Consider the following 144,179-nt stretch of genomic DNA (forward strand, 5'->3'; position numbering starts at 1 on the left):
TTATTTTTTATTCCTAAATAAAAACCCAAGTACATTTTATTCTCATTGAAAGTCACCCTGAAATAGTGGACACCATTGTTGCATGTCTACAGGTTGTATCTGCAAACAATTAAGCTCTAAGGATAGAGAGATTCTCTCAGATAGAATTTCATTAAACATTCAAATGATGAGTATTCCACTCCTACTTAATTGTATTTCATTTAAAAGGTTACAATTTTTTTGTAATTTTGAGCACCTAAGAAAGCCTTGCTTATTCTGGCACATTCTGAATTTTGTTTAGGAAACATTTCATTTGGGAACAAGCAACAATGAAAAGTCTGATTACTCTAACTCAGGAGTGATTGCTGCCCAGAAGGTGCATCTTGTTCCAAAATGCATCACTGTGTTTACACTTCTCAACTCTAATAGTCCTCCATCTTTCATACTGAAGGACAAGATGCCTATTGCTACTCTCTTGAATTCTCAGAGAATACTAAAGCTTGTGTGTCAAGCCTTGCTAAGACTGAAACATTTCTCACCCAAGTGTTGTACTTCTAACCACGCTTTTAAAGCAAGTACTTGGGCCGGTTAACACTAGCCTGTCTTATGTTGGTTCCCCAGAAGCAGATACTGAGAAGAGGATTCTCGTGAAAGCGATTTATTTATTAGGAAGTGTCCCCTGGTAGGGGGTTGGAAAGTGTGACTTGGAAGGGGAAGAGGCCAAGCAAGGGTGTAGTATGAAGCAAAGTCCTGCAAAGGGGAGCACTCACTCAAGTTGTCTCCTTTAGGTTGCAGAGAAGCAAGGTTTTATCCTCTGCACCTGTCAGTCATGCATGGGTTAAGGCTGTCCCCGGGGCAGAAATTCGGGTTCAGGAAGCTGGAGGGCAGGCTGCCAGAAAAGAGACAGGTGTTTGCAGTTGGCAGTGAACGTGCACTGGGAGCCAGTGAGTATGAAAGTGGTGAAGGGATTCGAGGACATGCGAGTGGGTCATTGATAGTGTTTGCTGAGTCAGCCCATAGGTAACACATGAGAGAAAGGAGCTGGGTCAGCGTGGGCGGAAGAGGTAGACGTTTTTATCCAGTTGAGCTGACATGGCTTTAGTTCCATAATCTTTAGAGGCCACCATTTCCCATTGCCATCACAGGCCACGTCTGGGAGGACTTTTGGGTGTGGGTGGGAGGGAAATAATGACAATAGTAACGTGATTGAGAAAACTCATATTTATGTTATGTGCTGGTTCGACTACATGCTTTACACATATTTCTGCATTTGGTGAGGCCCATAGAATTTTAAATCACTCGTCCTAGGGCGCACAATTAGGTTGTAGCAGAACTGGGCCTTAAATGGTGAACTGAGAGCTGGTTCATGTTCTTGGTCACTGTGCAAAGATGTTCTCGAGCACATTATCTCAGGCCTGTGGATTAAGGCTCTGCCTTTGCTTTGCAAGAGAGAGAGTTCCAGAGGGCAGAATTTTTCATAAGGATGAGGACACAATTCTTTCTTAGGGCACTGTTTCCTTAACAACATTTATCAAGACTTGTAATTATATACATTTTCGCTTGTCTATGGTCTGAATGCCTCAGTGTGTAAGCTACATGGGAGCAAGGACCAAGCTGTTGGTTCACCGATGACTAGTGTGTCGTGAATCAATGAGTGGGCTGTTCAGCATTCCCTCCACTTCCTGCACTGTGGTGGACCACAAGGACGGGCTCCTTTTTTTACCTAAGTGAATTTGAAGATTAGATTTTCCTTGATGACTGTGTGAACCTGGACCCGATATTAAACCTCTTCGAGCATTGATTTTCCTAGGGAAAAGTGGGGATAATTGCCCCTACTTCAAAAAATGTTGAGATGACTAGATCTAATAATTATACAGAGGGTCTAGCATACAACAGGACTCAAAAATGTTGAATAGGATCAGGTGCAAAATACAACTGCTGTGAGGGTGGCTGGGAGAGGGGCTTTGTTATTTTCTCTTTGAGTTGTACCGGGGATTCAGACTCTACAAAGGGTTCTTGGCTATGTTTCCAACAAGCCTTGATTGTGGCCATGCCTAAGGTAGGCTGTGCACATGTCTGAGCCCATGCAGAGCCAAGGCCTTATGTGTCCTGGCTGCTGTTGAGAGGTGACAGAGGGCTCCCTGTGAGCCCCACCTGCTGCCTTCCACCAGGTAGAATTGGATTGAATGTGTTGTCCATTAGCCACATAGCTTAGATCCTGGAGAGAATCAGGTTCCTGAAGATACTTCCTTTAACTGCCTAATACGCTTGGGAGCCAGTAACACTGGAAGCATTATGCCATCAACAAGAAAGTATTTTTCAAGTAGGTCGAAACATATTTGTTTCCCTACTCTTCCTGTCCATTCAGAGCAGATGCCTGTTGTCATGGTAACAGAAACAAGAGCAAGTAAGAGTTTCTGAGTGCCCTAGATGCTTTTGTATGGGAAGGAGGGTGAGGTTGAACTGAAATATAGACTTAAAATGAAATATCATTTTCATCTCTTTCTGTCTATAGAGGGCAGATGTCATGATTGCACCTCAATGTGTTCCCCAAAAGTAAGCATATTCAGTTAGTGCATTTGAAGATGAAAGAAAAGAGAGAAAGGGAGATGGAGAGAAAAGAGGCTCTCCTCTTGTTACCCTGCTCCTTCCCAAACTATTTCATCTGGTGAAATGCTTCTGGGAACATTTTGCCTCTCTCTTGGGCTCACGGACTGTAACCCAAACACATACCAGTTTTGAGGAAATTTATAACTTTACCCCATCCGTGATCTCTGTATTTCAAAAACACAAAGGTTAGGTTCTATTTTTTTAAATATAGATTTGATTTAACTAAACAAACAAATGAGTGGATTTGGTTTGGAATTTAATGAAGAAGAGTGAATTTCACTTATTTGTTCTGTCTGACCCAGACTGTGCTTTCTACTCCAGAGACACTCCTTCAGTGTAGATGCGCTTTTCCACTTCAGCACTGAAGCTCGTGTCTGCACCCCCTCTTGGTTCTGTCCTTTTCTGTCCCTTCCTTTTCAAGGTGCAGCAGACACAGCAGACACTCCCTCACAGTACACTCCTGGCACCCGGTGCACCATACATGCCCCATGCTCCAACTTACCACCACTCCCTTTGCAATCTCCGTGACTCAGCTCCAGTTCCCCCATCCCATCACGGGGCATAGCCTGCCTGATTCCCAGGTACCCCCTAACTCTAGGGTGTCTTTCCTTGCCTGTGTGTGTGTTGACAGTCATCAGTCCCTCAAAGTAATCTCTATGTTCAACACAATAAGCAATTATAACTAGAAACCTGAGGTTGGAGGCCTGAGGCCTGAGGCCTGGGTGGGACTGGGGAAAAGTGAGAATGAGAGGGCCGCAGGAAAAGAAGAGGCAGAGACCGAGAGAGGGTCATGCTGCTGGAGGCAGTGGAGTCAGTGGCAGGGAGCAGGCGCTCTGCCGGCTGCTGAGCCAAGCTGGCATCCAGGATATTGTCCGTTCTGGCTGTGGAAACTTGGACAAGTTATTGAACTTCTCTACACCATAGTTTCTGCATCTGTAAAATAAAATAATATAAAAAATACAATATTTACAATAATATAAAAAACCTTAGAGTTTTGAGGATAGAATGGAATACTGTATGCAAATTACTTGGAGCTGTACCTGGCAGATGCTAAACACTCAGTAAACTTTATTATTATTTGTGAATATCGTTACCACCAGACATGGACTTGGTTCCTGTTCCCGGGCTGCCTCAAGAGAGCCTACTCATCTGGACCAAGCGCCTCTGTTGGTAAGTTTGAGAACATAAAAAATCTCAAAGGTTTAAGTGGGCAGGGTCTCACTTGTGGTACTTAGTTCAGCATATTCAGTATATTTGGATATTTGAAGTTCAAGAAGAGTTTGAAGAAAGCACTCCTAACATTTGCAAAGCTAGGGGCAGGAGTATAAATAGAGGTCCACAAACCATATGTCTAAATTCTGAAAGTTATACATCAAGCTACTGAACTGTAACTGCATACACTTTCATGGCAACCTGGAAGGCTGCTTTGTTTTAAAAACAGGATTTTAAAATAGGTTTTATTGTCTGTGTTCCTGGTTACACAATTAGTATACGTGTGTAATAATAATTATAGTTACAATTATTTTATTGAACATTTATCTTATGTCGGGTGCTTCAGACTTTACATGCATTATCTCATTTAGTCTTTATAAGCCATTTGATGAGGGATGTCCTATTATTATGTCCATTTTACCAACATGAAAACTGACACAGAAAAGTAAAGAACAGATAGAAAAAAATCACCCACAATTTCACCCTCTAAAGTTAACCAACATCCTGATGCAGATTTTTCCGGTAATTTTGGAAGGCAACTTTGAATTTAGAATTCTTGGCCTCCTTGGTGGTCTGTGCTGAAATATGGTGACACAGGGCAAGCAAGCCTTAGTCCCTAGCCTGAGGCCAGCTCTGTCTCTCCCCATCCCTGGCGCTATCCTGCATGCACTCATGTGGGCACCCCTACCTACTGTGTACCCCCGTCCCCCTGCCAGGCTGAGGGGCGAGGACTCTAGGTGTGGTCCAGCCTCTGAAGGAGGGACCCTGGGAAGTGGTGTTGCACAGGTTCTGGAAGGAGGCTTGGGGTTGTTTGACCTGGGAACTCTGGGGTCCTAGATACTCAGAGTGTGTTCTAGAAGAGGGGGCGTGGGCTCTGGGTGTGCATATCCCTTTGGTCCTACAGACTCCCCCATTGGCAGGAGCGGAGGATGCAGCTGGACAAGTGCCAGAGAGGGGATCCAGGATGAGGCCCCTCTTGCCTGGGCTTAAGGGAGGTACATCCTACGGCTACTGAGGAAAGAGAAATCTGGTAGCTTAAGCATTTTAAAATTTCTGCACGACTTAATGAAGGGCTGTTTAAAGTATATTAATATCTGTATTTAACAAATAAGTCTAGTAAGGCATTACTATAATTATATTCCGGTAGCAGAGTTACCTTTGTAGTGTCAGTATCTCAGTGCTTGCTTATAGCTTAATGAAACACATTTAGAATCAATACCATATGTTGCTGAATTAATTAAAAATACCATTTGTATTTTTGCTGACTAAAATATGAGTCATAGATCTCAACAGTTCATTCATTCATGCAACAGATATTTATTGAATGCCTACTCAATAGATCCTTGCCAGGTACTTTACTAGGCACTCTAGATATTATTAAAAATTAAATAAAGAATGACTGGATCTGCATTTTTGCAAATGATTAACACAAGGCAGTAAATTGGAAATTCAGGCTGTGGAAATTAATAAACAGAAACCTCATTAAAATGGAGTCAGAGGCCAAAAGGGGGAGCTCTCATGCCCTAGACGATTGTAGAGCCCAACAGGAAGAAGAAAGGCTTCCTCTTCTTGACCGGCAAGAAGCTCAGCCAATGAGAGTCTGTCACAACTCAGCCAATGAAAAGCCACTACACTTTGAACTCCCAGTCTCCTCCAATGGACTCTTTGTTTACAATAGCCCTTCCAACTTCCCCTTCCCCTCTATAGAAGGGTTTCTCCTCCCCTTGCTGCTCTGGACTTGCAGGTGGCTCGCCATGGTTGCAGACCTTGAGTTGCAATTCTTTGCTGATCCTGAATACACCCAATTTTGTTGGAGAAATAACTGGCTGTCTATTTGTTTGAAGTCAACAAGGCTCAGAGGGGGAGAAGTCTAGGAGTTTTCTGGAGAGGATGGAGGTGAGTATCTGGTTAGAAAATGTTTCTTGATTCATAATATGCTCTTGTTTTCCAACACCACTACTCCATTTCCACTTGCTTAAAAAATGTTAGTTATGGAATTTAGAAGCATTCCTCTTAAAAATGGCTCTTCTTTGCGAATACCAAATCCTGCTTATCACTTATCTTATGTCTCTCTGGAGTCGTGTTTTAAACAGATAGACCTAGGTTGACTCTCCTATTTGTTCCATGACTAGACTGTGTGATGCTGCGGTCTAAGGGAAGATGTATAATGGCAGCCTGATTAAAGGCATTTAGGTGAATGCCAGCATCTCTCTCTAGGGATGAAGGAACTGGGACATGGCAGTAATTCTGAGGGTGGGTCTCAATGCTCTCCACTTAGTAGATGCTTAATAAAAGTTGGTTGGGTATTGTAATCCCACACTGTGCCAGAGATTCAATCATCAAGTTTTGGACCTCTATTAACAGTGGTACCAGACCACCAATGTTCTAATGACCGTAAACCTAGCTCCTGCTTTGTTTTTACTTTGTGGTTGTATGTATATATATGAGGCAATGGAAATGGAAAGCAAGAAGTGGTCTTAAAGAGAATGAGTATGTGGAGCCGGGAAGACTGTGAATGATAGGCTGTCATTTAGAGATCACGGCCATATATTCCAGCTAAGTTAGAATTCTTTCACCATTTATTTGAACATCAGTTTCTGGACGTTATTTTGGTATGACATTTGAAATACTGTCTGCATAAATACATACTTGTAATTTATTGGGATCTTGTCAATTTAGAAATAGGGAAAAAAGGCATGATGATCAAACCACTCAGGGATCAAGGAGGGTGACTCACGGCCACCATCCTTAAAGCATCTTCTAGGTGCTATGAGGAGTCAAACAGTGAAGCTCCTGGCATCATGGGCAGTAGCCACCTTCTTCAAGAAGTGATAATAACATCCCTCTTTTTCCCACAGTACCGGAATTCTTTAATTTCCTTGGGCACACAGGCTGAAATCTGTATTTCATCTACTAGAAATTTATGTGGATAAGTAAGCTCTACTTTTTTTTTTTTTTAAAGATTTTATTTATTTATTTTTTCCCCCCAAAGCCCAGTAGATAGTTGCGTGTCATAGCTGCACATCCTTCTAGTTGCTGTATGTGGGACGCGGCCTCAGCATGGCCGGAGAAGCAGCGCGTCGGTGGGAGCCCGGGATCCGAACCCGGGTCGCCAGCAGTGGAGCGCGCTCACTCAACCACCAAGCCACGGGGCCGGCCCAAGCTCTACTTTTAAAATATGACTACCTTGGAAAACTAATCTTAGAATGAATGCTTTTAGTCCTATTGCTTTCTTTCTGTTACCTCACTGAAGTCAGCCACGCTGCGAGTTTGGTGAGAGGAAGAGAGGAATGTTGGTCCTCTTGGTGAGAGGAGGGCAGGCCCGGGAAGGTCCTGAGTGCAGTCTTCTGGGAGGGACCAGGACAACTTCAGTGAGATGAAGGGAGAGAGGGTAGGAAAAAGGGAGAGAAGAGGGCACTAAAATTTTCATTTTGTTTCAAAGTGAATTGTCTGAAGGGGTCTAAATCCACTTAATACTTTGTTTTCCTGGTAGAGAAAGCACATGAATTAAACAGATGTTTATATATGAATATATATATATATGTTTATATAATATAAATGTTAATATATTATCAGAAGCAATCAAATGACTCTGTGTGTGTGTGTGTCTTTAACTTTTTCTGACTACAGGTGGCAGTGGTCTTATTTATTTATTTATTTTCCAGCTTTATTGAGAAATAATTGACATAACGTTGTGTAAGTTTAAAGTGTACAATGTGATGGTTTGATACACATATATGTTACGAAATGATTACCACAATAGGATCAGTTAACACATCCATTGCCTTATGTAATTACCATTTATTTTTGTGGTGAGAACATTTAAGATCTACTCCCTTAGCAACTTTCAAATATATAATACAGTGTTTTAAACTATAGTCACCACGCTGTACCTCAGATCCCCGGAACTTATTACCTTGTAACTGGAAGTTTGTACCCTTTGACCAGCATCTCCCCGTTTCCCCCATCCCAGCCCCTGGCAACCACCATTCTACTCTGTTTCCATGAGTTCAGTTTTTTTGGATTCCACATAGTATAAATGAGATCATACAGTATTTGTCTTTCTCTGTTTGGCTTATGTCACTTAGCATAATGCCCTCAAGTTGCATCCATGTTGATGCAAATAGCAGGATTTCTTTTTTTCTCGTGACTGAGTAATATTCCATTGTATATATATACCACACCTTCTTTATCCATCAGTCAGTGGACACTTAGGTAGTTTCCATATCTTGGCTATTGTGAATAATGCTGCAAATCCATATAGTGCAGATATCTTTTTGGAATCTTGTTTTCATATCCTTTGGCTATATACCCAGAAGTGAAGTTGCTGGATTACATAGTAGTTCTATTTTTAATTTTTTGAGGATCCCCCATACTGTTTTCCATAATGGCTGTACCCTACCATCAGTGCACAAGGGTTCTGATTTCTCCACATCCTCACCAACACTTGTTATCTTTTGTCTTTTTGATAATAGCCATCCTGACAGGTGTGAGGTGATATCTTATTGTGGTTTTGATTTGCATTTCTCTGATGATTAGTGGTGTTGAGCATCTTTTCATGTGCCTGTTGTCCATCTGTATGTCTTCTTTGGAAAATGTCTGTTCAGGTCCTCTGCCCATTTTAAATCAGATTGTTTGTTTTTTTGCTATGGAGTTGTATGAGTTCCTTATATATTTTGGATGTTAACCCCTTATCAGATAGATAGTTTGCAAATATTTTCTCCCATTCTGTAGGTTGCCTTTTCATTTCATTGATGGTTTCTTTCTTTGCCGTTTAAATGGGTTTCCTGGAAGGAGCAAGGTCAGGGTTTGTGAGTCCTGCGTGTGTGTTTAAGGCAGCGGCTAATGCACTCTCTTATGATTGAAGAGAATCTTTCAGACGCTGAGAATTATTTTAAATCTTTGAGAGGGAGCGGTTCATAAGGAGAGATTTTATTTTCAAACACACATGGTGTGATGATCCAAGATGGGCCAAGTGCCTCTATTTACCTCCTACTAAATGAGTAACTTCCAGGAACTGCTGCAAATGTTTAACCTTGAAGAGGATTTCGAACTTTCGGGAAGTAATTTTCTAGCTTTCCCAAACTATTTTTGTGTGTAAGGCCTCAGGACTAAGGGTTTTTTATAAACCCTAAGCTGCAGTGATTTGCAGCAAGACGTAATGGAAAGAACGTTACAGCCCGGGGCAGACAGACCTGGGCTCCGTTGCTTGCTGCATGAGCTTAGGCACGGCTCTTACACTCTCGGAGCCTTAGCTTTCTCGTCGGTAAACGTGGATGGGAATCGCTACCCCACAGCCTTGTTGTAAGAATAGAGATGAAGTATGTGTAACGGACTGTGCGTTTGTGTCCCCCCAGATTCATATGTTGAAATCCTAACCAAGGTGATGATTTAGGAGGTGAGGCCTTTGGGAGGTAATTAGGTCATTCATGAGGGTGGAACCCTCTTGAATGGATTAGTGCCCTTATAAAAGGGACCCCAGAGAGCTCTCTCACCCTTTTTCTGCCTTGTGAGGTTATAACAAGAAGTCAGCAGTCTGCAAGCCGAAAGAGGGCTCACGAGAACCTGACCACGCTGGTATCCTGATCTTGGACTTCCAGCCTCTAAAACTGTGAGAAATAAATTTCTGTAGTTTATAAGTCATTCGGTCTATGGTACTTTGTGATAGCAGCCAGGACTGCTCAAGGCAGAGATGTAACTTATAGAGCAAGTGCCTGTTGCATAGGACATACTGAACAAGCATTCACCAACGTCCCTCCCTTCCCTCTCTCTCCCCACAAAGATGCAGCACAGAGCACAAGAGAGAGTTTGCAGTTACTCATGAATTTGAGAATTGCACCATGGATTGGAACTGCTGAACATTTTTTAAAAAACAACTTTTTAATGAAGCATAACGTACATACAGAAAAGTGTGCAAATCATAATTGGAGAATTCAGTGAATTGTCACCAAATATTCACACTCATTTAGCCAGTACCAAGATAAAGAAATTACCACCACCAGAGGCCTTCTGCCACTACCTTCTTGCAAAGGTAACACTATCTGACTTCTAGCAAGATAGGTTGTCTGTTTTTTTAATATATATAAATAGAACCACACAGAATAAGCTCATTTGTGTCCATTTTCCTTCGCTCAACATTGAGTTTGTGAGTTTAATTCACGTTGTTGCCTGCAGCAATGGTTTGTTCTGAATCATGGAATTTTCAAGCCGGTAGAGATCACAGAGATTCTCTCATTTACCAGAAAAGGGAAGTAAGGGCCAGAGATGATATATGATGTGCCCAAATTTACAAAGCTAGCTAATAGCAGAGATGCAATTAGATCCCAAGTCTCCCAATATCCAGCCCAATGCCCCTTCCTGAAGTGTCTGTAGCAGTAGCCTACACAGTTCAAATTCACAGCTCAATCACAAGAGGAGCGGGAAAACCAGCCTCAGCACGGGTGGGTGTGTCCTAATCCTAGCGTTGGTGATTCTGCCATCATCCTTGGAACTGATCCTCTCCATGTGCTTCCTTTACATGAGAATGTCTAGACTGATCTTTGTTTGCCTGGGTATTCTTAAGGTATGAACCAAATGTATATCTTAGAGTGTCAGGGCCAGGGAGGAACACGTGAAATGTCTACACCTAAACTTTCCTATATTAATAAGACATTATCCTAATTTCAAAAGTTTCTAGAGAAGATTATAACTTCTCCTACTTTTTATAGTCATGAATTGGATCTGCCCATCTAATTCTGAATCTTCAGTGTACATTTTAAGGTTAGTTTACTTTTATTTAAGCCTAAAAATTCATTGGTGTTACTTTATAATACCATATATTTGCATCCATATATTACATAGTGCACACAACTCAGTATCATTCAGGATGCCCTTAATTGGATGAATTCCTCCACAGACCCTCTGTTCTTAAGGCAGCTCCCCAAACCTGCCATGGTGCCTGCAATTCTGTAATTACAGTTGTCCCATTAGGTTCAAGCAGTATTCGAAGGTCTCTGTTAAAATGCACATGCGTTGGCTGTGAGCGGCATGATTTGCGTCATCAGTCTACTTTGCTGCTGTAACTCAGAGAGAGGACAGATCCATTTGACTGGGATGGAAAAGGGAGGGGACTGCCTGGAGGGAAGCTGCAGTGGGGCGGGGGTAGGACAGTTTTCCCTGAGCAACAAAATACATTAGACTGCGTCTCCTATAACATAGAATCCTATTCAAAACCGGTATCCCTTCTTTAATCATGTCGTCCCTTAACAGAGGAAAGGGTTAAGAGTCCTTGTGCTGTGGAGGGGTGGGGGTGAGAATAAAAGCCAGGAGGACCTTAATTCCCCCTAATTCTTAGTAGTTCAGCGCCCAGACTCTGGAGTTTGAATGTTGGTTCTTCCATTTGCTCAGTGTGACCTTGGGCAAGTTCTGTGATTCTTTGTGCCTTAGTTTCTTCACCCATAAAATGGAGATGATCATAGTATCCTCATAGGATTGTTATGAGGATTAAATAAGTTACTTTATATAAAGTGCTTACAATAGTACATTAAATAATGATAACAATTATGCTTATTACAACTTCTCCTATTACTACTTTACTTCTTCCATCAAATAGTGGCTTCTCTGTAATTCTTACATCCCTTTAACACCCAAATATTATACTTTTCACATAAAGAAATTCCATGTAAATAAAACTACCCCCAAAAAAGATTGGGGCAGAGGAAAAGAATAGCCCCTACCAGGCTGTAAATATGTAATTTGATTTACTTGATTACATAGTCAAGTAAAATTGGGTGTCAGTTCTATTTTATCTTCAGGTCTAGTAGGGTGCAAACATGCCTTTTGCCAGAATCATGAAATGCAATTTTACTATAACAAAATAATAGGGAAGCTCCTTCCAGTGGGATTTTCGTTGGTTTGGGCCTTTCTGTATCTGTGTGCTTTATTCAAGAGGCACTTAGTAGCCATGTGCCCTTGGGCAAGTTACTTAACCCCTCTGAATCTCAGTTTCCTCATTTGCAAAATGGCAGTAGCGGTATTTACCTTGAAGACTTCTTATTGGGAATAAGTGGAATGATTTATGCAAAGCACTTAATCTAGTTTCAGACACATAGGAGGTGCTCCTCATATATGAGTTTCCCTAGTAAATTCTTAACAAATGGATGACATTTTCCTTTATGCATAGATGATGACAGTGTTATTTGTATACGTAATAATTAGTCTTCTCAGCTCCTGGAATTTAGGGAGTCTGTTTGATAACTGTGTTACTTTCAAGTCTATAAAATCACAAACTCCTCAGTTACCAAGTATCTGTTGAGCTTAAACTACGAGCACAGACTCACTTCAGCGATTTTACTGATGATGTTGAACATGTAAACGTGTGGATGTCTTTAAAATACATCTGTGGATGTATGTAAACATATATTCTAGGTTTGAGTGCAACTCTAATATTTACATATTCTGCCCCTGTCTAACTCTAAGGCATCCTTATTTTAAATTTAAAAACCTATTTTACCGTGTATGAATTGCTGCTTCATCAAATGACACCTTTATGCTCTTCTCCAGTAATTAGCGCAAACTGTGCTGGGTACATCCTGAACTCGGGAGATTGGGCTGGGAACAAGAGGCTACTGAGATAACCACCCAGACTATGGAAATGACCCCTGAAGAAATAGCAAGTAAAATATGTATATACGTAAACACACACACACACACACACACACACACACACACACTCAAGAATTATGTAACTGCTTAGAGGAGAGAGTGTTTGGGATACTCCAACCCATCTGGAATTTGCTTTATGGCTCTGGATAATTCTAGCTATAGTCCTGGGTTATTTCCCTATCTATAATTCAGGAATGAGAATAGAGTTGTTGTGAGGATAAATCCGTAAAATAAGTGGAGGGCTTTATGAATTCAGAGGGAAAAAAATAGTAAAGCTCAGAGCCCGTTTTTAAAAATTATCGTAAGGAGGCCGGCCCGGTGGCGCAAGTGGTTAAGTGCGCGTGGTCCGCTGTGGCAGGCGGCCTGGGGTTCGCCACTTGGGAACCCCAGGCGCACACCGACGCACCGCTTGTCAAGCCATGCTGTGGCGGCGTCCCATATAAAGTGGAGGAAGATGGGCACGGATGTTAGCCCAGGGCCAATCTTCCTCAGCAAAAAAAAGAGAAGGATTGGCACATGTTAGCTCAGGGCTGATCTTCCTCACACACACACACACAAATTATCGTAAGAATGCTTTGGAGGCCGGAAAGAATTTGGACTTTAGGTCTCACCCTAGGAATTATCAGATAAACAGTAGACTTGAGAAACTAGAAACATTTTGTCACCGTAGGCCATGAGCAGCAAATCACACACTGCCTTGCCCTGCTTCCCAAGTGCCGATGGCTGTGCAAAATGGTTGATGCTGGGCCTGGGTCCCCGGCTTCTGCCAGGGCTGTCGTGCGGCTCTGAGGGGGAAGAGAAAGCCCCTTCAGTTAGTCAGGCTAATTAGGCAGGCATGTCACTGGACAAGTAAAGCAATGCAGTCAACTGCTTCCACAAACACTTAAGGGGTGGTTCCGATGTGTGTGTGTGTGTGTGTGTGTGTGTGTGTGTATGTACACGTGTCCCCGTTCACTTTGGTTCTCTGCCTGGCTCCTCTGCTTCTACTAGGGGTGAACAAGGATATTTTCAGAGCTGGGAACTCAGAGATCTTTTCTGTTTCCTACATCTTCACCCCTGGATGCTTGTAAACCTGGGCTGTAGCCCCCTGCATCCAGTTTTGTGTGCTTCTGAGATGGGCCCTGTATTAGTTTCCTGTTGCTTTGTAACAAATTGCCCCAAGCTTAGTGGCTTAAAACAACATGCATTGATTATCTCGCAGTTTCCTTGGGTTAGGAGTCCAGGCACAGCTTAGCTGGTCCTCTGCTCAGGACCTCACGAGGCTGTAATCAGGGTGTAGTCCAGGCTGTGTTTTCATCTGGAGGCTCAGAGTCCTATTCTAAGCTCACTGACTGGGGGCAGAATTCAGTTTCTGGGGGTTGTAAAGCTGAGGACTCCAAGAGACTGCCCCCTCTTCCCTGCCACATAGTGCTCTCCACAACACAGCAGTTTACTTCTTCAAAGCCAGTGGGAAGTGTCTGCTGCAGCTTTGATTCTCTCTGATTTTTAAAAACGGCTCACCGGATTAGGTCAGGCCCACCAAGGATAATCTCCCTAGTTGACAGTCAACTCTTAGGGAATTTAATAACATCTGTAAAATCCTTTCACAGAAATACTTAGAAGGTGTTTACATCAGGAGGCAGGAATCTTGGGGCCTTCTTAGAATCTGGCATATCACAGGCACCTTGTTGAAATCTGCTCCACCCACAATGAACCCATTTCTCTGAGGACTGCTCTGTCACCAGTAGCTATGTTGGTGGTGTCCTTGGCCTCAGGTGATTGGATTCCAGACAGTCCAAAGGGTGATTTGCCTGTTGAGGAGGTAGGGGAAGGTGACAGGTCTTCACTTTTCTAGGATCGCTCCTGTTTCTCTTTACATTTCTATAAATGCTCATTTAAAAATGTGTGGCTCTCTTTGCATGTGAGCACTTACATTGTTAATTCCATAGTTTGAAAAGCTGGAAGAGTCCTTTCAGGGTTATTTTGTATTTAAAAGCAGCAGTTTACTACCAAGTGGCACCCCAGCAACACAGAGCATTAGCATCCTTTCTCCAACAGGCTACTTTATTCCTGGGAGTAGGTTATACACCAGGAAAATCTGGTATATCCTCCAAAGCAGCCCAGAGTTCTTTGAAGAAAGAGCTGAAGCGTAGTTTGCGGCCTCTTTAAATTTCCCTTCAAGGTCCAGGTGACTGAGCAATTTCTAGACTAGTGGCTGAGAATGTTGGCTCTGGAGTCAGCTGACCTCGGTTTCAGCCCTGTCTCCTCTGCTTACTTGCTTTGTATCCTTGGACAGGTTTTATTTCTTTGGCTCTGTTCCGTGTTTATTAAATGGGGATAATAATACCAGTCGCACTGGGTTATTGTAAGAATTAAACGAGATAATATACATAAGTGATTTAATTAACACCCAATAAATGGTGGCCATTATTATTCTCTCATTCAGAAAGAATTTTTTATTTTATAATGAGATATCGGGAGTTGGAAGTTGATAAAGTTTTCTGTGTTATTGATAGTGTCACATCAGAACGACTTTTGTGTGTGAAGTTAGGTCTTGACAGGAGCTTGCATCTGAAGTGTAATAATAGGCATGTGGCTAAATCAGCGACATATTTGTCTAATGTCAAAGTCATCTCTCTTCAAAGGAACAGAATTATTGGTTCTTAAAAATGAGCCTGGGGTTCCTTTTATCCTTACATCTAGCTTTGGGGATGCTTTCTAAAGAATATTGAGGGGCCGCCCCGCAGCTTAGCGGTTAAGTGCGCACGCTCTGCTGCTGGGGGCCTGGGTTCGGATCCCGGGCGCGCACCGACGCACGGCTTCTCCGGCCATGCTGAGGCCGTGTCCCACATACAGCAACTAGAAGGATGTGCAACTAGGACATACAGCTATCTACTGGGGCTTTGGGGAAAAAAAAGAAAAAGGAGGAGGATTGGCAATAGATGTTAGCTCAGAGCCAGTCTTCCTCAGCAAAAAGAGGAGGACTAGCATGGATGTTAGCTCAGGGCTGATCTTCCTCACAAAAAAAAAGAATATTGAGAATTCCCATTCCAGGTTGTCAGACAGAATTCCCCAGTACAGGAGAGGACTATTTCTCCTTCCTCCAAAAGGAAAAGGGCTGGATCCCGTAGAGAGGCCTGGATGAGCCACTGCTGCCCTGGAGGTTGTTTGAACTTGTCTCTAGTCTACGACACCTTAAGTAGGTAAACCCAAATAATTACTCACTCCCACTGATCAATTTGATGATTTTTCATTCACTTTTGTGTGTGAAAACTTTGGATGATTTCTGTGTGCCTTGTCCTGTCTTAAGATATTTCTTAAGAGTGAAGGAAAGGAACAACAGACAGAAATGTCTGGCCATCATCCCAGTGATGAACCTCAGGGGGGATATATAAAGAACTTGATATAGTGCCTGTTCGTATGCACGTAAGTGATAGCGGTCACCGTGTTGGTATTGACTTACTAATCTGAAGAAGAACAAATGATCTTCTAGGAAAACCATGCATGGGTAGTAGGGTGCGTCTGGGCCCCTTCCCTTGAGTTCTGGGGAGGAATCAGTAGTCCTCTATCTCACTCAGATGGAGTTGCCTAGGAGACTTGTCTATGAGAGAGAATATTGTGTTGAGGTCACAAAGACCCCCAGGTTCAATGATTTGCAAGGAGGATGCGCAGGACTCGGTATAGCTGTACTTAGGGTGATGATTTATCATAGTGAAGGATACAAAGCCAAATCAGTGAAGAGAAAAGGCACATGGGGCAGGGTCCTGGGGAAACCAGGGGCAAGCTTCCGAGGGTCTTCTGCAGAGTCACACAGGATGCGTCTTAATTTCTTTAGTAAAGAGTTGTGACAACACGTGTGAAAATGCCAAACAGGGAAGCTCATTAGAGACTCAGCACCCAGGGTTTTACTGGGTCGTATAGGCAGCCTCTGCTTGTCACATACCAAAATTGCAGACTTCAGAACGAAAGCAGATGTTCAGCATAAGCTATTTTGTTTGTGCAAACAATTTAGGCTTAAAAAGCCATTCTTATCAGTTCTAGGAATGGTGGGAACCTTCCCGAAATCCAAGTTCCTAGACACCAGCCGAGGGCCGACATTGCAAGCAGGTCTTTCAAAGGTTAACATCAGGCCTGCCATGTTAACTTTAAAAAATTTTTTTTTTGTGAGGAAGACCAGCCCTGAGCTAACATCCATGCTAATCCTCCTCTTTTTGCTGAGGAAGACTGGCTCTGAGCTAACATCTATTGCCGATCCTCCTCCTTTTTTTCCCCAAAGCCCCAGTAGATAGTTGTATGTCATAGTTGCATATCCTTCTAGTTGCTGTATGTGGGACGCGGCCTCAGCATGGCCGGAGAAGCTGTGCGTTGGTGTGCGCCTGGGATCCGAACCCGGGCCGCCAGTAGCGGAGCACGGGCGCTTAACCGCTAAGCCACGGGGCCAGCCCCGACTACGTTAACTTTTTTCTGCACAGTGTTCCATAGGCTGCCACCTCCGGACAACCATTGTCTGTAATGTGAAAACAGTAGTTCTACTGCGTTATCCTCTCCACACAATTCATGAACTCTTTCTCAGGGCCATGCATATCAGAAAACTGACCTCACTTCCTTCTTAACAACATCTCTCACAGATATAACTGGGGGCCTGTCTGTTCAGACAGGTAGGCTATCCATTTGCACTGAGCCTGAGTTGTGGGTTGAGTTATATTAATGGGCTGGTGGCTCTGGTCTCAGTAACTCAGTGGTGAAGAGGAATTGCAAGTGAATTATCATCAAAGAGACTCTTCTTGTTCCACAGGAGTATGGAGACCATTTATTAGTGATTAGTTTAAAAGCAGTAATCTTAAGTGTCTATATAGGGAAAAAAGTTTTTCATTTTATACCAATGCTACCCAGTAGAACATTTTGGCAATGATGGAAATGTTCACATTCTGTGCTGTCCAATATGGTAGCCACTAACCACACGTGGCTACTGATCATTTGAAACATGGCTAGTGTGACTGAGGAACGGAATGTTTAACTTTTTGAATTTAGTTAATTTTAAATAGACATATGTGGCTGGCTAGTGGCTACTAGAGTTCTAGTGTGTCCATTTTGTGATTAAATGATCTGTTGATAAAAAGGATAAGGGGTGATCATCAAGGTGATAGTACCAATTGAGGTCTTTTTCCACAAAATGTCCTGTATTTCCCCAAATCCTGCATCTCCTCCTGGGCTTAAATTCCTCCTCTCCCCACGGTTTAGTCCTCCATCCAGCAGCTTCCACATTCAGAGCAAGGATGTTTTCCTCAAGTCTTTTCATGGCCTAAATATCAATAACAGAATATCAGTAATCAATAAGAGGGACAGGAGGTTTCTTATAGCATATCATGCTTCAACATTACAGGCCAGGTGGGGGCATTTGGAACTTTTAATTATAGACTATCAGGTAAAACAAGTTCCTTGCTACAGAGAAATCTTGAGAATAGAGTTTGTTGTGATAGTAGGTTATGGTAGATGTTGTGTTTCAGCTTCCCTGGGAAGCAGGATTTGAGATGGATTTGTGTACAGGTGGTTATTGGGGCGTGGTCTTAGGAACAAGCTTACAAGGAACTGCACAAAGCAGGACTTGGCAAAGGGGAAGATGAACTGGGATGCAGTTGAAACAGAGGCCTCAGCTGATCCCATGGTACGCTCTGAAGCTGGGATAGCTTTTCAAAGTTGAGGTAAAAGGACCAGCCCTTTACATCATCAGCCGGTCACTGGGTGCTGGCTGCAGCCCCTGCTTTGGCTGAGGGACAAAGCTGTGAGCTCTCAACAGACTTCACTCCTGGCAGCCCTGGAAAGGAGCACCTCAGCTATATCACAGCATCCACTGTGATGGATTTCGTTTTCACCTGGAAAGGAAACCTGCCTGCTTTCCTCAGGCTTTTGGGCTTTGCAGAAGGCAGAACAATGTCGTGGTTAAAAGCAGGGCTTTGGAGCTGGTTCAAGCCCTGCGCTCTGTGACCTCTGGCAAGTTACTGACTCTTTAGGTCTCCATTTCTTGGACTAGAAATCGAGGATGATGCCACCTATTTGTAAGGTTGCTGTGGGAATGGACTAACATGATGTGTGGAAAGTACTTAGTGCGAGGCCTGATGCTTGGTAAACACTCAATAAATGGTTGCTATTGTTATGATTCTAGGAATTTCATAAGACACAAATTTTGGGTACAGGCATTTCCCACGGGAAGGATAGCAGAGTCGAGTGACAGTTTTTGGCAACAGAGAATGAGAAAGAGCTGTGCCTCACTCCTCACTGTACAGGCCCTTCACTTCTCCTGCCTTCTCCTTTGCTCTGGCAGAAGGGCCCAGAACTTGGAAAAGCTGAGTTGGAAAATCCAACAATAGGAACAAGGCCGCTGCTGTTCCTGGGTCCAGAGGAGAGGGAGAGAAGCTACTCCGAGAGCTCTTGATCTCTTGCTCAGGAGGCAATATACCCAGGAAATTACAAAAGGCTTGCTCATTGATGTTTAGGTTAATGACATAACCCTTAGAGATTTCTTGAAATGCTTTCTCTGCAGATACACATCCCCCTCGGTTCTAATCACATTTCCTTAATCTTGATGGTATGTGGCATGAACATAACCCTTTACCACTTTCAAGCACTCCACAAATATTAACTAATTAATTCATCTCATAAAGGAAGAGTTTTTTGGCTCAGTCTTGGCAGCCCAACTCTCCAGCCTCAATAACAGTTAGTCACAGAGCCAGGAGACACACTTTATTCACTTCATTAACATGCTTTTTCAAGCTGGAGTTCCAGATATAGGAAGAAATAGCTGCTAAACCCAGCCCACTTCAACTGACCCCAGTTGGGGGCTTCCTGCCTTTACTTTTGTAATGTTCTTAGACCTCTTCATCTGCTAATCCTGTGAGAGGGTGTTGTGGTGTAAAGGAGAGCATCCTGGACTTGGATTTCGTAAATCAGTACATTTTATTTTTTTGTGAGGAAGATCAGCCCTGTGCTAACATCTACCAATCCTCCTCTTTTTGCTGAGGAATACTGGCCTTGGGCTAACATCCGTGCCCATCTTCCTCCAGTTTATATGGGATGCCGCCACAGCATGCCTTACCAAGCGGTGTGTCGGTGCGTGCCCAGGATCTGAACCGCGCACTTAGCCACTTGTGCCACTGGGCTGGCCCCATAAATCAGTACATTTTAAAAAGAAAAATCAGTTTTCCAAATGAGGACATAAGAAAGTCCCTACTATCTTTTGTCACCATCATTTCATAAAAGGAAGGAAATTAAACAGAACAAAAGAAGGAAGAGAGTCTTGGGATAAAGGACATCTTTTAGAGTTGAGTATGTCCAGCTTCATGGAAACCTACACTCTGTATTTTTTACCTTTTGCCTCTAGCAGGTGCAAACCTCCCACTGGCCTGGGCCTGGTCCCAGGGCCAGGAGCAGACCACCAGAGGAGGTACACACCCTCGTGGTCCTCGTAGCCAGAGTCCCTGAAGGGCAGTGGCCGGGACTGTTTAGTTTCTCACTATACCTGGTGTTTAAGACAATGCTTAGCACATAGTAGGGACACAATACATATTTGTTGAATAAAGAAATGAATATGATTGTCTGGCTGTGACCTTGGCTAAATCACAGCGTTGCTGGGGCTCAGATCTGTACACTTAGATCTATGCAATCACAGCTCTATGATCTGTACAATTGGAAAGTCACATTGGATGCCTGCCAAGTTCTCTTCCATTTAACAAACAAAAACCAAAAGCTGGGACTGGAAAGGAATGGGAGAGTGTTTTCTGTTCCTTTCCTTTTTTTTAAAGATAATTAAACTTTTTGGGCCACAATGACTTTTTCAGAGGTTTGTTGCAATGTTTATCTCCTGAATGAACATGTTGATTCTTTATAGGTAAACCCTGCTTCTCAGGGCCCCCAGATGAGGAAAGGACCCTTGCAGAATGAATTATTAATTTAAAAACCAATGTTGGGGAGTGGAGAACCTTGCTACAATTTTTATTTAGAGCCCCAGATATTAACTTTAAACAACCGTTCTCTGTTTTTTTCTTTTCTTAGAGAGCATTTTAAAAAAAAGACCTATTTTTTATACATTTTGTTATTATTATGGTTAATTTAAAATGTCCCGTGGTCACTATGTGTAATTGATTTTAAAGGTCTGATAGATCTTTGATGAATAATACAGCAGTCACTCTAGCTTATACATATTTCAAAGCCAGTTAAATCCCAAGAGCTGGCAGCAGGCAGAGGGTTGAATACACATTATGTCTCTCTTTCCACATTCCTACTCAACCCACTTGCTTTAGGGAAAAGCTTCTTTTTGTCATGATCAGCCAGAGGTGAGGAATGAAGGAGAGACGGATTTTCATTAAGAATAGAGGCTTTGTGTGAAATTTCATCATCTGTCTGAGCATCTGATAGGAGCAGGGCTGTAAAAATGATCTCAGATTGGATTGTACATGCATTTTGATTTCGAATGATCCTGAGTTACATAAACATTTCCTTGACTTATGGCAAATGTTTAACTGAAAAAAGGATTCGTAAGACAACATATTAATATGGATTGTCTGCTTCTTAAAACAATAACCATAGTCTGCATCCTGTGTGTTCCTTTGGGAATATGGAGGATTCATTTTTCAATTAGGAAGTTTCATATGGGTTTCAAGGTTTTTTTTCATTAAACTTTCATTGCCTTGTTTCTAGCTCAAACATGGCTAGAACATAAGGATACTATTATTTGGCACTAGAAAAGCTAACTGGATATTATGTTATCTTCATCCTGTTGTTTCTTGTGGAGGAGATGTTTATTGAAACACTGACAAATTATGTTTAAAATGTGATCTGTCATTTACGAGTGCTATTTCTTTAAAATCGAGTGAGGCTTCGGGTCTGCTAAGAATGCCTAGGCTGTCTCCTGTGTCACCCTACTGCAAGAGAAGTCTGGCTCTACCCTCTGTTGCCCTCCCTTTGCCTGGAGCTAGACTACTCTTGGACACATTTTTCCAGAGCTAGGATGACAATCCCACCTCTATTGACGTCACCATAGACACTGATCTTTGGGGTGTTTGTGAATGGGGGGAAGTTTGGAAATCATCACTAGCCTTCCCTTTCTCTCTGCTCAGCTCACCTACCTCTCACACCTTCCCCTCTGCTCTCAGCTTTGTGAGATGATTTGTGAAAGTGAATGTGAAGACTAGGGTGTTTACTGTTGGGGGGGTGCGTTGTGGGTAACAGAGGAGCTCTTTGGTTCATTTCCCAAAGTTGGCCACACTCTTTGCTAGCTATGTGGGCTCAAACAAATTACTTACCTGTTTTTAGCCTCAGTTTTATCATCTGTAAAATGGAGATAAACATACACATTTCATAGGATGGAGATTAGATGAGATAATGTATACAAAGTAACTTCCATAGCACTGGGCACATAGTTTCTTTTTCACACGTCTGCTTATTTCTATATTCTGGTGTCTGAATTAGAAACAGAATCATCTCTGTGTTCATTATGCTAAGAAATTCCTTTTCTCACACAGTTAAACTAACCTTCAGCTGAAAGTCAGCCTGAGGAATGTGATTAGCTGGCTCTTAGGGGCCCTGCCTCTGAGAGGACCTGAGGACCAGTAGGACTGCATGCTAGAATGAAGATAGCCCAGTAGGAGGATGGAGTTTTAAAAATGCCCATGTCTAGGTCACCCTAATTTCATTTATAGACTGCTCGAGCAGTCTCGGGCTTGGAGAAACCTCCTCTTTACAAAAGACTTCCACGTTCAGTCCACTCTAAAGCAGCAGGAAGGTTCTGCATAATTTTTCCCTTGCTGCTGTGAAGTGGAGCACAGTGGGAATAGACTGCAGAAACTAGAGCAGGAAAACGCTCTTCTTATGAGTGTATAGGCACTGTTACGTTTCCTGCATCCCAGCTCTGCCACCTGCCCTGCCACCCCCCTGCCTACTCCCCACCATCCTTCACCCTCTTGCTGAGCCAGGGAGAAAGTCCTGAAGGTGTTGAAGCAGACAGGTAAGAGAAATAACTTTCTTTTTTTTTTAAAGAAAAACACAAACTAGCTCCAGGTCAAATTTTAAGGCTATGAAATAATTAATTGAAAAGTCTTTGGAATTCCTTTTGGTATTTTATGAAAAAATGATTAAAAGGCAAACTTTTCTTCACACATGACCACTTAGACATAGTATTTGTGTTTACTTTTGAACCCACACTGGCCATTACTACACAGAACAAAATATCATGGTACTAACCCCACGTCCCCATCCTGCACCCTCTGTCTGGGAGGCTCTGGCTAGAGATGGAGCTCTAGCCGTCTCTTGATTGTTCAGGCAGATTCGGTGTTTGAGTCACCAGGGGTTTTAGTAGGCTGGTGGCTTAATGAGGGAAAATAGCTATTTGATCTTTATGGCATGCTGGGTGTTGTCTTCTGAGATAAACTTATTTAGACCATAGTCTATTTTTGCGTGTAATAAACAACAATAATAACTACCAGTTTCAATGGCAAACATAGTAATAGCTAATAGAGCTTACTTTGTACCAGGCATCGTGCTAAGTGCTGTATAATCCATTTATAATAATTTGTTATAATGATTCATTTAATTTTTCTAGTAACTCTGCTTTTATCCCCATTTCACAGATGAGGAACCTTAGGCTTGGAGAGGCTAAGTAATTGACCCATGACTACACAGCCAATGAGGGACCAAGATTTGAGCCCCTGCAGCCTGATATCAGGCTCACTTTCTCTGCCTACTACTTACGTTTCCAGCTGTTTGATGTAAGCTTAGTCTTGAATTAATTTTCCCTAAATTTGTTTTAATAACTTTTGGACATGCAGCTAAATTTTACTGCATATTCACGATATTTTTCCAATGTTCAACCCCCTAGACTGAAATGTTATTGATATGGGTAGAAGAGTGGATCAATACTGATTCAGTCATCCCATTAGACATGGGATTTTAAAAAATGTTTCATCTTGATTCATAATAAGCATTACATTTTTACATTATGATCTGGTACACAGATACATATATGTGTAATTAAAACATGGCATAGGGCTTGACCTTTGTGACATGGGACATATTCTGATATTGTCCTATTCTATTCTATTCTGTTCTGTTCCATTTCATCCCATTCCTTTGTTCTCTTTTACTAAAAACAAGCCTCTTGAGATCAACTAAATTTCACTTCTCACTAGTGGGTCAGAGCCCACATTTTGGGGGCAGTCCTTTGGCTGGATGACTTTTGCTATTCTTTGGAAATACTCTGCACAGTGTTATATATTTCTGCATCCCTCTAGAGGATTTTTCTGATTGTGAGGAATAGCCAAGGTGAAGTTGGCATTAGAGGACCCTGAAAAAGGTGGCGTTCTCTCTCTGAAAGAGGTCAAGACTATAAATCCAGCTTGTTCTGGGACACTGAGAACTCGAGCCTTAGAAGCTGGGACCCAGCAGGATAATACCCAGCATGGTACAAAGTCCAGCTAGCCAGTGAATAAAGACTTGAAAGCCTGGCCAGCTTGGGGCAAGGGTTCTTCAAGAGTATTCAAGGGCGAAAGTAATCTTGGATTTTTAATAGTTCCGCAAGCAGAAACATACCTCTCACCTTTCAGCAGCACGTTGAAGAGAACTCGAGTGGCTCCTGAAGTTAGCCCAGGTGCGTTTGAAGACTAAGAAATGCTGCGGTGTTGACTTGCTGCTTGTCCTGGTGTCACAGGCTACTGCCATTAGCAAACATGATGAAAGTGAGGAATAAAAGTGAAAGTTAGGGAAAAAATACAACAGGCACAATCTGTCTATTTTGACATTCTCAGGCACTAGTTGTTGTTTTATTTCTTAGCCCCCTTTGTGGGTGTGACTGATGGGAAAGGGCTTAATGCTAATAATAGTTAACATCTATCTAGTGTCAGCTCTAGCCTAGGTGCTTGCTCAGTGTCATACGTGGACCAACTCATTTAGTCCTTACAAAAACCTACTGAGGTAAGCAATTATCTCCCGTGTTTTACTGATGTGAACACTGGGGTTAGGAAGGCCAAGTAACCTTTCAAAGATTATATAGCTAGTAAGTGGTGGACATGGGATGGAACCAAGGCAATCTGAATCCAAAGTCTGTGCTGTGAGCCACCACACCACAATCTGATGATTCATCTTCTCTTCTTTGGCGCCTGGCGGTGAATTTCACAGCGAGGGGGCAGAGGTTGGGGTGGGAGGTATGAGTGTGTAGTAACGAGCACTCAGTCATTCTTTCAATATGTATATATTGAGCATCTTCTCTGCACTTGGCACTGTGGGTATGTACTGTCTGGCTAGTAAAACTTTCAGATTCTCAGTGTCTTTGGAACAGTTGAACATTCTGGATGCTTGTACTCAAGTCCCTGGAACTTAGTACTTTGATGGACTGTCAAGGTGGCTGAGGAAGGTACTGGAGAATAGGCATGGCATTCAGGGTGGCCAGGTCTTTGAGGAGCATGCCTGGTGGCCAGGGACAGAATATGGTCTGGCTGATCTGGCAGAGCACAGGGACAGGAGCGGTGGGTGACAGGTGATGGAAATACAGGGAAATCATGAAGACAGTGGGTGGCGTCTGGGAGGGCAGAGCAGCCAAAAGCTGAGTCCAGCCTTGGCCTGAGATTCTGGAACTAAACTTTAGTTGCCAGGAGGCCTCAAAAGGCAGAAGAGCACCAGTGATGGAGGAACTGAGCATTAAACCTAGCATCAAACCTCAGTCTATGAACCCTTAAATTCCCTTTGAATAGTAACAGAATTGGCCAAGAATTAGCCTAAGCTTAGAGATGAGGACTCAGTGGTTAGGTGTGGAGATGGAGAGCTTCAGAGATAGCGAGCCAAGTTGTTATTACGTTAAGAGTGGAGACACAAATGACTTTGTCCAAATAAGTATTCTGCTGGGCAAAATGCACCAGAAGGCAAGGTTAAATGTTAAAAATTAAAATGTTATAGGGCCGGCCCCGTGGCTTGGTGGTTAAGTGCGCGTGCTTGGCTGCTGGCGGCCCGGGTTCGGATCCCAGGCGCGCACCGACGTACCGCTTCTCTGGCCATGCTGAGGTCGTGTCCCACATACAGCAACTAGAAGGATGTGCATCTATGACATACAACTATCTACTGGGGCTTTGGGGGAAAAAAATAAATAAAGAGAAAAAAAATTAAAATGTTACAAAAGAAAAAAACCCAACAGTTTCTGTTTTTGATTTTTTCAATGTCCTGGCAGGGACTGGAAGGTAATTATGGGTGTGTGTGTAGGAGGATGTAAGGAACTGGGAAAGCTATTAGGAAGCTTTTCCTTAAATGATAGCCTCCAAACCATTTGAAAGTGAGAATAACAATAACTGATTTAATAATCATTAATTCTTTTAAGCATATTCAATGGATGCAGAAGATTCAATTATTTTAAGAGATTTAAAATTATTTCAACTGATTTGACTGTTTTGTATTTTACTTTGTGGCATAGGGCAAAGGACTTTGCAAACCATGGTGTAGCTCTTGAAAAGGAAGTAGATGGCCATGAGTTAATGATTTATTCTGAGCTCTTTGGCTCACCATTAGAATTATGTCTCCAAGTGCTCTCTCCTCCCGCCTGGAGGGAATTGTTCCTTAGCTTCTTGTTCAGAATCCTTGCGGGAGAGATACTTGATCAAACATTTCTATTATGGACAAGATTCCATCTATAGTACTTTCACTTGTTCTTTATTTTATTTTTTCCCAAGGAGATGGCCACACACAGAGAGAACTATACTTTTAATTCATAGAGGAACATTGCCATCTGGATGAAAGATTATATTCTGAAGGCTCAATAAGTGAGTTTTATTTCCAACTTTGCTTGTGACTCAGTCTCTCTGAGATGCCTTTTCTACATCTGCAAAATGGAACAATTAATCTCCACCTGTGTCACAGTAGTGTTATGAAAATGAGTTACAAAATGCTTGCAGAATACTTTCAGTTCCTCTCGGGGAAATATAAAATATTACTACTGTGTGATAAATGATAAAGCTTAGTACATGAGTGTACATTTTTATGGCACTAGAACATGATGAATGGAAATGAAATCGACAAACTTGAATTATAATATATACTGACATAACTTCTCTGGATAATAAGATGGTCTCCCAAAGGAAATTTCAAAAATCAAGAACAAAATAAAAATAAATATTTATATACAGCATTAAAAAATTCTTAAGTCTACTTGGTGCTAACTAAAACCCTAAGCCAGCATTTTCCAAACTTCTTATTTTTATTGTTTATTATGATAAATTTCCTGAGAAATTAAAAGGTAGTCAATGAATACTATGTTCAGTAGTCAAATGAAGTAATGCTAGATTAAACAGCTGGGTTAAATCCTAAGTCACACAGCTCTCTTTCTGTCCATTGTGCTTCTACGAAAGAGGGAAGTGGTTGGTAGCATTTCTAAACTACTTTGACCAGGGAATGTAGTTTGGGACAAGTTGTCATGGGCCAGAAAAACATTTAAATAAGCATATGTTTAAAACGACTGCTCAGTTTTTGGTTGCTTAAGTGTCCTTGGTAATTAGTGATACTGAGATAAATTATTTTGCTACTTTTATATACTTGCTAAGTTAAAGGAATTTAAAAATAATACATTAATATCCTTTCTGTGGGATTTTAACAGCTTGCTTATTATATCACATATGTAAGTATACTGAATATATAAATCATGATTCTGTTCTTATGTACATGAATATTTTATATATATACATATGCATATATAAACAGAGTCTAATGCTTCTATTTTAGTTGTTTTCTGGACCTTTTTCCTGTCCATGTCTGCATTCATCCTTCCTTTTTTATGTGTTTGTAAACTGTACAGAAATGGAAATGAGATTTTAGAGGAAGAAGCAATAAGTATTATTAATGAGTGCTTTGTGAGTCATACAAGTTATGTGGATCTCTTAGCTATGAGATGTTAAAAGAATCACTTTTTGGCTCCTTGAAAGAAAATTTTGTAAAAAGCCGTGATTTGGCTAAAATAAGTTGTTTCAAAAAACAGTAATAGATATGTCAAGGAATGTCAGGTCCTAAAATATTCTGTCAATAGGTGTTATCTATAATTTGGCAAGAGTTTTGAAAATTCTGGCTGGAGAAGAATTTTTTTTGACTTGGATCCCTGGAGATTTGCTGGTTGAAGCAGCTACAACATTTAATAATGACCCTGGGAGGCTAGAGTGTGGAATGTCACTGGCATAATTTTATTGTTGTTTTAAACTTTTCAGTTAAAGAAAAAAGCATTCTTTGGCTGTCTCTTTGCCAGAGGCACCGGGTACAGCGGCTCTTGGTACAGCCCCCAGTTATCTGCTGCTGACTGAGGTTCTGTCATTTCTTCTTTCCATCGTGTCTTCTCAGGCACCAGGGACACCACCAAAATGGTTTCATTTGATGATTGTGTTGCTCGACTCTCTTGGGCCATGTAGTGGTTGTTTTGAAGAGGGTGAAAACTCTCCCTTTCGAACAAACACTGCTTCTCTAATGAGAAAGTGATCAACATTTGAAATCTCTCTTGGGGCAGGAACTGGGAACAAAACATTTTTCTCTGGAGTTTTCTGACTTATCCCAGGAAGCTACAGGATGTAAAGTGTGGGAGACACTCAGACGTATCACTCCAAAAGCCGTGTCTGAGGTTCCTGTTTTGGAGAGACACTTCCTGCCTGTCAGTTTTGGGCTCCTCCTGTCTTTTCATTTTGCGGTGTGAGGTGATAGATGGTTTGCATAAGAGCCGCTGCCACTCGCCCCGCACAGAACCCTTAATGAAAAAGAGTCATGCTATTTTTGGAAACATTTTGGACTCTATTTAAAGGAGATAAATAATAAATTATTTCTCTCCAAACATAATATGTCTCTATTAAAGCCAAGCATCATTTATCCCAAGAAGAATATGAAGGAAAAAACAATAAAAGTTTTAAACTTATGTGGTTTTTATTATTGGTTTGGGATTTAGATCCTTATAATGGTTGCCCTCTTCTCAGAGTGTAATGGGCAAGATGCATGGGGGCCTTGCCTGGCTCTGTCACTTACAGTCTGGTAGGCTTGAGGGAATCGTTGTGCTCTCTGTGATCTATAAAATGGGGTAAAAATAGCTGTCCAAACCGCATTACAGAATTCCAATATTGTTAAAACAATCAATGAGATAAATCTTATGTACTTGGAATATGATAAGGGGCAAAAACACTGTGAGGTGACGTTGTTGTTATTTTTCTGAGGCTTTGTGTAGTGTGGCAGGCGACTTGTTTTCTGGTGTCTTTGGCAACAGCAGTAAGTCAAGTACTGAAAAAGGAGGATTTATACTTTTGGAGATGAGCATGCAGGTAGCGTGGAGCTGTGGCCAGAGGGAACTGCCTTTGCTGATGAAGGGAGAGTTTGCGTCTGGCGAGAGAGAAGGATTGGGGGCTAGAGGACTATTTTAAAGACCCTCTGACCACTTGCTGGAGGCTGGCACCTTGCTTGAGACGTGCAGATGGACAGAGTTAGATTCCCACCTGGGCAGCCATTGCTGACAGAGCACAGGTATTTGTTGTCAGATGAGTTCGGCAGGGAGGTGGAGGGGGGCTAGTGGCCTTAGGGTGGTCAGAGGGTAGCAGGCTGAGGGTATGAGGGGAAGCCTGCTCTGTGAGAAGCATTGTGATAGAACTAGTCTCTCCTTTTGCCTCTCAAGTACAAGACTGCAAGTGACCAAAAACTGGCTATATTTAAACAATTGTCCTTTCCACGGTACAAAGCATCTTTGGACTTATAGGGGAAGTAAAAGAAAGGAGATTTAAACAATAGCAACAAGTAGCTAGCTTTCATTGTCTATACTGAATGTCTAGTGATGCTGCCTAAGCGAGACACAATTCAATTCAATTGGACGAGAAGTAGGCAGCTATATAGTAGCTGATTCCTTCCTTGCCTGGCAACATACTTTACAAAAGAGTTTTGTCTTACTGGCAGTGTGAGGAGCTTAGTGCAACCCTTGGTACATATTGACACCCAGTACACGCTCATCAGCAATATTATATTATAGGTATTCCTTGTCATCATCAGTGCCTGTAATCCCAAGTGGAAAGGGCAGGCTGGAGCTGGCTTTAGGGACAACTAGATCCAGCATAGCAACACCATCTCTCTCATTTCTGCATCTTTGCCTGGAAGCCTCATTCTCTCTTACCAGCTGCTTCTCTGCTCAGCTGGGGACATGGCAGCAGGCAGCTCTGTCCTCCCACCTTGGTAGCTTGTGACCAGAGAGATGAAGACACACTTCCCCAGAGCTCAAATTTAAAAAATCCTAATGGAAGGATCCTGATTTGTGTGGTGCAGCTCGTGTGCCCACATTTTTGACCAGTTAGTAATCAGCTTTTATTAAACAAGGTAATTGATATCGCAACATTTTGTAAATTGTAAAGACATATGGAAACACATGGTATTATAATTATAAACAATTGCTGTTTTCATCATTTTCTCCCTCCCTTCTTTATCTGGCTCACTTCTACTTGTTCTTCAAAACTTGGTACAGATGTGGCCTTTCGAAGAGACCTCCTTTGGCCCCCTCAGGGTGGGTTTATGTCCCTTCCTTGTGTTCCATAGTACCTGGTGCTATCCCTTGTCCCTGCACTTCCTATGCTAAATTCACTCCTAGACTGTGAGCTCTGAGAGAAGCCGTATCCCATGTCTCTGTCTTCTAGCACACAATGGGTGCTTAATAAATATTTGTTGAATAAATTATTATTCTATAGGTGATGAAGAATTGAACTAAATGCATAACAAACCCAGGATGTCACTTAGAAGTTGTTTAAAATAAATCCATGTACAGGGTTTGTTGTCCTGTGATTTGTCTCTGCCATTCTTATGACCATAAATTAACTGCATTGAAGCAAATTATTTGAAGATGATAGCGAAAGTTAACTTTTGTTGAGCACTTACTGTGTGTCAGACACTATTCTAAGTGTTTTACATGTATTAACGCATAGTCTTCACAAGAATGAAACTGAGGCACAGAGAAATTAAGTCACATGCTTAAGGTCACACAGCTAATAAGTAAATGGTGAGAATGGCTTTCAAATGGAGATAGGCTGGCTCAAGAGCCTGTACTCTGAATTATAGGTTAGTAGTTTGTAGTGCTTTGCTTAAATGAGTGTTAGTTATATAATATATTCCTACAAACACACCTTTTTGTTAGTATTGAGGGAACAAACAAATTCTCTCTAACCCTTTTGCTTCTCTATTCAGTACCAGACACAATCACTCTCCCACACACACACCACCACCAACAGGATCGGGAAACACCTACCAGCCAGCCCGTTAAGTGCAGGATACAGTGCTAGGTACAGGGACACGAAGGGTTCATGACACATAGCCTTTGCCTTCAAATAGCTGAAAATCCAGTTAGAAATATAGCCCATACACTTAGGAAGAGAACTCTCATTCCAGATAGTCTGGGCTACGTCTCAAACAAACAGTACAAACAATAAGTGCTTTGGAGTAATTAGGGTATTTTAAAAAGTAGTGGAACAATCCAGATTTGAAACCCATGAGATGAGGCACACCCCAGTGGACTGTCAACTCCTTAAGTGTGGTGCAATGTCTCAGTCATCTTGGATAAACACAGTGCCTGGTGCAGAGTAGACCCTCGTCTGTGCTGTGAAGTGACTTGGATCCTAGCTCTGTTAACTTACAACCTGGATGTGGGCAAGTCAGCTACCTCATCTGTGCCTGAGTACTCATCTTACCTCCCTCGCTGTGTTACTTAGGAAGGGTCACAAGATGACCTTGGAAAGTTGGAAGCAGGGTTTCTAGCGCTCAGGATTGGGTGCCCTCACTAAGTGTTTGTTTGGGAAGGGGAGATAGCTGCGCACTGGTTCGGATGGTTTTGTGAAGTAATCCTGTAGCCATTTAGAGAGGAGCACACTATTTGGGACTTTGCTTTGGGAGCTGAAATATGGCTTAACGGAGTGTGATGTCTCCAGTCACAACTTCTCCACGGGAGCCTCGAGGATGCAGTTGCCGCCTCAGCTGGGCGTTGCAGGGCCCTGGAGATGTAAACTGCTGGGATGAACCCAGACTGAAACTCAAAACAAGCCATCACAAGTCAGCTGCCGGTTCTTCACACTTCTCCAGACTGAGCAAAGCATTTCACTGAAAAGTTGGCCCACAAAAAATTTCTGATGAATCCCAACTGGTTCATAATTTGTGGATGTGACTGAAACGAGGAACGTTTCATGTCCTCTGACATTCTGTTCTCCAGTCTCCTGCAGATCTGTTTTGCTTTTTCTCACATGTTGAAGCTGTGACACCCACCTCTTTTTACCGCCTGGGATCCTATCTCATGGCGTCCGCGGGAGTCTGCAGTCATGATTAGTGACAGAAAACAGACTCAACTGCGTCTTGCACTTTCCTGCCTCTGGTGGGAAGGCTGCAGGGGGGAGGAGTGCTTTCTCTTTGTGGGCCGGAGCCCTCAGGTGATAATTCCAGCACCATGGACCTTAACGCCATTTCCACGATCAGCTTCACAGAGAGTCTGGAGCAGCCTCTCCGTGCGTGCTCTGAAAATGAAGTGACCCAAAGGCCCTTAACCCTCATGTTCCTGCTGAAGCTCACGACCTAATTTCTGACATTGCCATTCCGTGCTTGGTAGACTTGCTATCTTTTCTGCCTCCTCTGTTGTTTGGGTTGCAGATAAGAGGTAAAGATGGAGAGGACCAAGAATCAGTTTTCAGTCTTGGCAAACAGGGCCACTACTGCCAAATTGCATCTAAACACTTCAGGTCTTGTCTTCTGGGAAGCACCGTTGCATAACGGTCAAACACTAGGGCCACGGAGCCTGAGGATGGGTGGGTTTGAATCCCACCTCCACTCATTAGCAGTACCTCTGTGCCTCAGTTTCCTTATATATAAAATGGTAATATGCTAAAATATATATCTGGTAAGACTTTAGTAAGAATTATATGATATAAGCATTTAAAGAATGCAGTAAAATGCCTGGAATGTAGTAAGCGTTGGTATTATTACCTGGTGACAGTACTGAGCCAATAAAATTGAGTTAGAAGTTGGTAAATGGATCACAGTGTTCTTGTATCTCCCTTAGAGGGGTCTGAGCAGACTGATAAAGATGTAGGCTATTGTTAACGTCCTCAACTGGATTCTGACTCCTAACGACCCTGTGGGCAACCCTGCCCTGTCTCTTCGCACCATTCTCTCACCTTCCAGTGCTATATCAGTCAATGCTCCACTGCTATTCATAGTGTTTTCATGGCCAAGTTTTTAGGAAGTTGGTGGCCAGGTCCTTCTTCCTAGTCTGTCTTAGTCTGGAAGCTCTGCTGAAACCTGTCCGGAATGGGTGATCCTGCTGGTGTTTGAAGTCCTAGTGCCATAGCTTTCAGCATCACAGCAACACACAGCTGCTACAGTATGACAACTGACAGACGGGCGATATGGTTCCCTGACTAGGAAACAAACCAGGGCCCCAGGGGTGAGAGCGCCGAATCTCAACCACTAGCCCACCAGGGCTGGCTAAAGATGTAGGAGAAGGATCCAAAGTGGTGGCTGCTGGGAAGTCACCACTTGGGCTTCTTGCTCCAGCTGTTCCCTTTGACCTTTCTTAGTCTATGTCCTTGGCCCAGACCACCATCCTACCTCCATCTTTCTTGAAAGGACACACCTGGAGCCTCATCAACACAACAGGCTTACTATAAGAAAGTGATCAGATGCAGGGAATTATTACAATCTGTGGAACACTGCAACAAGCAGCTGCCTCTTTCCTCTTGAAATACTGAAATATTAAAATGAATTTAGAAACATTTTAAAGAAAAGCTGTTTTGAGTGTGTGGATTACAGTCTCCTAGAAGAGTGGAGGTTGGGTTTTGGGGCCCTAAGGCTGCTCTGTTTGTGGAGTGGTTGGCATGTTTTGCAGGTACACAGCATGATGATGATGGATTTAATTGGAGTGGTTTGGCCTCATCTGTGTCTACACCCTTTCCATTGTCAGGCCTGGATCTATGTGTGCATGGGCTCATTGGCCTGACCTCACCGACTTCTGATGAGTAGGCAGAAGCTTCTGATTCTCCCACTGTCATTCTAGGATTAACATCAGACAAGGAGACCTTGCTAGGTTGGCAGACTGTGACACATATCACAATCATGGGACACCTTTGTAGCTTCTAGCACTTGTTAATTGGAATAGGAATGACCTGATAGCTGATTGAATAAGTGAACTAGAGAAACTTTGGGATTATAGTCATTTTTCCTGAGAAGCAGAGACCTTCTGTGGGTTTTTAATGGGGAGTGATTGACCCATGTGTGGAAGCATTCTAACATGACACGCATGTCTTCTGAATCAGGCCAGCCTTAAGTCTCAGATTCATAAGTTGCCATTTTAGGTTCAAGACATCATTGTGGACCAAGCTACCCTGGTTTGAGTGGTGGGCTCTTAACTTAGCCCTTCTACATTTATTTATTTTTAATACCAAGATATTTCAAGATTGAAAATTGGGGAAGAGCAGGAGAGGAGTTCATAGTAAAGAAGAACCAGTTTTCCTCTGTCCTTGTGCCCTGGAGAAGATATGAAGACTAAATCCTGAGAGCTGGAGAATTCCATGCCAATGTGAAATTGCTTTGCTCTCTCCAGGCCTGAGGCCTCTCCTAAAACCAAGACCAAGACCTAAAGGAACAGAGTGCGTGTTTAGTCATTTTACTGTTATAGAAGATAACGTGATTACATTTCTGACCTGTGTTTGAGGGGCTGGGGATGCAGAAAAACGACAGTAAGGGAAACCTTTGCATCCCTTCTCCCCTCTCCTGGTCTCAGTGAGTGAGAGAAAGTGAATTGGTTTAGTCTGGACGTTTTCCTTGTTCCAGAACAACAAATATTGGTTGAACAACTATTATGTGTCAGGGACTATTTTAGACTCAGGGGAGACAAAGACAAGTATGATAGGGCTTCACGAGTTTGTATTCCAGGAGGAGAGAGCGTGAAAGGAGAAGAGAGGGGAGGAGAAGGGACCAAGAAGTTCTTTCCTCAAGGACACAAGATGGAATGATCACCTTCGCCTGAATGTGGCAGTCCACCCTAGCTTCCATTACTTTATCATCACTCCATAGAATAACGGTTCTCCAAGAATCCTCTGGATATGAAAGAAGCATTGCATCCTGCCAATATAATATGCCCTCAAGAACATTTCAAAAACTGTAATTTTTCCTTTAGGTTATGGCTTCAGCTCTGCCATTTATAAGATATATGACCAATGCAAGTTACTTTAACTCTGTCTAAGCTTCAGTTTCCTCATCTGTAAAATGGGAATAATAATAGCTAATGGTTTTTGTAAAGTAATGTATAAAATGTTCTTACCACAGGGTTGGCACTCACAATGTTTGTAGTTTTTGTTATTATATATTCCTTGAGGTGCTCTTGAATAGAGGCTATTTTCTCAGATTTGATTTATCAGGGTCGGACAGTGGGGTAGTTGTCCTCCTTCCTCCCTCATGACACTTTTAGACCCTATAACTACCCTGTCCTTTTACAAAAATTTCTGTCCTTTGAGGCTCAAACCATCCAGCTGTACCACTTTCTCCCTATCCTCTTTGTTGTAATTTACTTCTTCTTTAGTAAATCTCTTTGGTATTTTCTCTCACTAAAGACTTGAGCACCGTGGCTCTCAATCTTTCTGTCCACTTCAACTTCCGCCCTCATCCTAGGTAACTTAAATATCCACCATTAAATTTATTCCACATTCCAAAGTTTCAGTTTTTGATCACTTCATCTACAATGACTTTCTCCTCCGCTCTGATGTTAAGCAACCCTCTCCCATGGCTACACTCTAGCGGCTGTCATCACCACAGGCTCCCACAACTGCAGAATATCTAAATTGCACACCCTGCCCCTGAGAGCCATTGTTTGTATCTTCCCTGCTCACTTGCTTCCGTCCCCCTTGCATCTCCAGTCCATTGGCCCTTTTGCTTTCTCTCTTTCCATCAGCTCCTCTTGGGTTTACATTCCCTTGGTCCAGCTTAGACTTCATTGTCCATCACAACCATTCCTCTGTTGCAAATACCCTCATGTTTCTTTCTCTTTCTGTCCTACCCACTTGACGAAACTCCAGTTCTGGATGAATCCAGCCGTCAACCTTCTTCAGGCCAACTGCCAAATGTCTTGGCATTGTTGGAGAACATCACACAACCTGGCAGATGGCAGCACTATTTATTTACAATAACCAAACTTAACTCATTTCTCCCCACTGCATGGCAGACTTAGTACTACTCTTTCTAGTAAGGTCCATCCTACTTTCCTCAAGGTCTAGTTTATACCTTTTCCATTCTCTTTAAAATTCTCCACTCTCCCTTAGGCTCAGAAGATGACCTTGGCTCAGAAAATGATTTAAAAGGGAAGGTAGAAACTCTCAGATGAAACTCCTTCACGTTCACTTTGCATGATTTACACAGCAGCCTATGTCTGCGCTCTCTTTTCACAAGTTACAATGAAGGACGTGCCCCTCTTCTTATCCAAGGCCGCTTGCTCCATATGTGGGTTTGAATCTCATTCCCTCTAGCCTTTTCCATCTATCTGGATCTATTTGATCAATATTAATATATATTGTAGTATTTCCCACCAGAAACAACCACACAACACCAACAACAAAGACGATGATGACAAATAGCAATAACCGCCACCCTTCTTTGACCCCAGTCTCTCTCCTGTTACTGTACTTTCATGGCCACAGCCTTGTCCACTCATGTCCTGTGTATTTCCTCACCTTTGTCTTTTCAATCCACTCCAGCCTGGCTTCTGTCCTCAAAATTCCATTATATCGGGAATTCCTAAGTTTACTTGCATGTGTTAGATCCAATGGACTCATTTTAGTTCTCATTTTACTTTATTTGCAGCAACATGCAACATTCCTTTATTGAAATGCTTTCTTCTCTTGACCTCCCCGGCCCCAAGCACTCTTGGTTTCCCCCCATCACATGGCTTCTCCTTCCCAGTCTTCTTGACTGACCTTGAAATGCTGAGCCCTCTTCTCTTCTTCTGTACTTGCCATGGGCAATCTCAGCCACTCCTGTGATTTTAATTACTGTGTGTGTATGCCTGTGTCTTCCCAATTTATAGCTTCAGCTCTGATTTCTTGTTTGAGCTCTAGGCATTTATATATGATTGCATTATAGACACATCCACTTTGGTGGTTGCAGACATTTTAAACTTGAATTGTCCAAAATTAAATTCTTGCTCTTTTCCAACTGCTCCCTCCCCCTGGACTGCTCTTCTTCTGGTAGACTCCATTTAGTGGGTAGTACCACTATCTATCTTGTTGCCTAGGCCACAGCTATTGATTTCAAGTTTGTCAATTCTACTTTAAAAATACATATTACATAATACAAAATTACATATTACATAATGCAAAAATATGTAATAAATCCATCTCTACATCCTACAGCATAAGTTGACATTCTCTCTTGTTAGGGTTACTGCAATAGCTTCTTAATAGTATCCGCACATCCACTTTTATATTTCTGATTCATTCAGTAGGCCATGGTCAGAGTGATATTTTAAAAGCAAAGATTTGATCAAGTCATTGTTTTTCATTGCATTTAGGATAAATTATAAAGTAAATAACACAGCCAGCAAGACTCTGCCTGGTTTGGTTCCTGCCAAATCTTGCCAGTCTTCCCTTTGCTTACAGTATTCCAGCCATTGAGGCCTTGTTCCAGTTCTCAGAATGCCAGTTCTCTCCTGCCTCAGGAAATTCCCACACGCTTTTCCCTCTGCTGGGAACTCTCTTTCCCCAACTCTACCTGGTGAATTCCTGTACATACCTCAGGCCTCAGAAATTAGGTTCTTAAGGTTTAAATACTCTCTCATAGTATTTTGTACTTTTCCATCATAGCACTTATCAAAATTCTTATCTTTATTTACGTGATTATTTGTCTGTCTCCCTACTAGACTGTCAGCTCCAGGAAGGCAAGGACCCCACCTGTCTTCGCACCCCTGTGTCATCAGCGCCTGGCACATGGTATGGGCCCAATACTATATGCTGGATCAATAAATGGTTCATAAAAAACCCTGGACCAACTGGAGGTGATTATGTCAGGACGTGTTTGTTCATTTGTTCATTCGTTCATTTATTCATTCATTCATTCAACAAATACCTAGGTATTTTTAAATCTAAAGGAAGAAATTGCTCTCTTCAACTTTCCCTTGAGTCTTTCATGTCTTAATACGCTTTCGCAAGTTTCTTCTAGCTCCTTGGGGACCCAGTCCTGGCAGTGGCCACGTTTGTCATAACTGCCTGGCTTACTGTTTATATCAGGTTCCAGGAAGGCATTTTCTTCTCTCTCTATACTGCACTACTCTGTTTCTAAATGCCCTGACTGCTCTTAATTCTGCCGCATATAATATAAATTCATCTGCCAAAGGTGAGATCAGGTGTGTCCAGAGGGTCACTTATATCATCTATGTGTTTTTTTAAACAAACATTTATTGGACAACAACTATGTGCTAGGCTTTCATAGACATTCTTATTTAATTCTCACAATGACCTCTTTTAGTGGGTTTTACTCTTCCTACTTTATAGATGAGGCTCAGGGAATTAAACTGCTCCAAATCACAGAGATGAAAATGCTTTCTTTTTGTTGTGGTATAATGTTTGCATTTTTCAAAATCATGAATTCATGTTTAAAAATGAGCACAGCCAAATGTTGAATTATGCCTGGTAATTCTTTCAGAGGACTTGAATACAGATTTTCAGGGATTCTATTTTATAAGAGTAAGATTCTAGTGACCCAGAGATTCTGCAAATTGTACAGAATTTGGCTGTGCCCTGTGCTTGGGAACTGGGGCTGGGGGAATACACTTGATTCACTTTGAACCAAGTCAGGCAGAAATATGGTACCGCCCTTCTAGACAGACATCTGTTCAAATATAAATTTCCTGTTTATTGAGGCTTCTGCTCTATTGAAGTAAAGGTCTCGATACGGCTGAACAAGTCAATCATTATAAACCTTGTTAGTGTGACAGCCCCCTGTGTATTGTTGAACTGGAAATGAAACACAAATACACCAAACCCCTGCAGTATCCGCTTCACGGTGCATAAATCTACCGGGCATCATGTCACTTGAAATTTGATGGCAATTTACCAAATGGCAGCAAAGACTTCATCCTTGGAGGGCTATGCAGATGAGTCCAAGCTCTGAACAATAAGGTGAAAGGACACAGCCTGTCCTCTGCTCCCCTCCCCCATATCCTTCCCAGAAAGCATTCCCTAGGGTAATTTCTTAGTGGCAACTGGTGAATTATCCAAATACAAATGACCAGTGTTCATTCAATTCCACATGCAGATCTGGCTTTAGATGTCCTAAATAGGATTGAAACGTTCTTCCTGCTTTCCACTATGCAAGCTGTATTATTGCTTGCAGCAAAACCTTCTTAGACCCTTATTAAGCCGTCTTAATTGCTTTCCTCAGCTTTCTTTCTCTTTTATTCAAACCTCAGAGGTGAGGGATAATCTGCTCTTAGTTAGGCAAGATAAAGATGCTCATCTCATTCCCCTGCTCATTTGCCCCCCTCCCCTAGTGTATCACACATCCATGCTGTAGAAAAGCCTGCATTTTGGAAAGATCTAAACCTGTCTGCTACTCCGCTGATGAGAATAGTTCCGGACTGAAGTTTAATTATTTTACTACCAGTCATATTTTCTCTGTTTGGGTTTTAAATGAATAGGACATTTCTCTACCCAGCTCTACTGGGAAGATTTATTCATAAATTGTTAGAATGGAAACTGGAAGTCTCAAGGTATCATCCATTCCAGCTGCTAGTCTTGAGCAGATGAAATCATTCAAAACGAGCAGTTGGCTGTTGGACTCAGCCCATCTGGGTCATGGCGAAACCGTGTCGGGGCTGCCCCTGAAGGTAGGGGCTGGGTGTAGGGAGGCCGGGACAAGCCAGTGCGGGTCCGTTAGCAGTTCATAGGAGGAGCAAGCTGGCTGAAGTCTGGAAAGGTTTGACCCTGTGAAAGCACATAAATGGACATGCCAAGCTGAGCGAGCAGAGCAGCAGAAGGCTGGAGAATGAAGCAAGAGTTAGGAATGGTGGCCAGATTATGGAAGGTCTGTTCCTCATAAAGCCATTGTCTACCTCATCAATTCTTTTAGGAGCATCTGAGGGGAGCTATGAGCCTCTCGAAGGGGCTGAATGTGTGTGACAATCTCTTCTATGTTCAATGACTTTCTTTGAAACATTTAATGGTCTTTGTTTCCTTTGTCAAATATAACCTCCCCTTTATCATTAAGTACCTCATTTTTGAGGAAAGGAAGAATTTATTGAATTTTATAACGTAATGTATTCCTGTTCTTCCCTAAGAAGATATCAATGTACCTTTTGAAGGGATAAAACATGGAAAACCATATTCCATACAACGATTTGATTATATTTTAAAATGTGTTTTTATGATAAGCTCTTGAAATATCCAAGCAATGTCTGAAAACATTCTTGAACCATTTTAGGTCAGATGTGCCTTATGAGTTAAAAGCAGTAGGCTCTCTCTTGTTCATGAAGGGAGAAAATAGCCTCTCTTTGGAAGGCAAATGATTTTTGTCTTGGAGAACATTTTGTTCCTTAAGAAAGCTGTTGATTTCTCAGAAGAAACACTTGATTTTCTCATCTCAGGATGAGAAAATTGTTTGAAAAATATTTTATGTGATTCAGGAATAGGTAAGTCTCTGTGGATTTCAAAATTGTAGTATTCTGTAGGAACATACACATGCTGTGTAAACTTACATAATGCCAAGATATTGTATAGACTTAATAGTCTTTTCATTGCTTCTGGGGCCAGAGAATGTGTTGTTTCAAGTGTAAACTGGTTTTCATTAAAGAGAGTGAAGAACAACACTTGAAGCTTTCTATTTTGGGACTAGAGCAAGACACCCCAATCACGGTAATCATTAGTTTACAAGTCTTGCCTCTGATGTTACCCCGTTAATTCTTTCTGAGTAGCATCATAACCTATAATTCTCAACTATGCGGTTTTCTGGCATTTTTCTTACAGGTAGTCTAGGACACTGGTGTGGGAACTCAGGCAGCCATCATTGTGCTACAAACAGTTGTAGGATACAAGAGAAAAAGAAGACATTGTTTCTGTTCTTAAGAATATTCCCCTTACATGTGTGTGGTGATGGATTGTAATTAGTATTTGGGTGGGTGAACATGATGTAATCTATGCAGAAATACAAGTATAATGATGTACACTTGAAATTTATACAATGTTATAAACCAGTTACTGCAATTAAAAAAAAAAGTAAAAAAGAAAAAAGTAAAAAAAAAAAAGTTAAAAAAAAAAAGAATATTCGTCTCTAGCTGGGAAGGCAGAATATAAGCTTGTGAAAGACATTTAAAGACAACTCTACAGGGACAATGTGTTTATTAGCGTCTATGCATTAGCATATAATAATTATAGCTACCATTTTCAAGTGATTACTATGTACTAGAAACGTTATAGAAGATTCTATAGGACATATTACTATCTCTGTTTTACAGATGAGGAAGCTGAGGCTCAGAGAGGTCATATGACCTCCCCAGGACCACCCAGCTAATAAAGATGGATTCAAGATTGGAGTCTAGCTGGGTCTGACTCCCATGCCTGATCTCTTGCCCACCACTGTATCTTCATAGGCAGCAGCTGTGTCTGTCTCTTTCCCTGCCTTGTCTAAGCGCCTCACACAAGGTTTGGCATATAGTAGGCACTCAAGGGTGATTTACAGATTGACTGACCACTGCTAAAGCACACAAAGGAATTATCTTGTTCTAAAGCCGTAAACTTGTCATTGAACTAAATCTGTTTTCTTTGAAATACACTTTGTATGGTTCGGTGTAAGGCTTTTTTTCTCCATATGGCATATGATTCTGCTTTCTCTGGTTGGCTTCTTCATCTGCCTCTGGTTTTAGCAAACCGTGAGGCTGACTTTGGGCTGAGGGAGGGCAGTACTTGGGTGGTACTGGCTGGAGCACCGCCCCCACAGCTCTGTTGACCCCCCAGTTCCTGGCTATGTGGCCAGGAGCTTGGGTGCAGCTGGGGTCGGGGTGCCACTCTCTGAGCGGCTGACCTCAGAGGCTCTAGCATGGGGGGAAGAGAGCAGAAGGGCCCTTTTCTCTGAGCCAGAGAGTTTGCTCTGCTTGTGGCTTCCTAAGTGCAGGCTGGCAAATGCGACTTATTATCCTTGATTAGAAGATCACTCTAATTTACAGACCCTAGAATGAAGTTATGTGCATGATGCACTTTTGAACTCATTACTGAGTATATGAAATCATAGCAAAACGCTGTTCCTGCAGCAGGTGTCCTGGGGACTGGGAGCTCAGACAGGGCTTTGGGTATGAAATGCCAGTCTGGCAACATTCTTCTCTCTTCTTCTATTGCCACATTCCTTCCACAGTTTGGAACATCTGTTCATATTTGTATACTGAGCCCTTGGGGCTCACTTATTCAAAATCGTGCTTAACTTCATGAAATTGCCATTTTAAGGACAGTTTTTTTCCCCTCTGCTAAAGGTGAGTGACATGTCATAAAAAAGAACGAGGCTGGGAGGGATCGTGACATTTTAGCCCCTTCACTTGCTGTAGGTGATTAGAGGACACAGAGGACAAATGGTCTTGGACACTTGTGAGCTCGGGTGCTCCCTGGGGACTGGCTGGACTTTCAAGTGGGTTTTAAACTTAGACCCTGGGGAGGGGAAGTCAGGAGCAGACAATGACAAGGTGGGGAGTGCTGCTGCTGCTGCTGGGGGTTGGGCTGGATCAGTCTGCTGAGGCTGCTGTAACGAAGTGAAACAGGCTGGGTGACTTAAACAACAGAAATGCATTGTCTCCTGGTTCTGGAGACTAGGAGTCTGAGATCAAGGTGTCAGCAGGGTTGGCTCCCTCTGAGGGCTGTGACAGAAAATCTGTGATGGAGAATCTGTCTCCTCGTTTCCGGTGGTGTGCTGGCAATCTTCGGTGTTGGTTGACTTCTGCTGCATCACCATGGTCTCTACCTTCACGTCCGCACGGTGTTCTCCCTGTGTATGTGTGTGCCCGTGTCCAAATGTCCCCTCTTACTAAGGATGCCAGTCATCCTGGATTAGGGGCCCACCCTCATGACCTCACTTTAACTTGATTACCTCTGTAAAGACTTATCTTCAAGTAGGGTCACATTCCAAGATACTGGAGTTAAGACTCCAATGTATCTTTTTTGGAGGGATACAATTCAACCCATAACATAGGGGTAGGGGAATGTAAAAACAACAACAACAACAACATTTTTTTGAGAGAGAGAGAGAAAAAAAATATAAAATGAGTGCCTACTTTCTGCCCAGTACTGGGTTAGGTCTATAAATGGAGTGAAGTGCCCTCCATAGACTTTGTTGACATTATTCTGATCTCTGGGGAATGCCGTTCTGATGATGACGTCCTCCTGTTCTTTCAAGATCTGAAAACTAACACAGACCCCTGGCTGTCCCCTCCACTGGTGCTGCATGTCCTCCATCAGCCGGGTGCATGAGCGGCGTTGGCTGGCACTGTTTATATTCACTCAGCTGGGCAGTTGGAGTTTATCAGCCATTGTTGGTTTTCTTCTAAATAACTTCCCTAGCAGCTGATAAAACCCAGTGCGAAATATGTGAAGTTCGTTTCTCTGCCTATCAGGGACAGATTGGCTTCTATCCACAGTAAGCTTGCAATGAAAAGGTTGGCATTTGCTGATTAGCACAGCATCATGTGTAAAGATGTGCTTAATAAATGCTTTGTGAGGATTTGTTTGTTAACTTATTTACCAGGCATTTGTTGACATTTATTTATTTATAATTGAGTGCCTGCTTTGCATAGGGCACTAGGGGGTGCCTAACATGATATGGAATTTATAAGGTAGTCCAATCTCAAGTGCGGTGCAAGAATTCCTCCTGTAGCACTCCTGACAAGCTTATCTTGAATAATTCTTGAGATAGGCAGCTCACTACCTGAATGAGGAATTTATTTCAATAGGTAAGCATGTCTATTTCTACAAATAGAAAGTACTTTTTAAAAAATTGAACCAAAATCAACTTTGTAATTTATACTTTGTAATAATATAATGTCCACCAAATAGTCTTAATTATTTTTAGGGGCACTTAAAAAATTGAGGTATAATTCATGTACCATGAAATTCACGTTTTTACAGTGTACAATTCAGTGGTTTTTAGTATGTTCACAAAGTTGTGCAACCATGACTGTTATCTAATCCATTAGCCCAAAAAGAAACCCTGTATCTATTGGCAGTTACTCCCCATTACCCCCTTCTCCCAGCCCCTGAAAACCACTACTTTCTGTCTCTGTAGATTTGCCTGTTCTGAACATTTCCTATAAATGGAATCATATAATATATGTCCTTTTGTGTCTGGCTTCTTGGACTTAGCATGGGATTTCAAGGTTCATCCATCTCGTAGCATGTAGCAGTACTTCATTTCTTTTTATGGCTGGATAATATTCTGTTGTGTGGATATACCATATTTTGTTTATCCATTCATTACTTGATGGACATTTGGGTTATTTCTACTTTTTGGCTATTATAGATAATGCTGCTATGAATATTAGTGTACTACAAGTTGTTGTGTGAATGTATGTTTTCAATTCTCTTGGGTGTATACCTAGGAGTGGAATTTCTGGGTCATGTGGTAATTCTATGTTTAACTTTTTGAGGAACTGCCAGTGAAATGTGGCATCATTTTACATTCCATGAGCAAAATGTGAGGGTTCCAATTTCTCTACATTCTCGCCAACACTTCGTTATTGTTCATCTTTTTGATCATAGCCATCCCAATGAATGTGAAGTAGTTTCTCATTGTGGTTTTGATTTTCATTTTCCTAATGACTAATGATATTGGGAATCTTTTCAGTGTGCTTATTGGCCATTTGTATGTCTTCTTTGGAGAAATGCAACTATTTTAATTTTTCATGTTGAAAAACATTTCCTTATTCATTCATTTAGTAAACATTTATTGAGAACACATTTATATGCTAGGCATGTGCTACACACTGGGGGCACATAGAGGCATAGAAGAAATTTCAGACTGAAAGGTGGAGTTATCAAGTGTCTATTTGCATCAGGGATTCATCCTAAAGGCAGATTGTCAAGGCCTGTGAAGCCTCAAGTGAGAAAGGCTGATCTGAGGAGAGGAGGATGTCTAGGATTCATTTGGCCTCTGGTTTAACCGTCCATGGGTTTGGGTTCTCACAGAGGTCAGGAAGCCACAAATAAGACTTAGAATAATTTTTCCAAAATTTCAGTGATGAGCTCACAGAAATACTGCCTCTGTAAAACAAATGACAATGAAGAGTTCAGTTCTGTTTACTTTTGGAGCTCATTGGACAAAGCCTAGAGCAAATGTTGAGGCTCGAGCAGAGGGCTGGGCCAGCAGGGGGCTATGACTGGGTTGATGCAAGGGCAAGTATGTGGGCCTTGGCTCCTGCTGTGGATTCTAGAGGTAATGTGTGGTGGCATCTCTGAACAGTGCTGACGCTGTCAACAGCCTCACTGAGGGACTGAACAGTCAAAGAAGGCACCACTCCTTGAACTGGGGCTGGATCAAAAGAGAAGGAAAATGGCAGAGAGCACGTGGTGACTGGCTGGACTAGCTGAGTGTGCCTAGGGGACTCCTGAGTTGGGGTGAATTTGAAGGGATTTGGAGGATCCCCAAAGAGTGTGTAGGGACAGAGACAGAGAAATACTTTTGACTGTTAATTTCACTCTACTTTTATTCCTACACTGGTGTGGCTTGGGAAATTATAGGTTACAGATACGTAAGACGTGGTCTCTTCCTTACCCAAGCATACAGAATAGAAGGAGAGACCAATAGCAGTACATAATTTCAGTACAATGAGATAATTACCAAGTGAGGAATTAATGAAGTGTTCATTAGTTAGTGCCTTAAGTAGCTGCCCCTCTACACATATCCTAGTCTACGGTCACTCTCAAAATTGGCTCAGCTAATTAATCCAGACTCTGTTCCTGCTCTATTTCAGATATTCGTTATCTCCTGGTTTCTCCCATTTCCATCCTGTTGATTTTTATCTGAATTCTACCTTTCTGTCTGGTTCCATGGGAGCAAAGTTGCATTTACATCGAGTTTATCTGATTTTTCGAATCTGGCTTCTGCATCCTCCTGGGTGGTCCCCTCTACTGCAGCCCATGTTTTCCTTGTTCTCTTGCCTGACCTAGGGTGTTGGAACACTTCAGACATGTCACAGTAGGCTGGTGTCCTTCAGTCTTTTCCATCTGGGACAGGAGAGCTTTAGGGACTCATAGGATGGAGGAGACTTTTGAGCAGAAGTTTGAAGGGAACGTTGGGGTTTTTCACATGGTTATGGAGTAAGAAGATAGAGAGATGCAGAAGCTTGAAACAGTTGGGCATGTTTTAAAGAGCCTGCAAGTAGTTTGGTATAAGCACAGGGTACTTGTGGGAAAGTAATGAGCTAAGGGTGGAAAGAATGGGCATGGGCCAAACTATGAAGGGTTAAGAATATTGGATTTTACTCTGAAGGATTTTAAGTAGGGGAGCAGTTAGGTCAAATTTGTTTTTTGAGAAAGCTCATTTTGGAAGCTATACTAGGGAGCAGTGAGACTAGGGGGAGGAAGACCTACCAGGAGGCCATTGCAGTGGTCCAAGTGAGAGATGACGGTGGCCAAAAATGTGACACTGGATATGGAGAGAGTTAGAGGAATTTGAGAGACTGTAATAAGATAGAGCCAGAAACCTTTGTAATTTACTGGATATGGGTTTAGGAGGGGAGGGAGGAGTAAAAAATGACTCAGTTTCCTGACACTGGCAATTGGGTACATGGTGTAATTATAGAGATAGAGAATGCAGGAGGAGGAATTTTGTGGCAAAGTAGCGTAGAACATTTTGTTCTCTTGTCTATACTGTATCAAAAACCTTCAAATGTTTGAATTAGCCATCATGATTCCTTTTGTCTTTTATTAAGCCTAAAAATAATTCAGCCTAAAATAATTCATCTATTTCCCTAAGATATATCTTTGTTTACAGTCCTCATTATTTTAATTGCTACTTATATTTGACTTTTCCACTATGCCTCCTAAAATATGATACCCTGACCTGAAGAACACTTACTAAATAGGGTTGAACCAAAAGACTACAGTGTTACTACTATTCTCCATGGTACCCCAGTGATACATGATTTACATAATACATAAATATGTACACCAAGACTTTTTTCACCAGGTTTAGAAGCTTCACCAAACTTTTTTGCCAACTGCAAATTCTTAGGTCATTTTCTTATTTCTTTAGTGTTTACAATTGTATCAGTTAGGATGTCCTTAGCTAATAGTGATTTAAACCATAAGGAGATTTATTGTTTACCTAATAAGACTGGAAGAATGTGATTTCAGGCTTGTTTGTCATAAATGATGTCATCAAGGATCCAGGTTCTTTTCTTTTTCCTACTCTATTATTTTTCAGAGGATTAGTTTCATCTTCATGTTTGTAACCTCATGGTTTCAAAATGGCTGCCACAGCTCCAAGCATCAGGTTCTCACATCAAAATATTCACAGCAGGAATGAAGGGGCAAAAAGAACCTTCTCTTTGCACATCTTTCTTCTTTCAGGGAGGAAAATCTTTCCCAGAAGTGCCCAGCAGACTTCTTTCTATGTCCTGTTGGCCAAACACCAGGCCAAATGGATTGAGATTGCTACACTTGGTGTAGACCAATCAAGATTCATTGCCTGGAAAATGAAATATTACTGCCTAAACAAAATCGCTGTTTTGTTACCAAGGAAAAGGAGGACATGGCCATGGAATGGGCAATCAACGGTGTCTGCCTAGAGGAAACCAAAGAAATGTTTGATCAAGTATAGGAACAGAATGTATCAGTTTGGAGTGGTCTTAAATCTTTATATCTATCTATCTATCTATCTATCTATCTATCTATCTATCTATCTATCTATCTATCTATCTATCTGTCTATCTATCTATCAGTCTAGAGACCTGGTTTCTAGTTCTACTAGCTTAAATTCTTATAATTCTATTATCATACAACTTGCATTTTTCCATCTTATCCAGAAATATTATAGGAGAATTTGTCATATGCTTTATTTATTTATTTATTTTTAATTTTTTATTTATTGCAGTAACATTAGTTTATAACATTGTATAAATTTCAGGTGTACACCATTATACTTCTATTTCTGCTTTATTAAGAAAGAAAATGAGAATAACCTGCCATAATACTATTAATGACCTAGCAATGTTTTTTTCCCCCAAGTTTTATTGAGAAATAATTGACATACATCACTGTATAAGTTTAAGGTGTACAGCATAATGGTTTGGCTTAGGTATATTGTGAAATGATTACCATAATAAGTTTAGTTAACATCCATCATCTTGTATAGATGCAGTAAAAAGAAAAAGCAAAAAAAGAAAAAAAATTTTTCCTTTTTAGGATCTGCTCTAACAACTTTTGTATATGTAATACAGCAGTGTTAATTATAGTCATCATATTGTACACTACATCCCTAGTACTTATTTATCTTATAACTGCAAGTTTGTACATTTTGACCACCTTCCTCCAATTCTTCCACTCTCCACCTCCTGCCTCTGGTAACCACAAATCTGATCTCTTTTTCTATGAACTTGGGTTTTCTTTTTATTTTAGATGCCACATATAAATGAGATAATACCGTATTTCTCTTTCTCTGTCTGACTTATTTCACTTAGCATAATGCCCTCAAGATCTATTCATATTGTTGCAAATGGCAAGATTTCCTCTTTTTTTTTATGGCTGAATAATATCCATTGTATATATATAAAACTTTATCCATTCATCTATTGAAGGACACTTGGGTTGTTACCATGTCTTGGCTATTATATATAATGCTGCTATGAACATGGCGTGCAAATATCTTTTCGAGTTAGTGTTTTCATTTCCTTTGGATGTGTTCCCAAAAGTGGAATTACTAGATCAAACGGTAATTCTATTTTTAACTTTTTGAGGATCCTCCATCTTGTTTTTCATAGTGACTGCAGCAGTTTACAGTCCCACCAACAGTGCACAAGGGTTCTCTTTTCTCCACTTCCTTGCCAGCATTTCTCTCTTGTCTTTTTATCTTTGTTAGATTGATGGCCAATCTAACAGGCATGAAGTGATATCTCATTGTGGTTTTGATTTGCATTTTCCTAATGACTAGTGATGCTGAGCATGTGCCTGTCGGCCATTTGTATATCGTTTTTGGAAAAATATCTGTTCAGGTCTTTTGCCCATTTTTAGTTGGATTATTGGTTTTTTTTTTTTTTTTGCTATCGAGTTGTAAGAGTTCTATATATATTTTGGAATTAACCCCTTATCAGATGCATGGTTTGTGAATATTTTTTCCCATTCTATATGTTTTTCACTTTGTTGACGGTTTCTTTTGCTGCGCAGAAGCTTTTTAGTTTGATGTGGTCTCGCTTGTTTATTTTTGATTTTGTTGCTTGTGCTTTAGGTGTCAGATCCAAAAAATCATCCTAGCAATGGTTTTAGACATCAGTACACATTATTTTCTTTATAGTCACGAATCTGTTGTCTCAAAAATTGGTCTAAAACTTTTCCGGTGTTTCTGGGATCCATCCTTTTCTCCTTTTTGGTAAATTGGAGCAATGGTCTTTTTTTCTAATTATTCCTCAAAAGATATCTTCAGTGGTTCAGAGATAAAATCTGGGCATTCTTCCACCTTCTTGGAGTGGAATTTGTTTGGTCCTCTAGGCTTGAACTTATTTAAAGTAATAAGTTAACTAGATTTATACAATATATGCAAATGTGGAATCATTATATTCTACACCTGAAACTAATATGATGTTGTATGTCAATTATATCTCAAAAAAATTGTAAAAAAAAAAGGACAGTGAAAAGAGCAGGAGATATTTGTAATACATATAACCAACAAAGACATATTTGGAATCTGTAAAGAACAGCTAATAAGAAAAAGACAGAAAACTGAATAGAAAAATGAGCAAAAGACTTGAGCTAGCACTTTAGAAAAGAGGCTGTCCAAATGGCCAGTAAATATAAAAAGCGGGGGGCCGACATGGTGGCGCAAGCAGTTAAGTGCGCGCGCTCCGCTGCGGCGGCCCGTGGTTCGCAGGTTCGGATCCCGGGCATGCACGGGCACACTGCTTGGCAAGCCATGCTGTGGCGGTGTCCCATATAAAGTGGAGGAAGAAGATGGGCATGGATGTTAGCCCAGGGCCAGTCTTCCTTAGCAAAAAAAGAGGAGGATTGGCAGATGTTAGCACAGGGCTGATCTCCTCACACACACACACAATATATATATATATATATATAAAGGGGCTCATGAGGCATTAGGGAAATTTATTAAAACCACATTGAGATACCAGTACGCACTTATCAGACAGACGAAAATTGATAAGTCTGATAATACCAAGTACTGGCAAGACATGAGGAACAGTGGAAACGCATACACTGCTGTAGGATTTGTACAAGGAGACCACTTTGGGAAAGAGTTTGGCAATGCCTAAGGAAAAAATGGTGATCTGATCCTGTCTTACTTGCTTATTTCCCTTGGGATGCTTGATCATTCCCCTTCCTGCTAGCTTCTCTCTCTCTCTTTTTCTTTCTCTCTGTCTCATATATCTATCTCTCCAAACACACACACATACACAGAATTGTGTACAATAGTTTCTTATGTTACTTATTAATATACACTGTTGCTTTCTAAGGTATGGACCTATCTTCACCTTGTTCCTCTGGTTTCAGAAGAATTAGCCCATCCCTGGTGCATTCTCTACGACTATGCCTGCTTTTTCCTGATTGCTGTAATCTATATTGCACTGAAGGGAGGATCAAGAGGATTAGAATGGATGTATTTGCTCACTGGGGGATGGTAATATTTGAGTTAGAAGACTTCCTGACCCTGCTAGGTAAAATTCCTTGTTTGCATATAGACTGGGTGGAGATATTTCCCTTGGTTTCCACTTCAAATCATTATTAAGTCTGTTTTTATTTGTACAATTTTAAATAATAAATGCAGTCATATCCTAAAGTTTTGTGTAAGGCAAACCTCTGTTCAAGCTGAGTTAAAGGAATGACACTGTCATGCTTATTTTTATTTCAAAGCACCTGACTTTTCCCCTTAAAACGATTACTCTACAGACACTAGATTCAGGATAGTGCTTACCTCTGGGTGGGGGTGGGAGTAAGAGAGGAAGCTACAAGCAACTTTCTAACTGTGTTGGTAATGTTTTGTTTCTTAAGAAAGGGGTGATTAGGCACATGTGTGTGGTGAGGGGTGGTAGTTAGCCTTTGGGTGGTGAATGTGATGTAATCTATATAGAAATCGACATATAATGATGTACACCTGAAATTTATATAATGTTATAAGCCAATGTTACTGCAATAAAAAAACACAAAAAAAGAAGACACCAAAAATGTTAGCAATAAAGAAAAAGATTCACAAGCTTGGGAAAAAAAAAGAAAGATGGCGCCCTATTGTTCATTGTGCTAGTCTTTATATGTTTTTGTGTATATTTAATATTGTATAATTAAACATGATCATCTGTAAACATAAAATATTAAAAATGAAAGCAATAAATTGGCTGAGCAATTTTAGTTATTATATTAAAAAGGTAAAGTTTTAATTGGCTAATCTTGACAGATTCCTGCATTCTTTTATTCACCTATTCATTCAACACTTACTGAGTACTTACCGTGCTATGCAATGGAGCTATCAAGTTCACACTGGGAGCTATGTGAACTATTTATCCTGAGGCCCCAAGGGTTGATGGGAGAGGAGACCTTAAATAGCATAGGGGGCTGTCCTGTTGTCGAGTGCCTGTCTGTGTGCCTCTGAAGCTTCTTTTTTGATGCATCCTTTGGTAAATTTTTCTCCAGTCCAGGACCAATCGATGCTCTGCCTTAAGGAGGAGGGCTTTATTCAAGTCATATTGGAAGACCAAGAGAGGGCAGGAACTGCTGATCAGGGTCGTGTGAAGAGAGAATATGGGCTTCAGTGATTGATTCCTACCTTGCCAGGTTTCTATTTTTTCTCCTTTAGTTTAGAAATATAGGAGGGTGGAGGGAAGGGGAAATCAGTTTAGGAATTCAGTTAGACATATCATGCAATTTGGACATGACTTGCCTCCAAAACATCATTTGGAACATTTTCACTGGAAGAGGTAACGCTTGTTTGTTTTTTTTTCAGTGAGGAAGATTAGCCTTGAGCTAACATCTGTTGCCAATCCTCCTCTTTTTGTTGAGGAAGGTTGGCCCTGGGCTAACATCCTTGCCCATCTTCCTCTACTTTATATGTGGGATGCCTGCCGCAGCATGGCTTAATAAGCGGTGCCTAGGTCTGCGCCCGCGATCCGAACCTGTGAACCCTGGGCCGCCGAAGTGGAGCATGTGAACTTAACCACTACGCCACCAGGCCGGCCCCACACTTGGGTTTTTATAAATTGAATTGGTGCTGATGAAAGACCTGACTTGGAATCTTGGTGTTAGTTTGTTCCCTAGAGGCAGATCTGGCCAAAGGGCAGGAGTGAAGGGATAAGCTAAATGGATGAGCGCCCTGGGCCCAAGGTCCCAAGAACTTAATGAATGTCTTCTGTGTGTTCTTCGTAGTTGGGGATTGCATTACAGAATTCACTTCCAAGGAGACAGGGGTACAGAGGTGAGCTGATCAGAGACTGAATCAGAAAATGTTCTCTCTTACTCCCCCAACACTGTTGGCTTTCATTAGGCTGCCGTGCTTGTCTACCTACCTGCCGCTAGAAACCTTCCTCCTTCCCTTTCCAGTGGTCTCCAGGTTAGAGAGTGGTTTGGGGACCACATTAAGTGTCTGAGATTGAGGTATGTGAGGCACTTGACTAGAATAGTTATGTGGAAGTAAAGCTGATGCTAATTCAAAACTTTTCCACTGCATAATACTCAGGGCTGGGATCTCATTCCTGGAGAGTATTCCAAACATTTCTTAGCTTCTGTTGTTCTTGATCTACTAATAATTTTCCAGGAAGGACTATCAAGACTACCAATTTTACTTGACATCTTATAACGTCATGGAAGTAACAAGTGATCATTCTTAACAATTTAATTTCATAAGTAGATAACTTTTCTCCTCTAAAATTGATGAACTTGAGCAGCAGCCCCAAATTATACCTTCACAGTCGAAGTGCAATAAAGTTAAGGGGAAATATCTAGGTATTTGAGCAAAAGCAATAATGAGAAAAATGCCTCATTGCTTTTCTCTGCTTTTATTCATCCCTTCATTCATTCATCCATTAAAGAAACATTTATTGGGTATCTATTATGTGCTTAGCACCGAGTGAAGTGTCAGGGGTAAAATGTTGAAAAAACAGAAGTCTTAGCCCTATAAAACTTATCCGGTAGGAAAGACAGATATTGAATAAATAACCACCTACATTCATCATTACAAATTATAATAAGTACTATAAAGAAAATGTATGAGGTACTATAAGAACTTGTAACAGAAGGACTTGGTTTGGCCTATAAGTCAGAGAAGGGTTCCCTGAGAAAGTGTTTTTTTTTTTCGGTGAGGAAGATTGGTCCTGAGCTAACATCTGTTGCCAATTTTCCTCTTTTTGCTTGAGGAGGATTGTCCCTGACCTAACATCAGTGCAAATCTTCCTCTATTTCGTATATGGGATGCCACCAGAGCATGGCTTGATGAGCGGTGTGGGTCCACACCCGGGATCCGAGCCTGTGAACCTGGGATGCCACAACAAAACGTGCCGGACTTAGCCACTATGCCACCAGGCCAGCTGCAAGAAAGTGTTATATATATATATTTTTTGGTGAGGAACATTCACCTTGAGCTAGCATCTGTCCCAATCTTCTTCTGTTTTGTATGTGGGATGCCTCCACAGCATGGCTGATGAGTGGAGTAGATCCATGCCCGGGATCTGAACCCCGCGAACCTGGGCCGCCAAAGCGGAGCGCGCGGAACCTTAACTGCCTGGCCGCGGGGCCAGCCCCCAAGAAAGTGTTTTTTGAGCTTAGACTTGAAGGAAAAGTAGGAGTTAACTAGGCAAAGAAAATGAAGTGCATCTTAGTCAACTCGGGTTGCTGTAACAAATACCACAGACTGGGTGGCTTAAATAACAAACATTTTTTCCTCACAGTTCTGGAGGCTGGAAAGTCCAAGATCAAGGTGCTGGCAGATTTGGGGCTGGTGAGGGCCCACTTCCAGGTTTGCAGATGGCTGTCTTCTTCTTGTGTCCTCACATGACAGAGAGCGGGGGGGCGGGGGGGGAGGGAGAGAGAGAAAGCTCTCATGTCTCTTCTTATAAGGGCACTAATCCCATTCATGAGGGCTCTACCCTCATGACCTAATCATCTCCCAAAGGCTCCTAAAACTGTTACATTTGGGGTTAGGATTTCAACATATGATTTTTAGGGGGATAAACAGAGTTCTGCAGCTCTGGAACAATATGTGCCAAGGTCCTGAGGTGGCAGGGAGTATGTGCCTTTAAGGAACTTAGAGAGGCAACTGTGGCTGGAGCTCCAAGAGAGGAGTAGAGGGCTGCACTATGAAGCTGGTGAGATAGGCAGGGCCAGATCATCCAGGGCCTTGGAGTGAGAGTTAAAGATTTTGTGATTATTCCAAGAGAATAGGGAAATCATTCGAGGATTTTAAGCAGGGAAATAGCATGATCATATTTGCATTTTGAAACGTCACTTACTGTAGTGTGAAGAATGGATATGGGGCAAGAGAAGATGTTGGGGGGCCAGTGAGGAGGCTATTGCCTAGTGCAGGTGAGAGGTCATCATAGCTTGGATTAGGTGGTGGAAGTGGAGATGGAGACCAGTGGATGGTCTGAGTTTTTTAGTGGTAAATTGAGAGGGCTTGATGATAGATTGGAAATAGAAGGTGAAGGAGGCAGAGGGTGTCAAGCCTTACTCCAGTCACCTGGTTTGCTGTACTTATTAGGTGGATAGTGCTTGTCAGTGTGATAAAGATCACTGGAAGAGAATCAAATTTGGGGCAAAAGTCCTGAAGCTTGCTTTCCATTTGAGGGGAGCATTTGGGGTGCCTTTGAAATATCCAAATGGATATATGGAGCAGACTGGTGTGTATAGAAGTCTGGAGCTCAGAGGAGAAGTATGGCTGGGAGAGGTAAATTTGAATGTTTTTGGTGTATAGATTGTTATTGAAGGCATATTTTGGGTGAAATATGGGTTGGGGTTGATGATACAGTTTAGCTCTACATGACTACGTGGAGGTTCATAAAATGTCAGCATTAGATGGAAACTTAGAAATTACCTTTCAAGTTTCTTTTTCAAATAGTAAAACAATTTTTATTATTTCCACTATAAAGTAACATAAGCTTATTATAAAATATTTTTGGAAAAGCCAGCCCTACCCCTCCCGTCCCTGTTTTTGTAAGCAGATGATGAAAAGGAGACCTCAGGAGATGAAGGTGGCTCAACTTTAGCAGCAGATCTAGGCCAAGAACCCTAAACTCTTCAAGTATGGTTATTTTATATCATGATCATAAATTATTTTTAATCTGGGCATTTCTTTGATATGGAGGGGTAAGATCTCGGGAAACAGAGTAGCCACCTATTACTATTATTTGGATTATGAGCAAGACCGTTTCTTAACGTAGGGTCTTCAATGCCAGGACGTTTGTAGGTCCCGGGTGACGTAGTGTTATAGCACACCAAGCCATCCTTTTATCTTCCCTTCTCTTCTCCCTTAAATTTACTCAGTTACCTAATTTCCTTGACACCATTTTGATATGGAGAGGGCCAGGTCACACCTGGAACTTTCTGTTATTTTGTACAGATATGTAGTTTCATATCTAGTTGAAAAATGTTTTTCTACCTGAAATTAATTGACTTATATAAATTCGTGAAATTCTGGAGTTGGAAAAGACAGCAGTATTTTCCATCTCAGTGCCATGTCAGGGGAACAGGGAAGCGAAGAGTTAGAGGCAATAGTTCTCTTGCCCTTCCCTAGAAATTAAAGGGTGGGGAGCACTTATGTGAGCTGCTGACAGTAGCTGGAAGGAAAAAACGAAAGAGGAGGTAGAAGAGAGTTCTGTGCCTTCTATTTTCCTAGGACGTTCAAAATGGGAGGTCTTAAAGCAAGGAACTTCAAGAAATCACAAGTGATGATCTGACCCCAAATATTGCTGCTGAAAATCGGAGAGCAACCTGGTAATGGAAAGGGCTAGCCCACTGGAAGTGTAATTAATCTTTTTGGCAGTTACTTTCAAAACAAGAATGAATCAGGGATTTTATCTGAGGTTGATAGTGAGTCATCTTTGAAGAAAAGTCATCTTTGAAGAAAAAGGTGGACATCTGGGTCCACCTTGGAAGATGGGATTCTTACCCCTTACAGTAAATTGTGTCTCATCAATAGTTATATTTAATAAAAAGAAACTATGATCAATTCAATTATATTTTTGCTTGTCTGTTAGTAGATGTAGGCAAGTTGGACAGTGAATGTATTGGTGTTTATCAAGTACCATTCAAAGGAGAGAACTTATCTGGCAGACACAAATATTTTTGGTGCCTGTGTTTTGGTGCATATCATAGGTTGAGTTCCCTGGGAAGCAGACTGTGAGATGAAGATGAACATTCAGAGATTTATTAGGAAGTGCCCTTGAGATCGACATCTGCAGAAGGGAAGGAAGCAGGATTGGGCAGAAGAAGATGAGCTGTGAGGCAGTCTTAGCAGAGGCCTTAGCCAACTCGATGGGGAGCTCTGAACCTGGGATGACCTTTCAGAGTTCTCTTGAGTTGAGCCAGGGACCAGGCCATTATTCTCCCATGTCCATCAGTCATTAGATTCTGGCCATCCTAGGAAGGAGGCGTGATCTTGGGTGAGGTGATTCTCTTCAACTGAGGCAGTCCAGGTAGAGGCCTGATAGTTGAGAGCTTCTGCTTTCAGCACTCCCAAAAGCTGAGAGTAAGTTGTTCATTCCCAAAGGGGGTTCTGGGTAGCACATCCCAGCAGTCACCACAGCCCATCCCTTGGGCCATTTTGATCCACTTCTTTGTATAAGTTCCGGAAGCAACTCTTCTAGGATTGCAGTGGGTTTTTCTCTCGTTGATGCAAACTTAGAAGAGTACAACTATAGCCCCTGCATTTGCAGCTTGCGTTGGGGCTACAACTGATACTCACAGTCACCCTCCTCTACTCTTCATTTTAGATTCCTACCACCATTCATTAACACTTCTGCTGGTCTTAGTGGCTTGCTTGTTGGTGTGACCCAGACCCTTGTTTGTGGGGTGTCTAAGCCCTTGGTGTGAGGAGCCTATGGTGCTCAGGTGGAAGCGGCAGCTTGCTGTTCAATAAGGCTCCTGCTGTGTCCCCTGGAGAAAGCATTCCCTCCTTGAGTACCAGGACCAGTAAAACTACAGAGCCTCAAGTTGCATGGGCAGGAAGTACAACTTCTCCAAGTGGGACCCTGGGAATAATCTTATGTGGAGCCACTCCTGCTTCTACTTCTTGATTCTCAGACCCGTTATGTTCTACCTGCTGGGGACACAGTGCTCATATAAACGTCATTGATTTAAAATGTACACTGCATCCCACTTGCATGGCCCTCTATCCTTGCAAGGTAATATTTCTGAGTTGGCACTTCAGTTGTGCTTTCAACAGACTGTTCCATCATTCTGTCAGCTGTCAGCTTCTGGGTGTTGCAGTACATTATATGAGAAATAGATCCTATGGTCAATGCCCTCTCCCACATCCTCTTTGCTGTAATATGCATTCCTCGGTCTGAGGTGATATTCTGTGGGGTACTTTGCAGTGCATAGAATATTCTGTAAGCGTTGGGACAGTAATACTGGCTGAGGTCCTGTGGTAGGAAAGGCAAACCTTTCCTAGGATGTATTTCCCAGAGTATATGTCTGTTCCTATGAAAATGAATAACTATCCCTTCTGTGGAGGAGGGGGTCCAATGTAATCAACTTGCCACCATTGGGTGGTTGGCCCCTCCAAGGATGGTGCTGTACTGGGGACTCAGCATTATTCTTTGCTGTTGGCAAGTTAGACATTCAGCAGTCACAATAGCTAGATCACCCTTGGTAGGTGAAAGGTCATCCTTTGAACCCGTGCATAGCCTCCATCCCTGCCACCATGACTGTTCCTTTCATGTGTCCATTGTGTCTGCCATGGGGTGGCTATTGACAGAGGCTGGCTGACATCAACTGGCTGAGTCATTCTGTCTACTTGGTTGTTTAGTGCCTCTTCTGTGATGGATTATCTCTGATGGGTATTGACATGTGATATAAAGATCTTCATACTTTATCCCCTCTCCTATATGTCCATTCACATGCCTCTACCTTAGATCTCCTTGGCTCTGATCTTATATTCTTTCTTCTTCCAGGATCCTGACTAACCAGCCAAGCCATTTGCTATTACCCATGAGTCCATGTATAGTTTATCCTTGGGCCACTTCTCTTTTCACAAAGCGGCTACCGCCCAAAGCTCTGCTTGTTGGGAGGATCTTCCCTCACCACTGTATTTCAAGACCAATCCTGAGTAGGGTTGTAGTACAGCCACCATCCATTTTTGGCTTTCACCACATACTGAGTTGACTCATCTATGAACCCAGCTCAGGCTTTTTTCCTCCTCTATCAGGGGGTCAAAAGGGATCACTCATATGACCATGGGTGTGTGTTGTGGGAGAGGCTCTGGCGCAGCAGTGGTGGATGACATGTGTGTCAGGGCTACTTGCTTGTGCAGCTGGCTTGTGTTCTCTGGCCCTGCTTGTGTTCAGTATCCGTAGACCATTTCCATCTTTCAGCTGGACCAGTTCAACCTATGGCTTGGTGGTCCTGACATATCTAGTTCACAAGGGGCAGATCTAACTTTGTGTCCCAGGGTCAGACACTCCAGCTCTACCAAGGCTCAGTAACGTGTTAGGAATCATTTCCGAAAAGGTGTATAATTCTCTGTTACAGGTGGCATGCCCCAGAACCCAGTGGATCTGGGTTATGATTCTTCCATCAGTGCTTGCTGTACATTGTACATGGTATTTTTTCTCACTGCTGAAACCTCTATTGCATGGGGTCTGCTGGGATGTATGGTCTAAAAGGCAGGGATGCTTGAACTGCATCCTGGACCTGCTACATAGCCCTTTTGTGTTCTGATCCCAATTAAAAGCTGACAATTTTCCTGCTCTGGACGCCCATTAGAAGCTGGAAACTTGGTGTTGAAGCAATACTCCAGGTCTGGAATATGCTGCTTTCATAACCCAAAGAAGCTTCTCAGGGCTTGAGCTTCCTTCTTCATAGTGGGAAATGCATATTATAGTATTTGTTCTTTGCTTTGGACGAGAAGCCTGGCTTGCCCTAGTCCATTAGACATCTAAAATTTTTACTGATATGTTGGGATCCTAACTCCTCAGAGGGTATATCTCCCATTACTCCATGTGTGTTATTATGGCTTCCAGTGCACCAGCCACATCTTGCTTATCTGCTCTGGTTAGCATAGTGTCATCAATATAGTGGGCCAGTGTGATGTTTTTCAAGATGTCCAGTTAGTCTAGGTCTTGATGGATTATATTATGACAGAGGGTGGAGAATTAACGTAGTCCTGGGGCAAGACTATAAATGTTTCCTGTTGTTCATTTCAGGTGAATGCAATCTGCTTCTGATCTTCTTTTCTGGTATAGATGGAAAAGAATGCATATGTCAGATCAATGTGACGTACCATGCACCCAAACCTGCTCCAGCAAAGATTTCACATGTGGCGAAGCAGCTGCAAGTGGGGCTGCTACTTGGCTGAATTTGTGGTAATCTATGTCTACTTTGGGATACTTCTAGTGTTTGCAGGGACCAGAATAGTCAATTAAATGAATAGAATTTAATTCTTTAAATATGGTCTTAATCTCTGCCACTTTCCCTGGGACGCAGTATTATTTCTGATTTTCCATCTTGGTGGTGGTGGTGGGGTTTGAATTTCAGAGGTTACCACTTGCCTTTCTCACCCCACAGACCAAGAAACCAGGAGTTTCCGGCAACTAGAAGTGTGTCCATTTCAATTATACATTTGGGGACCAGGAAAATAGCTGCCAGGTGGATCACTGGACCTACTGTACCCACTGTGAACTGGATCTTGGTCAGGACTCCGATTATTTCCTGGCTACATGTGCCTCTACTCTAACAAGGAGCCATGATGATGCTTCAGTTTCCGGATTTCTGTGTGAACTTGGACCCACTCAGGGGGAGTGGATCTTTACACCTCATGGGATGCCACGGGAAGGAGGTGTGTGCCTTGGATGAGCAGCTTTCTTCAGCTGAGGCAATCCCTGTAGGGGCTGGCAGCTGAGGGCGTTCTCCTTGCAGGACTCCTAGCAGCTGGGGAGTAGGTTCTTCGTTCCTGAAGGGGGATCTAGGGAGTGCATTACCGTGTTCATGACAGTGCCCATCTCCTACTACACCTGCTCACCCCATCCTACCCTCATTCCTGTACTCTGTCGGAGGCATATTGACTGAAGCTAGTGAAGCGTAAGCTTTAGGGCCCCTCACTTGCATGGGCCCCTTCCAAGACCCTGAACCTAATTGTGTATTCTTTTTCTCGGAAAGAGGCCCCCCACACCTCCGTGTAGAAACGTCACAAAACTTAAGTCTTTCTTTGATTCTGCTTCAGTTACTCTGAGTTGGGAAGGAGAAGAGAAAGGAAGTCGACATTTGAGTGCCTACTCTGTCCGCAGCATCATGCTTGGTGTTTTGTAAGTGTTATAGCGTTTCAGTTTGGGAACCTTGTTTGCATTTCTCCAACGTTCACAATCTTTGATTTCTCAATGTCTTCTTTGCCTACGCTTGTCCTTTTTTCTGGAAGGTCTTTCCTTAATTTGTCTGTCTGTGGAAGCCTTTCTCATCCATTTAGATTTAACTCAGGTACTATCTCCTTTTGGAGTCCTTGATCCCTGAAAAAGGGCTGCTGCTTCTCCCAGCACTTTGTGGTTGTCCCTCAAAGCTCTGCTCACAGATCACACCTGCTGTTTACACTGGAGTCTCCCTTGCTCCTCTCTGAGTTCTGAAATGGCAGGTTCTGTGCTGTTCCCCTTTGCATCCTCAGGGTCTGACACAGTCCGTGTCGCCGAGTGGGAGTGCAGTAAATGTCAGATGAGGATTCTCCAGTCTGGAAACAAGTCTCAAGAGCATCAAATTCCCTTTCTGTGAGGACTGAGCTCATGAACCAACTTCTGATAAAGAAACTCGATTTCCTAGTTTCTTAATAACAAGGTGAAAATGTTCTTAGAGAAAAGCAACAGGCATTCCTAGTAGCAAAATTTTACTAGGTAGTTTTCCCTGTATATTTTCACTGCAAAAGAATAAATCAGCTTTCTATTTTGTCACTCAGACTGTCGAGAATATTTTTTCGAGAGTCAATCCCTCAGATCTTGAATGCTTCTACGTGAATGGATACAATCGAATTTTAGAAGCTGTTATAAAAGGTGGAGAATCTGGACTCTACATAGTGAGTCACCAATTTATATATTTACCAGATATCTTTGTTACAAAAATGGGCTTGTCCTGTATATCCTACTTTGTAAATTCCATAACAATCAATCAATCAACATTTATAGCATCATTCTTGATTTGCAAACAGTATTTCGTTATTTGAATGTGTCAGAATTTATTTAACCAATGTGCCTAAATATTTTTTAGGTTTCTAATTTTTTTGGCCGTCATAAACAAAATGTCAGTGAACATCTTTGTGCATGTATCTTTGCCCACGTATCTAATTATTTACTTCAGATAAATTTTGAAAAATGGAATTGCTTCATCAAAGAGTATAACTTTAAAAATTTTATGTGTATATGTATATATGTATATACATATATACACACATACTTTATACTATTGATTTATTTAGCTACCTTGACAGAGCCAATCTCATGCCCTCCATCCATAGTGTAGATTGGTTGCTGGGAAGCAGCTGTTTCCAGCCCCTTTGCATCTCAGTGGTTCCACGTGCCTGATTCTCAGCTGTGGACTCTGAGCAGCAGTAACTTGTGTCACTTCCTGGCCAAGTTAAAAAGTAGGTGTGCCTTCTCCATGGCCTCCCTCTTCTCCTGTCTCTTGGCTGTGTGTCTATCCTGGGGTGACTCTGAAAGCCACACGGAAGGTGGTAGAGGCTCTGTCGATCAGGCTCTGTCATCCTTTCTATCCGTGAGAGGATGAGAGGCCCCTACCACTGATCAGGATTACCCGTTTCAGAGCCTAGGTAAGTAAGAACTACTTATTGTGTGAAGCGCTGACATTAGGGGTTCATCTGTTACAGTGCCTAGTGCTTCCTTATCTGTTACAGCCGGCTTGTCCTCCAGAAGCATTGTTCCTCCACCAACAGTGTAGGAGAGTGCCCCTCCTTATTCCTTTCAGTCTAACGTCACTTCTATAGCACCTAAAAAATTGCCAGTTTCATAGCTGTAAGGTGGTAGGTATGTCATTGTCGTTTGATCTTGCCATTCTTTTTTATTTTATTTTGTTGAGGTCATGTCGGTTTATAACATTATATAAATTTCAGGTGTACATCATATTTCAGCTTCTGTATAGACTGCCTCGTGTTCACCACCAAAAGTCTAGTTTCCACTGGTCACCGTACACACGTGCCTCTTTACCCCTTTTGCCCTCCCCCCGCCCCCTCCCCCTCTGGTAACCACCAATCTGTTCTCCTTATCTGTGTGTGTTTGTTAATCTTGCAATTCTTTGAATCCTTGTAAATTTGACATGCTGATTGACTACTTGTATTTCTTCTTAGCCCAGAGATCTGTGATTTCAAAAAATTCCTGGAAGGCCAAAAAAAACAAAAAAGTAAGTTTTAAAAGTTCACTACATGCATATTTATGAACACTTGGAGATACTATCTTTAAGCCAAAAAACAAGGCTGAATTAACAGAAATATGAGAATAATTTCAATATGGTTTTTTTGGAGCTGCTAACAGCCTCTCAGTGGGGCTGTGAGCCAATCTGATGGGGTGTGTATGAGTAGAAGGAAAAAAAACTCAGTGGAAGTTGTTCAATTGTTTTAATGAGTCTCGAATCCAGTGGACTAAGTGAAGATTCATCTGATTTAATTGAGTGACACTAATTGGTGAAGAGAAGGCAATCAAACAGGCTGTGCAGTGTAGTTATTCAAAGTTCATTTTTTGTAATTTAGCTCTGATATTTTACCCTTCTTCCTGTGTGCTCTGTGGGCAGATTACAAAAATAGTTTAGTATTTATTGAAATGCACCACAACAGATTAGAGAATGCTCTGTGTATTTGGGTTTGCTTTTATGTTTTCAAACCAAGGGTTAAGATATTTTGTTCTTTGAGTTGGATCACTGCACACAGAAATAGCCTGTGATGCATCATTATGTTTGTTGCTAAAAACCTAAGTCCATAAAAGGATGAGATGGTTTGCAGAGGTAATAGAAGGGAGAGGAGAATGTTTATAGGAAGAAGCAGGCAGAAACATGGGCTTCTACCAGACTGAAGACATGATTCTTCCAGCTGGGCCTTGTGGGTCCAGAAGCAGTGAGGACCCAGGCCCATCTTCATGCTGGTAACTGGTGAGGCACCAAGATCCCAAAGAGAATGGCTGCATGGTACATAGGAGTGGGCCTGACCTCAGGCTTGGGGTTCCCAGCCTTACACATATCTCTCTATCTCCAGCAGAGCACAGGAGCCACAAGAAATTTCTGGATCTGAAGAGACCATGTAATCCGGGACAGTGGGTATCTCAGCAATAATTTATGAAGACAGACGACCTCAACATGACCCTGGAGAGAGGGGCATCCCTCACCAAGCTGCAGGATGGGGACTGAGCCAGAAATTAAATTTATTTATTAAAAAATGGATTATTTTGCACACCTGAGTCAGTGGACAGAGATTAATGTCCACTCTATCCACATTTCCTGGGGCCAAACATCTCAGATCATTATGTGCTCATGAGGAGCCATAGTTTTATTTAATTGCATTTGTTCATTTACTATAATTTGATAATATTTCCTATGAGCACACATTTAAATAATTATTCAACTAAAACAATGTTTTCAGAGTTGGCCTGGCAAAGGGGCTTTGAAATCAGAAGACTCCAGTAATATATGATCCCTCAGCACGAGGTTTAGATTTGAATTTCATCATGACTTAGCAGAAATCAGAGCAGATTTATTGTGTGTTTTTAACTGTGGGTAAAATTATGTGCAGAAAATGCTTCTTAAAATCATGAAAAGTAGTACAAAGTGTCATTGAGCTCCGGTCATAGGACACTGGATCCCAAATTTTAGAAGAGGACCCCAGAGTTTCCCCTGTGTTTATATCTTTGCTTAGGGGTATTTGAGATTTCAGTCATTGTGTTAAGCATTGAGCTACCTTGAAGAGGAGAAGTTAGAGGGCTGTTCCCGGGAACCAGGACTGTGGCCAGCCCTGGCCTCAAGGCCAAAGCCTTGATTTCGGAAGGCTGGACTCCTTGTCATATGAGCACGGACCTTCCCACCAAGTCGTGAACTTTCTTGGTTTGACTCAAGATCTGGAGCCACACTGGTGATGCCTGGCGCCTGGGTACCCACTCTGGGCTCTGAGTTGCTGCTTTCGTGCCCATGTAGGTGCATTTTAGTTAGTATTTGGGAATCGATTTTACTAATGCAGGTCACACTGCAGGGCAGGACAAACCAATCTCTGGTTTGTTCCCTGTCAACACTCTGCAACGTTTTAGAGTCAGAGTTGGCATAGATGTTGTCTGTGAGTGGCTAAAAAAACCGCTGTGATTTCTGTCCATTGAGACTTGCAGCTGCTTGTGAGCCTACCTTAACCAAGGTCCTTCTGCTGCTATTGCTGTTTTTTTTTTTTTTCTTGCTGAGGAAGATTTGCCCTCAGCTAACATCTGTTGCCAATCTTCCTCTTTTTGTATGTGAGCCGCCACCATACAACGTGGCCACTGAGAGGTGAGTGGTGGAGGTCCGCACCTGAGAACTGGGCCCGGGCTGCCAAAGTGGAGGGGGGCTGAACTTAATCACTAGGCCACCGGGGCTGACAGCTCTTGCTGTTTTTATCAGATCATGGGTATGCCGAGGTGCTTGAAGCCCTGTGTTAGTAGGTTTTTCTTGCTTGTGTGAACCATAGTTCCTTCGCTTAGACAACTACACAGTGACTGCAGGGGCGTCGTCCACCTTCCATGCAGGTTCTGCTGGCGGGGCTGGTTGTAGCACACACCCCAGGCCACACAGAAGGTCACCTTGTTGGTGTGGCTTTGTAAGGAGATCTACATGTCTAACGCCTGTTTTCTGAGTCCTATAAAGGCCACTTCTAAGGTAGGCATGGGTCTGGGAGTTCACCTTTGTGCAGGGAAACAGTGGGAATTCTGTTAATCACCAATGTGAAGGGAGAGACTTAGCTGATATTGTTTTAATTCTGTCTTTGCAGCTGCCTGAAATTAAGGATTTTGAACAGACCCGGGGACCGGGGACCTGGAGCCTCTACTCTGCTGATTGAACCATGCATTTTTTTTTTTTTTAGACAATCACTGTTGCTTCAGAACCTGAATCCATAATATCGGGACTTCAGAGGGACTTCTGTCTCTTTTACATTCTCGTTTCTTTGACCTACAGATTAAGTTAAAACAGGTGTTTAGTCTTAATTTTTTCCAACCTTGTCTTGGTAGATAACATCACATAGCAGACGATCCAATAATATTTCAGATTCCTTTTTTTTTTTTTTTTTGGTGAGGAAGATTAGCCCTGAACCAGCATCTGTTGCCACTCCTCCTCTTTTTGCTGAGCAAGATCGGCCCTGGGTTAACATCTGTGCCCATCTTCCTCTACTTTTTATGTGGGATGCCTGCCATAGCATGGCTTGATAAGCGGTGCATAGGTCCATGCCTGGGATCCAAACCTGTGAACCCTGCGCTGCCAAACCGGGGCATGCACTTAACCGCTATGCCACCGGGCTGACCCCCAGACTCCACTTTTTAAAGAGGGTGTTGGAGGGAGCTGGCCAATGAGAACGAAGCCTATGTTTCTGATGTAACAGTCTTGGCAAGATGCATGGGTAGGAGCGATCCCTTTTCTAGCAATCAGGAGCAGGGAGTGGTAGGGTTGGGGAGAGGAGGAGGTGAGTCAGGACAGGCTAAATAATGCCTGGAAACAAATTTACATCACAATCTCAGTGGCTTATGCAGTGAAGAATTATTTCTTGATCATGCCCTGTGTATTGAGACCCTGATGCTCTGTGGGGCAGCCCTGTCCCAAGCAGTGATTTAGGAATCCCACCTGCTTCTTTCTAATGTTTCTGTGTGTCAACACATGGATTCCAGTCCACAGTGACAGGGGAAGACAGAGGTGGAGGGTCATGCTGGAGATTTTCCCTGCCTTTGCCCAGAAGGGACACATGGCACCTCTACGTAGAGTTCATTGGACAAAATTAGTCACCTGACCCTGCCTAACTGCAAGGAGGCTGGGAAGAGTAGTCTCCTCCCAGGCATGGGAGTAGGCCCTGCTATTTGTGATGGATAGTAATGTCTACCCAGTGGAAGAATTGCAGTAAAAGGACTAAAGCTCTTGTCATGAGGTGGGGCTGCTGTGGCTGGCACTTTCCTACAGTTTTCTCCCTTTCTCCCCAACAGGGACCATATTGCAAGTTTAGCATTGCCAACACGTGACATCCACCTTGCATGCATGATCAGCTACATCTCTCCCTGAGAATTTCTGCCATGGGGCTCATATTGAGAGAGTGGGGAGCAGAGGGGAACAGAGGGGGACAGTTGGGGCAATTCTTCATCTGTCTCATGCACCCAATAAGGTCTTTTCCTATTTCTAAGACTCATTTAAAGTCCTGATTTTGCTTAGACCACATGGGTGGGTATGTAGGATTTTGAAAAGCTGCTGCTGATTCCTCCAGCTCATTTAGGAGCCATCTGGAAGAGGCCTTAGGGCCAAGGCGGACGTGCTGTTTCCCCAGCCGCTGAGAGCTGTCTCTAGAGAGCAAATACACACACATTTAGGCTATAAATCACTTCTCTCATTGGTGCTAAATTAACTTTTAAGCCTTCTAAACTCCTGAACCAGCTGATAGCAGGATCCTGGGTGGCAGGATGCTTAGCCCTCTGCTTGATTAAATAAAAATTGTCTTTATTGCAAGATTTAATGCATGCATTAATAGAGGCAGCAGTGGTTCCCAAATGCTGGCCTGTGGACTGGCTGAATCAGAATCACCTGGGACACGAGGTGAAATACAGATTCCCAGGCCCCACTTCAGACCCACTGAATTGGAATCGCCTGGACTGAGGCACAGGAGTCCTTATTTGAATAAGCTCTTGAGGTCATTTAGATGCATAGCCAGGTTTGGGAGTCACTGCTGATGTGGAAAGAGCTTTGAGGGGCTAGCTGGGTTGCAGTCCTGTTCTGTGGACTGCTCTGTGGCTGTGTGGACTCGACAAGTCACTTAACCTTTGGGGTCTCAGTTTTGTTATCTGCATCGTGATGGGACTGAAATGGGACTAGTTTTTCAAATGAAGTGTTACCCAGAGCCTCAATATGTAAAGTAGATAAAAGTAGAGTGGCTCTGGTGGAAGCAGTGGTCAGGTTATCCTTTGATTCCCCAAATGGCCCCAAAGGCTGCCCAAGAATTCTAGGGATTTCCAGGACACAGTTCTGAACAGCTGCGGGTGAGTGATCATTGTTTCTTTTCAGTCCTGGAAGTCTTTGAATCTTGACCATAGGCGTGGGGGTGGGGGCATGAAAATCAGTGAAAAAGAAAAGTCTAGGGAGGATTCATACTCTTTCTCTGCTTCTCTCTCTGTCTCGGTCTCTTTGTTTCTCTCTCTCTGTTTCTGTCTCTCTCTCTCCCTCTCTGAGAACAGATGACAGCTGAGAGTATATATATTTTTTCCAAGTTCTCAGGTGAAATGTGGTGGGAATTGGAGGAGAGAATATCTGAAACTCATTTGAAGGTGCAAAGTTTTTCTTGCCTGTAGATTTATTTTTTACCTTTCATGGAGTTTTCAGGTTTTGATCATGATTTTTTGTTTTTCTGGGAAAGATTCGCCCTGAGCTGACATCCGTTGCCAATCTTCCTCTCTCTTTCTTTTTTTTTTCCCCCTCCCCAAAGCTCCAATACATAGCTGTATATTCTAGTTGTAAGTCTCTCTGGTTCTTCCACGTGAGCTGCCACCACAGCATGGCTACTGACAGACGAGTGGTGTGGTTCTGCGCCTGGGAAAGGAACCCAGGCCACAGAAGCGGAGTGCGGCGAACATTAACTGCTAGGCGATCTGGGCTGGCTCCAGATGACGACTTTTTGAAGGTGCATTTATCAACTTACAGGTTTTAACATTTCCTAATATATTTGACAAAACTCCTGACAGACAAATCAGGCAAAATAGTCAATAAAAATGTAGGCTATATGGTATAGACTGTATAAGCAGGCTTTTGTTCTGTTATTACATTTAACCACTCAAACACCTTCCAGAATCCTGACTATTTTTGGTTTGGGGATGTCAGGTGTTTGTTGTATTAGAATTATATGAGATTAGGCATGACAGAACTCCTTTAGGAGTTAGAAACCTTAATTAGTTTCCAAAATTGTCTTGGTTTAGCACAGGACTGGCTCTTACAAAATCTGAATTTAGCACATTATTTAACAGTTTTATTTTAAAAATAAAGTCATTATTTCCAGCATCAACAATAATGATAACTACCATGTGACTTCTGGATTTCTTAATATTTTTACTCCTAGATACTGTAGCACATAGTTTCTAAGAACAAGGACATTCTAACACACAACCACATAACATTCTAACATATAACAATGATAAAATTTAGAAAAGTTAATATTAATATAATGCTATTCAAATTTCGTTGTCATTCATTTTTGATAATATCAATATGAATTTTCATATTCATTTTCAAACTTGAATGTAATAGCCCTATAGTAATAGGATGAATAAAATGCTATAGGACAATTAATCTATATATTCATTTATTCATTCAACATTATTAAATAGGGATGTAGAGAAGTAATTTCTAGGGTATAAAGAATTACTTACCCTCAAGATCTCACAGTCCAGTGGTGCCCATGGAAGCAGGCAGAAGATCCCAAATAGAAGAATGTGTTCTGAGAGAGAAAACCACAGGGTAATATAAAATGAATGGGCACCATTAACAGAAATGGGGAAATCAGAAAAAGGAGATGGTTTGTGGATGCTGAATTAGAGCATGTTTTGGTAGTAGAAGATACAGGTGGAGACTTCCTGTGGGCACTTGGATCTGTAGACCTGTAGAGAGATTAAGATTAGAGCCATAGTTTGGGAAATGTCAGAGAGAGAAGAAAGTTGAAATCTTGAAGTGAATACATTTTTTAAAGGAGAGAATATAAAAAATTGAGGACAGAGAATTGGAAGGAAGATGAAGACGATCCAGAAAGTCCCAACACATAGTCTCCTATAAGAACCACTTTTTTCATCAAATATTTTTGTTAGGTTATTTATTTATTAGAGGATTAGGTCATGGCAATTCATGTTTTGGTATAAACTCTAAAACTCTGTAATCTATCTTCTTCCTTGGATTAGAGGATTTGAAGAAAACAGTCCACATGTAAGTTTAAATAGGAAGTTAAAAACTCACATTGGCCTTTTTCTGTTGAAATTGTGTTATAAATCACTATTATTCGAGAAGCTTTTTGCCTAAAATAGGTAACATCCTGTAGCATTGCCTCTAACTATTCTATTAATTGAACTGCTGGCATGTTCATGTTTTAAGACCTATTCTAGCACTATTAGATTCACCAGATGAAAAACACAAAGACCAGTTCAACCTAGGAGATAATCAATTTTTCATGCTCATTATCATTTAGATGAGTCTCTTATAAGGGAACGGTTGCAGCATGATGCATTTTAATGCTGAGTAACACCTCATTCCTCTAGGTAGCTTATATGCTCCAAGTGAAAACGTAAAGATCTTAAATTTCAGAGCAAAAGAGAAAATCAAAGGAAATGTGTGAAAACGAGAGCCAGAGAACCGATAAAATTTATTGCCGGAAAACTTTTCAGTTTCATCAATATTTTTATCGTTGCTTAACCTTCGTCATTCTTCGTGTGCCATCTGACTGTCCTGAAGGAAAAAGAAAAGCCTTCAAAACTTAAGTATTTTATTAAATCTTTTATATTTTGATACCATTTTGGAACCATTTTAATACTTCATATTGAAAAAAGAGACATCTCATGTGTCTCTGAAAAATTAAAATGAAAACTGAGCCCCGGTTACACTGTTGAGCAGTGTCGGCCAAATGTCGAGTGTTTGACAGCCTCACAACGCAGGCCTTTCACCTGTGTAACCAGGGGTGACCTCAGAGACTTGATTATTGGGAGAGAGAGTCCCATGATTCTGGATTTTTTTGTCAATTTACTGACATTTCCTAGATCTTACATTTAAAAATGGGAATATTCCAAGTAACTTCCCCTTCTTTTATTCCAAAATATTTAGAAAAGGTGTTAACACTGCACAGGCCTTCCCCCTAAAGAGTATGATTTACAAAGCTACTCCATAGTTGTGCTTTCTTATTTTTAAAATGGCTTTTGGCCTTTGGATCTGGCTACCAGGCCTACAAGCTTAAACTCATTCTGCCTCCATTGAACCCGTGCTGCCCCTTCTCCCAGGGAATTACCCAGGGAAGTGTGCATGCGTGTGTGTGCAGATGCACGCACTCACATCAGATATATATGCCAATGCAAGGGAATATGCAGGAGTAGAAATGAGCATTTAGAAATGTGAGGACTGGAATGGGGCCAAGAAACACTGCTGCCTTCCCCTAATATCAGATTGCATTTTTTTTTTAAGTATAGAAACTTTATTCTTTTCACCATAAAAGTCTCTGGCAGTGATAAGCGTGATTTCCAAGACTGTACATAGCACCAGAAGAGCTCCAACTAATGTGCCCAGCTTCCATTTCAGCATAGCTCATTAGAACAACAATGCAAACCAGCTGTCCCCTGGTGTTTGGAGAAGAAAGATCCAATTAACTGGCTGTCATCCACCTGGTTCCAGATTTCACCATCTCCTCATGAGCCTGTAAGAGCAGCCAGTTTGCATGAATTCTAGTCATTAAATGCAAGCCGGGGGGTCAGGGGAGATGGGGAGAATGGGTATGCTTTGAATTGCTGTGGGGGGAGAAGGTGAAAGGCCATCTAGAGCCTGGATATCTGGAAAGCCAGCAATGAATTAATTTAGCAGGTATTGACTTGAAAGCTGTTCCTTATTCTGTGTACATTGATGTAAAGGCTAGAAGTGCATGATGTTTCTATGAATGCAAATTAGAACCATTTTTAATGCATTTGTTTGGATTTTTCTCTTTAGCAATAGTGACATTTAAAGGGTGAACCACACATCTATATTGTAATTAACCATACACCTATATTGAAATATTTAAATTTCACTGGAATGCATCATTGAGGCTCTCCTTTGTGGATTTGTCAAAACGTCATGATTAACTCAGAAATAAAAGCAGTGACGGGAGCCCTTAAGTCATTATTATTTTATCTTTTGGAATAAAGCACATAATTGGTATCTGACCATTAAGACCCTGGAATAAAACATCTGATGATATGGCCCCTGGAAATTTTACAGGTCTACATCTTTCTGGAGTAATATCACATTCTCAATAGAGCCGTCAATAAAACAATCATTTCTCAGCACTGAAGACTGAAAAATCTGTTGTATTACACTCTCCAATCTCTTCAAAATCACATTTTAAAAATCCATTTTGTTGCAAGATGACCAATCTCATCTGATTTATAAGCCATGGCCTCAGAGGAAATATGGAATGCTTGGAATTGAAGCCACGTAACAAATGTGCCAGGCTGGCAGCAGACACTTCCTGCATTTCGAGCAGTTTCCAAGATGTGCTTCAGAATGTGTCAGTTTAGGATTTTTAAGTCATGTGGCAGATGATCATTTACCCAGTAGCCTGAGTGCGATGTTTATTTTCCATTAAAGGCTTATATTTTGGATTTACATAGACCTACCCTTTCTACCTGGTTAAGAAAGTGTATATGCAAATGATTATTTTCTAGAAATCTCCTTTCTTACCATTCCATATTTTAAAAGAATTTTGTGTATTTTCACTTATCAAACTATCTTATGATATTAAAATGGTCTCATTTCAGTTGGGCTTTTTGCCTTCTCTCTCCTAACTCTGAGTAATGATGCAGTACATTTTAGAAAAATATCAAGATTTCTGTGATTTAAAAGTCATTGCAGGGGCCAACCTGGTGGTGTAGTGGTTAAGTTCACCCGCTCCGCTTCGGTGGCTGGGGTTCGCCGGTTTGGATCCTGGGCACAGACCTATGCACTGCTCATCAAGCCATGCTGATGTGGCATCCCACATAGAGCAACTAGACGGATATACAACTATGATATACAACTATCGACTGGGTCTTTGGGGAGAAAAAAGGAGGAAGATTGGCAACATAAGTTAGCTCAGAGCCAATCTTCCTCAAAAAAAAAAAAACAAAACAAAAAAGTCGTTGCAGCTTGTAATGCACAAGAGATAGAGTGCTTCAGGAAGTACACTTAGTGGAATTCCTTTAGATCACTTGAGGGGGGTGTATTTTAATCCCTGTAACTTTTTAAAGTTAGATATTTATATCCTACACACGATTAAAACAAATAAGTAACTTGTTGATCTTGGATTTCTATAACCTTGAATAAGAAACTGAATAAAGAAAACAAAGCTCCCCAAACTATAGTCACAGTCTTTTTTTATGTTAATATTTAAGAGTTATTCTTCTAGGAGGGGTTGTTTATTTGTCATTGTGAATCGATTGGCTAATACTTGATTTGAGAAGGTCTGATCAATATCTTGAATACTTTTTGGTAATCCTCAAGTTTCCCTTTCCATCTTTTATCACTCGGACCTCCTGTTCTTCAAGATATTCTAATCACATCACTTAGTGACTTTACTATCTGTCTGAAACTTATCCTCTTCTTTCTTTCCTTGGTCTTCTTCAGTGGTCCTGATTTCTGTGGTGTCAACCCTTCTAGAACTATGGCTTCTTATTTATTTTCTTGATGTTCTTAACTCTAGTCACCTTCATATCCACTTTGAGCTTCTCAATAAAAATTACTCTGAACTTGGGCCTTAAAGTCTGAAATTTTCCTTTGTGGTAATAGTTTCCTTAACTTTGCAACCACATTTGCTCACTCCTGTTGATGGAATTATTTCTGCTCATTGTTCAGTATTTTTATCTGCTGTTACCTGCTCCTACAGACTTCATTTGTTTCCCTACGGGCCCTGATCCCGTGGTTAGCCATGATAAATACATGAAAAGCAATAGGAGATATTGCAGTATACGAGGAAGCCATTTCGTGTAAAACTAATTTGGCCTGAACTTGTTTTTCCAAAAGGACCTGACGTGGCCTGTTGAGCATGCATTGTATATCTGCTTTAAATATTTACTATGTCCCAAAGACAAGAATGATGCCTTTAAAGACAGGTAGGGATGTAACTCCCCCCCATATCGGCATTTCTTTAAGGATAAGCATCTCTTCCCGGAAACTAAAGATTAATTACTGACCTGCTGTGCTCACCTTGTGACCACTGGCCTGCTGACCACCCACCTGCTGTGCCAGCTAAGCATCTCGTGACAGTAGTAAAAGATATTCCTGTCACATGTGATATATGCTCTTTGTTCCAAGATGGTATGTAACCACTCTGTACACCCTACTTCTTCGATGCCCTTCCTTCCTTGGGGAAGGAAGGCCCTGGGCTAGTCCTCAGATCTGGCTCATAATAAACTCACCTCAATTTTGATTTATAGATTGATTATGGATTACTTGCATTGACAGTCATTACAACGAAGTCCTCACCAGACTTAAAATTCCTCAGCTCACTGTACCAACCTGCTGTGTCCTTGTTTTTGCTTGCTGCTTACCAAAAAGTACTAGAAAAAGTCAGGATGTTACACTGAGTAAATCCATACTATTCATGTTAGGATAAAGATCCAAATCCTTAATGAGATCTACAAGTCCCTTTGTGAGCTGGCCCAGTCTAGGCTCCCTCTGTCCTTGTCTTAGGCTTCTGTTCCAGCCACACTGGCCTTCTTGTAGTTCCTTAAACACATCACTCTTCCCCTTGGTTAGGGACCTTTGCTTAAAACGGTCTCCCCTTTATCTTCTCTTAGTTAACTCTTAACTAGTCATTAGATGTCAACTTAAATATCACTTTTTTAGGGAAAGTGGTAGTTTAGATTAAGCCTCCTCACCCCTCTATCATATCATAGACCATGTACCTCTGTCACAGTTACAATTTTGCATTTATTTTTGGGATTATACATTTGCTGTCACTTTGATGAGCACACAGACTAGAAGCATTTCTGCTTTTCCCTGTATACTCAACAACTGTTCAATAAATATCTTCCATGGAGTAAGCACAGCAAATACTTCATAAGTAGAATTTTTATTAGTAGTAACTCCTGAAGCAAATGATGTTTAGACATCTCCAACAATTACAAATGTTTTCTTTATATTGAGGTGAAATCTCTTCTCCTAATTTTGTTCCTTGGAGTCATACAAAATAAATCAATTTCTAGCATGGTGTTGTCAAATACAGAGTTGTGTTGTGGATAGAGCATTGCTCTGGAGTAAGATTTAGTTAAAGCTGCCATAATTGGGGGCTTACTATGTGCTTGGCACCAGGCTCATCTTTAAAGTGGGAATAATAATAATTGCTTACCCGGTTCAGTTTAAAAAGCATTTGTCGAGTATCTGTTGTGTTCCACACAGTGCATTGATATTTGGGATAAAAGATGAATAACACATGAGCTATATTTGAGGAGTTTACAGTTTATTTGAGAAGTGAAAGAAAATATTTCAGGTGGAGTTTTATTAGTAATCTGGTTTACTGAGGAATTGACTTGATTTTTCCCCTTCTCACAGTAATAATAAACACCCAGGAATGTATTGAGATTCAGATTATTTCCAATTGTCTGCCCAAGGTGAACAGGCAGGTATTTAGCCAGAGCTTCCAGAACAGTTGTGACCCAGGAACGTATAAAGATCCCCTGAGGATGGGGTAGGTGGATGGAATTCTTGGAAGAATCTCAAGTTGTATCATTGACCACTGGGGGCTTTGTTGGGGCTCATGGCCATGGAAACCTGCCTGTTTCTCCCTCCCCCTACTGGGACTGCACTGTGCCTTTGTTCTGTGTAGTCTGTGTACAGGTGATTATTTTACTTCACATAAACAGACTAATTTTTATCCTTTGCCTGTGTCTGATGGCATCATTCCCTTCATCCTTGTATCAACCACATAAGGAGATGCACATGTACATTTATCATTTAACTATATGAGGTAGGTGATATAATAGGGAACTCTTGTGCACTGCAGTGGGAGTATAAATTGGTACAGGCTTTTTTGAAAACTGGCATTATCTACTAAAGTTGAAGATATGCATTCCTATGACTCTGCATTTTCATACTTGGCTATATACCCAACAGAAGTGTGTCCATATGTGCACCAAAAGATATATTTTAGAATATTCATAGCAGCACTAGTTGTTATAGCACCAAACTGGAAACTACACAAATGCCTATCAGCAGTAGACTTGATAAATTTCTGTTGTATTCATATACTATACAGCAATGAAAATGAACAATTTACAACAACAAACTACAATATGGGTGACTGTCACTTGCGTAAAATACAGAACAGTCAGAACAAACCTAGGCGTTAGAAGTCAGGATAGTGACTACTGTTCTTGGGACTAGTTCTTAGAAGAGAGCACAGTGTGGCATTCCTGGAGGTGTTGAAACCTGTTTCTTGATCTGAGTGCTAGGTAGTTTGTGAAAATTCATTGAGCTTTATACTTATGACCTGTGCACTTACCTGTATGTGAGTTTATATTTCAATATAATGTTTTAAAAGAGTTGGTTCTATTTTTTTCTTCTTATTGAATTCAGGTCTCTTAAAAGCAGCTTGAGTTATAGAAGTAAAATATGGAAAATTACCATCTAGGAAATGTGCTGTCCTGTTATACATTTCAAATTGGCACTTGGTCTGAAAAGCAATTGTCAAGCTAGTAGGGGGTGTCTTTGAACTCATGTTCTACAGATGATGATAATTGTCCCAGTAATTGCAGAACCCCTTGAGATGAACTGACTCGGAATCTACTTCCCTATTTTACTCTGGTTATAGTTGCTATTTTTCCTTTAAAATGGATCTGATAGTCTTAAATATTATATATTTCTACTTTTATTTTGTAATGTGCTCTTGAAAAATGACAGGTTAGCCACAGAATTGGTATCCCCGAAGAAAATTGCTAGCTGCTCCTTGAAAATCCTGTAAAGTGAAACTTTTAATTTTAAGAGTTTATTTGAGCAAAAATCAATTCGAATCAGGCAGAGCCAAATTGGAAGTGTTTATTTATTTATTTATTTTCCTTTCAGTTTTATTGAGGTATAATTGACATACAACACTGTCTATGTTTAAGGTGTACAGCATAATGACATATGTATATATTGTGAAATGATTACCATAGGCAGTTTAGTTAATATCCATCACCTCATATGGTTACAAAAAATTTTTTTTTCCTTGTGATGAGATCTTTTAGGATATACTCTCTTAGCGACTTTAAGATATTGTTGGGGAAGAGGGAGAATCCCCCTCTGCCCTTTCCTTCAAGGTTCTTATGGCTGGTTTAATAACATGTATACATGGGAGATACCAGGGAAACTGAGTTTCTCAACACAATAGCAGAGATTCTCATCTTAAATACTATCTTCAGCTAAAGACAAAGGAGGATGTTGGGGGTGGGGGATTTGGGATTTCAGAGGGGAAGAAGACAATTTACATGGAGAGGGAAATGTAAATGTTTGTCAGACAATTCTTTGCAGGGCCACCTATAGAGAATGTGGCTGGAGAGACAGAAATCACAGTAATCAAAAGTATGTAGATTTAAGTTCTTTCCTTCCATACTGATAAGAGTTTCTACGGAGACAAGGCCATCCCCCCCTTCCCAATACAGAGAGGGAGATACCTTTACAAATGTAAATGTTTGGTAAATAGAACTTTGTTAAGAATGGGCTTAGCGAGGACCCTGCCAGTCTGTCTACACCCAGAGTTAAATTCCTTTAGGCAGTTTGGGGGAGGTACAGTGTCCGTCAGAGAAAATAATCAAGGTAAAGAGACATATTTCAGGGTGGCCAAATCTTGATCTCCCACAATATACCATATTGCATTGTTAATATAGACATCATGTTGTACACTACATCCCCAGTACTTATTTATCTCATAACTAGAAGTTTGTACCTTTTGACCACCTTCCTCTAATTCTCCCACACCCTGCCCCCTTGCCTCTGGAAACCACCAAGTCTGATCTCTTTTTCTATGAATTGGTTTTTTCTTTTTTTTTTTTTTGTGAGGCAGATTGGCCTTGAGCTAACAAGTGCCAATCCTCCTCTTTTTCTGAGGAAGACTGGCCCTGGGCTAACATCCATGCCTGTCTTCTTCCACTTTATATGGGTCACTGCCACAGCATGGCTTGCCAAGCAGTGCATCGGTGTGTACCCGGGATCTGAACCAGCAAACCCCGGGCCGCCGCAGCGGAGTGTGCGCACTTAACCACTTGGGCCACCTGGCTGGCCCCTGGTTTTTTCTTTAGATTCCACAAGTAAGTGAGATCATACAGTATTTGTCTTTCCCTGTCTGACTTATTTCACTGAGTTAACTTTTAACATAAGAGCTACATATTAAACTCTAAAGATTTTGTACTTTCACATTTTTAGGAGATGGAATATTTAAAAGGTCTGTGTAAAATTATGAAATAACAGATATTAAAGACAGGTTTTAAAAACAAATGCATTGATGTTTTATCACACACTTTCTAAGTCACTGATCTACAGTAGTTTCTTAAAATCTTGTCATAATAACCATCTCCAGTAGTCATCACAGGTACTGGATTAATATAGTGATATAAGCGTGAAATGAAAACTATGGAGTCTTAGGGAGGTTCAGTATTTCAGTATTTTATCTTATTTGGAAATAATCTAGATATTCAATGACTATTCATTATTTAACTTATCTCAGTATGACTGTAAGGTTTCAAGTTACCAAAAAGATTTTGGAAACTATTTTTAAGTTGACATGCCGTAAAGCATAATTATTGTTGAAAAGTTTGTTTATAAACTTTTATCTTACTTACATCTATTTAATTTACTTGTTCTTAACAATTATGTTTAGATTAGTCATGAAAGTTTCACAAGACATTAAACAGCTAAGTATCATCTTAAGTTATCTTTTTCACTGACAGATTCTGTAACAGAGATAACATGAGTTTTTGGCTTTTAGGAAACCTAGGTAGAATAAAAGTATTATATTTAATGCTGATAATTTTAAAGACATGTCTGTTTTAATTAAACAACAAACTTAAACTAGCTTTTATTTACCAACAATTATCCTAGATCATGTGAACTTGAAAAACATTTGGATTAGTTTCTATATTTCTGACAGTCTACTTGATTTATATAAATGTTTAATTTCCTTGAAGCCAATTAAATAGAGCTCTCTACAATTAATTTTGGCCATACCATCTGGAGGTAGAAAAATATCACACATCTATAACTTACATACATAGACACACATAAACATACAGACAGATGCAGAGATCTTATAGCATTCATTTTAAAATTTTAGTCATGAGACAGGTACAATAGTGTAAAACTCACTAGTTTATAAAAGAACAGTTGGATCCAAATTGTATTTCTGGCAGATGGAATAAATTAAAGTTACCTGCTCAGATGGCTAAAGCTTTTTGCTAATATTTGTGGAAGAGAATTTTAAGATTTTTCATAGGCTTAGTTTTCAAAATAATCTTTCCTTTTTTACCCCTTTTCCTTCTGATAAGAATTACCTTGGTTCCCAGAGAAGACCAGGTAGAATACTTACATCTCAAAAGGCACAAAGAAAGAACACAAGTTCCACCAAGAGGACTTTTGTTCTTGAAGTCCAGATCTTTTCCAACATCTATATAAGTGTTTTGAAATGAATAGGGGAGGTTTTGGGATTGGTAAAAAGTGTAGGTGGGATTTGAATTGTTTGTAGAGCTGCATTTGTGTTCTTGTGCAGACTGATTTTGTAAGACAAGGACTCAATCTGTAAGACAAGTTGTTTTTAATTGCTCAAAGAATTGGGTGGCAACTGGAATGATATTAAGGCACTGACCCACCCACCCATCCAACTACATTATCCTCAGTTTGCTTCTTTTATATCCAGGAGAAGAGCTTCAACTAAGATGGACACCAAAAGATTCCTATGTTCTAGGTTGAGAGGTGTGTGTCTTTGGAATGTTTTAGTAAATCCTTTCACAAAGGCTTCAGAATGTTTTTCTTTCCCCCTGAGTACATAGTTTAATTTTAGCTTAGGGGAGAAGGCCTAAAAAAAAATTCCTATCAGGCTCTGAATATCAGCTTCCAATTTGGCCAACTTCTGACCATAGAGCTATTAAAAAAAATCCTTTCAAATATTTTGTTAGGTTTCATCTGAGACAAACAGTAAATATTCCTGGCAGTATTGAACAACCCCATGGATATGAGGCATCCTCAAAGAGGATGCCCTCTCAAGATCCAGAGCCACTCCCAAAGATAACCAAAAGAAAGAAAGACTTAGACAATTCTTCTGAGAGCTGGCAATAGTTGGTAGGATCCTAGCTGCAAAAGGAGTGCAGTCCACATTTCTGTCCAGTTATATTTTTGGGGCCCCCAATCTGATGGATTCCAAGCCCAGTTCCCAGGACACAAAATGAGACAAATAAGAAGGCAATCCCTGGGAAGGATTGACAACCAACAGCTACCCAAGAGCAAATTCACAAGTCACAACTCAAAGATCTAATTCTTACAAATATTTTTTGCTTGCCAATCTGAATTTGGAAGGAAGGGGACAACATGAAATTTTACCCTCCTCTCTCAACCAGGCACCAGTGATAGAGACCTGGTAGAGCTGGCTTTGGTAAGAATTCTGATCCTTTGCTGGCTTCTTCCAGTTCTCCCAGGATCACAACTGCAGGCTCTGGAGTGAGTGGGGTGTCCTGGAGGGTCTCATCCTGGTCACTAGAAACTGTAGAGGAGGAAAAATAATTTTCCCTCCACCCTTTTTGGTGAGTGTCTGGCTCAGACCCTTTTTTCTCTAGGGCATCTCATAAATGGATAAGCTTACCTAGGTTAAAAGTTCTCCTCTGTGGCCACTGTAATTCAAGGCTATCTTCAATTAGTTTAACCTGCTTGTTCCACCTTAAAAGAAAATGTTATTCACCCAAGGCCTCACACTAGATCCAGTCCAGCTTAAGTTAGACCCAGTCTGACTCCAGACCCAGTCCCATTTCTAAGTCAGACCCAGTCCAACTCCAGCCAGTTTCCAGACCCAGTATAGAAAAAAGAAATGCTCAAATGAAGTCTGAAAGCTCAAAATCTGCAGAGCCAGGATCCAAGAGGGACTTACCCACCACCTCCAGAGGCAGTGAGAAAGCAGCGAGCTCAAGGGGTTCAACAGGTACCTACATCTGGTTGCTTATTGCTCCTGGGGGTTGTGACGGATCTCCTTAGGTTATCTCTTCTCACACTAGAACTGTTAAAAGATAAACTGAGGCATATTAAAAATTTTAAGAGTTTATTTGAGCAAACATCAATTTGAATCAGGGAGCATCCAATCTAGCAGATAAAAGGGAGCTCTGAGGAGCTGTACAAAATGAAAGACTGTTATAGGCAGAAAGGAGTGGGAACAAGGAAGCTATAGTAGCAAAAAAGCGGGTTGGTTATTTGTTACAGAGGAACTTTCCTTCAGGGGATGGCAGGGGTCCATCAGGCAGATAATGTAACTAGTGCTGATCAGGCAATTCCTGATTGACTGGTTTAAGATTCCATTTCTGGGAGGGCTGAAACTGCAATTAGGTTAAGTCTCAGTTTGGTGATGTGGGGCTTAGTATAAGTGATTCCATTTTGGATTGTTGTCTTCTTTTTAACATACTCTTATCCTGGACCTGACTCAAGAACTAAAGGAGAAACACTTTCAAAATCCACACTCAATTGTGAATTTTCACAACAAATGTCTATCCTATTTTAATAACTTAGGGAATTTTAATGATTCTAAATGTGCATCTCTGTTGAACTGGTCAATTGAGGTTGCAATCTTTGACGGTAGAACTTGGAACAAACAGAACTAACTTCTGGAAATAGATCTTCATTAGATAACATAAAGCCTCATACCAAAGGCTTTTCAAGTTAGAGCTGGAAGGATCTGTCACTCATTGATTTCATTTCATTCATGTAATCCTCATTCAGCAAATATATTGAATGGTTACTCCATACCGGGCACTGGAATCCAATGATGAACAGAACCTCTGGCCTCAAAATGCTCTCAGTCTGATGGGGGAGGTTGTCTAGTGAACAGCATGCTGATTGCAGTGATGAGAATAGACACATCAGGCCAGGAGAGTGTTCACTAATTGCTGTGGCTGTACATGCTTCGGAGTGTTATGTTCTATGCATCATTCACAAGACTGAGGACACGATATGAAAATTCTGTGTTGACAACTTGTTAGAGCAGCAGTTTTAATTTAAAGTCCACATTCTGTTTCTTTGGGAACTTCTAGTTCCACATCAATTAGGCCTTTAATTTGGATCTTATTCTCCATTTCACCAAAAGTAGTGTTGGGTAATATAATGTTGGGGAAATCCATCCCTTTTTCCACTAATTTCACCTTGTGGTTAAGATACTTGAATGGTCAGAACAAGCAGATTGCCTCTTTCAGTTTATCAGTGCTTACATTAATTTCTTAATCTGGAATAATGCTTTTAGTTTATCAGTGCTTAAATTAATACTTTTGGTTTATCAGTTTGTTATTGTTAGTGTCATTGAGTTGATTCTGACTCCTAGCAACCCTGTGTACAGAAGAGCGGAACCTTGCCCGGTCTTGTTGTGCCATCCTCTCACCTTCTGGCGCTGTATAAGACAACGCTTCGCTACAACGCTTCACAGGGTTTTCATGGCCAATTTCATGGAAGTGGGTGGCTGGGTCCTTCTTCCTAGTCTATCTTAATCTGGAAGCTCTGCTGAAACCTGTCCACCATCGGTGACCCTGCTGGTATGTGAAATACCGGTGGCGTAGCTTTCAGCATCACAGCAACACGCAGCCACCACAGTATGACAACCAACAGGTGGGTGGTGTAGTTTCCTGACTGGCAAATGAACTAGGCTGTGGCGATGAGAGCACTGAATCTTAACCTCTAGACCACCACTTAATACTTATAGACCCTATCCTATCTTTTAAATATATAGGTGACAGATTTGTTACTTTTTACTTGGACATAATGCAGAGAAAAGTGCACATATCCTAAGTATACAGTTTGAGGAATTCTCACAAACTGAGCACTTCTGTATAACCAGGATCCAGACAGAACATTACCACCACCCTGTATTCACTCCCAGTCCTTCCCACCACTTTTCCAAGGGTAACTACCATCTTGATTTTAACAATATAAATTAGTTTCACACGTTTTTATACTTTATATAGAGAGTCACCGTTATGTACTCTTTGGTGTTTGGCTTCTTTCACCCAACACTTTGTATGATTTATCTGTATTGTTGAGGGTATTTGTAGATTGTTTATTTCTATTACTGTTTTGTATTGCAATGTAAGGATATGATGCTATTTATCCATTTTATTGCTGGTGGACATTTACCTATTATGAAAGATGTCTCTACACGTATTCTATTACACATCTTTTGGTGAACATTATATGCAGTTCAGTTGAGTGTATATCCAGGAGTAGAATTTCTGGGTTATAGGTGATGTACATGTTCGGTGTTACTGGATACTGCCAAACAGTTTTCCATAGATATACCAACTTACACTCTCATCTACAGAGTTCCGGTTGCTGTATATCTTCAACAATCCCAAAGTATTTTCTCTTTTTAATTTTTTTTTTTTTTTTTTTTTATGATTTTTTTTATTTATTTTATTTTTTCCCCCCAAAGCCCCAGTGGATAGTTGTATGTTGTAGCTGCACATCCTTCTAGTTGCTGTATGCGGGACTCGGCCTCAGGATGAACGGAGAAGTGGTGCCTCGATGCGCACCCGGGATCCGAACCCGGGCCACCAGCATCGCAGCGCATGCACTTAACCACCAAGCCACAGGGCCGGCCCATCTTTTTAATTTTTTTTGAGTGTTATCTCATTCTATCTTTTTAGTTTCTGGTGCGTGTTTTCTTATAGTGATTTTAATTTTCATTTTCTTGATGATTAATGATATTGGGAACATTGTCATATGGTTACAAGCCATGAAGATACCTTCTTCTATGAAGTGGCTATTCAAGTCTTTTGCCCATTTTTTCTATTGGCTTGTATGCCTTTTATTTATTAACTTGTAGAAGTTCTTTGTGCATTCTGAATATGAGTCTTGTGGCAGTTATCCATATTTTGAATATCTTGGTCTGTGGGTTAGTTTTCAGTCTTAATCGTGCTTTTTTGTTAATAGAAATTCTCAATTTTAATATATGCCAATATATCAATTTTTTTTCCTACGCTTTAGTGATTTCTGTATCTTCTTTAAGAAGTCTTTTCCTCCAAAGTCATGATGATCTATGTTTCCTTTAAAAGTTTTTTTTTTAACTTTTCATATTTAGATCTGCAATTTTTCTTCTCATATTTTGACACAACATTTTGTTGGCATATATAAATAATTAGAAAGTGCTCCCTATTTTTCTATTCTTTGGAAGAACTTTTGCTAAATTGGCGTTTTGTTTCTTGAATGTTTGGAAGAATTCACCAGCAAAACCTTTTGGGCTTAGGTATTGTGTGTGTGTGAAAGTTTAAATAATGGATTCAGTTTTGTTAATGAATATCAAACTAGTCAGATTTTTCTCTTTCTTCTTCTGATAGCTTTGATAAATTGTAATTTTGAGGAATTTTTCTTTCATCCAAATTGTCAAATTTATTGGCCTGAAGGTTTAATACCATCTTTTATTAGTTTTTATGTCTGTTAGGCTCTGTGATGCTGCTTCTTTTTTATTCCTGATATCAGTAATTGATGTTTTCTTATTTTCTTCCTTGATCAGTCTTAAGGGTTTTCCAATATTATTATTATTATTTTTTATAATTTTATTTATTTATTTTTCCCCCAAAGCCCGAGTAGATAGTTGTATGTCATAGTTGCACATCCTTCTAGTTGCTGTATGTGGGACGCGGCCCCAGCATGGCCGGAGAAGTGGTGCGTTGGTGCACGCCCGGGACACGAACCTGGGCCACCAGCAGCGGAGCGTGTGCACTTAACCACTAAGCCACAGGGCCGGCCCTCCAATATTATTAATGTTTTCCGAGAACTAACTATTGGCTTTGACGATTATCCATCTTATGCATTTGTTTTTAATTTTTTTCAAATTAATTTCACTAATTTCTGCTCTTATCTTTATTATTTCTTCCCTTCTACTTTCCTTAGGTTTGATTTGCTGTGAGATTATATATTTTTGATGCAAGTTTTACATTTTTGTGAAAATATTTACACTATATTCCATTTTTGTGTGTATGTGTGTGTGTGTGTATATATATATATATATGTATATATATATATATATATATATTTATATTTATATTTCTCTTTCCAAAGTTGGTGACAGTGAATTTCTTTCACAACCTAGAGGTCAATGAGGGAGATGAACAAAATGGAATATTTTCTAAGGTCACCACTGAGGAGTCCAGCTCGCGGCCAAAAACCTATGTATGATCTTTCAGGCCCGACCATTGACAATTTTTATAATTGTAATTACATGGCAGGCCTCATGGGGGAAACCTGCCCACCCCACACCAGACTTGGTGCACAGTCAGTGCACTACAGTCTGTGAAAGGAGTGATCATCAAGACTCAGGCCCCCCTGGCTGGCCATGCTCTTACACACATCTGCATTCGTAGCCCAGGTGTCTCTCTTTGGAGGTCTCCTTATCTTGGGATTTCAGCAGAGGCTTCCTTATGGTGGGGGGTGGGGAAGACCTTAAAGATGTTTTCCTCCACTCTGACTCAGTACTTAGTACTTTTCTGCTCCTAGTACTTCCCACTTCCTTCCTCTATCCCCTAAGTCCATAAAACTGCAGAAAACTTTTGTTTGGGCTCCTTTGGCAGTGAAATGACCCTGCCTGTGCTGATTCACCTGACTCTTGACTGGTGACTGGTGATGTTCCATGGGGGGAAAATGGAATGGGGGAGGGTGGGAAGGGAACTGGAGTTGACGCTTTCTCTGGTTTCGCCTCTTGCTTATATAGTCATGCATTGCTTAACCGTAGGGATATATTCTGAGATGTGTCGTTAGACGATTTTGTTGTGCAAACATCATAGAGTGTACTTCTGCAAACCTAGATTGTATAGCCTTCTACACACCTACACTGTATGGTTTATCCTATTGCTCCTAGACTACAAACCTCTACAGCATGTTACTGTACTGAATACTGTAGGGAATTGTAGCACAACGGTAAGTATTCGTGTATCTAAACATATCTAAACATAGAGAAGATATAGTAAAAATAAAGTATAAAAGATAAAAAAATAGTACACCTATTGGTGTAGTGGTGTAGAGGTGAGTGAATGTGAAGGCCTAGGATATTATTGTACACTACTGTAGTCTTTATAAACACTGTACACTTAGGCTACACTAAATGTATAAAAAATATTTTTCTTTCTTCAGTAATAAATTAACCTTAGCTTACTGTCACTTTTTTATTTATAAACTCTTGAATTTTTTTAATTTTCTGACTCTTGTGATAACACTTAGCTAAAAATGCAAACACATTTGTACAGCTGTACAAAAATATTTTCTTTATATCTTTATTCTATAAGCTCTTCTCTATTTTTAAAATTTTTCTTTTTTTTTACTTTTTAAACTTTTTTGTTAAAAACTAAGAGACAAGCACACACATTAGCCTAGGCCCACACAGGGTCAGGATCATCAGTATCACTGGCTTCCACCTCCACATCTTGTCCCACTGGAAGGTCTTCGGGGGCAATAACACGCATGGAGTTGTCATCTCCTATGATCCCTTCTTCTGGAATACCTCCTGAAGGACCTGCCTGAGGCTCTTCTTAAGGAGATGTCATTCTTTTTAGAAATATGCCCATGGTGGTTCGTTTCTTTTTTTCATCACAGATTTGCTCGTAGGCAGATAATGCACCATGAACGTTCTTCTCTATTTATGAAAACCTTTTGGTGTTGGGGTCCATGTTTTTAAACTTTTTAAGGAGCTTATTGAGGTCTGCGAAAGCTTCTGCTAAACACTTCACTGTGAATTTTCTTGGGGGTTCTTATTCTTTTTCTTCTCCTACAGTTTCCTTTTCTCTTGCCTCTTCTTTAGCTATGCGTTCCTGTTCAGTTCCAACAACTTGTCGTTAGTCAGTTCCTCAGGAACCACCTCTAGGAGCTCCTCAGTGTCATCTCATCCACACCCAGCTTAAAGTTGTTTGCCATCTCAACCACAGCCTTGTTGGGTTTTTGCAACCTCTTCATCCTTGTCAAATCCTTTGAAGTCATGGACGAACCTCTTGAGTGTCTTCTTCCAGGTGCCGTTGATATATCACTCCAATCCCAAGCAAGGTTCTTGATGCAGTCATAGATGTTGTAATCCTTCCAGAATTGCTTTTGTGTCTTCCTCAGTTGCAGCAATAGCCTGGGAAAGCTCCTCCTCAGATAATAGGCCTTAAAAGCTGTTATAACTCCTTGATCCATTGGTTGGATCAAAGAGGTGGTGTTTGGAGGGAGAAACACCACTTTGATATTGGGATGAAGATCACCAATATAAGGAGGATATCCAGGAGCATTATCGACAATAAGCAAAATCTGGAAAGGTATGTTATTCTCCAAACAGTGCTTCTCTATTTTATTGGCATAAGCAGTTTAGGAGGACATCTTGGAAGAGGAGCTTGGCCATCCATGACTTCTTACTGCTCCCAAGTACACTGGCAGTGTGTGTTTATTGATATGCTTGAAGCCCCTGGGGATCTCACTGTTCCAGATCACAAAGGGTTTCAATTTGTAGCCTGCAATATTGCCCCCAAGCAAGGCTGCTATCCTGTCCTTAAAAGCCTTGAAACCTGGCATTGACTTGGGCCTCTTTATGGATAAAAGTCCTTTCAGGCATCCATTTCCAAAAGAGGGAGGTGTCATCCATATTGAATATTTGCTCTGGTAAGTAATTTTCCTCCACAATCAGTTTATCTAGCGTTTCCAAAAATTCTTCAGCTGCCTTCACATCAGCTCTTGCAGACTCACCGCTCACTTTCACATTATGTAACAAATAAAGATTCTTGAATTGTTTAAACCACCCAGAGCTAGCAGTAAATTCAACGTCATAGTTGGATCCAGCCTTTTCTTTCAACATTGCAAACAAACTTTTTGCTTTGGCCGTGATCGTCATGGTGCTGAGAGGGATACGCTCCTGTGTCTGGTCTTCAATCTAGGTCATTGTAAGTTTCTCCATGTCTGATATGGGCCCTTCTTGAATTTTTGTTACTCTTGTCTTCGATGAAGGAGATCCTTAAACAGCTTTCCTCACTTTTTCTTCTTATTTTTCACGATCATAGCTATGGTTGAATGAGACATGCCTGATTAGCGAGCAATGACCATCACTGATTTTCCACCTTCGTAGTCCTTAATCACTTTTCATTTTATTTCCAGTTCAGCCACTTAACATGGCCTCTTACTGGCAACATTAGCATTGGATTTTGTATGCTTAGGGGCCATGATGAACAAAACAACATGAGATTTAAAAAAGCACAAGAGAAAATGATGTAATCAAGAGATGTGATAAACATGAATTGTATGAGGCTGCTGCCAACAACAAGGCATGTTGTTTTACAGATAACTTTTTTAATAAGTAGAAAGAATACACTCTAAAATAATGATAAAAAGTATAGTATAGTGAATACATAAACTACTAACATAGTCATTTATTATCATAATGAAGTATTATGTACCATATGTAATTGTATGTGCTATACTTTTATGCGGCTGGCAGCACAGTAGATTTGTTTACACCAGCATCACCACAGACATGTGTGTAATACATTGGGCTACAGCTTTATCATGGCTATGACGTCACTAGGTGGTAGGAATTTTTCAGCTCCACTATAATCTTATGGAACCACTGTTGTATATGTGTTTTGTTGTTGACTGAAACCATGTTATGCAGCACATGACTGTACTATTGCAGTAAATGATTAAAGGCTTGACTGCTACTTTCATTTTGGTTTGTTGTCTTAATTGGCTACCCTGACACCTGACAGCTCAGCTCTGTCCAGCTCAGGTCAGGCCTTAACAATCACACTGAATGCTTTGAAATTTTTTGAAACTTTTCATAGCAGACAATCTGAGGTCATATTTTGCATGTTGAAAAGTAAGAAGCTGAATAAAGCAGAATTTGGTAGAGAGTTACAATATTCATCTTATTCCTTGGATGCAAATATCAAATTTCCCTCCAGAAGATTTTCCCCCCCAAATCAAAATATTTCCAGAATCTTTTAGCATTCAGGCAAAGAATTAAGAATTTTCATTAACTTCTCTCTTCCCCTAAGGAATAAAAGTAAAAAAATTTTTTTCCTGTATATTGATTTGGAGTTTTGCTTGAAGTGGAAAAATGTCCTGACTCTCAAACTGCTTAAGATTTAGGTGAGGGGCCGGCCCGGTGGCACAAGTGGTTAAGTGTGTGCGCTCCACTGCGGTGGCCGGGGTTCGCTGGTTTGGATCCCGGGCGCGCACCAATGCACCGCTTGTCAAGCCATGCTGTGGTGGCATCCCATATCAAGTAGAGGAAGATGGCGTGGATGTTAGCCCAGGGCCAGTCTTCCTCAGCAAAAAGAGAAGGATTGGCAGATATTAGCTCAGGGCTGATCTTCCTCACACACACAAAAAAGATTTAGGTGAAAGAAGTTTGATGCTATGCAGACTTCTGAAGATATCAGGAGAAATATTTGACTAATCTCCTTTACAATGTTTGAGCATTTACACTGTGTTTACATGTTTTACATGTTTTATGTAGTATAACTGGTCTTTTTAGATTTTCAAGATATATGTCTTTAAGTTGGTTGTTAAGAACATCATATATACTTTTCTGCCACCCTTTGTTTTGTTTCCACCTTTGTTTTGTCATCACAAAATCTCAGAATGATAAATGTCAGTAAAAAAATCTGATTTGCCTATTATTCAAGATTTTACACAGAATTGCTATAAATTTGGGATGAAAAATACTGATGGAAAAGGGCACTCCTCTCTTGCCACTCACCTCTGTGGCTTTGCTTCGTTGTTTGGAGACTTGCCTTATGAACCAGCGTATTGCTGTTCCATCCTGTTCCATTCAACTTCACTCGGGAGGGGCTGGGGAAGTGTTTAGGTGAAAAATAGAGGAAAGTACCAACACTGCTTTTTGTTCTCTCTGCACAAAGTCTAAAGAGAGTAACACAAAAGAATGAATAGTCACAGACCAGAATTGTGATTATGGCTGGTATTTGTTTCTCCTTTCATCTTCTGCCTCTTCTCCTCCTGCATTTAGACTTTCTAAATTGGGTTACCTTTAGCTTTGGAGTGATCTTTATTTTAGAGACCTAAGAGAAGAGATAGTGCGACTGTTGTTTTAGAAGAAATTTCAGCTCTCGGGAGAGGCAGGTCAGCAGCCTTTTAGGTTCACTTGTGGTCTCTCCATCAGGGTAGAAAAGGAGGATTCTGGGAGAATCTGTAAGAGTTATGAGTGTATGTGTGGTTAAGTGATTCTTTGCTCCAGAGTGCAAGTTAATACCACATGAATAACACTGAGTTATTGAAAGTAGTACAGCATATGACCACTTTTCCTTAGTAAATTCTTAAAAGCTCTTTTAAAAAAATTGAAATAGAATGTACTACAGTAAACTACACAGCTCAATGAATTATCTGTCTATCTCTCTGTCTGTCTGTCTATCTATCTATCTATCTAATCTATCATCTATCATCTTACAGTATTAAGAAACAGAACAAGAAGTCAGTCAAGACACAGCATTTCCGGCTCTGCAGAAGGCTTTCTCATGACATTTCCCAATCAATATTTTCCCACTCCGAGGTTTCCACTATTCGAACTTTTGTCCACACAGATTATTTCACTATTCCTGACCTTTATGTAATTGGAATCATAAAATAAGTACTCTTTTGCTGTTTGACTTCTTTCACTTAATGTTATATCTATGATATTCAACCAAATTTTCCCCTAGTACATTCTTTTTACCCCAATATTTTATTTAAAAAAATTTCAAACATACCAAGACATTGAAAGAATTGTGCAGTGAGCACACGTGTACTGTATACCTTCTACATTGCCATCACTTGGCTACATACATCATCTATCCACCCATCAATCCAATTTCTTTTTTTAAAGAAACCCAAGCTTTTTTTTTTTTTGTGAGAAAGATCAGCCCTGAGCTTACATCCGTGCTAATCCTCCTCTTTTTACTGAGGAAGCCCGGCTCTGAGCTAACATCTATTGCCAATCCTCCTCCTTTTTTTTTTTTCCCCAAAGCCCCAGTAGATAGTTGTATGTCATAGTTGCACATCCTTCTAGTTGCTGTATTTGGGACGCGGCCTCAGCATGGCCGGAGAAGCTGTGCGTCTGTGCGCGCCCGGGATCCGAACCCGGGCTGCCAATAGCGGAGCGTGGGCACTTAACTGCTAAGCCACGGGGCCAGCCCCATCAATCCAATTTTTGATTCAAAGTGTGTTGCCAGCATCGATGCCTTTTGTCCCAGACCACTTCAATATGCATGTCTTTCCCTTAGTATATTCTTGATTTCTGAAAAGTTTAGAGGACTGTATTAGGAAAATCTGTGTGTATTTCTGAGAGACAAGGTGAAAATTCTTGGAACATAATGCTCGAATTTCAGATTGGCTGTTCTAACATTGCATAGTTTGGGCTTCTCCGTTTTTGTCCATGGGGCAAGAGTTGAGGGAGGAAGCAGTCTTGACTTGTAGCTCGTTTTTCTTTTGGGGTTGGGAGAGCAACAAGGGCCATGCAGATCTCACAGGGAGGAAGTGGGAGGGATTCAGAATTCAGAAAAGAGGAGGATGAGTTGCAGCAACACAGAGAAAAAGGAATGAGGTCTGAGTTGTACTTTCTGATTTCAGAAAAAAAAAAAAAAAGGGAGCTGCTTCTTTCATTTAACCTTTAAGGTTGCTCTGGCTAAGTGCATTTTGTGTAGAGGAAACTGCTGAAAATAGCAAATGTTTAGTCAAAGCAAAGCAAATGCGTATACAGAGAATTATTGAGAGGGCAATGCTTTCTCTCAATTTTTACTTTTAAGGTGAGTAGGCAAGGTCATGGAAAACATCTCAAGGGAGGAAAATACGCAATGTATTTCTAAAATGAAGGACGATTGAAAGGGACTTGAGAGATCATCTCGTCTCAATTCTAATTAGAACGCCTTGGGGAGCTTTTAAAAAGCCACCACAGAGATTCTGATCTAATCGATCTAGGAGAGGCCTGGACATTTGTATTTTTAAAAAGTTCCCCAGGTGAATCTAATGTGCAGCTGATTTGGGAACTCCTGCAGCAGTTCAAACTTTTGGTATTTACCTTTTGCTGATACTTGTAAAGTTCAGATGTAGGAAGATAAAGTGACACTTGATGCATATTTCTTGTCTAACCAATACGCAATTAAGGTCAAGCACAAAGTCAAAAATGTTAGTCACCAGGGTGTAACCATTAAGTTCATGCACTCCGCTTCAGTGGCCCAAGTTCACCGGTTCGGATCCTAGGCGTGGACCTATGCATTGCTCATCAAGTCATGCTGAGGGGCATCCCACATAGAGGAGCTACAGCTCTACAACTATGATACACAACTATGTACTGGGGCTTTGGGGAGAAAAAAGAAAACAAAACAGAGGAAGATTGGCAACAGATGTTAGCACAGGGCCAATCTTAAACAAAAAAACAAAAAAACCCTATCTTCCCTTTATTAAAAAAAAAAAATGTTAGTCACAAGTTACCACCTGAAGAGGAACTTCTCCACAAATATTCTGTGCTTAGAGGAATTCTTTGTATAAATGGCTTGTTTTCTGATGTCAGCAAACATGACTGATTTGGAACTTCTTTTCCACATGAACTGAGATGATCATATATAGACTCCATGGGGATGGATTATACAGAATCCAATAATAGCTGGAGAGGTCCATCTTCTTCCATTTGTGCAAGCTGCTGTCTGTGGTGATATGCTGATATCGTGGCATTAGACAAAAAACAGCACTGTATGGAGGGGACAGTTGACATATATTTAGTGCCTGGTTTGAGAGCTTTAAACTCCATGGAAACGCCCATGCAGTCAGTCACATGGATCATCTCAGGGTCCTTTGTGAATCTCTTCTGTAAGCAAGGTGATATTTAAGAAGTATGTTTTTAAATGTTTGCATTTAAATTCCCAAATCAGTTGTGAACATATATTATGAACTGAGTTGGCTTGACATCTATTTGTATCAAAAGGTTTGAGTTGACCACAGCTAATAGATTCCAGCTGTATAGTGATCCTTCTGGTCCATCCCTTACCAAACAACAATGTGTGGGAGCAGGAAGTCGTGCCATATGAGAATGGTAATAAAAACAGGAACGTTCTGAAGAACTTCATTGCCATATAAGAATTATCTTGTGTTTTTCCAGAAAGCCAGACTAAGGTGAATGAATGGGTACCAGTTGACGAGTAAAGCTAATTTTACTCTCTGCAATAATCATAGCTAACATTTATTAAACACTTAGTATGTGCCAGCACTGTGCTAAACATGTTATGTAGTTTATTTCCTTAAATTCTAACAATAACTCTGTGATAGATACTCTAATCTGCTTTATAGATAAATAGGGAGACTGAGGCTTAGAGAGAAACTTTCTTGAGGTCACACATTGATAGAGATGAGACTCAAACTCAGGCCGTCTGATTCCAAACTTGAGCTTTTCCACTACTGCCTCCCAAGGAAAAACCTTCCACCAAATTTTGTTGATGGCCTCAAGATTTACTGCCTCTCTCTCCTGTTGGTGGGAGCTTGTGCTACTGAAACCCTTCCAACTGTAAGATCCAAAGCTATACCAGAAATGGACTCTGGGAGGTCGGGTTATAGTGTACATCACGGGGTAGGAGTGTGGATTTTGGAGTCAGGAGATTTGGGTTCAATTCCCAGCTTTATCCCCTCCTGGCAGCCTAGCCTTGAACAACGTAATACATTTTCAAGTTTTTCTCTCCTCATTTATGAAATAAAGATAAAAATTTCTACCTTTCATTATTGTTGTGGCTGTTAGAGATAGCTCATATGAAGGGCTATTTGATGAACAGTTATCATTATTTTTCAACCTAATTTGACATGTGTGTGATCAGGGACGACCATCACAGTTCTGATTATTATGATTTGGGGGAGGGCTAGTAAGGAAGAAAGAATTTGCCTTTTCATTAGGCTTTTGCTAAGGTGAGCCCTGAATGAAGTTTTACTAGGTTTTCATATCCCTAAATAAACACGAATGGTTGTTTTGGTTTGGGAAAACTGATAAAAAAAAATCAATCTAGTTATTTTGAAAGCTCCTCTTATTTTTATCAAGGAGAGTATACTTATCATTATTTGTAACAGAGGTCTTATCCTTTCAGAAAGGGAGCCTGTTAGTCTGCATATTTCATTCTTTAAAATTGCCTTTCGGTCAGGAAGCTTGTTCATGAATGCACACTATTTTGGCCACTTTAGGAAAAATAGAAATGTAGTGTGTCCCTTAGGTTAGTTTCTAATCATCTGTTAACTTCTTTAAAATCTTCTGTGCATAGACAGGGGCCCGGCCTCCTGCTTTGTAGGTGTAAATGAGGAGCTTCCTAATTATCCCAGGGAAAGGAGGTTGCTTAAAGGGTAATTGGTAGAGTTTATACCACTGAATTTTTTACCTTTTAAAATGAATTTTCAATAAGAAGGTTGGATAAATTAGACAATTTTTTTTTTTGCATGCCATATGGTTATATAAAGTGACAGAAGACTTGCTGGCACTTCTGCCAAGGGTGATCTGTTTCTTTTGAAGGCATTTTTTTCTATTTGTCTCCATTGAGTGTTACTGACTCTTGGGGGGAAAAAAAAACAATTGAAAAGCTTTTAAATAGAAGAAAGCAATTTTAGCAGGGTTTCAAAAAGAGACCAAGGGACAACAAGAGAAGAAAGAGAGTTGAATAAATGGAGGAAACATGTCAGGCTTGGAGGCAGGTGTCTGTGTGACTTGCTAACTGTTGAGTTCCATCATAAGTGAGCATTTCAGTCTGGGGAACTATTAGCCTTACAACTGAAATATCCAAATTTTATTCCGTGGAGAGGGGACGTGCTACATACCTTCAGACCTGTAATGTAGGGCCTTAGCATTCAAGGTAGCACCACGGATGAATTCATAATTCATTAAAGATAAAAAATAAACTCAACCCCACAGCCTGGCCTATAGCCTGTACCTACGCGTTTCACGATGGATGGCTCACTTTCTTCCCTTTCACCCAGGTGTAGGTCCTCTTTTATTCTTGCTCTATAATGCTGTGAAATATCCCTTTCACTATCTACATATATTTCATACCCATCTACTTCTCACCGTTGTCACTGCTACTACTCTAGACATCACATGTCACCTGGATTACTGTAATTGCTTCCTATCAGGTCCTACTCAATTGCATGTGTCCTTCTCCAATCAGTTCCTCTCACTTTGTCTGGAGTAATCCCTTCTAAACACAAATATTAATTCATAACACCCTTTGCTAAGAAAGTTCCAGTGGTAAGCTCCAAGATAAAACTGTGGTCTACGCAGCCTTGTGTTATCTGTTTATCTAACTGCCTCTTTAGCTCCATCTCCTACCATGCTCCCCTTCACCCTTCCACTCTAGTCACACTAACTTTTTTCCAGTCTCTCTCAAGCACCCTTGTTTCCTCCTGTCCCAGGGCATTTGCATGTGCTGTCTCTGCCTGGAATGTTCTTATCTTTCCTTTCTTTACCTGGTTAATTCCTGGTAATCGTTCCTGACTCTGCTCAAGAGTCCCTATCACAGGGAAACCTTTCTTAATTGACATCCCCACAAGCTCAATCTCCAGCTTAAATGTTCTCCTAACACCAGGCAGCTCTCCTTCATTTCACATTACTGTGCAATTTTACATCTCTTTTATTCAATTAGTGTGTACCTCCCCACTAGATTGTGAGAACTCACAAGGCTAGGGACTTTGTTCTTGCTCACCATTATATTTCTTGCACCCAGCACAGTGCCTGGCACAGGACAGGTTTTCAAATATCATTTGAATAAATGAAAACTGTCTTATCCTGGTATCATACTCTAGTTCAAGGAAGTGTGTCCTGCAAAACTTATGACTGAGCCACCAACTTGTAGCCCAAGCTCTGTAAGCAAGTTTGCCTTTAGCCTCTGTGCTTAAATCCTTGTCTTAGTTCTCTGTCTGGTATCCCCATCTGTTCCTGTTTCTCCATCTGGTCATTGCAAGGTCTTAAATCTTGCCTCTTGAAATCCAGTTCCCGTGTTTGCTTGCTATCTTCTCTGTACTTGAGGGGTTAGCTGTTAATGTTTTCTCCATTCAATCTCGTCTGTCTGTCCAGCTCCCAAGCTCCCACTGCCTTTCTTGTGACATTTACTTTTTTTTTTAACAACTCTTTAAAACTGTGATTAAATATATGTAAATAACTGTCATTCCCTGCTCTTTAATTAAAAAAAAAATCATTTGTAACTTTACTAGTCAAGTATTAAAAACTGACTCAAACTGAGTTAAAACATAAAAGAATACTGTCTCACATACCCGGTAGTCCAGAGGTCGTCCACAGCACAGGCATGATAACGTCATGGGCTCAGTAATGATACCAACATCCAGGGTTCTTTAGTGTCTGTTCTCTGCCATCCTCAGTGTTTTCTTCATCCTAAGCTCGATATCCCTTGTGATTGCAAGATGGCCACCAGTGTCAATCAGAGTCATGTATTTCCTGGTTCATGTCTAGCAAAATCAAGAGAAAAAGACTTTTTTTTTTCCTCAAGCAAAGAATACAAGACTTTTCCTTCAGTTTGATTGTACCAACTTTGGTTACATTCCCACCCCAGACCAATAATAATTAATACAATGCATTGATTGACTTAGAAATTAATCAAGATGCCCTCTGGAGTTGCCTGAATAAAGTCAGGATTCTGTTAGGATGGAGGAAAGAGGGAGTGGGTGTTGGATGGGCAACGACATATCCACTGCAAATAACTGCCATGGGCAAAGGGCTGGGCAAGAGGACAAAGAGAACTTCTGACAAGTAAGTAAATAAGTAGAGTAAGAAGTTATGAATGTCAAATAGAAGTATAAACCATGGGGAGCCCTTTCCTTTTGGGAGCATGGAGGTGAGAGGGGGAGGGAAATCAGTTTTGCTGGTTGTCTTGTAGAGTCCTATTCTGTGGTTTACATACATTTCTGCTCAGTGGTCCTCAGGGAGGAGGCCGATTAGATGACCACAGTGAGGGTATTTAACCTTCCCTATCTCGGATACTGCCTCCCCTGCCTTCCCTAATAAACTTGGATGCAAACTGCATCTGTAAACCTGGATGAAAATTTTAAGCAGTTCTCTACTGAATGGTCCAGGCAGTTTTCTCGAGTTATACTGAGTTAGGGAGAAATTGAGCTCTAGCTACATTATTCCCTTGCATCCTACAAAAGGAGGCCCCACTGCCTAAACCTTGAGGACTGTCCCACGTGGAGCTCCCTGTTTCCTAGCTCTTCCTCTTCTTGTTTGCTTTCTCTTTAACATGTTCCCTGTAGGTGTCCTCAGTGCCCTTCTGTCCTCCCAGATATATCTCGGGATATTGTATGCTTCTCCCTTCTATCCTCTCAAATATTTGAGTCTCGATTCACTCATTCTTTCCTTGTGTTTTGCTGATTTCACTGCCTCTATCATCTAACAGATGCTAGAACTTTGTTTTCTACTCAGCTCTGTTGGCCCTGCAGAGGGGAGGGGTGAACATGAGCTCATGAACTGGTACAGCATGGGCATAGGTAGAGGAACCATAAAGGGTTGTTACTCTGGCAACTGGCTTTCTCCCTTAGCCTGAAATTGGTGCCTCTTTATCAGAGAATTGATTTTTTCTTCCACATTAAATAGGGAATTAATATTTTAATTTTAATTAATTATTAGTATTTTAAATATTAATAAAATATTTTAAATATTTCTTCCTAAAATTTCTCAAGAATGACTTGGCTTTATTATGCTAAGGCAGCATTTCCTTCTCTGGTTTATAAGGCACCCTCACAGAAGGTCTTAATGAATGAAATCACACCCAAATTACTTCTCTCAAATCTTGAGGTTTAGTCCATGACCAGTGAGGGGAAGGATAGGAGTGGGAATGAGAAGGAATGACCTGTGATCTGGCGATACAAGAAGTTTCCAGGAAGCAAGTGGCATTTGGACTGGGCTTTAAAGAATGAGATGAGTGGTTAATAAGAATAGGGGTGAAGATGGGGAGTTCTGGGGCTGAGGGACAAGTTGGATATAAAACATGGAGGCATAAAATTATATATCCTGTGCAGGAAAAGTTATCCTTGAAAGGCTGAAATTGTACTTTTACAATTTGGTGATTGTATCCTTAAATCTTTCCTTTTTTATCTTGTATAAAACACTTCCTCGTGAAAATATTTTTAACTGACTCTAGTAGGGCAGTGTTCCCCTAATCTTTTTTAATTCTTGACTTGCCTCTGTAGGTAGGTGTGACAAATACAATTGGGTTTAATTACATTAATTCTTCCAGTTTAAGAATAAAAGTGGGTGATAACGTCATATTGTGAATCAAAATCTCAGAGTGGAAAGAGGGATTGGTGGGCAGGAGTACAAAGTAATTTTTGCTAAGGAGAGTTACGGCTAATAAAGGATATTTGATTTTAGTTGTGTCTGAATTCCTCATATGACAAATTAAAGTTCCAAGCTAAGAAATTAATTTCATATCCTGATGATTTCCCCAAAGTATCAATCATTATGTGGTAATTCTCTTAAAGTCTGGGAATATAAAACTACAAGTCATCCAAATTCTACGTATTAAAATCTGACTGTGGTTCTTTGCTGTCTTTTACGGTTTCTCATCTCTCTCGCCTGTTTACTGCTACATGAGATCAAAGGAGCTAACAGACACCTTACTCTTCCATTTCATGGAAAGATCAATTAAAACGCCTGTGGAAAATTTGTTACAACCCTTGGGTATGTTTGGGGACAGCTGAAAATGTGTTCCTCCAGCCTGCCTTTTGATGACAATAGAAAATTTGAAAGAAACGTACCTAAAATAAAAGAGGGCACGTCCTGAGCTCAGGATAGTTTCTTGATTCTGTGTTTTGTGCCTGAAGCATATAGTTGGAGAGGGAGATACTAGAAATAATGTGAAGCCTATAGGCGGTTGTGGTCAGTCAAAGACTGGCCATTATCGGCTTCATGTTCTCTGAGATCTTCAAAGGAAACGTTACCAAATTATAACAGGGGTCATTTGTTATTCTCTTCACCTCTCAGCTTAAGTCTTGTAAAAATGTCTTTATATCCTAGCTTCCTTGCTGATTACATTAAATGCCTGGTCCATCACATATTATATTTGGAAGGGATCTCAAACATCACTTAGTCCAGCTTCTTCAGTTTGCTCATGGAACAGGCTTAGAGAGTTGGAAGGGAATTCCGATTGTTTGTTGAGGAATGGATTTAGAAGTTAGGAAATAGAATCGTTGTTATAATTTTTCGATGTAAAGCACCGTTCTCCTCCAGAGAGGCTTAGATTTGAAAAGTCAAAAGAGCAGTGAATAGACCTGTAGGCTAAGGAAGCCTAAAGGAACATCACTGAAGCTAGTAAAAGGTAAATTTCAATGTGGAACATGGCCTTAGAGGTGTCAGGTTGGGTAGCTGATGTCCTAATATGGATGGCTCCAAGGGCTGGCTAGGAGAAAATGGCCAACCATAGTAAATGGGACAAGGGTAAAAGTTAGTTTTCAGAAATATTTCCCTTTCCTATTAATCTGCTCCACTACTGAAATTCAAGAATGCTCAATTCTTGAACCCTAAACATAACCCTAAACTTAGCCTGACTCTAACCCTAACCCTAACCTGATTCCGAACCTGAACCCTAATCCTAATTCGAACTCTAGCCCTAACACTAAAACTAAACATTACCCTAACCCGAACCCTATTACTAACCCTAACCGTAACGTGAACTCTAACCATATTTCTAACCCTAATGCTAACCCTAACTCTAATCCAAACCCAACGCTAACCCTAACCCTAGGCCTAACTCTAGACCTAAATCGAACCCTAACATAAACCATAACCCTAATCTGAAACCAAAACCTAAACCCAACACTAATCATAACCCGAACCCAACCCTAATCCTAACCCACCCTAGCCCTAACCCTAACCCTAACCCTAACAACAACAACAAAAAGAATGCTCAATTCTTCACTTTTTTTTTGTGAGAAAGATCAGCCCTGTGCTAATATCTGCCAATCCTCTTTTTTTTTGCTGAGGAAGACTGGCCCTGGGCTAACATCCATGCCCATCTTCCTCCACTTTATATGGGACACCGCCACAGCATGGCTTGCCAAGCGGTGCGTTGGTGTGCGCCTGGGACCCGAACTGGCGAACCCCCGGCCACTGCAGCGGAGCGCAAGCACTTAACCACTTGCGCTACAGGGCTGGCCCCTCAATTCTTCATTTTTAGAAAAGAAGGCCCTATTCAGATGTCTGTCTTAATGCTATTGGTTTGTTTTCCCCCAAAACTGGCTGTAAAACAAATTTCAGATCATGAAATTATTTTCACCTTGACTGATGTAATGGATGGGAAATATTCTTTCAGGGAAATATTTTAGTCTCAATGAAATGCAAAACCAAACAAAAACTCTTTACATAATATATTCTATTGCCTTTTGGAAACTTCTATACATAGAACTAAAATCATGTAAAATGTTAATGACTTCAAGTCTCAAAATGCAAACATCCTGCCAGAAATTTTGTTCTCATAGGACTAAATTTATTTGAAGGAAATGTTCATTCAAACGACCCTGCCTGGAAGTAAGTCTTTAGTGACAGAACAGTATAAAGGGATGTTGCCACTTAACAAATTGCTATAAATTTAGCGGCTTTGAACAACACCCATTCATTATCTCACAGTTTTGTGGTCAGCAGTGGGATGGGCTTCTCTGCTCAGGGTCTCACAAGACTAAGATCAAGATATCGGCTGGACTGGGCTCCTATCTGGAGGCTTTGGGGAAAAATTTGCTTCTAATCTCATTCAGATTGTTGGTAGGATCCATGTCCTTGAGACTAGGTCTGAGGCCCTTGCTGGATGTCAGCCCGGAGCCGCTCCCTGCTCCTAAAGGCCACCTGCATTCCTTTTAAGTTGCTCCCCTCCATCTTCAAAGCCACAAGGGTATATCAAGTCTGTCTCACACTGGGCTTTCTGTAACTTCCCCTTCTGCCGTCATCTGGAGGAAACTCTCCACATTTAAAGGGGTCATTTGATTAGATTGGGCCCACCAGATTAATCTCTCTTTTGCTATGCAAGGTAACATAATCAGGAGTTATATCTTACTATATTCATGAGTTCCACCCACTCGCAAAGGGGAGGAGATTATAAAAGATGAGGGTCATTGGAAGCTATTCTTAGAGTTCTGTCCACCAGGAGGGATAAACTGGGATCTCTGTAGTAATCCAAATAAATATTTTCCTTTAAAATCCCAAGGCATGAACTAAAAATTGGACAAATGTTAGTCCAATTTTTTGGACTGTATTTTTCCTATAGCTTAGGCATTTTTAGTAGATTCGTGCTTAAAGAGGTTTAAGCTTTTTTATTTTTAGCACAATTTAATTTTTATTTTAATATCTATTTCTTTCTGATTGTGAAATGCCTATAGTCATATATAATATAAATACTTAGATAAGGAACAGAAACAACCACCTTAATGTTTTTGACATATTTTATTTCAATCTTTTTTCTGTGCACATGTGTTTATTACATTTAATTTTTAGTCATATTTGTGGTTACACTACCCATATTTTTGCATCTTTAGTTTTCGTTTTTATATCGTAACCATTCTTGATACTATTTAAAACTTTTCATGGTCATACTATTAATAGTTGCATAAGAAATACCTGTTAATCTGTTTAATTTTTACTTTTCTTTTTCTAGAGCAATATTAACTTAATATTCCATAAAATGGAAAATATCCACTGTATTTTAAAAATTCATGCTCCTAAATTACTATTTCCATGACAGTGAATTTTTGCATAGTGAGTTTTCTTTAAGTGGATGCATACAACTTTTTAGTCAATCACATGTCAGTACAGAAGGTAGGAAACTCCCAAGTGAAGATTTAAACTCTTTCAAGTTTTTTGTTATTATATTTTTTAGAATGTTATGCTTAAAATTTTAATCAACCTTTGATTTGTCCTTGAATGAAACAGATCCATCCAATAATAGCACATTGAAATATATGGTTTAAAGTAATCTCTACTTCTTATTGCAAACAGAAAAGAAATAAAGGGTCTCCAGGAACAAAATTAACTGCTCTGCATGAAGTTGCATTGCCATTTAAAGCAAATTTAGCTTTATATTATGATTGTATTCTCTATTATTTGAAAATTTCAAGCATATTTCAATTCCAGAATTGAAGAGTTTCTATTGTCAAGCTGACTATTTGTTATTTGTTGAATCTTAACTTCATTAACCTTGAATAAATGCGTTTTCGCTGAAAAAGACTTACTCCTTGTAATATCCCTGGGCTTTTATTTTTTTTAAAAAGAATTTCTTATGCCCCACATTTAATGTTGAAAATACTATAATGATATGGCTAATATTACTGATTATTTTATTAAACTGTTAGTGTTCCAAATTTGGTAGTTGAAACGTCGTGAATCATAGTTCATTCAGAAAATTTTGTGGAATCACAATTTTAATTCGACTGCCTACTCTTTTTTTAAATTGAGGTATAACTGACATATAATATTATATTAGTTTCAGGTGTACAGCATAATGATTCGACATTTGTATATATTGTGAAATGACCACAATGAGTATAGTTAACATCTGTCACCATACATAGTTACAGAATTCTTTTTTCTTTTGATGAGAACTTGTAAGATCTACTCTCTTAGCAACTTTCAAATATGCAATACAGTATTATTAACTATGGTTGCCATGCTGTACATTACATCCTCTTGACTTATTTACTTTATAACTGGGCGTTTGTACCTTTTGACCCCCTTCATCCAAAGGGGGTACCTTTGGATTGCCTACTCTAATGAATTCCATTTTCACTTCAGATTCTACTTGCTCTGATCTTAAATCAGTAGATTATGAGAACACAAATATATTTCCAATCCACAATGACCTCGTTCCTCAATATAGATTTCCAATGAAAAAGAGAGAGAATGCTATGTTTTTTTCATATCTATCTCCTAATTGCTTTTAGGCTCTGCAAAGATTCTGTTTCATCCAGGTGGTTGTTTTGAAGCATATTGTGCTTTCAGAATCTCTTGAAATATTTACAGATGATGAATCGGCAGCCAAAACACTCAATAAACAGCACCTGCAGAACTTAGACTGTCTAAATTTGAAAGTCAGAACTGAGGACTGGTGGTTTGGATAGGTCTAGGGAACATGACTTTTGGAAGAGAACTTCAGAAATTTGACATGCAAGCTTGAATCATATTTACAACCTAAATAGATGGTAGATTTCTAAATAGATTTCCTAGATTTCTTTTTATAGCATATTTTGTCATTTTATTATAGTTACAATTGTTTTTTGAATTTAACATGTCGGTTTACCAATCTTTTTGGTAATTAAGAGATTTTGTAGATGTTACAGATTTGCAGAACTGCACATTTATGTAAACTTGGGACTGAAAGTAAGGGTCCCTTATATTTACACAGCAAAGTCGGTCTTTGTCTCTACTCTTGTCCTCTATCCAGTGGTGTGCTGGTCAATATTACAGCTGGCCCACCAAAAATAAAGAAAGAAAGAAAAGCCCTGATTTGTAGCATTTGCTGATTTCCACATAAATACACCCTTCATGGCCGATTTCAAGGTACCAAACTGCTGGCTTGCAAAATTTCTGAAAATTTAATGATTGGCTGATGAGCTGGAATAATGATGAACTGGTATAAGCCTGCTATAGCACGCCGCTGCTGGAACCTCTGTTATGTGCTGATACGCGCTGGCTTGTCTCGGGCATCCACAATTCAAGAATTTTCATCTATATTTGTATATATCTTGGTATTTTTTTCCATGTTGTTATTGTGTTAGAGTCATGGAAAAGTTGAAACTTTAAGAAGGTTTTTATTCTTCTAATTTTCATGCAACAAAATTGCCAGTAGCAATTGCCTGCAAATGGTTACTTTGCATTGTGAACAAGGAATCCTATTTATAGGGTGAAAATAAAGTTTATTATCCGTCCACCATCCCCCACCCCTGAAGAAGTAAATGAATGTGTGTGTGAGAGAAAAGGGAAGAGGAATTTTAAAGATAAAGTTTAGTCTAATGCTATTTATTTCTCTTTATAGCATTTATATTAACTTCTGAAGTGTAGGCACTTTGTTCCTGGCAAAGAACAGGTTCTCAAAAAAGTTGCTGGAGGAATAAGAAGGCTGCTTGCTTAACCTAAAGATGGAGAGTCACTTACGCTCTTCTAGAAGTTACTGGAGCTTTCTGAGGATGAGAGGTCCTAAGATCTTACTGAGAGGTCTTAAGACAGTGAAGCAGAATTAGAGAAAGGAAATGATGTGAAAATGGCATTATCATCTCTCTCACCGCTCTTATAATGAAATCGACCTCTAAGAATTTTGGGTTTCAGTCCTTAACTGCAGTTAATTAGGCCACATCAGCAAAGGAAGTGATGAGTGAGATGTTTTGAGCCTTTTGGTCACTACTGATTAGGTCAACTAGCAAACTACCCAAGTTTCCATTCTCTTGGCTTTACCAACGTGTCATTTATTTACTAGTAAGTGGGTGACTGTGATTTAATTCACCTGGGCTGCCAGAGTTACGTGACTGTATTGCAATGACGTCTCTAGGAACATTGAGGGATCTCAATAATCATCAAAGCCATGGCTAACATTTAAAACAGTGGAAACATGAGCCTCTCTATATTCTCTTTAGAAATATAAAAAAAGTTATTCTTGAGAGTACAGGTGGGTGTGATGCTTGCTTAAGTTGTGCTTTCACCATGATTATCTAGTTTCTTTTGGTGAATTAAAATTCAAGGAAAGTGGATTTTTGGGGTGCATTTAGTATAATTGGACTTGAAAGTCCAACTTGAAAAACTTGAAGTTATGTTGGCATGAAAAATTTTAGAAATTCTTATTATTTCCTTGTATACAGAAACAGTTGCAGATACTATCAGAATTGGATTGATTCTTGGTTACTGAAACATGAAAATAGTCTGTGTTAATTTCTCTATTCCTTAGGCATGACTATAGAGTCATCAATTCAAGCCAAAGCAAAGGTATTCTAATGAAATCTGAGGGAATAATTAGGTTGAATTGTGACTGAGTAAAGGTTGGGAACAGATGGAGCTTGAACAGAAACCAAATTTAATCATATGGGAGATTGAAGTTGTCAATATGTATGTAATATTCCTAAACTTAGAATAAAGTTCATATATTTAAAATTCACAAAAATGGATAGTCACTTTTTAACAGCTTTATTGAGGTATAATTGACATGTGATAAAGCACACATATTTAAAGTATAAAATGTAGTACAACTCAGGCGCCACCCAACCCCCACCCCCATGCACTATCCTCAGGCAAGTATTGAGGTTTGAATATTCTTGAATTTTATATAAATCAAATCATATAGTATGTAGTCTTTTTGCCTGCATTCTTTCACCCAGCATGGTAATTTTGAAACTGATTCATGTTTTTTTGTGTGTATCATAGTTTACCACCTTTTATTGCTAAGTAGTACTTCCTTGTATGGATATGCACAGTTTGTTTTTCCATTCATTTGTTGATGGATGTTTGAATTGTTTCCGGTGTTTGGTTATTACAAAACCTGCTATGAAATTTTGTGGACAACTTTAGGAATGGAATGGTTAGGTCATATGATAGGTATATGTTGAACTGTTAAAAACTTTTTTTCAAAGTGGCTGTACTATTTTACCTTCCTGCTAGTAGAGTGTAAGGTTTCAGTTACTCCACATTCTTCTTAACACTTGGTATGGTCAATCTTTAATTTTAGTCATTCAAATAGATGCGTAATGGTACTTATTGTGGTTTTAATTTGCGTTTTCCTAATGACTATTGACGTTGAACATCTTTTTGTGTGCTTATTTGCCATCCTTATATTTTCTTTGATGGAATGTCTGTTAAAATATTTTACCTTTTTTTTTTTTAGATTGAAATGTTTGTTTTCTCATTATTGAGTTTTGAGAGTTCTTTATATATTCTTGATATAACTCTTTTATCAGATATGTGACTTGCAATTATTTTCTCCAAGTTTGTGGCTTGTCTTTTCATTCTTTTAACAGTGTCTTTCAGAGCAGAAGTCCTTAATTTTGAGGAAGCTGAATTTATCAGTTTTTTCCTTTTATGGACCATAATTTCAGTGAATTATTCAATAAATCTTTGCTTAACTCTAGGTCAAAAAGATTTTCTTCTATAATTTCTTCTAGAAAGTTTATAATTTTACATTTACTTTAGGTCTATGAATCATTTGAGTTATATTTTTATCATGTAAAGTACAGGTTCATTTTTTTTTTTTTTTGCATGTGGACATTCAATTGTTCCAATACTGTTTGTTGAAAAATAATATCTTTCTCCACTGAATTGCTTTTGCACTTTCTCAAAAATAAGTTGACCAAATATGTGTGAATCTCTTTCTGGACTCTCCATTCTGTTTCATTGATCTATTTGTCTATATACTAATACTACATTATCTTACTTACTGTAGCTTTATACTAAGTCTTGAAGTCAGGGATTATAAGTCCTCCAATTTTATTCTTCATTTTCAAAGTTGTTTTGACTATTCTGGATTCTTTATGTTTACATATGAATTTATTTTTTTCCCGGTTTTATTGAGGTATAATTGGTATGTAAAGTCAAGTGTAGCTTAATGAGGCGGCTACATTTTGAGAAATGTGTCAGTGTGTGAATATCATAGAGTGTACTTACAAAAACCTAGATGGTATAGCCTACTACACACCTAGGCTATATGGTACTAATTTTATGGGGCCACTGTTGTATATGCGGTCCATCATTGACTGAAATGTTATGTGGTGCATGACTGTATATGAATTTAGAAACTTCTCAATTTCTACAAAAAAACCTGTTAAGATTTTGGTTGAAATTGCATTGAATCCGTAGAGCAATTTGAGGAGAACTGATATCTTAAAAATATTAACTTTGTGGACCCATGATCATGGTATTTGTTTAGATCTTCTTTAATTTCCCTCAGCAATGTTTTGTAGTTTTCAGTGAACAGGTCTTAAGTGTCTTCTGTTGGGTTTATCCCTAAGTATTTCACATTTTTGAAGTTTTTGTAAGTGGTAGTTAAAAAAATTTCTGATTATTCATTTCTAGTATATGAAGAATAATTGATTTTTGAATATTGTCTTGTATTCTGTAACCTTGCTAAACACACTTATTAGATATAGTATTTTTTTTGTAGTTGTCATTGAATTGTCTATATAGATGACCTTTTGTCTGTGAGTAAAGAGAGCTTTACCCTTTCCTTTCCAATCTAGGTGTCTTTTATTTCATTTTATTGCCTTAATTTACTAGCTAAAACTTCCTGTACAATGTTTAAGAGAGAGCAAATTCCATTTACAATTGCAACAAAAAGAATAAAATACCTAGGAATAAATTTAACAAAAGAGGTGAAAGACCCGTACACTGAAAACTATAAAACATTGTTGAAAGAAATCAAAGAAGACACAAAGAAATGGAAAATATTCCATGCTCGTGGATTGGAAGAATTAACATAGTTAAAATGTCCATACTTCTAAAGCAATCTACATATTCAATGCAATCCCTATAAAAATCCCAATGACATTTTTCACAGAAAGAGAACAAGGAATCCTAAAATTTATGTGGAACAACAAAAGACCCTGAATAGCCAAAGGAATCCTGAGAAAAAAGAACAAAGCTGGAGGCATCACACACCCTGATTTCAAAATATACTACAAAGCTATAGTTACTGAAACAGCATGGTACTGGCACAAAAAAAGAAACACAGATCAATGGAACAGAATTGAAAGCCCAGAAATAAACCCACACATCGACAGACAGCTAATTTTTGACAAAGGAGCCAAGAACATACAATGGAAAAGGGAAAGTCCCTCCAATAAATTGTGTTGGGAAAACTGGACAGCCACATGCAAAAGAATGAAAGTAGACCATTACCTTACACCATACACAAAAATTAACTCAAAATGGATTAAAGAATTGAATGTGAGACCTGAAGCCATAATACTTCTAGAAGAAAACATAAGCAGTATGCTCTTCGACATTGGTCTTAGCAGCATCTTTTTGAATACCTTGTCTGACCAGGCAAGGGAAACAAAAGAAAAAATAAACAAATTGGATTACATCAAACTAATAAGTTTTCTACATAGCAAAGGAAACCATCAATGAAATGAAAAGACAACTTAACAATTGGGAGAAGATATTTGCAAACCATATATCTGATAAGGGGTTAATATCCTCATACATTTCAACAAAAAACAAACAACCCAATTAAAAAATGGGCAGAGGATCTGAACAGACATGTTTCCAAAGAGGATATACAAATAGCCAACAGGCACATGAAAAGATGTTCAACATCACTTATTATCAGGGAAATGCAAACCCCCAAACTACAATGAGATATCATCTTATGTCTGTCAGAATGGCTGTAATTAATAAGACAGGAAACAACAAGTGTTGGAGAGGATGTAGAGAAAAAGGAACTCTCATACACTGCTGTTGGGAATGTAAACTGGTGCAGCCACTATGGAAAACAGTATGGAGATTCCTCAAAAAATGAAGAATAGAACTACCATATGATGCAGCTATTCCACTACTGGGTATTTATCCAAAGAACATGAAAACACGAATGCGTAAAGACATTTGCGTGCCTATGTTCATTGCAGCATTATTCACAATAGCCAAGACTTGGAAACAACCTAAGTGTCCATCAATGGATAAATAGATAAAGATGTGGTATATATACACAATGGAATACTACTCAACCATAAGAAACGATGATTTCTTGTCATTTGTGATGACACAGGTGGACCTTGAGGGTATTATGCTAAGCGAAATAAGTCAGGGCCGACCCCGTGGCTTAGCAGTTAAGTGCGTGTGCTCCACTACTGGCGGCCAGGGTTTGGATCCCAGGCCCGCACCGATGCACCGCTTCTCCGGCCGTGCTGAGGCCACGTCCCACATACAGCAACTAGGAGGATGTGCAACTATGACATACAACTATCTACTGGGGCTTTGGGGAAAAAAAAAAAAATGAGGATTGGGGATAGATGTTAGCTCAGAGCTGGCTTTCTTCAGCAAAAAGAGGAGGATTCAGCATGGATGTTGGCTCAGGGCTGATCTTCCTCACAAACAAACAAACAAACAAACAAAACAGAAAGAAGTCAGAGGGAGAAAGTCAAATACCGTATGATTTTGCTAATAAGTAGAAGATAAAAACAACAACAAACAAACATTTAGATACAGAGATTAGATTGGTGGTTACCAGATGGGAAATGGGGAGGGATGAGGGCAAAAGGAGTGATAGGGCATATGTGTATGGTGACTGACGGTAATTTGTTTTTGGGTGGTGTACATGATGTAATCTACACAGAATTCGATTTATAATGATGTACACCTGAAATGTATATAAATTTATAGACCAATGTTGCCTCAAAAAAAAAAAACCAACAATGCTAAAAAAAAAAAGAGAGAGAGAGAACAATCATCCTTCCATTGTTCCTGATTTTAGATGGAAAGCTTAAAAAGTCTTTCACCTAGTTTTCCTAGAGTTTTTTTTTTTGGGTGAGGAAGATTGGCCCTGAGCCAACATCTGCCAATCCTCCCCTTTTGGCTGAGGAAGACCGGCCCTGGGCTAACATCCATGCCCATCTTCCTCCACCCCACATGGGACGCCGCCACAGCATGGCTCGACAAGCAGTGCATCAGTGCGTGCCCAGGATCCGAACTGGCGAACCCCGGGCGACTGCAGCGGAGCAAGCACACCCAACTGCCCGTGCCACTGGGCCGCCCCGAGAGTTTTTATTAGGAATGGTTATTGATTTTTTCAAATGCTTTCCCCTGCATCTATGAAATAATTACATGATTTTTCTTTTTTAGCCTGTTATTATGGTAAATTATATTAATAGATTTTAAAAGGTTAAAGCAACTTTGCATTCTAGAGATAAACTCCACTGAGTCATGAGGTATTATCCTTTTTATATATTGTTGGATTCAATTTGCTCAAATTTTAAGAAATTTTGCAGCTTTGTCATGAAGGATGTTGGTAGGTAGTTTTGTTTTCTGTAATGTCTGTCTAGTTCTTCGATAAGAATAATGTTGGCATTATAGAATGAGTTGGGAAGTATTCCTTGGCCTTCAATTTTCTGGAAGAATTTGTGTAGGATTAGTAACATTTCTTTCTTAAATACTAGTTAGAGTTCACCAGTGAAGTAATCTGGGCCTGGAGTTTTTCTTGTGGGAAGATTTTTAATTAAAAATGCAATTGCTTTAAGAGATAGGGCTATCCAGATTATTCCTTTTTGAATGAAATTTAGTAATTTGTGTTAAAGGAATTTTTTATCATTCCTTTAACATTCCATATCACAATTTTATCAAGGTTGTCAAATTTATAGGCATAAAGTTGTGTATAATATTTCCTTATTATCCTTTTAATAACTGCTGAATCTGTAGTGATGTCACCTCTCTCATTCCTAGTATTGGTATTTTGCCTCTTGTCTTTTTTTTTCCTGATTATTCTGGCTAGAGGTTTATCGATTTTATTGATCTTCTCTACAAAGCAACTTATAGTTTCCTTGATTTTTCTCTATTATTTTTCTGTGCTTATGTCATTGATTTCCACTGTGATCATTTTTATCTTCTTTCTTCTTACTTTGGTTTTAATTTTTTCTTCTTTTTCTAGCTTCTTAAGCTGAGGTACCTGATTTTTACCTTTATTTTTAATATAGTCATTTATTGCTATAGATTTCCTTCCAAGCACTACTTTAGTTGAATTCCAGAAACTTTGATGTACGCTTTTATTCATTCACTTTAGAATACTTTTTGATTTATCTTTTTGTTTTTTTCTATTCTATTCTTTTCTATTCTCTTCTTTCCTATTCTTGTTTAATTTCCACATATTTGGCAATTTTCCAGATATCTTTCTGTTACTGATTTTTGATTTAATTCCATTGTGGTCAAAGAAACCAGTATTGGTATATTACTACTAACCAGACTCTAGAATTTATTTGGATTGCACTAGTTTTTCTATTAATATCATTTTTCTGTTCTAGGATCCAATCCAGGGTATCACACTGCATTTATTTATCATTTCTCTTTTGTCTCCTCTCATCTGTGACAGTTTCTCAATCTTTTGTTTTTCATGATCTTGACACTTTTGAGGAATATTGATCAGATATTTTGTAGATGTTGTTCAGTTGGAGTTATCTGACGTTTTTCTCCTTATTAGACTAGAGTTATGAGTTTTTGGAGAGACTACCATAAAAGTGAAATGCTCTTCTCATCACATCACATCAGGTGGCACATGATAGCCACATCACTATACAGGTGATGTTAACCCTCCTCACTTGGTTAAGATACTGTTTGCCAGGTTTCTTTACTGTAGAGTTTCCATTTTCCCTTTCCATATTCTACTTTTCTGAAGTGAGTCATTAAATCTAGCCTACCTCAAAGTGGCAAGTGGTTAAACACCACCCCCCAGAGGGGGCAATATCTACATATATTATTTGGAATTCCTCCGTAAAGAAGATTTGTCTCTTTATATCAATACAGGCTCATGGATATTTATTTTATACTTTGGGTTATAATCCAGTACCACATTATTTATTTTGTTGTTCAAATTGTTCCAGCTTTGACCATTGGGGGCTCTTTCAGGTTGGCCCCTGTGTCCCTTTGACATGCTTTTTAAAAAAAAGCACTTTCTTTTTTCTTTTCTCTCTCTCTCTCTGGGATAAGGATTGCATTGGATCTTTAGAACGTGTTGGGTAGTATAGACATTTTAACAATATTAATTCTTCCTATCCATGAATGTGGAATATCTTTCCATTTATTTATATATTCTTCAATTTATTTCATCAATGTTTTATAATTTTCAGTGTACAGATATTTCACCTTGGCTAAGTTTATTCCTAGGTATTTTATTCTTTTTGATGCAGTTATTAATGGGATTGTTTTTTGTATTTCTTTTTCAGATATTTTGTTGTTAGTGTGTAGAAAGGCAACTCTTTCTGTATGTTGAATTTGTTTATTCAAATATTCTAATAGTTTTTTTGTGGAGTCTTTAGAGTTTTCTATATATAATATGTCATCTGCAAATAGAGAAAATTTTTCTTCTTCCTTTCTGATTTGGATGCCTTTTATTACTTTTTCTTACCTAATTGCTCTAGATAGGAATTTCAGTACTATTTTGGATAAAAGTAGTGAGAATGAGTTTTGCTTCTAATCTTAGAGGAAAACCTTTCAGCTTTTCATCATTGAGTATACTGTTAGCTGTGGGCTTGTTATATATGGCCTTTATTTTGTTGAGGTATGTTCCTTCTATATCCAATTTGTTGAGAGTTTTTATCATGAAAGGATGTTGAATTTTGTCAAATGCTTTTTTCTTAGCTTTATTGAGGTATAATCGACAAATAAAATTGTAATTAAATATATTTAAAGTGTACATGATGATCTGATATATATAGATAAAATATGTCTATATATCTATATCTATATACATATGTGAAAGGATTCCCACCATTGAGTTAACACTTCCATCACCTCACATATTTACCTTTTTTTTTGGTGTGAACACTTAAGTTCTACTCTCTTAGCAAATTCAGTTATACAATGCAGTATTATCAACTATAATCACCATGTTAAACATTATGTCATCAGACCTAGTCATCATGTTATACATTAGATCCTCAGATCTTATTCCTTTTATAATCGAAAGTTTGTAAGTTTGTACACTTTTACCAACTTCTCCTATTTTTCCCAACCCAACTCTTGACAGCTACCATTCTATTCTCTGTTTCTATGAGGTTGACTTATTTTTTTAGATTCCACATATAAGTGATAGCCTAACGGGTATGAGGTGATATCTCATTGTGATTTTGATTTGCATTTCCCTGATGATAAGTGATGTTGAACAGTTTTTCACGTACCTGTTGGCCATTTGTAGGTCTTCTTTGGAAAAATGTCTATTCAGGTCCTTCGCCCAGTTTTTAATTGGGTTATTATTATTATTTTGCTATTGAATTGTATGAGTTCCTTGTATATTTTGGATAGCAATTCCTTACTGGATATATGGTTTGTAAATATATTCTCCCAGTCCATAGATTGCCTTTTAATTTTGTTGACATTTCCTTTGCTGTGCAGAAGCTTTTTAGTTTGATGTAGTTTTACATTTTTTTTTTTTTTTGCTTTTGTTGCCTTTACTTTTGGTGTCAATTCCAAAAAATCATTGTCAAGACCAATGTCAAGGAGCTTACCCTCTATGTTTTCTTCTAGGAGTTTTATGGTTTCAAGTCTTACATTAATGTCTTAATTCCATTTTGAGTTGATTTTTGTGTATAGTGTAAGATAAGGGTCTAGTTTTCTTCTTTTACATGTAGATATCTAGTTTTCCCAACACTATTTATTGAAGAGACTGTCATAAGACTTAAATAAAACATGTTATAGTTGTAATTGCCTATTTTAAGCTGTTAGCAACTTAACTTCAAATGCATACAAAAGCTCTACATTTTTGCATTCACCCTCACATTTTATGCTTTTGATATTAAAAATTACATATTTTATATTGTATATCCATTAACAAATTATTGTAGTTATAGTTATTTCTAATATTTTTTAATTTTAATCTTTATATTAGAGTTATAAGTGATTTACCCACCACATTACAATATTTAATTATTATATTGCTCAGTGTGGATCTCTTTGGCTTCATCTTTTTGGTATTTTTTGAGCTTCCTGGATCTGGATGTCTGTTTCTTTCCCCAGGGTTGGGAAGTTTTCAGCCGTTATTTCTTTGAGTAAGCTTTCTTCCCTTTTCTCTCTCTCTTCTTCTCTGGGGCCCCTATAATACATATATTGGCCTGCTTGATGTTGTTCCATGAGTCCATTAAGCTTTCTTTACCATTTTTTATTCTTGTTTGCTCCTCTGACTAGATAAATTCCACTGCCCTGTCTTTGAGTTTGCTGATCCTTTCTTCCACTTGACCTAGTCTGCTGTTGAAACTCTCTGTTTAATTTTTCCATTCAATTATTGTATTCTTTAGCTCTGTGATTTCTGTTTGGTACTTTTTAAAATTTTCTGTATCTTTGTTAAAATCCTCACTTTGTTCATGCCTTACTCTCCTGACCTGATTAAGCATCTTTATGACCTTAGTTTTGAACTCTGTATCAGATAAATCACTTATTTCTGTTTTCTTAAGGTTGATTTCTGAAGATTTATCTTGTTCTTTTGTTTGGAACATATTCCCCTGTTTATTCTTTTTCTTTTACTCTCTGTGTTGGTTTGTGTGCATTTGGTAAAACAGCCACCTCTCCAAGTCTTGACAGACTGACCTCATGTAGAAGATGAACCTTGTCAGCTTGGACTGAGCTCCTGGTCGCCTCTCAAACCTTTGTGATTGTCCAAGCTGCTGTCTTTGTTCTTAGTTGCTCCAGTAGTTTAAGGCGTGCCAAGATCTGTCAGTGTTCCAAAGATGTGGGAAATGCCCATATATCTATTCAGGCTTCTGGAGGACTACTAATTACCTGCCTCTTCAGCTCACTGATGAAGGCTAATTGGAAGCCAGGCCTTCAGGAAACAGCTGGAAAGTCAGGACATTAGATATGCTGTCTAGCCCCTATCAGGGAGAAATAAGGAGCTGGGTATTTTTGCCTACTCACTCTATACTGAGCCAGAGGAAATAATTGTTAGCAGATTAAAGTGAGCTTGCCCCTTGGTGAGCTGAAATCAATGACTTCACCAAAAGTAGTTGTCACACAAAGCAAAATTTTATTTGCAGCATGCAGCAAACAACATGAGACCACAGGGAATAATTTCACAAAACTATGGTCACCTGAGCAAGGGTGCCATATTTGGGGTAGTGAATGAATATTCAAAAAGGGAAGTTTCATCATCTCATGTAGAGATGGGTATAAGCTTGTGCATGTGTAGTTTGAAAATGCACCTTCATATACATACATTGCATGTTATGCTAATAAGGCTAATAAGGCTTAAGCTCCTCCTGGGGTGGTGATTTTGGCATTATAATGAGGCAAAGGTTACTTTAGTACTATTCTCTGCTCATCTGTGCAGGTGTCACTCCTGTGGTTGTGGTCGGGACCAGTTCAGTGTGGTTGGCGTTTAGATCTTCTTCCTGGAACATAGCTGAAAGCAAAGGACATTAGAGAATGGAACACCTGCACCCTTCAACAAGACAAAGAAATAGGTCAGAGTCCTTGGCTGGTGACATAATCACTGGGAGAACTTATGCTCCCAAATAGAACAACCTCTTTGTGTGATCCCAGGCAACTTGTGAATGCTGAGCCCCAACAGCTCCCAGAGATAGGTGATTTGGAAGCCAGTCCCTTGAGTGGCAGCTGTAACAATTGGGGTGCTATATATGTGGACAGATTCCTTCTAAGGAGAAGTTGGAGACTTGGTTATACTGTTTGGGTGAGCTGGTGAAGACAGTGGGGGATGTGCTCATCAGCTCTTTTGGGCTCCCAGTAGGATCCCAGTCAGTTCCCATATGCAGCTTGATTTGAAGTTGTAACATCAGACAGCAGTTGGGAAAATTTGTAGTTAAATCCCTTCCAGGGAGAAACTGGGAGAGGGCATTTTTGCCTGCTCCCTCTGCACTGTGCCTGGAGGGAAGGGGGATAGCTGCAGGAAGTGCTTATGTACCCATTTGAAAAGTGCTTTTTAAACTTAATATGGTCCTGTGGGACTCGTGAATGTTGAACCCTCGAGGCATTCAGAATTAGCTGTCAGAATTAGGTGATTTGGGGGCCCATCTCTTGGGTAGCAGCCACAAAAGTTGGGGAGTTAGATGTGTGGACAAGCACCTTCCAGGGAGATACTGTGATTTTGTTTTATTGTTGGAGTAAGCCAGAGGGAGAAGGCAGGGGAAGTGCCCTCCATCTCTTTTGGGCTCTGGGGAGGATTGCATTCAGCACCTAGATGCCAGCTAGTTGGAAGCCAGACCTCCAGGCAGTAGCTGGTAAAGTATGCAGTGAAATCCCTTCCAGGAAAAAACTGGGAGATTAGTGTTTTTGTCTGTTCCCTCTGCTCTGAGCCCAGGGATGATAGACATGGGAAGTGTTCATGTGCCCATTTAGCCACTGCTTCTTTGCTTGCTATAGTCCTCTGGGACTTGTGACTGCAAGCCAGGTTGGCCTTCAGAGCTAGATGATTTGGGAGCCTGCTCCTTGGGTGGTAGTCTTAAAAGTTGGGATGCAATATGTGTGGTCCAAACACCTTCATTCCTCAGAAGCGGGGAGTTGGGGATTCCTTCCCAGTTGTAAGGAACTGTGCCAGGGTTGAGGTTTATGGCAAGAGCATGTCTCAGCCTTTTCTACCCATTTCTATGTGGGTATTTTCTCAGTCACCTGATTTGTAGGAGTTTCCGGATTTCTTTCAGAGGAAATTGCTCCACGTGTATATTTGGTGCACCCGTAGGAGGGAAATTCAGGAGCCTCCTATGTTGCCATCTTGGTGATGTCCCTAAAGCACTTTGTTAATTTCTGGTTCTACAAGATGCTCCAGATGCCCCAGCCCTGGAAGAACACTATGTGAACGTGAAGGCAGAGATTGAGATGATGCCTCTACAAGCCAAGGAATGTGAAAGATTTCCTGCAAACTACCAGAAGCTAGGTGAGAGGCACGGAAGAGATTCTCTCTCACAGCCCTGGAAAGGAACCAACCTTGATCTTGAGCTCCAGAACTGTGAGGCAATAAACTCCTGTTGTTTAAGCCACTCAGTCCGTGGTACTTTATTAAGGCAGTCCTAACAAACTGATAAAGAACCCAACACCTGGGTGCTGGTTGTGCTTGTTGCTACTGGGATGTCATTGCTTCTCTGCCCTCTCAGTGTACAGGCTAGGTAATGTATGTATGTATACTAAGCCATTTATACTCACACATCTATGATTGTTTCTGTATCACATTTGTATTTGAAAGATATTTTCAGTGGACATATAATTGTAAATTGACGATTTCAGCATTAAAGATATGTCTTACTCTTTTCTGGCTTGCGTTGTTTCTGACAAGAAATTTGCTGTAATCTTTATCTTTGTTTCTCTCTACATATGTTTTTTGCCTCGGTCTGCTTTTAAGATTTTTCTCTTTATCACTGATTTTAAGCAGTTTGATTATGATGTGTCCTGGTATTTTTCTTCTTTTTCTTTTTTCACTTTTGGTATTCGGGGTTTGTTGAACTTCTATAATTTTCATCAAATTTGGAAACATTTCAGCCATTATTTCTTTAATTTTTTCTACCTATATACTTCTGTACTCTTTCAGGGACTCCAACTATAAGTGTATGAGGCCACTTGAAGTTGTCTACTATTATGCCTTCAAGTTTACTAATATTTTCTTTTGCAATGCCTATTCTGCAATTAATTTCATTCAAAATATTTTTTTTTCATTTCAGGTGCTTAAGCTTTCATTTCAGTTCTAGAAGCTTGATTTGGGTCTTTTAAGTATCTTTGTGTCTAATTAACATGTGTGATCTTTTTCTTGCTTTTTGAATGTAAAATAACTTTTAATGTTGTTGTCTACTAATTCTATTGTGTGTGTCATTTCTAGGTTAGTTTTGATTGGTTAATTTTTTTTCTACTCATTATGGATCACATTTTCCTTCTTCTTTGCATGCCTCATAGTTTTTTATTGGATGCTACACATTGTGAATTTTACCTTGTTGGATGCTGGATATTTTTGTATTCCTATGAATATTTCTGCACTGTGTTTTGGTATACCATTAAGTCACTTGGAGGCAGGAACACACTCTTATTTCTAAGCTTAGCTAGGTGGAATCAGAGTAGTGTTTAGTCTTGGTCTAAGTTTTCCCCACTATTTGAGGCAAAATCCTTTCGAGTATTCTACCCAATGTCCCGTAAATGATTAGATTTTCTATTTTAGCTTGTGAAAACAGGAATTATTCCTGGTTCTTTGTGACTTCTAGATACTGTTACTTCTTATCCTTCTGGATGGTTCTTACCCCAGCCTCAGATAGTTTCCTCACATGCATGATCAGTACTCAGCTGAATACTAGGAGAGGAACCTCCTCCAGAAAGGAACCTCTGAAGATCTCTGGGGCTGTATCTCTGTGTAAGTCTCTCCTTCTCAGTACTCTGACCTGCAAACGCTAGTCACCTTGTTCTCCCCAGAATCCTGGCTCCATCTTCTTAAGTCTGAATGACTGCTGGGCTCTGCCTCGGTTGCTCCTTTTGTGACATTCCCTAGAAACGCTCTCTAGACAGCAATCCTAGCAACCCTAATACTCCCCTTGTTTGTTTCTTATCTCTCAGGAATCACTATCCTTTTCCTGATGTTTTGAAAACTTTTGTTTCATATATTTTTTCTTCTTTTTTTGACTTTTTTTTTTTTCATGTGGGAAGATCAATCTGGTCCCTCTATCTTGGCCAGAAGTGAACATCGATAGTTACTTTTGATCTAATTTGTTCCCACCCACAGCATCTTCCTTGCCCCTGTTGTCCAGAAGAATCTGTTGCCTTGGAACTATTTCTTCATTGTGGTAACCAGACTCCAATATAATCCTCAATGATCCCTGCCTTCTGATATGCACATTCTTGTGAATTTACATTGTACTTCATTGGGTGAATGTGACCAATAGCATATGGCAGAAGGAATGGTAAGTCACTTCTGAGATTAAGTTATGAAACACTGAAACTTCCATTTTGGGTGTTTTGTTTCTTGCCCACTCTCCACTCCCCAGATCACTTACTCTGGAGGATGCCATGTTGTGAGCATCTCAATGGAGAAGCCCACATTGCAATGACCTGTAGCCTCCTGCCACCAGCCACTTGAGTGAGATTGAAAGCATAATCTCCAGTTGAACCTTGAGATGATTGCAGCCCTGGCAGACAGCTTGATGGCAACCTCATCAGAGACTCTGAGCTGTATCTACCTAGCTAACCCCCTCCTGGATTCCTGACCCTCAGAAACTCTGTAAAATGGTTAATGTTTGGTGTTTTAAGTGTCTAAGGTTTGGGGTAATTAGTTACACAGCAATAGATAAATAATACATTGATTCAACAAACACGTATTGATGATATGTGCAGGTTGTTGGATGTTCACCATGCCTACAGGGTGAAGCGTAATTTCTCATATGTGACACCCAGAGTTCTTTTTTTATACTTTTTAAAATTGTTTTTTCTTTTCACTGAGGAAGACTCACCTTGAGCTAACATCTGTGCCAATCTTCCTCTGTTTTGTATGTGGGTCGCCACCACAGCATGGCTGCTGACGAGTGGTGGAGGTCTGTGTCTGGGAACCAATCCTGGGCCACCAAAGTAGAGTGCACTGAACTTAACCACTAGGCCACAGGGCTGGCCCCCACCCAGAGTTCTTTATTAACTGCCTCCTATCATTTCAACCCCTTCTTTCATTATGCTTGACCATCAAAGCTCTGTTTCACTCATCATAACTTGCTGCCGTTCCTCAAATATACCATGTAATTTTTGTTTTTGCATATGTTCTTCCCTCTGTCTTTATTCTCTTATTTATTTGCTGAACTCCTGTTCATCTTTTAAGACTCAGGTCAACATTACATCATTCTTGACCTTGCCAGGATGATTTGTATTTTTTCCCACTGCTTAAGATTCCCCTTTTAAGTCACTAAGCCCTACAATCTTCTTAACACTCTTTATAATTTAAGACAAATCATTTCAAAGGTTACTTCCTTCCTGACACTTATCCACTAGCCAAAGTAGAATTAAACCGCATAGCCTTGGATACTTATCATACTTTGTACACATTCTATCAGATCATGTGTGACGTACTTTGATTTTGCTTATTTGTTTGCTTGTTTTATACCTCTCTCCATTTATTAGACTTTAATTACTATGAAGGCATTGAGGATTTCTCATTCTTTGTGACTTCAAAGCATGGTGCTTGGCATATAGTAGGGGCCTAATAAATGTTGGCTGAATAAATTTAATGTCCTTAGCTCTGTTATATTTCTTTTTGGATCAAGTATTTGTTATATAAGATCATAGTTTTGTTTTTTAAAAAGGTAATCGGAGTTTTTCATTTAAAACTTTATTATTAATTTATAATTTAATTGCATTATTGTCAGAATGTGTGGCCTATATATTTTTCCCTTTTAAAAACGTATTGAGTTTTTCTCTGAAGCTGATAATGGAATTAAATAACAACATTTCCAAAGTTTTCAAAATAGCATTTATTTTTAATAAACATTCTAGAGATATTTGAAAGGATACTGTATTCTTTGTAGGTAATTCAACATGCATGTGTGTTTAAAATTTTATTAATTTTCCCTATATATACAATTACTTATGATGCCATAGACTGACAGACTTATAATGCCACACTACTTATGATTCTGTCAATTTCTGCTTGTATTTATATTAGGCTTTGTTTGATCTACTTTAATGCTATGTTACTATGTGCATAATGGTTCATGTCTTCCCTGCCTTTTTATCAATATAAATTGACCATCTGATCTTATTTATTTATTGGCTTTTATTTTTTGGCCTGGGACTCATAGTTTTATGTTAATATGATTGTTGACTGCATTTAGGCAAATTACGCCTTGACTTGGGTGATAATGAGAAGTTGCCTGAACTTGGAAATAAGATTGGCCTATGAGTGCTAAGGTTTAAAATGTTCATATTAGTTCAAAGCAATGAAATAGAATGTCAACTTATAGAGAAAATGACTTTCTACCTAGAATATCCTTATTTTTGTGTCCTTAATTCTGATTAATATTTTATTATTCTGGAGCACATGTGAAATTGAAGTTTATGAAATCGTTATGTAGGGCAGTAATTTGCACTGAAAACACATGTTTTACTTTAGTAATGCCCCTTCTTGTATATTTTTGCATTTTGCAGACCATTAGATACTTGACTTAGCTTAGCAGAGGAGCCTAGAGCTGAATTGTTAGAAAACAATTGATGAATCATTGGAAATGGAATTGAAGCATATCCAAAATTATAATAAATATGTTGGAAAAGATTTTGTGATGGACACATAATTTACTTATTACTTTTAATATATACTAAATCTCACTGTGATACATGGCAAGATACATTTACACCCGATTTAACAAATGGGTTGACGTTTCATTTGGTTGATTTTTTTTCCTATTTATGGTTCTGAACTTAAAAATAAATGCTCATAAAAATGCAAAAGTATCACCTTATATTACTTCATAGTAGTTCTTTAGAGTATCCTGAATTGTAAGGTGCTTTTGATTTAAAGAGAATGGAATAATCTATTTTTTCTTAATGTCAATAATCTGAGAATAGAAAATGATGGAAATAGATCTGTATTTTCTCTACCATGGGCCAGTAATTTTTATGAGCACTTTCTTTCAAGTTAGAAAAACTATAATCATAGTAAATGGTCATCTCTGGTTCCACAATGTTCTCTTACTCCTCTAAAAATACTTCTTTGATGTCTTCCAATAATTTTTAGTCATACTCTGTGGATCAGTTGTTTTTCAAAGGCCAATACTTGTCAATAAGGAACAAATAAATACAAATAGTAGTATACAGTATCTAGGAATTAGATTTGAACTACCCCATCTCTGAAACAGAGTCACAATTCTTGGAAAGAATAGGGACAAAAATAAGCAAGTAGTTGACACAAAGTTCATGCATCAGAGTCTATGTTTTATATATTTGACTCTACAGAGTCTCTAGTCTTTTACTTAGAGCCTGTTTCTGCTTTAGACAAAGCATTAACAGACATTTCGGAAGTTGATAAAGCTAACAAATAGTATAAAGAATTAAAAAAAGGTAGTGGCTAGCTTTACAGCAAGGGAAGAGATAGAAACCTATAAATTTAGGTACATAAATTAAAGATGCATCCATTTGGGCTCTTCAGTGTAGGGCAATGTCCTCTGAGAGCATCAGTACATGATTTCACAGTATATATTCTTTATATATTATTTTATGATATAATCATTTATAAAGACTACCCTGAAACATAAAGAAGGAATGATAGGGAAGGATTAAATACAGCTTTAGCATGATCCGGAAAATTTGCCTTTGTGAGTTACCTTATTCCATAAGTGAGTTGCTAGACAAGTGAGTTGCTGCACACGTGTGTTCACATTGTGCCCCTTTCTTTGCAATGTGCTCTCTACTTAGGTGTCATTCCATTATGCTACAGTATGCAAACTTTCCCGCTGCCTTCACCCCTTTGAAGCCCGGCCAGGTGGAAACAAACTGGGGTTTGATGACTTTATAAATAGAGATAGGTCAACAGATTCCATTAATAGCAGAACTGTCCTAAATCTTCGGCCAAGCCTCAGATGAAATCATAACTTAAGGTTTGTAAATATGAACAAACTTAAGGGCTAACCTAGAATAGCGAACATATACACCTTTATGTTTCTAATTATGGGAGGAACAGAGAATTTATTTTTTATTTCCGTAATCTGATTTGCAAATATATATTTCCTAGTATAAATCTTTGTCCTCTGTGTTGATGTTTTATTTTAGGCAATACAAACATCTTAGTATATTTTTCTGAACCTCTCAATATGGAACACCACAAACATTTAATTTTGTACTTGAAAGCTGGAATGACAGGATTTTCAAAATTAGAATAAAATCTTATTAAATTTTGTGAAACATTTTAAAACGTAATAGGGAATACTTTAAAATTACATTCATATTTTGTGCAAACCAACAGCATAGAGTGCCATTGTAGTACATTTTATTAATAAAGTAAATAAACTCTCTTATTTGATGCCTCAGTTAAGTTTATTACAGAATATAAACAAGTAAGAATTGTAGGTCTTTCCTCACCCCTTACACACACACTTTTAAAATTGAAACTCAGCATTCTTTTGGATTGCATTATATTGGATTCGGGTGTTTTCCTCAGCAATTAACATTGTTAATACCCAGCTCTTACTAAGAGTTGAATAAATATTTGTTAATTGATTTAATTTTTATTCTAGAAAGCATTTGTTTAATGGAATAGGTAAATATTTGAGTAGATTGAAGTATTATTTTAAATCACCAAAGCTGGGGTGGAATGTTTTGAGATCTTCTAATTCAACTGCCTCATTTTAGAGAATGAAAACCAGATGAAAAAACAGAAATACTGAGAGGTCAAGTGGGTTATCTTCAGTATAAAGGCCAGTTTGTGGCAAGACAGAACTAAAATCCAAATGTCTTATCTCCTAGCTTCATGTTTTTTTACCCTGTTGTACAGTTCTCTGGAGTTTCCACATTTGTCAGACTAAAATTTGAAGACTTACCTGTAACCATTTATATATTAGAACCATGATGAGTTATAAGTGAAGATATCGATACGAAAGCCGCTTTATGATGCCCTTAGCTGGAGTATCTTCAATTCCATCAAATGAATGCATAGCAACTCAGTTTTCTCATGGAAATTCTGGCAACAGTGGGAAGATCATTATGGTTCAGTTCAGGCTATTTTTTTTTTCTAGTTAATGATGCCTCAAAATTTTCCTATTGTGGGGTGGCGCGCATTTATATCGTCAGAAAAATGCAAGGGCCTGAGTACCCAGAGGGCAATTGTGGTTATTTTACCTTTACCTCTTAAACTTTTGGAGCTGGCTGTATTTGAACTCTTGCTGGTAATTTTAGCAGAAGGATGTTGCTGTGATATGTGAACATGTCTATAATTTAATGGCATGTCCTCTTTGGTGAGTTTGCCACTGATTTGAGAAATTTTAGACTGTCTATGGCAATTTTCTTAACCTAAAAAATTAAATTTCCTCCAAATGTGATTACAGTTGGATTAAGTTATATAACTGAAATAAAGTACTAATTTACATGGGCAGTTTCCCTTCTAAACCTTTTAAAAACATTTGACTTATTCTTTATACCGTAGTATAGTATTAGGTACCAACAAACACTTTTTACAGATATTGTTGAAATCCAAGGCACCATAAGAGTTAATATTTTGTTTGAACATTTTCCCCAACCAATAAAATTCATTTCATTTTCCTGTGCATATCACAATTGCTCTGAGCTCAGCCTGCCTACTAATTGAGTTACTTATTTAAATGGTGAAATGGCTTCTTAATAACTTCTTTAATTATTTAGCTATTTAACAGAGCTCAGTCTTCTTGTCTAGAAAACAATGACATTAAAACTGTTAGCGTGTGATCCTAAGTGCTGGCATTATTTCTGGTTAATGATAATAACCTAGAATCTCTGGTAATGCTTTCATATTTGTATTTAATTTGTTTTCTTTGCCTTTGTGTTACCTCAGTTCAGAATTCAGAGCCTCAACATGTTGAAATAGGCCATCTTTAACCACTAAAAGCATAGCTTAGCCCCAGACTCATTTATTTTGAATTAGGCAAGGTTGGCACCATCCCTGCATAGATGAATGGCTTTTGACTAAATTGTGTTGTGTTCTCCTCAATAGGAAACAGCTTTCTTTTCTCCCTGAACAAACACTATCACTTTTATTACTGATCATTAATGGCTAGACATGAAGCTGGCTGTTTTCTTAACGTTACCCTAGTGATTACATATTCATTTACAATATGCGTATAACAAATAGGCTCCCTGTCTGGTCTACTTGTGATTATTTTCAGATAACAATCTGCAGCCAGATTGTTCCTGAACCTTGACCCTATTATATTGCTTGTGTGGTGTTGTCCTGTTTGTTAATTCATTCCTTGATCACATAGCTCTTATGCCTAATACATTTTCATCATACTCTGTAGCAAACTTCTATTATCCTTATGGCCCAGAGCTCATGTATCTACCTTCATCAGAGTCAGTTTCGTAGTGACTACATCAGCATATAGCAACAGTAACGAGGCTCTTAAACAGGATGGGGGAAGGAAATGTTGGGCTATGTTCTTAGTTCTTTACATCCCAGATACTTGGCAGGGGCTGAAGCTATGCCCACTAAATCTGTTCACAGCCAAGTGTTTTTAGAATCTTGGAATTTTCTTTTTTGGAGTCCTTCATACCATGGATCCATTGGAAAGCTGATAAAACAGATTGCCTGTAAGAGAGTCAATATAAAAATAGTCTGCAAGAATGCATGCCACCATCTGTGTTGTCTTATCTAGAGATTGTATCCCTGTCTCAGATTGACTTTCAGATTATTATGCTTATAAATATTAATTGATGGAAAGAAATTAGAAAAAAGCAAAAGTATCTGTGAATCATATATATATATATATATATTTAACAAATACACAGCTTTGGATGAGAATTTCTTCTGTCTTGGCAGATACATTCAACTTGAAGTTTCCTTTGAAATATGTACTAATCAAAGTACATATAAGAGTTTAAAAAATATTCTCTTTTATGATAGCAGTTTTGTAAGTCAAAGGTTAATGACAGAGACACACATCAACCATAGCATCCTTGGTGACTCACAAAAGCACTTAGAAATGCATTTGCTTCTGGATAATGTATGAACGTGGATGTGATATACAGCTACCATCTGTCATGACATGACAGTAGAGGGAGAAATTGTTTATTAGGCAAAGAAGAAAAAGTAAGGCTGATGTGACATAAAGGAGAAAGCTTTACTTGACCAAAATTAACTAATTTTTGAAGGAAAACGAACAGGTAAATATGATTACATTTGCTATTCTAGTAAAAGTGAGTAATACTTTCCTTTCAAAATGCCCCCTTTTTTGGGTGAGAAATCAGTAGCAAAGCATCACAGAAACTCTCTTTGGCTTGATTTACTGACATTAAAGCTCCAAGCCTGGAGAAAATCTCTCTGCAAACCTAGTTACTTAGTGCTTATTATGAGTTTTCCCATGTGTTTTTCTAATTAAAATAGTTTTCTTTAGCATAATATTTGTAGGAGAGAAATATTTGAAAATGAACTTTGATAATCTCTTGGTCCTTTCTCCACATAGTTTCATTTCCTACATTGTGCAAAATACTTTTAATTGGACAACTTCGGAAAGACGGTTCTGGGAGCAGTGGAATGGAGCAATGACACTAGAAGAGCATCCGCAAAGTCTTCTTCAGGTTGTGGATGGAAGGAACTGAACCAGATTCAAGGTTACTTTTTTTGCTTTCTTTGTCTTTCCACCTACTATTATTGTTTTAATGAACAGTTAGGTTACTAGTATTCTTAGCATGGTGTGTAGGAGTAATAGCTCCCTATTGGCTGTCAATTCAGTTGTGCCAGGAAAGACCACCTATCCAAAAGAAATCTCTCCTGCTTGCAAAGAATCTTTTTAAAAGGGGGAAAAAACACTTAGTTCCACAATTAGAATTGAAATCTAAAGAGGCAACACAACAAACTCAATACACCCTAGTGTTGAGGTGACTAGTTAAGTCACCTCTTAAGAAGAGATTTAGAGGGAAAGGATGTACTGAGAGCATGAAAACCCTGAGTACTTGAAGGGGAGCAGTGAAGGGGCCATGGTGGGGAAGGTGTGCTAAAAGGGAGCCTGAGATACCTTGAGAGGATTTCCATAAATATGTGTATGATTAGCAATTTCTAAGGTGTATTCTCTGGTCAGGAAAATAAATGAAAAAATTCCACCAAGGAGGTTGATGCAGGAGAAAGTGTGTGTGCTCCGAGTAGGATATCTCTGTGCAAACATGTTAAGAAAATCCTTCTGCAGACAAGTCGTTCTTCCTGTGATAAATTCAGGACATATGACACAACGGGTACAGCAAGCCACTCGAGAATCTAAAACCCCATCTGAACCTCCATCCGCTGGGGTCTGTGCCTCGTCCACATACACCTGGAGACAGCAGTCTGACAGTGGTAAGAAATGTCCCCATCTCCCATATGGCTGTGTTCAGGCCTGCAGAATAGCCGCAGAGTGCACCTGTGTAGAAGCTGGGCGTTGGTTGGAGCCTGGGCCTTGGCCTGCTTTAAGAAGTATCTTTTACTGCTGCTGTGTTCTTCCTGAATTATCTCACACCTAATCTTCACCTTGATGGCTGTGGTCACCATGGCAGCAGTCTCCAGCCTGGCTATATATTAGAATCACCTGTGTTTTCAGAAATGCCAACACTTGGGTCCCACCCCTGACCACTTGAATCAGGGTCTCTGGTGGTGGCCTTGAACAGTGTGTCTTTTAAAAGCTCCTCAGTTAAGCCTACTTTGTAGTTAAGTTGAAAATCATTGTGTTTTTTTTTTTTTTTTTAAAATTCTGAAGGCAAAGGTGAATCTAGTCAATAATATTCAAGGATAATATCTTGGTTACTCAAAGGAGAAAAAATATATTAACATTTTGAAATAATGCCTATGAAAGGTATTTTTGTATTTAAAATTTGTTTTTAAATTGTTTAAAATTTGTTTTTAAATTGTGACAAGTTTCACTAAAGAAAATTAATAGATAGCTGGTAGTTAACTGACTATGAAGGGAAAAAACTATATATATAGCTTTTATACAAGTATTTTATAAGGAGATTTATATATAGTAGTTGTAAAGTTAGTAACAATTTTATATTTTGATTAATTAAAGATGCCTTAAGTTGAATTCATTAAATTTTAGTAGCATTGAAAGCCACTAATTGCCGTAAAGCTTGGTATTTCGCTTTATGAATGTGATGTGTGTACAAACTAATATGTCTAAATGAGATTATTATGTGAAAGAATATGACATATGTCCAGAAGAAAACATGCTAAAATTTATTTAAACTTTCTTTTCTTCCTATTGCTGGTCAAATGTCTTTAGAAAAATAGTGCTTAAAACTACATTTAATAAAGCCTGAAATTTCACTCTTTAAAGATAATAAGTAGGTACATACAATGAAAATATCTATATAAATGTTAAATTTAAATATTCTACCAATATAAAATGTTTGTGAGGTGATATTTGTTGTAGAGCAATGAGGTAAAGTGGGCAGGGAATAAATATTCTTGCAATTTTACATAAAATGATAACAAATTTAAAATGTGTCTAATAAAATGAATGGATTCCTTATGGAGGTCCATATATAAGAATATTCTCCACTTTATAGGATGCCTTATTATATCAGAATTGGATGTGAGGTGAGAGACTCTGCAAGTCTTCTGGTTCCTTCTTGCAAAAAGAGGTGGATAGGAAAGGGAAAAGGAGATGAAAGTAGGTTGGAGACCCATTTTCTGTGGAGTCATGGCAGGAGTGGGAAGGGGTGCAGGCCTGATGGAGCTGGCAAGCTACAGAGTCGACTGCGCAGCTCGGCAGAGGCTGAGGCACCCGCTGACACAGGGTTTTCTCTCTGGAGCCCAGGCTGGGCAATCTAATGTTATCAGTCGTGGTTGGAGGAGGACCAGGGAGGAGTTCATAGATGGGGCTCCAGGCAGTTGGAAAGTGAATGGGAGCATAAGACAGGAATTGAGGCGAAAACTCAGTCTTGGGAACTATAGCATTTGAGGGTGGGGAGAAGTCTTCCTTTGGAAGTGGTGGAGGTGGGAGGCAAGAACAGCTCAGAGGTCCTTATGGGGCAAAAATGGCCAACAAAGGACACTGGCTGAACAACATTCTGTACTGCATCCAGACTGATGAGCTGAGGCAATTAACATTGTGCCTGAAAGTGGGCAGGTTGTCTTAGGGGTGCACAGGGTGCAATCTTCATGACCAGAGCACGTATACCTAGCTGTGAGGAGCTGGAGAGGCAGCAATGAATGGAGGCAGAGCTGACATGTCTGTAACATCAGGCTTTAGGCTCCTAGCTGAAGCTGCTTTTTGCAGCCTGGCACTATTGGCAGCTTTACCCAAGGCTGCTCAGTGCCTCCCCGCAGGGCCAAATCATTCCTTTGATGCAGGATGTCAGATGAGTCTGTTGCATGTTGTGTTCTCCAAATTTTCAGACACGCTATGTATTCTTTGAAGAGAGGATGGAGGAATTTCTCTCTCTTTTTTTTTTTAGTAACAGGTACTTTCAGGGACTCATGAGAGACATGAAACCAAATAATGAGAACACTCTTTCATTCAACACATATATTGAGTAATTACTATGTGCTGCCTCTGAGGCTATAATGGTGAGCAAACGAGATATAGTTTCTGCCCCCTACAGAACTTGAAATCTAATAGAGAGACAGATGATTTTCAAATAATCACTCAAGTATATAAGGTCCTTATTATCCATGGTAATTGGTACCAGAAAAGTGACACCTAATGTTAATATACACTTTGAAATGGGGATTAAATGTCATAGTCAACAGTAAGAGTATGAGTTTTCTATTGCCGTGTAACAAATTATCACAAACTTAGTGGCTTTAAAACAACACGTGAATTATCTCACAGTTTCTGTGGATCTAGAGTCTGGGAGTGTTTTCTCTGGGTCCTTGGCTCAGGGTCTCACCAGGCTGGAATCAAGGTGTCACACTGGGCTGCGATCTCATATGGAGCTTGAAGTCCTCTTCCCAGCTCATTGCTTATTGGCAAAATTCAATTCCTTGCAGTTATAGGGCTAAGGTTCCTGCTTTCGTGATGTCTGTCAACTCAGGGCTGTTCTCAGCTTCTAGAGGCCGTTCTCTGTTCTCTGCCACCTGGCCCTCTTTACAATATGGCAATTTGCTCCTTCAAGGCCAGCAAGAGAATGTCTCTCACAATTCCAATCTCTCCAACCTCTTTTAAGGGCTTACCTGATTAAGTCATGCCCACCTAGAATAATTTCCCTTTTGATGAACTCAATGTCAAGTAATTAGAGACCTTAATTAATCTGCAAAATCCGTTCTGCCATATGGTGTAACTTAATCATGGGGGAACTATCTCATCATATTCAGGTACAGGTGTGTATAACAGGGGGTAGGAATCTTCAGGCCATCTTATAATTCTGCCGACCACAGTAGAGGAAAAGGTTTGATTGGGACTTAATGTTAAAAAATGAAGAAAACATAAACGTTATTTCACAATTCATGTTAATTCTACCTATGAGCTCATTCTTAATGAAAAACAAGAAATCAATTCTTTTTTTTAGCTTAACTTTTCTGACAAAATTGTCAGTTGTCGTACATCCTCTACTTCTTAAATATTATCATTTACATTAAAATGTTTGAGAGCTTTATCAATTTTCCTAAGGACTAATTTTCCCAGCAGATATATACATCCGATGAATAGCTGTGATTGACCAAAAAAGATATTGCCAGAATAGTCAGACATAGTGTTAAGTAGAAAGGAATATTTTGGACACATTTTTTAAGTGGCCAGTTAATAAAGGAATATTTTCATATTTGGATGAATTTTCCTTCGGTCTGCAATTGTGAAGACCGAGATAATGATTACTTCAATAAAGAATTTTCCGGGGACCGGGGGCCCCGTGGCGTAGTGGTTAAGTGCGCACGCTCCGCTGCTGGTGGCCTGGGTTCGGATCCCGGGCACGCACCGACACACTGCTTGTCAGGCCATGCTGTGGCGGTGTCCCATATAAAGTGGAAGAAGATGGGCACGGACGTTAGCTCAGGGCCAGTCTTCCTTCAGCAAAAAGAGGAAGATTGGCATGGATGTTAGCTCAGGGCTGATCTTCCTCGCGCACATACACACACACACACACACACTAAATAAATAAATATTAAAAAAAAAAGAATTTTCCTTGTTTTGTAATTTTATTTTTGCTCACTTAAATTATGCTTTCTAAAGTTAATAAATATTTTTCAAAAGGATGATTTTAATATCTTTATAATACTCATATAAATGTATCTTTTATGAGATCAGATATTTTTACTTTTAGTTGTTTCATGATTATATCTTTAATTTGGATCTTTCTGCAAGTTAGAGGGTGTGAGTCTTGAGATAACGATCTTCATTTACTGTTTCTGATGAATACTATTTGTTGCTTTCCTCTAACAATTTGTGTGGTCATGTTTTCAAGTACAAACTTTTATGTAAAAGCCATAAAAGAGACTAGATTTTTGTGTTTTCTTATGTGTTTACACATAATGTGCTTACAGTCATTAATTTGATTCTCGGTTCTTATTATAGAGCTCTGTGGCAGACTGTTGAATTGTTGTTGTTTTATAATACATTTTAAGATCTGGTGGGGCAACTCCATTCTCAGTGCTCTCCTCTTTTTCAAAATTTCTTAGCTACTTTTACTTATTCAAAGTCTTTTAAAGAAGTTTAGAATTCATCTCTTAAGTTGTGAAACAATTTTTGCTAATGTTTATATTACAATTGAGACAACTCTGTAAACTGATTCAGGAATTTACATCTTTAGAGTATTAAGTGTATCTATCAAGAAATATGGCCTCTCTGCATGCAAGAGCATTTTAAATTCTTTGGTAAAGTCTAGTAGTTTTCTTCATAGAGGTTTAACATTTTTTTTTAGTTAGTTTTATTGCCAGTTATTTTATATATATTTTTGTTTGTCTTATGAATGCAATCTTTTCTTCATTGTATTTCTGAATGGTTATTATTGGTATTTAGGAAAACTCTCAGTTCTTTGTATATTGATTAGTTTTCTTTTTTTGGTTAATTCTCTTGGATTTTACTAGATAGATAAAATCGATAGCAAATTATGATGCCTTTTTCCTTTCCAAAAAATATGCTTGTTAAAGTTTTTGCTTTATTCTCTTGGAAACTTTGGAAGGATCTGTAATAATAGAGGTGAGAGAGAGGATTTTAAACTTGTTCTTGATTTTTATAGGAGTGTGTCCACAGCTTTTTCATGATGTTTTGATTTTGGCTATTGAATTAAGATGATCTTCAACTTGTTATCCACTCAGTTACTAAAGTTAGAAATCTGAGTCATTCCTGACTCCTCCTTCCCTTACCACACCCCCTGCCTCCCAACTCACTTCTCCCAACTAAATAAAATCTACCAGTAAATCCTCTATCCTAGTTGAGGGAGTACAGATAGTAAAACATGTAAAATAAATAAGTTTAGGTACTAAAAAGTATTAGAAGATACAGCAGTGATTTGGAGAAAGGGCAAGGCCTGCTTTATGTAGGACCTTCTTTTTCCGAGGAGGTGGCATTGGGGTGAGGGATATGGAGCCAGACCACCTGATTCCGACCACCAGCTCTGCCATCTGATAAATGGGTGACCTTCTGTACCTCATTTCCTCATCTACAAACGGAGATAGTAAATCCTTTTTCATAGGGTTGGGAAGATTAAAGGATGTGGTGCCCAGGAGAATGTGCCTCTCAGATCTCTGACTGCAGGGAGGGCCAGCTGCTGCATGCTGATGCCCATTATTGCCTTTGTACTGCGACAGCACTTCCCATGGGGCTGCGCCCAGCCAATGACTGAGCATGGCAAAGACACTAAGGTGGACCCATTCCTGGGAGACTCCTCTAACAGGTGACTTTGACTTGAGAAGCCTTGATGAACTTTTTAAAGACCTGTGTGGCAATTTAATATACATCCACCCTTCCTCCCTCCTCCCTTCTTCCCTTCCTCCTTCTCTTCTTCACCTGGGATCAGACTGGCGTCATGGTCTGGCAGCTCTTCCAGCTTCTCCCTGCTCCCTCCCCATTGTCTCATGCAGATATTCCTCCTAAGAAATTTCTTACATGTTTAACTCTTTCTTGGCATCTGCTTCTTGAAGGACCCAGACTAACACAAATGAGTTAATACATGTGAAGCTCTTAGAACAGGGCTTGGCACATATTAAGTCTCAGTAAATTTGAGACATCATTATTATTATTAGCTTGTGGGAACAGAGCATTCCAAGCTGGAGGAACCACAAGTGCCATGGCCCTGACCTGGTAAGGAGCTTGACAGATTCGAGGAACAAAAAGAAAAGTGCATCTAAGTCATAGTGAGAAAAGGAAAGAACAAAATAAAATGAGGATAGAGGAAAGCAGGAGCCAGATCATATAGGTCTTTGTGGTCCATGGCAGAGAGGTTGGATTTTATTCTGCTTTAAATGACCTGAAGAAGATTTTAAGTAGAGGAATAATAGGATCACATATATGCATTAGAGAGATCGCTCCAGTTGTTGTACGGAGAATGGACCAAGGGGAGCAAGAGCAGAGGCAGAGAAGCCAGCTAGGACACTATTTCAGCAGTTTGGGTGAGAAATAATGGTAGCCAGGCCTGGGGCAGAAGAGAGGAGATAGCGAGAGATGGTGAGATTCTGCATGCATTTTAGACGTTGCTGTGATAGAACTTACTGATGAATTGCATTTGGGGTTGAAGGAAAGAGTAGTCAAGACAACTTCTAGGTTTTTGACTAAGCACCTAGATGGTTGGTGATGCCATATCCTGAGATGGAGAGGGTTTGGACTTGGGGTGGGAGCTGGCTACAGAGTGGGAATCAGTGGTTCTGTTCTGACCAGTTTGCATTTGAGATTCCTGCCAAGTATCTAGATGGAGATAATACCACTGTCTGGGCTAAGACAAAAATTGTAAGAGATATCCTCTCTACAGATGAGGTATTTAAAACCATGTGGTTAGATGGGCTCGCTTAGGCAGAGGCTGTAGGCATAGGAGTCTGTGTACAGAGGCCTTGGGCACTCTAACAATTAGCAGTCTGGTGGAAAATGAGGACTCATTAAGGGAGATGGAAAGGAGTGGCCAGTAAGGGAAGGGGCAGTTGGGTAAGTGTGGTGCTCAAGAAGTAGCGAATGCCCAATTTTGTCAAATGCTGCAGGATAGAGGTCACTGAGGACCTTCACACGTGCTGCTTCAGTGGAGGGGCGGGGATGAAAGCCTGATGCGAGTGGGTGGAGGAGAGAAGAGGTGCCGAGGAAATGGAGACAGTGAGTAAGGGTGGCTATATCCAGGAGTGCTGCTAGCAGGGGAAAGGAAGACGAAGTCGAGGCTGGAAGTGTCTTGGGGTAACGAATGGTTTCTTTTTGTTTATTTTAAAGAAGAGAATATGAAATCATATTTATTTGCCAATGGGAATGATGCAATAGAGGGAGAAATTGATGCTAGAGAGAATTGTATAAACAGAGTCCTTGAGAAGCCAGGAAGGATCCAGAGCACAAGTGGAGAGGTTGGCCTTGTAACCGACAAGAAGGCGGAATCTGTAAGGGCTACAGGTAAGTCGGTGGAATTGATGGTGGAAAAGTATAGATTTCATCTAAATACACTTGTTTTCGCCATGGAGTGTGTGCTGGTGATATTGAGGCAGTTTATAGGAGAGAGAGGGTGTGCCATAGATGACAATGGAGGGCATGGAGTTCTGAGGTACAAGTGGGGAGAGGAAAGAAACAGCCTCCGCCGGAGAGAGCTGCCAGGAATACGGTGTCTTCAGGCTGCAGGCAGGATGGAGTAAGAAGGTGAAGGGAAGGGTTTGTTTGGAAAGGGAGGAAGAAGCGGAACATGGGTTTTGAGTGGGGATCTACGGAGTCATATGGAGATAACAGGGTGCTTAACAATGGTGGGGCTGACAAGTTTGGTTTCTGAAGGTGACAAAAGTGAATAGGGATGAGAAGTGTTATGGGATTAATTAGTTTTATAAGTTTGACAGCTATTTAAGGTCTTAGAGTGGCCAGTCTGTCCCACAGTTGGAGACATTACATATTGTATGTATTGTGAATAATTTTGCCTCTTTCTTACTTGACTTGCAGTAAAACATAAGAATTTCTTATTTTATGTATCTCTCTTTTTATCTATCTTTCTACATACTTATATATTTACTTTAAATGGACACATATATTCCACGAGGTAGATTTTACATAACAGTGCATATCTAGGTAGTTTCCAATTTCTTATGTGCTATTAGGTTTTTTTCCCCCTATATTTAGGATTCTTTCTTAAAAAAAACAGGTTTGAGTTTATGGAGTAAAAGGCTAAGACGTTTTTTAAGACTATTAAAACATATTGCTACATAAACGTCCAAAAAGATTTTCTAATTTACACTGTTATCAACAAAGTGTGGAAAGGTCTGTTTTACTTACGGCAACTTCTCTGTGGGCGATTAGACCCAGAGGCGAGGCAGTATAAGGCAGACCATTTTTTGCAGGCCCCATTTAATGGTTCTGCTCTTTACTTTCTGGATAAGGTCCACTCTGCTTGTTGGGGATATTAGAGGAGTTGATGGGGCTTCCCTTTATTCACCTTCCAGTTGTGTAGTATTTATTTTAGGCAGACTTTTGGGTAGATGTTAATGTTCTTTCTAAATCTCTTTCAATGAGTGTGAAAGTTTGTGGAAAGTTGTACATGAATCTGGCCCACATTAAATTTTTGTCATTAATTTTGACAACTGTGTATGTGGGAGGAGTTATATGTGAACAAGTATACATACATATGTATGTTGAATATGTTTTTGTAAAATACTTAAAAAATTTGGAGAAAGGATTTTTGGTATTTATTCACTCTATTCCATGGAAGAATTTATACTTATGTTCTTAAGTCTTATCATTTTGAAAGGAAAATATATCTACTTTATTACAACAATCATGGGCTCTGCAAAACTTATTAATAATAGTTTGCTGGTGATTAGACATGTTGATAAGTAACTTTTCAATCTGCTTTAAGACTTTTTTTTTTTTTGGTAAAATAGAGTCTAGGTGCATATCAGGTAGCATATTTTACTTTTCTCAAAGAAAAAGATCTAAGACACTTGTCAGAGCATCCATGGTACTGCATAATCTTTCTCCTATCTCATTTGCATCTCAGTGGCTGGACTTTCATTGTTCTAGCTTTAATCACATCAATCACTTGAAAAATACCTGATCATTTTGTCCTCATTGTACTTTGTGCATATGTGGAAAATTTAAACTGTCCTTTCCCACATTGTTTTGTCTGATGACCATTTTTTTTTTCTTGAGTGAATGTTTCTAATACCCAACCCCCACCCTAGTGGGATTATTTTGATCAGTCACTTAACCGGGCAGCCTTTTTTTTTCTTGCTGAGCAAGATTCACCCTGAGCTAATGTCTGTGCCAATTTCCCTCTGTTTTGTACTTGTTGGCCATGGATGAGGCTGATGAGCAGGGTATGTCCCTGCCTGAGAACCAAACCCATGAACCCCGGGCTGCTGAAGCAGAGTGCGCCGAACTCAACCACTATGCCACGGGGCCAGCCCCTGGACAGATTTTTGCCCAGCCTCTGTACTGAGTATAATTCCGGCTTTTCTTAGCATATAATTTACTAATAGGTTCCTGGTTCCCAAACATCTTTCCTCCGTCTGAACCTTCCCTGCATTTTCATAGGCTTGCTGTATTGTTGTACATCTAACTCTTCCACGCTATTGACCATTACTTTTCTTCGGGATTTATTTTGTTTTTATATATGTATTTGTGAAGAGTGGAAAACTCATACACTCACAAAAGCGTAGACACTTTGAATTGTTTTGCCAGCAGAAAAGAAAGATTTTTAATATTCTATATGTTTTCTTAGTTTCATCTTTTTTGTATCAATGGCATAATTTGTGAATTGGTAGTTGTGCGTGAAGGCTATGGTTTCAGGGCAATAATGTCATTTTAGAATAATAGCTTTATAGTGTAGTTTACTCATTCATGGGATGAATCTAATCTAATCTCATCTCATCTCATCTCATGTCATCTCATCTCATCTAACCTAACCTAACCTAACATCTAATCTAACAATTCTCTACCTTTCCTGTCACAAGACATTTGGAGGATACACACAGTCACATCATTAACAGTGGTTCAATACAACAGGTCCCAACAGAGGAGAGAAATGGCCATGGTTCTTGGAAGTAGTCTGAAAAACTCCTGGGGAGATGACACTCTTATTTCAAATCTCTGAACCAACACTCGCATTTTAGACTGGAAGGCATTGGGTTCACTAGCCTGTAACCTTTATGCCTATATTGTTTATCATGGTAGCCCTAGTATCTTGCATAGTAGCTGCTCAGTAAATATCTATTGAATGAATAAAGATGATACTGAGGTACAGAATGGTGAATGATTTGAGCAAAGTCAAATGGCTAATAAGTTTTGTGGCTGGGACTTCTGATTGCATCCTTTGCTTTTTTGGTCAATTCTGTTCTGGTTTATAAAGAGAAGAAACATTAACTCTTCTTGCTGGATAGCCATTCACTTTGTCTCATTAAAAAATTTTCCTTTCTAGCTGAGAACTCTAGTAACAACAACAATAACAATAGCAGCAGCAGCAACAACAAATACTGAAATAGTGCTTCCTATGTGTTAGGCACTCTTCTAATCTTCATAACAATGCTATTGCTATTATTAACAATAGGTACTATTATCCCCAGCTTATAGCTAATGAAACTAAGTGAGACATAGAGGGATTAAATCACTTTGACTCAGGAGACTCAGCTAGTAAGTGGCTATGTCTCTTATACTGCTGTTGTTGTTACTCCAATATTCAAAGCACATTTTGGGACTCCTCTCTGTATAATTCTTCTTAGACTTAGTCTATATAAACAATTGAAGGGGAAGAGATTTTCACTCATTTATTAATTGTTAAATATTTATTGAGCACATGTTCTTTGCCAGAACTTGAGCTAAGTGCTAGGGGAAAATAATAAATAAGATAGCTCCTATTCTTAAGGAAAAGGCAGAATATAAATGATTATGTTAGAACATAAGTGTTATTATAGAGGTGTTCATTTATTCAAATATTCAAGGGCTTGTGGTACATCAAGCACTGTGTTCTAGGTGTTTTTGGAAAATCAGTGATTAAGAGGCAGTGTCTACCCTCAAGGAAATTTTAGCTAATGAGGTTGTTGGCACATAAGCAGTTAAAACTTAATATGATACATGTTATAATGGTGGTATGCATAAAGTGCGTTGAGAACATTAGGATAGTATGCCCAAGTCTTCTGGGAACATTCAAAGCCAATTTATTTGTGGAGGTGGTGTTGAATTCTGTCTGAAGGAGAGTCAAAATTTCTAGGTGGATAAATTAAGAAAGGGAATGCCAAACAGATGCACTGAACTGTGACAGCATGAGTGTTACTGAGGCATGAGGCTGAAGACGCAAATGAGGGTCAGATTATAAAGGGTTTTATATACCATGTAAAGGACTTCTTCTGCTTTGGTCACTATTTTTTGCCCCTTGATATCCTACCCTGGGATCTCAATTGTACTCTCCAATTCTTTGGTCTTTGGATTTCTTCTTACCTTGACTACACTATCTGCCTATTTCTCTTGGCCTTGGTTGATCTTCTTGATCTTTGTCTCTGACCCGTCTGAAGCTTAGTGCATTCTGTCCCTTTTCTGCTTGGAGCTCCTGAGTCTGGCCTGGACATCTTGAAATCCTCCAAGAAGTAAGAGAGTCACATGCGTGGCATCTAGGGGAATTCTTTCCTTATGGAAACAGTTTATTACCTGGGAATCATGTAGTTTTACTAGACAATGCATTGGCTAGATCATGGTAACTTCTTGGGTGTGCACCAACTCAATGTTCTTTTTTTGCCCCAATTTCTGTTCTTATTTGGGTAATTTTCTTGTCTCAAATCAGGCAGTAGAATTTTTTTGCTGTAATGTTGTAGAGTAGTAATACATACACAATCACCTCTGGTAATAACTGAACAAAAATGATGACCAAATATTTTCATGACAACAAAATTATGATATCCAAAATTTCCCCCCAATATATGATGATTTGAGTATTCATAGTCTTCTCTTTCTCCTTTTCTGGATTCCCTGCCACTCACTTTTGCTAATTTCCCACATTTGCCTTCTAGAATTTCCTTTATAAGTTTTGTATATATTATATCCATGTTTCTAAAGTATTGTACATGATTTTTTTGGAAATGTATGCCTCTCTAATTATCCTTCTCTGTTACTTTGTATAAACTCTAAGGCATTATTTGCAACAACACAGATGGGCCTTGAGGGCATTATGCTATGTGAAACAAGTCAGACAGAGAAAGACAAATACGGTATGATCTCATTTATATGTGGAATCTAAAAAAAAAAAACAACTCTAACTCATAGATAGAGAACAGATTTGTGGTTGCCAGAGGCTGGGGGCGGGGGGGCGGTGATAGGGGTGGCGGTAGGCGAAATGGGTGAAGACAGTCAAAAGGTACAAACTCTCAGTTATAAAATAAATAAGCCCTGGGGATGTAATGTACAGCATGGTGATTATAGTTAATAATACTGTATTGCTTTTTGAAAGTCGCTAATAGAGTAGAGAGCAGTATGGTGGAAAGAACATTTTATTTGTAGACAGATGTATTAGGCTCTAGTTCTGCCTGTGTAACTTGGAAAAGTCCTTAGGTATGTCTGAGACTTTCCTTCTCATCTGTGAAATGAAAGGTTACACTAGATAATCCTTATGGAACTTTCATAGAAAAATTCCATAAATGTATCCCGGAAGAAAAGGGAAGTGTTGGTGGTGGGAGACAACACATCTACACCTCTGACCTCCTAAAGGAAAACACAAAGCACATAAGGGCAATATATTCCATAACTTAGGTTTGACATCTAAACAATATAACATTAAAAAGAGTTTGCTTATTGTCCTTGAGGTTTGGTCAGAAGATGAAATATTTTTCCTCTTAAATTCTCATTTTCTTCATAGAATTCCTCAAGCTTCTTAAATTCTATATTAAGAACTTAAAATATCCTACACTAGTTTTTGTATGTATACTTTTGCTAACAAGAGGATGCATATTATTTGTTCACTATTAGTGCCAAACTTTTGTTAAAATGCTAATTATTAGAGCTGAGCTGTGGTCATTAGGGTAAACCCATCTGCAACAAAATACCCAGCTTTGTGACTAGAATAAATTGTTATGTAGTGAGAAGAATGGCCATGGGATGACTCCCACAGTGATATCATCAAAAAAAAAAAAAAAAAGTAAACAATATAAGACTATAAATACCTGGCTCTCAAGGGGGTAATTAGTTAAATAAATTTAAAAGTATTTATGCATTTGCTAGGGTGATATGATGCTGGTACATCATTTTTTTTTTTTACTGGCTTAGCATTTTCTAATTTAAGATGGAGGCCAAGCAAGAATCCTGCTGCAATGTCACAGTGTATAATTATTGGACAGCCAGCAGCAATTTTTAAAGAAAATTTCACACTATTTCTGAGACTAGTGTCATACATCGCTAGTTTAAATTAGTTTGTGAAAGTTATTTATATATCAGACACTTTAAATTAATGAGAGATAGCATTCCATTAATAAATTAGGCCTGGAAATTTATGTTTGCAAAGATGATATAGCTACAAATAGGTATGTTAAGCAAAAATAAAATATTTATATTATTCTTTTCTTTTCTTTTCTTTTTTGGTGAGGAAGATTGGCCCTGAGCTAGCATCTGTTGCCAATCTTCCTCTTTTTGCTTGAGGAAGATTGTCACTGAGCTAACATCTGTGCCAGTCTTCCTTCATTTTTTCTATGTGGGATGCCACCACAGCATGGCTTGATGAGTGGTGTGTAGGTCCGCACCCGGGATCCAAACCTGTGAATGCTGGGCACCAAAGCGGAGCGTGCGAACTTAACCACTACACGACCAGGCTGGCCCTATATTTTTATTTTATTTTGTGACATATCACTTATAATTATTTTCTCCCTCTTTTTTTTTTGTTAGAACCTGAAGCTCAGCTTCCAATATCCACTGGAAAACAAGTAGCATGATTTGGGCTTAGCTTTCCCATAGGACCTTCCCTGTTATCTCTTGCTTTTCACCCCAACCCAAGGCAATTCCATCAGAATCTCCCAAGCCAGTTCCTTCCTTCTCACCTCATGACTCCATTTCCAATAGCAGCTTTCAAGTAACACTTGGCTGGAGGTCTTGTGGTTACCAGAGGGACACCCCTTCCTCCATATACCCTAAGCAATATAAGAATGGACAAATGACGAGGATAATCCTAATATATCTACTACTTATTATGTAATATTATTTATATTTTCCCTTCTTAAGGAGTACCTTAGAAAAGATAATGGTAGGCTGATTTGTCAAGAATCCAAGCAGAAAATGAAGCTATGGTGGGATTAAGGCAGCAGAGGCAGGGCTTAGACAAGACGCAATTCAGCAGGCGGAAATATGGACAGAGCAAGATTGTAATAGGACTGAAGATAAATAAAGACTTGTTTAGAAGCAGGATCTACAGACAAGGAAGACTGGGGTTTGGTAAGTAGGCAGAATCTGAGTGGAAATATGGAAAAGCAAACTCGAGCCAGGAGTTTTCAGTCAGAACCATGGACAGCTCCCAGCACGGCCTCTGGGTGCAAGTGTTTGCACTGATAGCTGTCTCTGGCAGCACAGGTATGGACAGTGGTTGTTCTTGGCTCAGTGACTACAGGCTTGCCAACATGCCAGTAGCAGTACCACACTCTGAAGTGGATTTGAAGTTGATCATAACTAGTGAATGCTTCTTTGTGTGAACTTTAGAAGTACAATAATCGGTATACTATAACTCATGCAAAACTTGTAGTTTTGAAGTTGAACCATTAAGCTTGGTCTCAAGGACTGGAAAGGTATGATAATATCTTGTAGACCTCTATGGAAATTGAGAAGCAGTAAGTCATGACAGTTAAGAGTGCAGGCATTTCTGGCTTTGAATATCAGCTCTACTTAGTTATCTGAGTTACTTAATCTTTCCAGGGCACAGTGTCTACATCATAAGCATACTCCATTTATAACACATGGATGATAATAATAGTACTGACACTAAAGGGTTGTTGAGAGGATTAAATGTTAGTATTTATAATAATCAATACTAACAAAAATAATAACAACACCAATAATAATTGTAGTAGTATAGGTATTCACTGTATAATATAATCCTACTTCCATCAAACTTTCCAAAACTGGCCACACCATCACATGGGCCTGAGTATCCTGGTGAATATCTTCAGTGTGCCAGGCTTATTTGTATGAAAAGCTTTGCAAAAGTGAGTGGATACCACTTCTTACATCAGAGAAGTGCGGTAAAGCCTCTATGCTTTGGCCTGTATGAAAACCACTATTTAAATACTTTATAATACAAATTAAAAATCAGAACTGCAGATCTAGAGGTATAAATGTGCCTGGATCCTTGAATGACAAAAGCTAAGATTGGCAGCTTCAACTTAGGGATGTGTACAGTGATCTCGGATTTACTTCTTTTAGCCTTGGTTGCTTCTTAATCATGTAAGGAAATACCTTAAACAACGCTATTTGAGCCTACTGTACAATAAAAATATTTGAATGAGCTGGGTGGGAATAGTAACGAGTTTGCTATAAAAACGCATAATTTCAATAACTAGTTGTGTGTGTGTGAGAGAGAGAGAGAGAGAGAGAGAGAGAAAGAGAGAGAGAGATCATTCTCTGTTCTTGCTGATAAAGAACATACAATTCACTGATGTTATTTTGGTACCCACAATTTATAGTTCATTGCTTAAGGTGCAGGTAGGCCTCAGATATCTCAGGGAGAGAGTATGGTATAGTGAAGAATTGTCAGGATTGTTTTGGAACCAGAATAGCTTAAGTTTAAATTTCAGAACAGAAACTTACTTCATCTTGGGCAAGTCGCTGAACTTCCTTGAACCTCTAACCCCTCCTCAATAAAATGCAGACAATATTTGTTTTGGGAATTGTTATGATAATTAGAGATGGCACATAGTAGGCATTCAATAAATAGCAGCTATCATTATTTTCATTAAATTAATGTACCAAATCAGCCAGTCATTTACACCAAATTTGTTTATTTTAAAAATTCTCTTGTGATTTTGCCAAAGGTTAAAATTATTCTTTAAAAAATCTTCTTTAATGATGGTTTAAACTTTTAAAGTTAAAATGTTTTTAGAATTTAGTGTATCTAATTAAAATATATTAAAGTGCAAATTTCCCTATTTTTTTGATGATGTTTTTAACTGAAATCTTAAAAGTTGCTTTCAGACATTTTCATGAATGATACTCACACTTTATTGCTTTTTCAGGTCACATGACAACACATAGTTGTATGTTGTAAATGACAAGTCTACATGGCTGTTGAATTTAAACAGACTGTTCTTTTCATTAACTTTTACATTTTATGATTTATTATGTTTAAAATCAACTTCTCCATCACAGGGAAAACACATTTTCCTTGGTGGGATGAATCACTGTTGACTGATTCATCTCCCTCTCAGGGCGGAAGCTTGGTCTAGTGGTTCAAGCTGTGATGTGTGAGTCAGTTGTTCTGGTTCCATTCCCCTTTTGGCTCTTCAATAGTTGGTTAAATCCCTTGTTCAATGGAGATGGCACCTTCCTATGTGTTCCTCACAGGGGGACTGTCAGAAGTGATGCATTTGTGCACAGGAGAGTGGGGAATGGGATGATGGGGAAAAGTGAGAACACATCAGTCCTCCTTTAAAGCCACACGTTTGGTATTCATCTTTTCCCCTGGATCAGTGTTGACTTCAGGGATGTAGTGGTAAATCAGAAGTGGTTGGATATTGGGACTTCAATTGCAGACCAGAGGAGATAATGACCTGAATAGGCAATGAGGATTGATTGCTAATCTGAAGATAGGAGGCCTGTTAAAGCTTTTATTACAGTGGTGTTTTCTTTTTAAACACCATTTAACTGAAGATTTTCTCAGTATGGTTTTCTTCTCTGAGAGAAGGGGTACTCAGTAAGCTTTCAGCTCTAAACAGGCTGTAGATTTTACATTTAGCATATAGAGTAAGGAGAGCTTTAAAGCAAGCCAGAGTGGTGTCATGTCATTATATAGCTATTTGCAAAAGAATCCGTAAAAAGAAGAGATTTTCTTTAAAGACACATCAATAGAATTACAAATTCAGCATTAGAATAAGCTAGTCATCTATTTAGTAAAAAGGATCTGCCAAAGCACTCTTCTAAGTTTCACGATTTGATTTGTTGTTTACTTAAATGTACAGGCAAAGTGTTAGGAGTCAGTCTGTGTACATCCACTTTTGTGTCATATTATTGTTTAATTTTTCTCCAACTCTGGGCCCCTTGTGTGTTAAAGTGAATATTTTTTTTCTTATGGTATATCTGTGCTGTTTGTGGGGGCGCTTTCATCGGAGCCTTGAATTTTTATGTCTTAGTTTGCATTCATCCAGAAGGAGACCCTAGGACAAGGATTTGAGTGTGAGCAGTTTATTTGAGAGATGATTCCACGGAATAGGGGAATGAGGGAGACAGAGAAGAGAAGGAAGCCACTAGCGTGTTATCAAGCAAGTTCCTGCAGTGGGCGACTGCAGCCCAATCTTACTGGGGATCACTGGGATATATGCAGAACAAGCCTCGGAGTTATCCTCAGAGGGGAAAGGAAGCTGAGGTATTCATCCCCATCCAGCAGTGGCTGATGACTACTTCCTGGGGCATTAACTTGCTTACAGGTTGACCACGCACAGGTAGAGCATGCTCCCATAGCTAGAAAAAACTCGCAAGCAAGGAGACACAGGTGTTCCTAGTAAGCAGTCTTCAATCTGTAGAGGGGGCGCCAGGGGGAGATGAGCAGGCATTGACACTGTTTACCACATACTCTTTCCTTCATAGTTATTTTTTTCTGGCAGAAATTTCTCTCAGGTCTCTGACAACACATCTATCTTGCTTCTTCCTTTGGAAGTATTTCCGTATTAGCTTCTTATTCTATCTCTTTTTAAAAAAATTTGGCAAAATATACATAATATAATTACCATATTAACCATTTTTAAGTGTACAGTTCAGTGGCGTTAAGTACATTCACACTGCTGTGCAACCATCATCATCATCCATCTCAAGAACTTTTTCACCTTCACAAATTGAAACTTTGAGTCCATTAAACAATTACTCCCTGTTCCCCTCTCCTCAGTCCCTAGTAACCGCTATTCTACTTTCTGCCTCTATGAATCTTTCTATTCTAAGTACCTGATATAAGTGGAATCATATAATATTTGTCCTTTTTTGTCTGGCTTATTTTATTTAGCGTAATGTCTTCAACATTCATTCATGTTGTAGCATACATCAGAATTTCATGCCTTTTCAAGATCAAAAAATATTCCATTGTATGTATATGCCACATTTTTATCTGTTCATTTGTTGATGGACCCTTGGGTTGTTTTCACCTTTGGCTATTGTGAATAATGCTGCTGTGAACACTGATGTACAAATATCTGTTCAAGTCCCTGCTCTAAATTCTTATGGTTATATACCTAGAAGTAGAATTCCTGAGTCATATAGTAATTCTATGTTTAATTTTTGAGGAATTGCCGTACTGTTTTCCACAGCAGCTGAACCATTTTTACATTCCAAGCAACATGCAAGAGTTCCAATTTCTCCACATTCTCATCATCCTCTACGTTGATGTGGAGAAATTTGAATCCTTGTTATTTTCTGTATTTTTTTTTAATAATAGCCATCCTAATGGGTGTGAGGTGTTATCTTTTCCCTTATAATTTACTTTAACCTTAATTTATCTCTGTTCTTTGAATATCTTTGGTGCAGAGCAAAGCACACTTTAAAATATTTATATAAAATTTAGTTGACCTAAATTCTTTTAGGTAAACATCTACTTTTATTGCAAAATAGACCTGAGGCCTGCCACTGTGTAATAGTCTAATGGGGAAAGAGACAATAAAAAAATCACTGAGATGAATATATAATTGTAAACTCAGAAAAGTTCTGGGAAGAAATAAAACATAGTTTTAG

The 144,179-nt window shown here is 39.6% G+C and overlaps 1 protein-coding gene across 18 annotated transcripts; it reads left to right on the forward strand.

Annotated features, from left to right (window-relative positions):
• Nucleotides 1-5,536: 5,536 nt before the first annotated feature.
• LOC147915262 (uncharacterized) lies at nt 5,537-73,944 on the forward strand. 18 transcript variants are annotated; one of them, XR_015554257.1, is made up of 9 exons: nt 5,537-5,697; nt 59,006-59,164; nt 59,367-59,637; nt 60,022-60,103; nt 60,454-60,620; nt 60,739-60,855; nt 62,140-62,192; nt 63,037-64,673; nt 64,786-73,944. XR_015554257.1 is itself a non-coding variant. In XM_087439036.1 (9 exons), the coding sequence occupies exons 5-9, from the start codon at nt 59,622-59,624 to the stop codon at nt 64,910-64,912; spliced, it is 336 nt and encodes a 111-aa protein (XP_087295162.1). In that variant the 5' UTR covers nt 5,537-5,697; nt 23,046-23,183; nt 26,127-26,216; nt 59,006-59,164; nt 59,367-59,621; the 3' UTR covers nt 64,913-73,944. The 18 variants fall into 18 exon arrangements, 5 of the variants coding, with proteins under 5 accessions (XP_087295162.1, XP_087295163.1, XP_087295164.1 ...); XM_087439036.1 differs by lacking the exons at nt 60,454-60,620; nt 60,739-60,855 and adding exons at nt 23,046-23,183; nt 26,127-26,216 and having other exon boundaries at nt 63,037-63,094; XR_015554256.1 differs by having other exon boundaries at nt 60,454-60,855.
• The last annotated feature ends 70,235 nt before the right edge of the window (nt 73,945-144,179 follow it).

Source organism: Ceratotherium simum, chromosome 14, assembly GCF_057802395.1.
Source record: "Ceratotherium simum simum isolate JZ-2026a chromosome 14, ASM5780239v1, whole genome shotgun sequence".
In the NCBI taxonomy this organism is placed as follows: domain Eukaryota; kingdom Metazoa; phylum Chordata; class Mammalia; order Perissodactyla; family Rhinocerotidae; genus Ceratotherium; species Ceratotherium simum.

Coding starts and splice junctions, on each gene's coding strand:
- LOC147915262 (XM_087439036.1), top strand. Junction 60,104..62,139: donor AGCATCATGCTTGGTGTTTT/GTAAGTGTTATA, acceptor ATTTCTTCTTAG/CCCAGAGATCTGTGATTTCA. Junction 62,193..63,036: donor AGGCCAAAAAAAACAAAAAA/GTAAGTTTTAAA, acceptor CTCTATCTCCAG/CAGAGCACAGGAGCCACAAG.